Genomic DNA, 144,179 nt, shown 5'->3' on the forward strand with positions numbered 1-144,179 from the left:
GAACCAAATTTCTAAGAAACAAAATACATCTTAATACATTCTTATTCGTAGCACAAATGGTCCAGACTTAATTGTGATGAAATAAGGTTAAGGTTTTTTCCCCCTCAAGTTCTTTGAAGACCATGGTACTTGATCGATCCCTATATTTGATCGTTGCCATAACCTCTTCTAAGTATTTTTTCTCCCTTCGTTTCAGGGAGTTGAACCACGATTACAGCAGCTTTTGCTCAAGATGTTTCTTGTCTTTATAGCAATGGTTTGCACCCCGTAACACCATTCAGCTGCATTCTCAGACAGTGCTTTAATACAGACGCCCACCTGGTTATCATCTCAGCCACAGTGTTGAAAGGACGTTCTGCTTATAGTTAAGATAACAGATCTGCCAGAGGTATTTGCATCATACTTGAGTTATCAGCCTGTATCCGAGTAGGTCAGGTAAGGAAGGTCTCATATTATATTCTTGTCATATTATATATATATATGTTAATTTATTCCTTGTGTATTCTGGTTTGACCTGATAACACCAATGAAATGATGACCCTGACAAAAACCTACTAGGATGACGCTACTATACAGAGATGGTGTCATGGTAATAGCCAGGTACTTTGATATGTGACAAAAAAAGTGTCATAAGTGACACAGGTATATTTGTAGCTATAGCAAAAAATGCATTGTATTGGTCAAAATGATCAATTTCTCTTTTATGCCAAAAATCAATTAAGATATTAAGAAAAGAGCATGCTCCATAACAATATTTCGTACATTTCCTATTGTACATATATCAAATCTTTTTGATAAAGTAATATGCACTGTTAAGATAATCATTTGGACAACTTTAAAGGTGATTTTCTCAATATTTTCATTTTTTGCACCCTATCATTCCAGATTTTCAAATAGTTGTATCTTGGCCTAATATTGTCATATTCTATCAAATCATACATCAATCGCTTTCAACTGACATACACATGTCAATTTCCAAAAATGTACCCTTTTTGGCTGGTTTTGTGGTTACTACAAAATAAAACCATGGTCGCTATATTTAAAAAATGCAAAGCAGAAATTAACCACTGCTACAATAACCACAGTGATGTGGTTATACAATGATAAACAATACCACCATCCCCTATCAAAAAAAAAAAAAGAAGCAAACTTTATTTGAGATATGTGTTCAGATGAAACGCCTTAAAAAACTTGTGAGCTGTGTATTTGTGTTCTATTTAATTGTTTTAATCGCAAAATGTCTCTTCCACAATGAATAGCTTATTATTCTTATTATAACTGGTGCCCCTCACGCTTTTTACTTTTCCAGTGTTATGATAATAGGATAAAAGTCACATTTAAACACATGCTATGCAAATTCTATTAAATAATGCAACTTGTGGTATTTGAACTGTCTGTTATTAATGGACATATTTCTAACGTGAACATTAAAAGGATTGCGTAGCATTTTAGGAATATAGGAGGTGGTAAAGTGGGTACAACTGAGACGCACTTTAGGTTGCTATGTACTGTATACAGTAAAAAAAAATAAAACACATTCAGAGGCTGTGTATGTTTGTGAACTGGTACACAAACACACACCTACATTACAGAGACCAAATGCCCCAAAAATTAAATACCAGTAAATTCCACTTTATGGGAATATTTTTAGGTCCCCATAATGAAACAAGCTTATAAATCATATAGAGTTGATGCGTTGGTTTTGTAGTAGGGTTATAGAATACACAGGTATTTTTACTGTTATGTTTACATTTTCATATATTTTCTAGTGTTAAATATTTAAACTGAATCTGAATTAAAGCAAATAAATAAATACATTTTAAAACAGCAATTTCGTCATTTATTATTTTATTATTTATTATTTGCTATGGTTAGCCTTAGAACATTAAGAAAGGGTGTCTGCACACTATATATAGTTGAGACAAAAATGCACTCCATGTTTATGGAAAATACAAACTAATTTTGTATCATCAATGGGCTATTATCAATTTATCATTTAAATTCAGTAGTTTTTTGGGGGTGATGAAAAAATAGCAGAAAGCGTCTCTGCTGCATTCAATCTACCCCTACAATTTTAGGCTAATTTTCATATGAGACATTATAGCATTGCTAATTATACTATTGCAAATTTCTAATCTATTATGGGTATTTATTAACGTTTCGATAGCATTTTCTACGTTTTTATTAGTAACAGTTTGCACAATCGCACAATGCACTGAACTGAACGACACAAAGTCTTCCATTTATCGCGTTCAATATTTCTGACAGGTCCTTCACATCCCTCGACTTCGTTTTAAAAGCTTGTGAGAGACGCGTTAAATAAGACAAAGCCGCATAAAATCTTCAAGCCGGTTCTCAGCCGAACGCGAGCGTCTCCTCGGAGATAAAGATGATGAAGTGGGCGGGAAGCGCGCGGGTGGCGCGAGGCGGAGTTTGTCACGCACGCGCCGGGGATATTCGGGATCTCGCGCGGCGTCATCTTGGGTTGGGTTGCGTTTGTTGATCCAGCGGAAAAACCTCGCCCCGCACGGATATAACGTGGACGTGCAATCGGCTTAGCGGATACTAGCTGATACGTTCGCGGACGACCGTTATATCTTTATTTCGCTTATGTTGTATCGCGGTGGCGAATCTCTGCGTACACAAATGGTTCGGTGCGATCGGTGGTCTGCGGTTCCCCACGTCTGAACGATTCGTATGAGAAACTTCTGCTGTATTTACCGAGTTCATCTCGGGTTCATTCCGCAACAGGTTTCTATAATAAATCAACGCTGCGAAGTTGTCGCGCAACATCAGAGGAGACTGATCTAAAATAATGATACGTAAAAGAAGAGGATTTTTGCCTGCATAAAACAAAAATAAGCAACAATTCTTGGGAGACCAGGGAAAGGTCTTTATATTCTTCATTATAAGGAATACCGAATATCTGGAGGTCTTTTTCAATATGATGCCGGTAAGTTCAGTCGAGATTAAGTGAAGGCTACAATACGCTGCTATATATTAATTTTCACCTCTAAGCATCACCAGTTATTCTTTGTTATTGATGTACTCGACAAATGCATTGGTAAAATGTCACATCGTGTGTTCATCTAAGCATCTTTGATTGTATCAAGTGGATTAGATGTATTTCCAGGAAGCAGTGTTGTGGTGAAAAAGGGGATTCTGCGAAATAAATGGGAGGTAGTGGTTGAGTTACCCGTTTTCTTGTTTAGATTTAATATCCTGCTTTGTTGATAACAAACACGGATCCAGAACATTGCGCATCTTTAATTTATTCCAGTAAATGAACCCTTGGAGACGTTTAATAACCTCAGCACGGGGGTTGGAATCGGTCAAGTGATGTAAGAAAGGGTGAAATGCAAGAACGGTTTTATGTTGACAAAATCATTCTGCAGTTGCTTGGGTTGAATGAGGTGTCGGGGAAAACAAAATGAAATATCACATTATACACAGAACATGACCAAATATTCAATAATGTCACTATATAATGTGCCCGCCAGACCCTACACAAGATGTCGTTTGCTTCATAGAAAGCATAGAAATGTTAGGGATGTTTGAGGTTAATATAGCATTTGAGATTAATGCATATATATAGTCTTTAGTGTGCGATAAGCACCTGCTATCTCCTTGCTGTCACTAATCATACGAGTGAGTCACTCGCGGTGTTGGTGAGTCACACACCGTCCAAGTAAAAACATATGACCGTGTCACCTCTTTCCACATTGATGACCACTGAAGGGCTATTTATATTTTTGACATTTTCATTGTAGTAAGTTCCTAATAAACATCCAGTTCTGGGTAGAACCCGTTGAACTAAAGGTCCGTTTTCAAGCAAGTCCTTAATCTCCACCGGCTTTGTCACCGGATGTCCGCTTTCAATCTGGATGAAGCATCAGTAGTATCCATGGATTTATAGTTTTTCTGCATTCATGTAAATTATAATCCCTTTTTACAAACCCAAATGAGATATTCTTCCCTTTTTACGGATTTGCAAAAACGTGAATAATGAAACGAACGGCCTTTGCAGACAACAACTTTTAGGCATTTTAAATTCTAGGTATTGTTTTAATGGAAACTGCGCTATTTTCAAACCTCGGTTTAAACCTAAATTTAGCGTTTTTTTCTCTTCTGTTGTCTACATAGTGCTGGTGTGTGTAAGGTGAACACAACAGAATTGTATAATTAGCATGCAAAGACGATATTCGTCTTAAATCAATCACCATTTCAGTTTGAGTCGGGTCAGTTTTAGGTCCTAGATAATCTCCAGTAAAGTAAAGGAGCTATTTGAGGTCATGCTCTGTGTTTGAGAGAACCACTGTCTTTTTGAGCTTCGTGATGAAGCGTGTTCTTTCAGCATTGAGAACTGCCTGAATACCGACTGTGTTCTTTGTTCCATAAATCATTTCGTACCTCAGACGCCGAGTTCATTGTTTTTCCTGTGGCTTTCTAGCTCCCTTAATTCTCAAAGGAACAACAATTGTGTTTGAAAAAAATAGAAGAGGGATATTCCTCTCGGTGTGACATTTTACAGAACTAACCTGCATTGTCCTTGTTGCCGTTCGAACTAAAACTGCATTCAGAATATCGAGGCATTGTTTATAGTTCCCCTAGAGGAAGTTGATTTTGGTCGCATAGCTTCCCTCTGTTGAAAGGTATTGTGGGGTCTTCATATGATCATGCATTTTATGCAATTCCCATAGTGTAAGTACCCATAGCAGCTATTTTCAAGACTCTAAATTGATTTGACAGGTGAATAGATGACTTGGTCCGGGAGCACTTGTGGAATAAGATTAGCTTGTAGTAATTTAATTCCGTTGCCCACTTCAGTTCAAAGGCTGTGCATTAGGAGTTATAAATATCGCTGATTGTTGTCGGGCCCTTTCAGCCACCTGAGGCCTCAGCGGGACACAATGACCAGAATTGCGGCGGCCGGTTGCCACGGCAACTGTTGCCAAGATCACATTCCACACCACACCACAACATTGCTGCTATGCAGAGGAGCCTGTGTTCGGAAAACCCGGCTCCCAAGGACCAGCCGGTAATCAGGCACTCGGAATGTTTTAACTTTGACCTTTAAGCTATTTCCAGCTACAATAAGCAGGGTATGTACTGCTGAACAGAGGACGTATGCGGTTGGCTCAACTCTTCTTTAGTTTAAATTAAACCATCAAGGACATTGAGTGAGTCGACTCTATATTTTTTGAAGCTTCAGCATTTTTATTCAATCAACTTTTTATTCTCCCGGTAGCCAAAGGGTTTCGGTGGGTCAGTGTGTGGGTAGGAGTGTAGTGTATGAACTCAAGACTAATCCTCACATTAGTCGTGCTTTGTGTCAATCCACTGCAGGGGCCATATGGCTGATTCTGTGCCCGTATATGCGCACACACACTGCGGGCTGACAGCCTGCTGAATCTGCGGGTTCTGTCCTGTGACTTACAGAAGCACCAAGCAGCTACTTCCTAACAAATCACGAGAGCCCAAATAAACCCACATTATAGAGTAAACCGTGCCCTCAAGTGTTGTCCGATCAGAGCATGTATCGACAGATGCTCTTGTAGTGATCAGACTGAATAATTGATGTTCTCTGCATGCGTTGGATTACCTCTTTGTGTAGGCATAGTAGATTTTCTTCGACTTTGTGGCTGACTGCTTTTCATTCATCCAGTCGAATGTGATTTCTGCCTACCTTTGCACAAGCTCCAGTAGTCAAGTCAATGAACCTTTACGGTTAATGAAAACCATGTGGTACAGGCACCGAATGTACATCGTATGTTGCAGAACAGACAATGTCACTGGTTACCCATTTGAGTTTAACAATGCCTCTACTGTTTTCCACATTCGACAACAGGAAAAATAAGAATGGAAACATGTTGAAAACGCCATGCAGTTTATGAGGTTTTGTGGCTCGGTTAGTTTTGAGACTCTTTAGGGTTAATGATTGTAGGCGTTAACTTGAATATGATTGCGTCAAAGCTCTGCAGTCTGTTGAAAATGGATTGTTGACAAAGGCATGGTTTAGTCATCAAACCTTTTGTTTAATGTTTATTCTTTTGATGCACGAAATGCAAAGTTGCCCATGGCTACACCCTTCGACTTTGAATAGCAAGGGAATGGTGTACTTTTTCCTTCTCCACTCAGAATGACCCAATGAACTGGGCCACTTGCTGAATGCATTCATCGTGGAAATAGTATATAACGTTATAAATAAAACCAGGAAATTCTTATTCTGGAGATAAGAAACTCTAGATGCTGAGAAATTTGGCATGAATGGGTAACAGCATATGTTGTGTTTGTCAGCTTAACCAACCATCAGCTCAATCAGCCAGCATACACTTTCTTGTACAAGTTCTTTAAGTCCATACTTTCATCATATGGACAAGAACAGTTGAAACACATTTTCAAATATCTTATTTTGTTTGTAAAAAGTGAGTAAATGGCTTAAACTTAAGTTCTTAAACTCGGAGACAAATGAGGTCTCCAGGAAATGTCAGTATGTTTGACTATTCAAATCCATTACATCACATGTGGTTACCTGTGGCAACATAAACAGTGTCCTGTTGCAAAATACAGTGAACCTAAAGCTCTGTCCCATGCCCTAGGACAGCATTATGTCACTTAAGATTTCTCAGAAATATTACTCTGGGGATCAAGTGTGGGATCACTGCCGCAGGCTGGCTTTCGGCACAAGGGCTTTTCTGTGTGCGATCTCTCTAGGATTTAACGTACTGTGGACACTAAGCCAGACTTTTAGACACATGCCCTACTTAAAAACATGACAGGAGACCAAAATACAAAGCATATCTGTATCTTAAATTTAGCTATTTGGTAAGACGATGGCAAAAATAAATGTTTAATTTGAACATTCTAGCATTGAAATGGCTCGCAAGAAGAATTTACCACCAAATGTGTCCAATAAAGAATTAACATCTCCAAAAAGGAAAATACTACGTAAGAGGTCTGCGGTTTCTAAGTAGACATGAGGCAATACGCTCCATCCATAATTCAATTTAGATCTTTTAAGAGCTCATCTTATAAACCATAACCCAGAGACAAGTGAGGTTAGCGTTTAGCTCGCTTTAAGACATACAACGTAAGGACATTAGAGGAAGATATACATTAAAGGGAGATTAATGAAATTCCATTTCCAGCGAGGGTCATTCATCTAATTAAGGCTATCATTGGTCAGCCCAAGAGATTCAGACAGAATGGTCTGAGAGAAATAAAATCATCCATCTAACTTAAACAGAAGGGCTACGGTCTACACTCCCAAGAATAAAGCTTCCAAAATGGAGTTTTTCCACAAAAGTGCCATAGAAGGTTCTCCAGAGAACTGTTTGAAAGAACCATTTTATCTCTGTGCAATGGAAAGTTTCAAAAGATGTTAAAGGTTCTTTATTGAATCATGGATTACAATAAACAATCTTAAAAATATAGGTTCTTTATTGGCATAAAACTACATAAAACTATGTAACCTTTTCATTCCACAAAGGATTCTTCATGTTCGAAAAAGAACGTTCTTCATATGATTAAAGTCATCTTCACATTGATTGAACCTAAAATGTTTCTTCTGTGGCATCAATAAGAAAATACATCTTAAAAATCTTAATTGTAAAGAGCTTAGCAACAATTTCCTTAATTAACCGAATTGTTTGGTTGCTAAATTGCCGATTTTATTGATATAGACAAAATCACGGGCTTTTTTAACGATGTCCCTACTAGCTTTCTGGGTCTTTAATATGTCAGTTGTGTTACAGTCAATGCAGGGTCGGAAAGCTCTCAGATTTGATCAAAAATATGTTCATTTGTGTTCTGAAGAACAACAAAGGTCTTACGGCTTCGGAACGACATGAAGATTTAATGTTGACAGTGATTATGCTTTTTAATTTCATTCTACTAAATGAAAGACTAGAATTACAAGACTTTGTTGCCATTTGCAGCCAATGTGGTGGCTATCTGCAGTCTTTAACTGGCCCCATTTTTACTGACCTTTCTGGATCAGCTGGACATTATTTATAAGACTACTGGATTACGAGCCCTAACCGCAGTTATTCCTAACTGAATCTTGTCAAACATTCATTCATACATGCTTGCAGCATGACAGTGGGCATGGATACAAGTGCTTTAGCAGTCATGTGCACATCCAAAGCCAGATTAGACTTGAATGTGTGCGTGCGCACTGAAGGAGTGAAAGCCTCTTAAAGCCATTTCGCACAGCTGTGTGTGACGGCACACCAATGTCACGGTGCCAATATCGCACAGATCAGGAAATACTGATAACTGTATGGACAAACCTAGCTCTTAAAAACAGCGGTAAGGGCTATTAACGAAAGCTGTTTGTGGTGGTCTGCAGCAACAGCCAAATTGCAGTTGAGAAAATGTGTTCAGCTAAAAGTTTGTGTCATTACTGTTAGGCAAAACTACAAAAATGTTAATAATAAGTTCTGTTATTTTACATAAAGCTGGAATGACAATATTAGACAAAAACTTGGAAATGTTAAAAATTAAATTAAAATAAAATTAGTGCATTGAAATGTCTTTTATGACTCTCAGTTGATTGTGAATAAAAGAGCAGTAATGTAAACTGGTTAATTGGTAGCTGTTGCTGTTTGACTGAATGATGTAGCAGTTGACCAATCAGAATCAAGTATTTCAGAGAAGCACGTAATAAAATACGTGCATTCAAAAATGGTTATGCAGCACTGTTTTCTGCCCTGTCGCGTGACTCAGGTTAAGGTGGAATAGCCGCTGAGTTTTGCCTCTACCCATCTGGTGTGACAGTAGTACCTCAGCATCACTTGGCAAAGCATGAACACACACACACACACACACACACACACACACACACACACGCATAGTAACACAGAACTGCTGAGTGTTTCTGCACTCTATCAGCAGTGATAATAACTCTGCTGCCGATAGTCTGAAAATAAACACACACTAGCAAAATTGTCCTTCAAAAATATGCTTACTCTTCATCAGCCAAGATGTTGAGTTTGTTCTCGTTATTTGTTTATTAAACAATCTTCTTAATTTTATCCTTAATTTACGTTAATGATGTAGCTCCCATCGACAGTGACCTTGTCTTTTTCTTCCAAAACTGCTGTTCACTTCGGAATTACAAATCAATTACCTCCTAGCTCTCTAACTAATTACCCCTTGCTTGTGTTTTATTTCTGGATAAGAACCCTCTTGATGTGACAGCCATCTGTGCTGGCTGCAATTAAAGTGCCAAGACAGAAATACAGCATCTTTTGCTGTCAACCATCCATCTTGGCATTTTCTCCCACATTCACAGCTGTATTATAAGATTACGTGGGCATCTGGCATAAAGTCACATCACATATCTATAAACAGTATGGATGATTGAGAGCGTTCGTGATGAAGCTGCCTTAATGTATAGAAGCAAGAACCCTTTCAATTATAATTTTTTAGCTGCATAGGGTTTTTGTCTTATTTTTGACTTAAACCCTATTGAGAGGGTTCTCAATCGCATATATACATAAAAACACACATACAGTATATATTTTGAAAATATTTACAAGTATTTAGAAGTATGGATTTATGTTCATATCAGTTATATTCCATAATATATATATATATATATATATACAGACGTGGACAAAATTGTTGGTACCCTTTGGTCAATGAAAGAAAAACTCACAATGGTCACAGAAATAACTTTAATCTGACAAAAGTAATAATAAATAAAATTCTATAAATGTTAACCAATGAAAGTCAGACATTGTTTTTCAACCATGCTTCAACAGAATTATTAAAAAAAAATAAACTCATGAAACAGACCTGGACAAAAATGATGGTACCCCTAACTTAATACCCTAACTGCTCCAGTTGTGTCCGGTTTGAAGGGTGCCTTTTCCAGACTGCATGTTTCAGCTCCTTCCAAAGATGCTCAATAGGATTGAGGTCAGGGCTCATAGAAGGCCACTTTACAATAGTCCAATTTTTCCTCTTAGCCATTCTTGGGTGTTTTTAGCGGTGTGTTTTGGGTCATTGTCCTGTTGCAAGACCCATGACCTGCGACTGAGACCAAGCTTTCTGACACTGGCTAGTACATTTCTCTCTAGAATTCCTTGATAGTCTTGAGATTTCATTGTACCTTGCACAGATTCAAGACACCCTGTGCCAGACGCAAAGCAGCCCCAGAACATAACAGAGCCTCCTCCATGTTTCACAGTAGGGACAGTGTTCTTTTCTTGATATGCTTCATTTTTTCGTCTGTGAACATACAGCTGATGTGCCTTGGCAAAAACTTCGATTTTTGTCTCATCTGTCCACAGGACATTCTCCCAGAAGCTTTGTGGCTTGTCAACATGTAGTTTGGCATATTCCAGTCTTGCTTTTTATGATTCGTTTTCAACAATGGTGTCCTCCTTGGTCGTCTCCCATGTAGTCCACTTTGGCTCAAACAACGACGGATGGTGCGATCTGACACTGATGTTCCTTGAGCATGAAGTTCACCTTGAATCTCTTTAGAAGTCTTTCTAGGCTCTTTTGTTACCATTCGGATTATCCGTCTCTTAGATTTGTCATCAATTTTCCTCCTGCGCCCACGTCCAGGAGGTTGGCTACAGTCCCATGGATCTTAAACTTCTGAATAATATGTGCAACTGTAGTCACAGGAACATCTAGTTGCTTGGAGATGGTCTTATAGCCTTTACCTTTAACATGCTTGTCTATAATTTTCTTTCTGATCTCTTGAGACAACTCTTTCCTTTGCTTCCTCTGGTCCATGTCGAGTGTGGTACACACCATATCACCAAACAACACAGTGATTACCTGGAGCCATATATATAGGCCCAATGGCTGATTACAAGGTTGTAGACACCTGTGATGCTAATTAGTGGACACACCTTGAATTAACATGTCCCTTTGGTCACGTTATTTTCAGTGTTTTCTAGGGGTACCATCATTTTTGTCCATGCCTGTTTCGTGAGTTTATTTTTTTAAATAATTCTGTTGAAGCATGGTTGAAAAACAATGTCTGACTTTCATTGGTTAACATTTATAGAATTTTTATTTATTATTACTTTTGTCAGATAACAGTTATTTCTGTGACCATTGTGACTTTTTCTTTCATTGACCAAAGGGTACCAACAATTTTGTCCACGTCTGTATATATATATATAAATAAACATAATATGTACATGCATGTGATATATATACTATGCCCCAGTTTTTTTTAGAAACTACATAAAAAAGTTTGTTTTAAAATTCTGAAAAATAAAATTAATATAATAAAAGACAAATATTTAAACAAACTCTAAAACGACATAAAATGCAACTAAAACTAAACCAAAGCTATAAAAAAATAAATATTAAAACTGCTTTAGATCACAGAATTAAATTCTGGTGTGGTATATTTAAAATACAAGTACATAGATGGTTTTCTTAAGAATCAGAGAATCAAAAGTTAATTGAGGAACTAACAAAAGTGTTTTTTTCTGTCTGTTGTTATAACGCTGCCTGTTGTGTCTTTCTTCATTGGCTCAGATGTTCCTAACGGTGTACCTCAGCAATAGCGACAAGCACTTCACAGAGCTTCCCATCACGCCGGAGACACTGTGTCGAGATGTGGTGGACATGTGTAAAGAGCCCGGGGAGGTGGACTGCTATCTGGCCGAGATGTGGAGAGGATCTGGTATGCGCTGACTTCGGTGTTTTTTGCCTGTTGAGCATGTTCGTTCCAAAATGTCATTTTGATACGGTTCACTATTTGAGCAACACTTTGCAGCACGAACATTTATAATAATATCTCCTTTTGTGTTTTACCCAAACACATAAAGATAAAGTCAAACTTAAATTCATCTTTCAGCACCCATCCATGTGACTGTGGACAGGTGCAGTGCAGTGATGCATCGCTCTAAAATGGATCCTTGCCACCTAATTTGCATTCCTTGTTCCCATTGGTTGTGTCTTTTTTTAGAGCGTGTGATTGGTGACAGTGAGCGAATTATCGAAGTTCTGCAGCGCTGGGGTCAGCAAAGGGCAGAAGTGCGATTCTTCCTGCGCCATGACCGAGCACCTGGCCATGATACAGGTGAGAGAGAGAAGTCAATAGGATAGTCGTGCTTTCAGAAGTCACAGGATTTGTTTGGTTTATTTTGCAAAACATATATATATATATATGATCATTACAGCATCCATTATATGATGCATGTAATAAATGGCTCTACAAGGACAACTTAAAGTCCTAAAGTTATATTCAGACTTTTAACTGTCTTAAAAAGTCAGCCCTGTTACTGTAGTTTTATATAGTAAACAACTAATAATTGAAAAGGATATATTCGTAGATGTTTCAGGATTAAACTCTTATTGTAAGAAATATACGCATATATAATGGATATTGTATATATAACAGGGCTGACAGTTTTACAGATTTGATGATGAAATGAGATAATGAGAATATGAACTGAAACTAGGATATGCTTCTACGGGAGATTATAATCCTGAGAGTATATATACATATATATTTTTAAAGTAATGCAATTACTCTTCCATAAATAATGAAAACATTATAGTTTCACTGTCAAATTAAGCTTCCAACCCTGTTACCTTCAATCCTGTTACCTTTCTGAAGCCATTATTTTATTGCAACACGTATATGTAAAAATTCTCTGAACTAAAGGAATCAATATAGGCACCCAGATTACCTACTTTTAGTTTCAACTTTTTGTCAGATGCCTGATTTTAAATACAGAAGAATATACGAGAGAGGTAAAGAATATTTGGTCTTGTTTATTATTTAGTCTCTGCTCTGTGGTCCGATGGCAATTTTATTATAGACCGGCTCTTTTTCCATGCTAAATTACAGACCCGTTCGATTACATCCTCTTCCCCTCGGCAGTCTGCTGTCAGCGTGGACATGCCGTTGTTGTAGATAGGCGTGAATGTCATTTCCTTTTATGGGAGACTGTGAATAGAGGGGTTGTAAATTTGACATGGTTACGGCTGTGTTGAGGCATGAATTATTTGCTGCAGAACAGCTTGTTTTGCGGGCACTGCCTAAGGGTAGAGGACTTTGGAATAGATCAGAATGGATCTTTATCTTGTGTCCTAATAGCATGTACACGCAATGGAAAACTGTATTGCATGTACAGGGGATGTTTTTTAGGTATCAACTAAGTTAGCGCCTTCATTTAATTGCATAATTTGGTATTTTGGCTAATCTGAGTCAATCTCAGACATCATTGACATCTGTTTTGAAACTCCAGAGGAGACCGTATGAGATAACAAGGGTCTTTTTCTCAAATGAAAGTTCGGGGGAATAAGATCTGATATCCATTTAAAAACATAATTCTGTTTAGGAGAAACAGTTAGAATAATACTGATATGTATATCTCATATTGCAGAGGGCAGATGGTGAAATGAACAGGTGTAGTCCAAACACGGCTGCTCGTTTTGTGCGAGTGTGTGTGTGTGTGTGTGTGTGTGAGAGAGAAAGTCCTCTCTTTCCATCTGAACGCACACGTATGCCCACACACACACACACACACACATTCAATACATCAAAAAACGATTTACGATGAATCGTTTGATGGCACTCGTTTATTTTTATCATTTTTATTTGCTGTTATTTTGCAGGTTATGGTACCACAGAAATTTTATTTGGTTAATTATTTATTTATTCATTCGTAATCAGAAATCAAATGTGTAATATATAAGATCTCACACAGCTTTAAAGTAGTTTTCATCAGTTGTTTTGCATGTTATTTTTAACTCATGAATCCCCTTTGTTGCGATCTCTACTAGTTTGTTTACATGGCGTGTTTGAAGTGAATCCTCCCTATTCCCTCGAGAAGTTTAAACATCTCAGTCATGTGAAACCATGTGTGAGGTTTCAGATTTCTCCAAGTGACTTTGGCCCTCTTCACCGGACAAAGACCGGCTGTTACACAACAATGCGAGTGATATCGGCCGTGTACGCCTGGCTTTACCTCACAAAGAGTTCCTTATTTCTCTGTCGAGAATAATTAAGTCAATTACATGCAGTTTGACTTGTATCTGTTGTGTCTGTGGTTTGTTTTCACACAGGATAGGTAGAACCCTATGCTTGTGTAATCAGTAAGCCCTGATTAGGACCCCTGTGGTGTCAGACTGTGACCAAGAACATTATTTGGTCATTGTTTCACTCTTAGACTGGTTTATCCGGTAACCCATATAAGCGGCGCTAGCGGTGCCAGTGTTGATGTTATGTAAGTAGGACCCTGGCACAGGCAGTCATATGCAGGATAATTGAGCGCTAGTTGTTTTCCCCAGCCAAACAGTCATTATGTAATGAGGTTTACCCCAGCACAGCAACTGTTTTTCAGCCTAAATGTTCCTGGCCTTCATTGTTAGCATGTTTACATGCTAGTTTGCTAAATACTAACTGTTGAATCGAAGCTGAGTCAAAATACGAACTTTGAGTCTAAATATAAACTACTTAAAAAGACACATGACTTGAGGTATCATTTGTTTTTACCACAAAATGTGCTCGACTAAGCTGTCAAAGTTTAATACAAATCCCTAATCCTAAAATAAGCGATAATGTGTTTAGCTTAGCCAACACCGCTAATTCTGTCTATAACCGCAGGAGGCCACAGGGCTCCAGAGTCTCTTGCCAGAAGAAACGCAGTAAAGGGGACAATAGACAGACACATGGAAAATGGAGTGAGTATGAATTCCCTTCAGAGAATTGTTAAGATCTGCCCCCTTGGATACTGCTGCTTAGGCTTGAATTGGAAATTGTCAGTAAGCTGTGCAAATAAAAAGATTTAATAGACAGTATTCTTACATGGACTGTAATGAATTGTGACACTGCAAAGCATTCTTTTATCATTTAATAATTGAAATAAATTGTTATGACTGAACATGATTAAAAACTGAGGAGACTTTAAGAATGAAAATCATTGTTTAATGCACAGCACTTGAAATGTGTTTAGATTTTTATGTAAATTATAGTATGATGCTATTTATAACTCTACTTTATAATTGTATTACATTTTTATTTGGCTTTATATTATTTATGTATATGGTTTATTGATTTGTATGAGGTTTATATAAAACCTCACACAACTTCAAGTACCCTTTGTAATTGATTTATTTTAAGTTATTATTGGTGATTCACTGTTGCTATTTCAGTCCAGAATTTGAGCATTTCTGTTAAATGTGTATATATATATATATATATATATATATATATATATATATATATATATATATATATATATATATATATATATATTTTTTTTTTTTTTTTTAGATGGCAGCTCCTCATATGGATATCACTCTCAGTGAATTGCAAGAAATGGCATCACGGCAACAACAACAAATCAACGCACAACAACAACTCCTGGCCACAAAGGTAGCCTACTGCTCCACTGACATAATGTACTGTTCAATTATTTCTTTACATAAATTCAAATTAAATCTCTATCTTTCACTGAGCACAAAAAGAGATATTCAGCAGAATGTCCATTTCCTGTTTGTTAACTGAAATCAACATGTCCTTCAAATACCGGGTTTGAAGTCATCCATTAAATGGTGTTACTGCTAGCGCACCAAATTTTTCGTTAAGGTTATTCGAATAAACAACTCCGTAAAGTCATCTCCATGTAAAAAACATTACCATTTTGTCCATTATCAGCGTGAATGAAAACCGCAGGCACATAGTTCTGAAACGTAATGATGTCTGAAAATGAGTTTTGCTGAGATTGAGACCTGACGCCTCCTTGCAGGAACAGCGACTGCGCTTCCTGAAGCTGCAGGACCAGCGGCAGCAGCATCAACAGGAGTCCGAGCAGGAGAAACTGCGACTGCTGCGGGAGAACGCGGAGAACCAGGAGGCCAAACTGCGCAGGGTTCGAGCTCTAAAAGGACAAGTGGAACAGAAACGCATCAGCAATAGTAAACTAGGTCAGGACCTGTAAACTCATGAAAGTAGGTTATGTACGCCGAAAAGGCTGTAACAATGACCTTCTTTGAGGTGAAGTTTGCCATTTCTGCTCTACTAGTGGCACAAAATGGTGCTTTGGCCCATTTGCTTGCTAGATTTGGGGAAGTGTTTTGAATAATGCTTTAACATTTAAAAAAAAAATTGTATGAAGTTGTCCTAATGAAACAATCTTCTAAACAATCCATATTTCGAATAAAAAATTAGGTTTTAATGTATTTACGGTAGGACATTTTAAACTAATCCTAATGGAACATGAGGAATACAAGAAATACAAGTGTTTTAGGACTTTCTCCAGTTTCATTTATGAAGTAATTTGTTTTGGATCATTTGCCCACTAATGGAAAAGTTCACACTGCTGTTTCTGTTATATAAAAATGCCATTAGCGGCTAAATTAATCAACAGAGACAACAACAAACGATCTTGCTTATGGGAATGAGAAGTTAATTAACAAGTGAGTGATATACCTCATTTTTCTCTCTCTCTCTCTCTCTCTCTCTCTCTGTAGTGGAGGAGATCGAGCAGATGAACGGTCTGTTCCAGCAGAAGCAGCGGGAGCTGGTGGTGGCCGTCAGCAGGGTAGAGGAGTTGAGTCGACAACTGGACATGCTGCGTGGCGGCAAAATGGATGTCCCACATGAAGCTGGACCAAGCTCAAGTGGAGAACTAGAAAGGCTGTACAAAGAGCTCCAGGTAGCTTTTTTCATGATGGCCTTCATCAGACACATTTATTTATTTATGACATTTATTTTACCAGGACAGTCCCAATGAAATAAAATCACGTCAAATCATACACATATAATAAATGGACACACATAAAATATAAGAATATCTGGTCCCACTTTATATTAGGTGGTACTTACATATTAATATATTACATATTAATTACAGATGCAATTATATGCAGGTTTTTTTCAAAACGTAAGTGCAAAGTAAAAATATGTATACAGTAACTATCAAATTATTCATTTAAACGTAAGTACATTGTAGTTAAGGGCACCTAATATAAAGTAGGATTGAATTATCTTTCATTTCTAAAAGAAAAATGTAAACCAAGTGCCCTTTATTTGAGAAAAGATATAACAGGAATACACTCTGTTTATTAAATGTGGAGAAATAGTGAAGCATTAAAAAGCTGTATTCCCGCACATAAAATTCAACAGTTCCTCTTTTGTTCTGACTTTTTCTCTTTTCTGTAGCTGAGGAATAAATTGAACCAGGAGCAAAGTGCCAAACTCCAGCAGCAGAGAGAGAATCTAAACAAGAGGAACGTAGAAATGGCCGCCATGGACAAAAGAGTGGCTGAACTGAGAGAGAGGCTCTGGAAGAAAAAAGCGGCTCTCCAGCAGAAAGAGAACTTGCCTGTGAGCAGCTTTATAACGTTTACATTTCTTGTGCTTTTTAGACACAAATTTAGTTTGTGACGCACAGGAAATTCTTTCTCTTATTCTTTGTCTCTTCCACTTCCAGCAGCCCTCTGAAGGACAGAGCTCTCAGCCCATGGGTCCTTCCAGGGTTGCCGCTGTTGGGCCGTACATCCAGACCACCCCAGCTCCTCCAGTTCCTCCCAGACAGGAGATTCTAGTGAAGCCTGCTTATCCTGATGGCACTGCCACCCTTCCCAAACCTCTCCCTAAACCGACCACAGGTACGTGTATATATGTTTAGAATTTACCACAAATTGCACCAGTAAACCTTGATTCATCTTCTCCTAATTCTGTTTCCATGTGACAGGTATTGGTTTCTTGACAAGTAAGATCTCCAAGGTGTCAGATTTGTTTTCCAACACAGAAACTAACAGCAACACCCATGGCCACTCCTCCACCCTTCCTCGCATGACCAGCCATGGATCCCAGGAGAAAGGTACGCCTCTCTCCAATCTTTAAAGAACCGCATTCGGACTGAAGCAATTAGAAGTTGACATGTCAGACTGCTTAAACAAACAAAGCAATGTTTTGATAGAGCCACAGTGTTTACACTCTTTAGGAGTCAGCCACAATTGGCGTACTTGAAAATGTGTCTCTATTAAACTGGGATAAGACCCATTTCTGGATATCTATCTGCATAACTGCAGAGCTCAGTTCCAACCCTGCTCCAACACACCTGTCTGTAATTATCAGATGTTCCTGAAGATCTTAATTAGCTGGTTCAGGCATGAAATATGTGTAGGAAGATTGGACACCTCTGCCATGTCTTAATCCAATCGGTTTTCACTAAAGCATTATAGTGTTTGAACATGATGATGAATCTATGATTAAACTGTTTCAGATTTTGAAGCAGATTTGAAACCTCCGCCATTGCCCTTACGCAAGAACCAGAGTAGTGAGGACCTCTTGAGGGACACCCAGGTACTGCACTGATTTTAACCATATCTGAAAACTGGCAATAAGTCAATGTTAATTCATAGATATTAAGAAACACTAATGACTCTTTAATCATAGTCTGCAGGTAGAAGCTTTGGGAAGGTTCCTCCTCCTGTTCCAAGCAAGCCCAAACCTGCTCTACCAGGCCAGTCCACCTTCAGTAAACCTCCTTACAGCACGGGCACATTCCCTGGCAAAGCTAGACCTGCCACTCAGAAACCCCCAGTGCCCCTTCCATCTCATAACAACACATTACCCCTACCTCTGCCCCCTAAACCGGACACCTTACCTGCCGCGACAGTACGTCCTTTCACGACGGATACTTTAACAGGGAAAGAGAACTCCACCCCCACTACCCTTCACAAACCCCAGACGGTGGCAGCGAGATCCATCTACTCCATGTATACCCAACAAAGCACCCTTGGGAAGGGTTATCAAGGGCAAAGTACCCTGACCCGTTCACAGCCTCGATGTGAGTACCTCCACTCTACTAGACACACAAACAAATTTAAAAGTATCTTGTGACAGAATTTGATAAATATCTATATATTGTGTAAAATGTAATGTTAAATCAACAATAGCACACAGAACCACCTGTAATAAAGACACTGACTCATTTTATCTAGTATTAAAAAAATGGTTCACCCAAAAAAATTCTACCAACATTCATTAATGGTTTTTTTTAGTTTTAAAAGCTGTTGCAACACAGAAGTGCAAGACAATGTACCATTTCTTTGTAAATACTTGTGCAACTTACTGAAAGTCTAATAACAGGATTTGGGGGATTAAAATAAGCATGTTTATTTCTTAGTCTTAATCCAAACATGTGTCTGAACAATTTGAAGTTCAAAAGCTTGTTTTAGTTCAGCTGAAAGTTCTTCAGGGCAGAAACAAATTAAGAACAGCGGATTTATTACAGCCTCCGAGTTGGATGCAGCATTTAAATCAAGCTGCTTAATTATTACAACAGAAAGTCTGTCTGACTTGTTATTGACCAGATTTCACCTGGATTTTGGGAGAATTCCAGCTAGTATTTTGTGTCCTTAAATGATCCTGTAGCAAGTGGACACTACATTGCTCTGCTAGTGTTTATTTATTCACTTTTTTTTGCAAGCACCAGATGGTGAGATAGTACATGTTTGGCTTTATTTGCCATTAAAATGAACTGCTTTATTCAATCAGCAGATTTATTTTCAAAGTAATATTTCAAGATAAAGTGCCAGTGCCATATGCGTATTCATAATGTGTACTAAAATTGTACAAATGAGAATATAAGTTGAATATATGAGTGTGTAGGGTTCGTAGTGATGCTCACTTACCACAAAGAGATAAGGAAAGGCTCATTCTTTTGTTATATAACTTCATAGTCATTTTGTTTATTATCTTTGCTTTGCATATCTTTAAAAGTCGGAACACATAAGCAAATTGCTCTGGCACTTTGAAAAAGTCAAATGTAATTAATCCTTGGATACATTTTAGCTTAGTAATATATATGTTATTTAGTGGTTGTGTAATATAAATACCAATTGACACTCAACTTGGTTAACTTGATAGATGTTTTTATGAGGTACCTGATCCTCAATCCTTGCTTCTTACAGTATATGGTAAACCAGTCATCCCATCCAGTGGGGGCCAGCAGTCTCTTATCCAGGACAGCAGTCATCTTGAGAAAACTGGAGGTCTAGATGGTGACCAAGTGGACCAGGGAAACAATATGGCCACTGCATCCTCCTCTGTTGAGGGGCAGGAGGTTGAACGTGCTCCCCGGCCCCTCAGCCCAACAAAACTTCTTCCATTCCTCTCAAATTCTCATCGGCTACAGAGCGATGCTGATTTGGAGGCACTGAGGAAGAGACTGCACCATGCTCCCAGACCTCTTAAAAAGCGTGGTTCTATAACAGAATCTGAGGGGCCTGGTGGACCCAACATCCAGAAGCTCCTCTACCAGAAGACAACGTTGGCAGCCATGGAGACCACTATAACCCCAGCTGCCTTCTTTCAGGCAGAAGGTGAAGATGGATGCAGGCCAGTAGCTGACGAGAACACTAGACCCCATGAGGGACACCGTGATACTACGATACCTGAGTGTGAGAAAGAGGAGGAGGATCTGACACCTCCACCACTTCCACCTCGATCGCCTATCCTGGAGGACAGCAGCATTCCCAGCATTGTACTGAAGGAACCACCGCTGAAGGAAGAACAGGAAGTCTATGGCCCAGCTGCTCCAGAACCATATGTTGAGGAGTACCCACCTTACCCTCCACCTCCATATCCCAGCATGACAGAGCAGGAGGGAACAGGCGAGGACAGTGTCAATATGAAGGCTCCAGAGGTCACAGGACAGGTCATGCTACCACCGGTAGGTACAACAACATTCCCAAAAGATGAAACATCATCTGTAAAGGGACATTCACACATTGACATCAAATTGTGGTGACCCAAAGTCAATCGCTTTTAAAAAAAGTTGCCAAAAGAGCATTCCAGTTGACCTTATAGTAGTCAGCTTTATAGTAACTTTGCAATCTCTAGCATTTTTGCTGTCTTTCTAATCAAACACACTTGATTCAACTCATCAGTTTGATAGTAGAGACCCAGAGACAACTGCAAATGGTGAGTCAGATAATGTAGACATTTAAAATGTGCACTGATGGGAAGAGTGTCCCAGCAGCATTGTACTTGATGGATGGTTTGAAACTTCAAGTCTTTTTTTGCTGTGCTAAGGTGTGCAAGCATTTAAGCTTAGTCAGATACTGACTCAACTATGAGCAGTTTATTAAAGTCAAACTCTATGCACTAAGGAGCCTGACAATATTATGCAGGGAGTCATAGAAGGTGTGTCAGGTGTGCAGGGAGTCAAAATGGTGTATCTGATGTGGAAACCGATACACAGGGACACCAAAGCTAAATTGAGAATTGGGAAACCCTATGGTCTTTTGGCCTTGAAAGTCCATGAGACCATAAGGTGTCCTATTTATCATTCACTCTACAAGCTACATGGCATTAAGTATCTAAAGTTTAGACTCAGAATAAGACACCAAGGAATGAGGGGACATTTGAGACAGGTTTCTTGTCTTTTTAGAAAACTGCATAGCCATTTAGAGGTAACAGAAAGGAAATTTTCATAAGCATGGCCACAGAGAGAGAAGCGGGAGAGACAGAGAAAGAGGGTGAAGACAAGTCAGGTCAGTAGAGATTCCGATCAAACCATCCATTCTGGGCTGTTGCTTAGCAACTAGCCACACTAAGATTCTGAGCACTCCGCACAGATCTCATTAAACATTTAAATGGAGCAGAAGTGGCAACCAGTGACCCTCAATGGGCTTTTAATATGCGGAATGAAAGAGTGGTTCATGTCAGGCTAACACCTCGTATCTGTACCACAAGAACTTTACCACAAGATACGCAGAAATTATATACAGAATTTCCTTCTAGCATATAACTATATCTATTCGTCAATCCTGTTTTTCACAGGGCAAAAGAACAAACCTGCGTAAAACAGGCTCGGAGCGCATCAACCACGGGATGCGTGTCCGCTTTAACCCTCTGGCCCTTCTGTTGGACTCCTCTTTAGAGGGCGAGTACGACCTCGTCCAGAGGATCATATATGAGGTGAGAAATAGGCCAAGATCAGTTACATATTTGTACACTAGTAAGTAATATAAAAACTAGACGTATAGCTAGTTGGGATTTTAAGTATAAGTCTCTTCATCATATCCAGGTGGAAGACCCCAGTTTACCCAATGATGAGGGCATTACCGCTCTGCACAATGCTGTGTGCGCTGGACACACGGAAATCGTAAAGTTCCTGGTGCAGTTTGGAGTAAACGTGAACGCAGCAGACAGTGATGGATGGTGAGCCAAAAACATTTATTTAGCCCTGGTATTCTGTTTTTTTTTTTATATATACAATGAAATGAAATGTCTTTCTCTCTGTTAGGACTCCCCTGCACTGCGCTGCTTCCTGTAATAACGTGCAAGTATGTAAATTCCTGGTGGAATCTGGAGCTGCCGTATACGCCACAACCTACAGCGATATGCAGACGGCGGCTGACAAGTGTGAGGAGATGGAAGAAGGTTACGCACAATGTTCACAGTTTCTCTATGGTGAGAGACCTCCATTATAGGCAACGTTCACACTGCAAAAGTTCAGGAACTACCCTGTTTTTTTGGTTGCCTTCAACGTCAAAGTCGTTTAACAAATGCCACTAAACTGTTGCCACTAAATGTTGGATGATGTGATTGGACTTGTTTTTAACGTGCGATAATGGAGATGAAATTTAAATGCACAATTTACGCAATTAAATGAGCACAAAAATCTGACTGAATCTCCTATGATAACATTGTTACGTTTTGTAAACATAAATCAGTGTTTTCCATGTTCGTGGAGAAAATATTTTCATATGGCTTTTTAAAAATGCCGGGTAGCAGGTGTTTCGTATGCGTTTAGCCAATTACCGTACAATGACGTCAATGGTAATCCCTATAAAACTGTTTTAGACCCTACTCTGAAGTAGGAGCTCAATTAGAACAAACAGATTTTCTAGAACTCAGTACGTTCCTAGCTTTTGCAGCGAAAACAGCACGAAAAAATGGCGAAATCAGAAATAGTTCTGCCTCTTAAGGAACTTCTCGTAGCTCACGCAGTACTTTAACGCAATAATTTTTTTTTTTTCACAGGTGTTCAGGAGAAGATGGGCATCATGAACAGGGGCGTTGTTTACGCCCTGTGGGACTATGACGTTGAGAGCCTGGACGAATTGTCCTTTAAGGAAGGAGACTGTCTGACCGTCCTACGAAGAGAGGACAGTGAAGAAACGGAGTGGTGGTGGGCGAGATGTGCCGACAATGAGGGCTACATACCTCGCAACCTCCTCGGGGTGAGGAAGTGCATTTTGGGGAAATTACATACTTCTGATGACATGACATACCACAGATGACTCATATTTGTTTTTTCTTCTATAGCTTTACCCCAGAATCAAGCCCAGACAGAGGAGCCTTGCGTAAACTCTCCAAATCAGCGCTGATGTGCCTGGAGTTTTGTCTACCATTTCAACAGTTGCTTAATTCTGCAAAGCAAAATTACATTTTGAAGATGAACTCATCCCATTTACATGGTGAAAAGATTAAGAATAGTTTCATGTTGGTATGTTATACATGTTTTTAAGGTTAAAAGCTTTGGTAGAAGAAGTAGACTTGGATGAACATTTCAGAAGGTTTAAGCATGTAAAGTTAAGTGAAAGAGGAATGAAGAATTTAAGAATAGTATTACGGCTCAAATGAAGGATGTCAGATGTAGTGATGTCATTTTTCATCTTTTTGAACAAAGTGTCCGTTTTCACAAATGCTGATTTGTTTCGCAAATCGCGAAACGAAAAAAAAAGCATTCATCTTTTGAAGGAAAATAAGAGTTTTATATAATATTTTTTTCTTTTTTATTTTATTCATAACGCCATGTTACGTAAAACCTATTCTTATGGTGCTTGCTGCTACGCTACAACAGTGTGTTCTGTGAACAATTAACAATTTATTGCGCAAAGTTAGCTTTCATTTATCATAATAAAACTTGTCAAAACTCTTAAATCACTCTTTTTGTCTTTTCCCATTTGGTTTCTGATTTAAAAAGAATGTCTCTGGTAATACATATTTACTATGGAAGTCTATGCGGCAAAGCATTAAGTGAAATATTAAAATACAGAGTTTTAAAAATATAGACAAAAGACCAAATCAGGTAATCCATGCACAGTACGTACAAATATTATACACCATAAAATTACAAGCTTCACATTTCTGCAGATATACTTGCCCCAGAGACAAGTGCACTGTAAATCATATATAATAATCATATATAGTCAGCCAAAAAGAGCTTTACTTATTTTTAACTTGTGATTTTTATGACAAACGATTGTATTTCCTGTCCTTAATTATTTATGAACAACAGAGGGTTTCCACAATAAAACATTTGATTCTTTATTACATCGGAACTAATAGCAAAGCAATAGATATCTAGTCTGGTTTGTAGGCTTTTGAAGCCTTTTTGCAGAAGTACATGAAGTGAAGATACATCTCAAATGTATTAAAGCCCACCAGCTGAACATCATACAATATTAATTATTATTTGTGTAAGCACAACATGCACTGTTGACCAACAGCGGACATTAAGAAAGCAGTCGGGCCTCATTTATAAAGCAAAAGCAGAATGAACGTGTTCATTTAATTACACTTGTAAATGCATTCTGCTCAAGCTTCATTGCGACGCTCGATGTTTAATGCTGTTAAATAAAATGAGCATTAGTGGTCACGTTAGTCATTTCAAATGGTACAGTTAAATCTATGATCAGTACATTCAATATTTTTGTAATTGCACAAAATCTCGAAAAAGGAGCGCACGAGACACACAACACGACGGTTTTCTGGGTTCCTGTGCATGCTCAAGACAAATGCCCATCACACAAAGCTGCCATAAGTTTAACCCAGTTAACCCTGTAAGCCATCGGAAATGACCTTATATTTGCTTACAAACAATTGTGCAATATGCACAATCTTTTTCGAGTCGTCTGTGAATGCATTTAGAATTAGGCACAATGTAATCAAGCTAGTGAAAAAACAATCATGCCTGACAGTTCCTCCGACCCCAGAGCTCCACTGTTCCCCGTTACCTCATCAGTCCTGAAGATATGGGGCGATATTTCATCACACCTACAGTGATACGCAGGCGATGTTTTCAACAAATGCAGCAAAATGGTACAACGCTAAGTAAACGAAACAAGGCTCTGGTCGTTTATTCATGAAGCTTAAAACAAAACGAATGTGTGAATATTTTTGCGAAACAATTTGTGAATTGTCGGATTTTTCGTTCACTAAAAATCTGTCGCAACTGTACGATTTTGACTACAGTTCTTCCATTCAAGACAAATTTGCTCAATGTATTATCCACATATCCACAACAAATCATATACAAATATAGCATATAAACTGATAAGCTCAGCTTGGGTTTTTATGGGTAAACTGGAGTGTATGGATTTCATCACCAGCATAGTATATAGTCTGATTTGCTGTACACTTAACTCACATATGCAGCTTTTCTTAAACTAACTGGCCATCAACTATACTTTCGGCTATGCGCATGCAGTTTACAGTCATGCCAAATTGAAGTACTCTAGAATTCAGTTTAAGGCCCAGGTCTGTAACCTTGCTTTTGGACGTCCTCTGTCCATCAAATTTAATTTCCATCCTGATTCAGCACACCTGGCCTGTGATTTTCAAACGATCCTGAAGATCTTGGTTAGCTGGTCCAGCTGTATGTGATTAAGGTTACCGCTAAATTTGGCAGGACAATGGGTCGACAGAAGAGGTCCACAACTCTGGACCTCGATATCCATTTTCCTGCAGAGATTACCTTCAGCTTGGATTAAACATGCCAACCTCCAATCCTAAAGTCCTCTTGTCCAGCTTCTTCTTGTGTGTTTGATTAGGTTCAGAGCTAAAATCTGCAGGAAAGCGGATCTCAACGTCCAGATTTGAGGACCCCTGGTCTACAGGAACAGGGTTGAAGACCTATGTCTGAAGGTGTACACTAGGATTCGTAATAATTCTGATGTTTCTGTTTAAAGTGTTTTCAGATCTGCTGGGGTAATGTCATGTATTTTATATCACAGAGGACCTTAAGACGATAGTACAGCTAAAAAAAAAAATATATTTTCCAATTTTATTCCTATTATTATGTCGTTATATGTAGGCGGGAGTTCCAGTTCCAGATATCCAACTTAGCGACTCCCAAATTCTTCACTCAAGGTCAGACAGCTTTAACTTAAGATGTGAAACACGCACATGTGCAAAATAGGAGAGGTTTTCGAGCTCCATTACACCCAGCAGACATATACTCTAATCAACGCTCCAAATGTCACAGGAGCCGAGAGCATTAACACAAGGCAAATCTGCAATTAATATAAGCAAATCTACAGAGTGGAAATAAAAGGTGCACGATTGAATGGGGGATGCAAACTCAAGGCAAGGACAGGAAACGACTGCAGTGGCAGTCAAATGACCTCTTCTGATTAACGGTGTCGCTCTAGATGCGTCTAACTGTGGTTCTGGTTGCGGTTCTGATCAGGCACGTGGTTCTGGGTGGAGGGTAGTAGGTGTGTCACGTGTCCGATGCCTTTGGTCACCCCCTCTCTGAAGAGAAGCTTGGCTCCCACACGCAAGTACTCGGGGTGCTTTAAGAATCTGAAACACACTACGGCTCTCTCGCCTGTCCGCAGCTCCTCCTAGAGGACAAACACACACATTTTTCTCTGATGACACACTTTGCAAAATAGGTGCCAAAAGAAAAATACGTTAGAACCTTTCATGGAGTATTTTGTCAAAAATCCACTTGGGTTAAATGAAAATTCTGTCATTCAATACCCAACCTCATGTTATTCCAGAATGGTAACGACTCATCTTAAGATATTTTTTATTAAATCTGAGAGCTTTCTGACCCTGCATAGACAGCAATGCAACTGACACCTGGCCGAGAAAGGTATTAAGGACACTGTGAAAGCGCTACTCTACCCCAAAATGAAAATTTTGTCATTAATCACTTAGCCCAATGTCATTCCAAACCCGTAAGAGCTTTGTTCGTCCTTAGAACACAGTTTATAATGTTTAGGATGAAAACCGGTAGGCTTGAGAATACTTAAAGCTACGAAAATACTATTTGTACGGAAAGAAAACTAAAATAACAAGGTTATTTATTTAGTTCTGTGTTAGATGTAATGGAACGATACGCTCTTTGTACAAATCAAAGCGTAAATACGCACACAAGACGTATCTTTCCATTGCGTCTAACATGACTAGGAAGTGAAGAACTGTTGAAAAACCGAATTTTTGTTTTCTTTTCACACAAAAAAGTATTAGCTTTGTAAAATTAAAGGTTTAACCACTGATGTTACATGGACTATTTTACCAATGTCCTGGCTACCTTTCACGGTTCTGTTGCTGTGTATGAAGGGTTAGAAAACTCTTGGATTTCAAGAGTTTTCTGACCCTGAACAAAGACCTTATGGGGTTAGATTGACATGAGGACAATTAATGACAGAATTTTTATTTCTGGGTGAACTAAATTAAAGAATTTTTTAATACGATAATAATAATTTTGTTCAACAAAAAGATTGCATGGATATTCAAGGTTCTTCATGGAAGCAAAGATGACAATAAAGAACTTTACTTTTAGGAGTAATACTTCCTAGAAAATTGTGTTCTATAGAAGAATGTAAGTCAGATTGGCTTGTAAATATTTGATTCCTATAACGTCAGGAAGGTTTAAAAATCCACACCTTTCCAAGGAGACACTCCACTGTGGCGGTCTGCCTCACATTCCCCACATGCACGGTGACCTGAAAACCACGGCGGAAAGTCTTTGCATGGAACAGGAGGACTATTGCAGCCTCAAACTGCCAGCAAATTGTAGGGTTCATTTTGGGACTAACCATGACCATGCCCTAAACACACAAACACTCAAGATCAAAGACATCATAAAGACATGATGACATTTAGTCTTATCTCCTTTTGCTCTTTTTTTGAGATCACACCTTTCGTAGTAATGAGCGATCAAAGTTCCCAAGTGCAAGTGTGGCAGCCTGTCCGGCTCTCAGCACACGGCAGCCGGAGCGATTCCTGTGGATACTGCACACCTTCAACCTCAGGAACCGCCCATCATCGGTGGGACCCACTACCAGCCGGTCTCCCTCACGGCACACACCACTGTGTGTGAAACACAAAGTCAATTATGAACTAGAAAAGGAAAGTTTGTCGAGACAAATTGAATATTGATTGGCTCGAAAAAGCCTTGAAGTGTGAAGGTTATTGAAACCTTAAGGCTTGGTTACATCAACCATCATTTAACAGATTTTTGCTGGTAAAATCATGTCATTCCGATCAAGAACTATACAAGAGGGCGAAAGACTTTCACATGAAGATTACCCAAGGCATTGCAATTTGGGTGTAAATCAGATTTTACAATGCTTAAGAATTGAGTTGCTACGGTTTGATAAGTTGTTCTGAGTGGTTGTTAGGGCATTGAAAAGCAGTCATTGGGGGGTTTCAGGTGGTTGTGAGAACATTATACAACAGTTAGAACAGTGAGAGAATTCTAAAATGTTGCTGTGGCATTGCCTAGGTGTTTTGAGCCTTTAAGAGACAGTCAGAATAGTGGGTGGTTTCTAAGGTGTTGCTAGGGCCTTGCCTAAGTGTTCTGAGCATTTAGAGGCAGTTGAAATAGTGGGTGGAGAGGCATTGTTAGGGCAATGGGTAGTTTTCTAAGGAGAGACAGTTAGGAATGGGTAGGTTTCCTGGAGTGTTTTTGAGTATTTGAGAGACAGCTGGAGGACTGGGTGGTTTCGAAGACATATGCTGAGCATTTGAGAGGCAGTTGAAACAGTGGGTGATTTCTAAGGAGTTGCAAGGGTGTTGCTTGTTTTGAATGTTTGAGAGACAGCTGGAAGAGTGGGTGGTGTCTAAGGAGTTCACAGGGTGTTACCCAGGTGTTCTGAGCTTTTGAGAGGGCATTGCTATGGGGTTTGCTAAGAAGGTTTACAAAGCTAGAGTTGGCAAAGTGGTTGCTAAATGCTGATAAGATGCTAACGGATGACAAAAGTGTTGTGAGGGTATTGATATGCCCCTTATAAAAATTAACTATAGTTTTATTGTAGTAAAGGGGTAATGACCGTGTTTTTGGTGTATTTATATACTTACTATGAGAAAAAGTGTGGTTGCTAGTACATTGCTAAGTGGACGATAGGCAGTTATTAGACAGATGAAAAGACATAACATTCGTGAACTGACCTGTACAGTGTTCCGCCAACTACTGTTCCTACATCAGGAACACTGTAAATTTCATCCACCTTTAAGAGCATATAAATACGACATTAGATATCTTGGAATATCTTAAAAATAAGACAAAATATGCAAGTTGATAAGAATGCGTTTGCACCTGGAACTCCGTGAGCTGTTGCATGAGCTCCTCTTGCTCCTTGCTGTTGCTCAGAGGAGGAAGAATGTTGAAAAAGACCTTCAGAAGGTCCAGATTCTCCCCAGACACGCTGGAGAGGGTGAAGATGGGTGTCACACTGTGGGAGAGTGGTACATCATTACATTATGCATACTAATGTTGTAACAGCTATCAATGGTAAAGTACTTTGTAGGGTATTTTAGGGCAAGTTACATATTTAAGTCTTATAGGTACAGTCTCAAAAAGAATGGGGAAAGTGGACAAGGAAAAATAAATTGCGATTGTTTATGTTGCAAGAAACACTGACTTAAGGTGGGAAAAAATGTAATAAAATGTAAAATAACCCCTGTTCTCATAAACAAATGTACCTGGAGGATTGTGCAAACTGCTGTGCAGCCGTGACGGCATCATCAGGGTTGGACACCACCATCGGGACCTTGTTGCAACCGGGCTGTTTGAGCACTCTCTCCAACTGACGAACCGTTTTCTCCACTGTGCTTTTTCCGCAGAGGTCCACCTTACTCACCACAATAAATATGGGCACCTTCAGCGCCATCGCCAGACCCAGATGCTCTCTCGTTGTGCCAGCTGGGAGAATTTTACAACGTGGGAATAATGTATAATATAATATGACACAGAATTTGTTAAAAGTAGGGTTGGGGTGATCTAAGTGGTTTTAATTAAGGATTTATAATATTTATAATTAAATACATACTACCATTTAAAAGTTTGGAGCTTGTATTCAGCAAGGATGCTTTAAATTGATGAACAGACACAGTAAAGACATTTCTAAAGATTTCTGTTTCGAAGAAATGCAGTTCTAATTTTCAAAAATTAAAAAAGATTTCCTTAAAAATATCAAGCAGCTATGTTTATAATATAGATAATAATAAGAAACGTTTCTTTTCACCTAATCAGCATATTAGAATGAGTTCTGAAGGATCCCTGAGACTAGAGTAAAAATTCTGATTTGCATCGCAGGAATAATTTACATTTGGAAACATATTCAAAAAGATGTTTTTTGAAATTGCAATATTATTTCACAAAATTACAGTTTTTACTGTATTTCTAAACAAACAAATGCAGCCTTGGTGAGCGTAAAAGACTTCCTTAAAAAATATTTCAACAATTTTAAAGACTCCAAACCATGTAGTGTACCATTTTGAATAGTGTAAAATACTGAATGTATTGTAAATATTTAACATATCGACTAGCTTTAGTTCTAGTTTTTATGGCTTACTCAAACTCTTCAATCACTTTTACAACTTAAAATAAATACAAACCAATGCCAGTATTGGCTCCCACCACCAGCATGGCAAAGTCTGGACAGTAGCTTGTCAGGCCAAATATAGTGGTCTTCAAGTACTTGTAATGACCAGCCAGGTCAATGAAAGTGATCATCTTAGAAGAGCTCTCACAGATCTCCTCCGCTGTGCGGGAGTCACTGTAGTTTACAACCTAAATCAATGAAAAAGTATTTCTCAAAGCGACATGCTTGAGGTTGTTGGTCATGACATCTAGAGGTTGTTGGTCATGACTCTTTGTCTCACCTCTCCTTTGCTGTTAAAGCCCAGGATCTCAAAACTGATGCTGGACGTCCGTCCGGTTTGAATCTCATGCAGGTGTCTGAAGAGGTTGAGCCTGGCCCGGCCCCGTCCGTTATCCAGCTCGCCCTGAGTCAGCACCCCCAGCAGAGTTGACTTCCCTGAGTCCACGTTACCCAGAACAGCTACACGGAGATCCAGGAACTACACACACAAACACAGAAATCACAGTGACAGTCCATAAAACATCATAATGGTTTAGTGGGTCGATGACAAATAAGGATGGCTGTAATGATGAAAAGAAAATTCATTTTGAAAAATTGCAATTGTATTACTCTACAAACGGCTGTATAACAATCATGAATAAGCTACAAATACTATATTCAGCCAAAAAAAAAAAAAAAAATAATGAATATATTTTAAGAAATTTACTGACCTACACAGTCTTGAGAGTATACTGTGGTCATTTTTTAGGAAAAAAAAATAGTTTTTATTTTTTAGGAATTTCTTCTCAAAAACTAAACAGTAAAAATTCTAAATTATATCTTCATATCATTACATGAATTTATTATATTTATTTATATCATTATTTTACAAATATTTGAATCATGTACTATTTTATTTTTAAGAAATAATTCTTAAAAAATAACTTTTTAAGAATATAAACCTTTTAATGACGATTTTCCCAAATTATATAATTCTAAAATGTTCAAAAGTAGACCTTTTTTTTTTTTTTTTTAATTGTTGTAATTTTCCATTTCACATTTTATTATGTTTTTTATTCCAATTGTTGCTATGATTTTATTATGTTAAGACCTTTTTAGTAAGTTCTTAAAAACTTAAACGTCTTAAAAACTAGTTTTTTTAGATTTTTTTATTTTCTTATTTTAATGTTTTTTTTATTTAACAGTTATATAGTTAGTATTTATAGTTAAGAATAAATTTTTTTAAGAATAATAAAAAATATTCCAGTAATCACATTATTTTCCCAAATGTTTCATACAAAAAGTGTAATTCTGAAAAGTAAAATATGTCATATCATCATAAAAAGGTGGCAAATTACTGTATATAATAATTTTAAACCTTTATTATTTTATTCTAGTAATAGTTGTTCTCAAGTATATACGCTTTTTAAAAAGATAAATAAATTAATAATTTAAAAAACTGTAAAACATCTTCATCAAAGAGATCCTATAAGAAAAGGTGCGATGACTGACCCAATAACTAAAACCACAGCAACCACAATAGAAGCTAAATGGAAACAAGCCCACCTGCTGGTCATCCGGAACTTTCCGCACAAGAACTTCAGCAATTTTTCGTCGTGCTCTATCGCAGTCCACCTCCCTCTCTCTTAAGAGCGTGATATCGGCTCCAACCCTGTGCAGAGTCACAGAGTCTTACCAAGACGACACAACACGCCTGTAAGCCATTCTTTATACACTGGCATCAAAGAACAAACTAACTGGACACACTTCTCAGCCATTCTGCGAAGAGTCTTAAGCGAGGCTTTCATATCTTCTTCTGTGAGTCCAACCAGCAGACCGTTATCCTCCACCCCGATCTGATACACGGCCTCTCCGCGGCCCTCCTGCAGTCGCCATTTCAGCTGCGTGGCCAAGTGTTCGAACCGATACTGCGTGGGGTTCACCAGCTTCAGCTTCAGAGCATGAACATATCATTAAATACATAAACGTTTCAATAAAACACACGTCATAAATTCATTTTTGACAGGTGTTTGCATACCTTGTATTCAATGTTTCCCTCTTCAGCCTAAAAAAACCCATGAAGATATGTGATATTAATCTTAAATTTAATCAAATAAATAATAATCAATCTGGCAAAAAAAAATAACAACAAAACACTATCTTGGAATAAACTAAAAAATGAAAATTAATAACACATTATTTTTCATATTTTTTGTTCATTTGTATTTGAACAACTATTATCTACCATAAAAACAACTCAACGTAAATAGTGGATATTTTTAAATGTCTGGTTTGAGTACATTGTCTCGGCCTTCTCTGTAACTAAAATGATATTAGTTTATTAATATTATTAGTAATGCAGTGCTGCAGTAAATTAGTATTCGACGCCTGTCGTCAAAAAAAAAAAACGGAATGAGTAAATATACCGTTTACATTGTTTACAGTAAGTAACGTTAACTGTGCGGTGTTTTGGGGGCCGTGAGCAATTAAATAAGTATTTCGCAAGCAGCTTTGTAACACATTGTTGATGTGTTATTAATAGTATAATTAACGATATTAAGATGTAATATGCGGAAAATGGGGAATTTGGCCGCTGTTCTTATGTTTACGCAGGCTGCGGTGCAGCGGGAATAATCTCCGCTGGCTAATGGTTAGCATCCGCCTCTATCTGTCTTTACCTCAGGGGGTAGAAACGGCGGGGGCTCGTTGGCCTTCTTGCCCCTCCGTCGCTTGCCTCTCCGGCCTCTTCTCGAGCGGGATTTCTTCTTCGGCGTGTTCTCGATCCCGCATTCAGCTGCATTCTGCGCGATGCTCGCTTTCGCTGCAGACTTGATGCCGCAATGCTTGGCAACCTGCACATCCATGGCCCGCACGATCGCATATAAAGGAGATTAAAAAAAATCTACGGTTTTAAACAAAAATTGTAAATAAAAATGCCCTTCTCTGTTAGAAACAGGGACGATGTATTTCTTCTAGTTTCTACTGCGCTGGGATTCGCGGACCGGGAGCCATGACCACAGCTACATCTTCCTCAGCAGAGCCCGCCTCCAAGACTCGTCAACCATTCGTCATCCTCTGTTGCTGTCAAACACTATCTATCTGTCTGTCTGTCCTTGCTGAAAGAAAAAAAAAAAACTAAATTATTACTGAAATTCGAAAGTTGTCCGCTATAAATACCATTACAAACCAATAAAAACGGTTTTGTGCCTTGTGTTTTGGAACACTAGAATTTAGTGGCAACCCAGTATATAACCAAGTTCATAAAACTATTCCCATTCTTAGCAATAAAATTATAATTAATTTTATATATATATATATATATATATATATATATATATATATATATATATATATATATATATATATATATATATAATCTAATAGATTAACTATTCGTCTATCAAGCTAGGCTATGTCTGTCTGTCTTTGTTTGTCCGTCTATGTTTCTTTCTTTGTCTGTCTGTCTGTCTGTCTGTCTGTCTGTCTGTCTATCTATTTATTCTTGGTCCTGCTAAAAAAAAAAAAAAACATGATATCATTACAAAAATTCTAATTGCGTTTTCAAAGTACATTAAAAACCATCAATTTATAATCAAAACCATTAAAAATTGTTTCCTGCTGTGTGTTTTGGGACATACAGGATTACATCAATCAATCAATCAATCAATCAACATCATTACTATTGCACTACATATATATATATATATATATATATATATATATATATATATATATATATATATATATATATATATATATTGTGTCAAAGCATTGATCAGTATCGAATAGAAAATCTAGTGTCGGTTTTAAATAACAAGATTAAACACTCAATTTTCAACCAAGGCATTTCAGAGATGTCATTGTCTAGATCAGCTATAATTCAATAGGATTTTTTTTTTTTTTAAATCGACGATAATCGCTACAAATTAAGCATCCCCAACTAAGCAAGCCAGAGGCGACAAGGAATCAAAACCAGCACTTTCCATTTCAATTTTAAACGCAGCTATGTCAGATTGTGTGAAGGACTTATTGTGTGTATGTGTGTCTGATTGCTGTGGTCTGTCTTTTCTGGTCTCCGCTGATGATCAGGGCTGTAGACGTCATCTCTTGGTCCTGATCAACCACCTGATTTGGATATACGTACTGAGAAACAGTATAAGAAAGAACACACTAATATTAGCATAGATGCCATTTCTTTTTACGATGTAAAAATACATTGTGTGTTATGGGGAGTGTTCCCAGTTCCAGCTATCCAATCTATTTAATGCAGCCTAACAATCCTTATTTGATTTAACAATTTGATTAATAGAACTGTATTATTGTACCAGGTTAACAAGGTGTGTCTTTAAGCTAGATTAAAAATTGACAGAGTGTGTCTGCCACCTGAACAGTGTTAGGGAGATTGTTCCAGAGTTTGGGTGCTAAATAGGAGAAGGATCTGCAACCCGCAGTCGAGTTTAATATTCTAGCTATTATGGAGTTTTTGAGAACGCAGTGGGCATGGAGGGCTATAATGTGAAAAGAACTTGGCAAGTACTGAGGAGCTACGCCATTAAAATTACTTCGAACTTTAAAGTAGACTTTAAAATTGATATGATGTTTGATAGGGAGCCAGTGCAGTTTTGACAGAACTAGGCTAATATGCTCATATTTCCTGGTTCTAGTAAGGAGCTCCTGCACTCTGGACCAGCTGTAGTTTATTTAACAAGTATGCAGAACAAACACCTAATAAAGAATTAGTCTAAATAGTCTAATTAGTAGAAATAGTCTGTGTAACGAGTGTTATCAGCACAGCAGTGAAAGCTAACACCATGTCCTCTGATAATAACTCCCAAGGGTAACATGTAAAGCGTGAAAAATAACGGACCGAGTACTGAGCCTTGAAGTACTCCATATTGCGATATACCTCCTCATTTACTGCTACGAACTGATAGTGGTCAGATAATTATGATTCGAAACCATGCTAAGACACTTCCACTAATGCCAACAAAGTTTTCTAGTCTATTTAAGAGAATGTTACGGTTGATGGTGTCAAATGCAGCGCTAAGATCCAATAGCACTAATAAAGAGATACAACCAAAATCAGATGATAGAAACAGGTCATATGTAACTCTAATGAGAACGGTCTCAGTACTGTTATGGTCTAAATCCTGACTTAAAGAAAAACGCTATCTGTGTGAGGAATTAAGTAGGAATATAATTGTGAGGATATTAACTTTTCTAGTATCTTTGACAGAAAAGGGAGATTTGAGATCGCTCTGTAATTAAGTCTTTGGGGTCAAGATGTGTTTTGGTTGGTTGGTTACATTACATTAGGATTTTTTATCTATCTATTTAACAATAAGGCAAATCCACCCTTATTTATAGCTGTGCTCATGCGTTTACATCCAAATAGTAATATATGAAGTATAATAATATCAACTCCTGCAGTACAGCAATCTCCTGTATACCTGCAGGAGGTGCACAAATAGTTTTTAGTGCCTCTCTAAAATGACAATTAGTTTTAGTTTTTGTGGTTATTCAAAATGAAGTTGGTACTCCCATTGAGAACCATAATAATTGAGATTTCTGCAGCCAGTTATAAAGACAAGAAACGAGTCCTTGCATGGGAACTAGTGTAGTGTTAAAAAACCTGCTTGTTTTGAAGCAAATAATTTGCTTGCAAGAAGGTTCAGCACCCTCTAGCAGAATTAACACTGCAGTTGTTTCATTTTTTGCATTAAAGTTAAAAAAAAATAAAAAATTAAGGCAATTTTCATCATCTGTGTGATTTGTGACACTTTCTTCTGTAAAAAAAGAGATTTTAAGCACAATGTTTCACACAATGACAATATATAGAAACATGCGCCAACGAAAGAACAGTAATTATAACAGTGTAATAAAATGGGTAGCGATGTGTCTTTAAAGTGATTTTATTAAAAGCTTCTTTCAAGAAACACACAAAGCAACAAACACATAATGACATTTAAATGACCTGTACAATTAGGGTTCTCGAATCATGCTCCATTACATTACAATGTCATAACAACAAGTTCATTATCATAATCAGCTTTATCAATGGCATTAACCTGACACATTACCAAAGAAATGACTCGTATAAATCACACTTAGTTCTGTCGTAGACTATTAAAATTGAACAACAATGGCTATAAAATAAAGGCAGCACATATCATTCGTTTCTACGGCACTGTAAAAGTAATAATTCATAAAATGAACAAAAAAAAACACACCAGACACTGAAATTTGAGGATGTAACCTCCAGTATACCTTCATCCTTACCTTATAAACATAATCTCTTCTTGTCTGTGCAGTGATGGTCCCTGGTGGCTACATCCTATAAATTACAAGCCCTATTGCATGAAATGTAGGCCACATATTTTTATAGTGCTAAGCTACCTCTTTAGGAGAAACCATTTGCATCGTTTCACACCATAGTGACATCTATTTTTTTCTAACATTGAGGATATAAAGGTAAACAAGGACTTGACTGTTTGTATGTGGAACAATTTGTACTGTAGGCAAAGGTAACAACATCGTGGGATCAAAAGGAGCAGCTAAAGGCAACACATGCGTCAATTTTAGATATTATTGTACAGATGCACCACATGTGGCACCCTACGTGGGGCAGCACCAGGGATACGTTCAGAACATGAATTATTTCAGACCTGGGATAAACGTACGACTATGATAAACAAAAAAGCTTTTAAAAACTTTGAAAAAGAAAATAAGTGTTAGGGTAGATAAGTTCACATTGAGGTTTGGAAGCCGTTAAACTAAAAGGTTATTAAAAGAAAGTTATAATATACACACAAAATAGGAGAAGATTTCTAAAAATGATCAATATTTGTAAATAATTTGAGGAAACGCTTTAAAAAAACATATAAATGTCTTCATTTCTCCCTAAAGGCACAGTGATAGAGTAATAATGCTCCATTAGAGGATGACTGTATCACTACAAGTGGAACTTAATTGTGTTCTATAATTAAATCTTATAATGAGGTTTGCCTTTGTCCTCCGGTGGAGTCTGACATTTTATCATCCTTCAGTACAACCAGGTTAGCTGCCATAAACTGTGTGTTAGCCTGTTTCTTCAGGCATGATGTGTCAGGTTGTAATATTGCTTGCTGGACTGTCCAAAAAAAGCCTAGGCGAAAAGCATCCCACAGCTTATTTTTAACAAATTCTAAATAAATAAAATTATGCCATGTACCAACTAAACCGTTTTGCTTTCAGTAAAAATGTTAAATATTACGTTCATGCAAAACTGTTCTCATGTGCTAAGTTTCATGCATTCTGAAACGTTTCTTCAGTAAAACATAAAAGAAGTTATTCGTCAGATTGTTCAAGCTACTCGTTTCCTCACAATGAAAGTGAATGGTGGCCAAGGCTGTCAAGCCAACTTTTTTGAGCCCAATCCTCACAGTTGGCATTTGAATGGCTTTATACATCTTGAAATACAGCGCACAAGTCATTTGACTGTTTCTTTTTTTTGGATATTTATAGTCTCTGGTCCCCATCCACTTTCATAGTGTGGAACATTCTGGCAAACACACCACAAATTGTACAAGTTTGGATTGGAGTTTGGAAACAGAATGCTCATTTTTGGATGAACTCTTAATGTTTATCTAACACCGACAGCAATTGGTGTATCTACTAGGTATGCACAGAAACCAGTTTTGTGAATACCAATAGATCGATAGATGGATAGACAGACAGGCAGACAGATAGGAGAACTTTTGAGTACCCAGTATTGGACCAATTCCAAAATATAAGTACTGACACATCCCTAGCATCTACTAACTAAAGCTAACTTTATCCCAGGTCTGTACTGTCAATGCTAGTGCCCAGTCGGACCTGCAGACAATACAGGATGAGCTCAAGGGCCAACAGCATGCAGTAACCAGCATAACACACAATACATGTGGTCCTGGGCTATATCATTTGAGAGTGCGAAAGAGGGTTTCATCAACCAAGGCAATCTGTTATTTTTGGTATTTTTTAAAACCCACTTAGTGTAAAAGTCTCTAAATGGTATTCAGACTCCTCCAAATAAGTTCTGAGAGAAACTACCTCTGGTTACGGCCCCAAAAAATACAGTAACTATAACGTGAAAAACTATTGTAGTCAGAAGGCAAATATGAGAAGGTATTTCAAGTGGGTAGTTGAGTATGTGGAAGGTTTAACATACAGTACCACACTAAAGATGCAGTCTTCAGCATTCACACTTGAGTCAGTTTAGAGTCTCGGCAGATAACTGGATCAGAGCGGAATTCAAGCAGGCGTAAATAACTTAACTGTCCTCAGGATTTTGCAGCTTGGTGCATATAAATAGAGTCACGTCTATGTCCAAGTGATACAGTGAGCTTCACAATGACTTGAATTCTTCATCAGCAAGGTTCTTCGTTAGCACAGGACAAGGGTGATGAGATCAATGCATGGATTGGATGCCTAAATGGGCGTATTGCCACATTAAGTGTTATCTATCAAGTGCGTAAGCGGATCTTCATCCACACTGGCTGAACTTCCAAAGCATCCTGTGTTCATATCCCAATGAAAATGGATCTCAGAAGAATAGAAATGTCTTGGTGCAACATCTCGAGTCCAAGAAAGCTGTTGAGATCAGCATTTCTTTGGTCGGATTCTGAGCTTTAGGTCTGAAGATATAGGAATGGAGGTCTCTACAGGACTGGAGGTGACAAGACAAGGTGCAATTACTTGGGGAAAAAAGGCTGTGGAAAGACAGGATCACTGGGGAAAAAAGAGGGGGAAGAAAAGCATGAAGTACTACATAATCATCATAACATTTTTTTTTTTTTTAAAAGTACAGGTCAAGGAAAGCACCCGCCTTTAAATATTACTTCAATAGATATTAATTTCACCAAAAAAAATACATTTTAATTTTTAATACAGGAAATTATTTTAGGGTGCATGGATATCATTATGGCAAGTTCTTGTGGGGTTTAGTGGGCAGCTATTTTAATTGGAGACGTTTAAGGGGAACTTTCAAGAGGCAGCTGTGGTGGGACAGGGTGGTCTGTCAAGGGGAGGAGGGTTCAGAACCAGCTCCTGAATGGCAGAATTCCTTGATAGTGACTGTTGAATTGTTTGTAGTGACGTCAGTCAGGACTACATTGGCACAGCTGGGTGCCATTTCAGGGTGCCAATTGGGATCCCCCTCTTTTGGCACCCTGTTTTCCTCAGGAAGTGGGGCAGTAGTGCGGTCACTAACCTGGCAGACCGAAGCTCGACCCACCTGGGTTCGATGTCGAATTTTCCGTTTTCTGCCACGAGAAGCGGCGAGATTTGGAAAACCCTGGTCTTCATCTTCAAGAGAGGATGATGGGGAGGATGAATAGGAGGGTGAGGAAGGGAGGAATGGTGGAGAGCTGGACTTTGGGTGAGGTTGGGAGGCATCTCGGGAACACGATGAGGCTGCAGAGTCCAATTTAGTTGGAGCTTCGGGTTGAGCCGCTTGATTCTGAGCTGAAGGTGAGCTGCTGTTGGACCCACTGGAGCTGGATGGAGAAGGTGGAGGCTGATATTGAAACTTCTGCGCATTTGCAGAGGTATGGCCATCACAGCAGCCTCCACCTCTCCTACTGACTCCAGTGTTGGATCCTTCATTGGCCACTGAGGACATTGACCCACAGGGGTTAAGCCCAAATGGTTGGCCGTACATCGGGAAGCCTAACATCTTCATAGGATGCTGGAAAGGCCTATAAGGCATGTCCCCATGCTTTTTCCCAATGATGCGATTTCGTGATGGGATTTTCGCCCGCCCCGCATACGACTGTGTCATCCTTCTACTTGCTACTCCACCATTTTCAGATTTGTCAATGACCTTCAGGTTTAAGATTATGCGTCCTCGCTTAACCTCCCGTGGTTTGACCCTGCGGTTGAGGATTCGGACAGTTTCAGAGAACGGAGAGATGGGAGGACGGGAGGACGACGTAGATCCTGTTGGGTCGGCTAAGGGGTCGGGTCGTGGCAAAGGTCGTCGAGACATCCTATGGCAACGATGGATGTCTTTCTTCAATTTATGAGCAGCAGCGAGAGAGTGTACTCTGGGGGTTGGAGCAGTGTTGTAGGAAGAGGATGATGAAGGCTGAGGAGTAGCTGCACTTGCAGAAGAGGAAGAGGCAGGAGGCTTTGCAGCGGCGCGAGGTGGAGTGCGTTGGGTATTTGAACTCCTAGGTTTATCACCCGCCTGTGCCCGTGCCTAGATAGGCAGAGAGCAAATGTGACTGGGAGGTACTAAAGCATCAGACTAAAAGTGTATTTAAATGCTTTGAAACACTCAACTTTGAAACATCTCAAAATGTATACACTTCAAAGAACGTTTAAACTCCAACCTTTAGTACAAAGTTTTTTGGTTTAGGTCCACGCTTCTTTGGGCCGTAAAGTTCCTGCTCCCGCTCCCTATGAATTGTAGGACAGCACCATTTAAGCGAAGGAAAATATGACATCACTTTATCGTCAAGCCCAAACCATAACAATCAAAATTGAAGGCTTTGAAGCATAATGCAAATCATCTTTGTTTAAAAATCCATCAGAGAGGCTAGTTTCCAGTCAAACTGGCAGCATAAAGCTGCCAAACTAAATCAAGCAAGAAAAAAAAAAAAGAAGAAGAAATGTAAACAATGTTTTCCTGGCTCTTACATAGATACGTTGTTTCCAATCTATCTATCTATCAGTGGTGGGCAGTCAGGGCCAGCAAAGCCTTCTCTGCTGGCCTAAACACTATCAGAATCCATGATTTAGTTCTCCTTTATTTTTCCATGAATATGTAATAAATTGTCTCCAATAGCCTATACTCTATTTCATAGCTTTTCTCTTGGATGCGTTGCTTCCAGTAGTTTATGTTTATATTAGAGCTTTTATCAATCATATTTGAGCAATCGTGCTGCCAGGGTCATAGAAATCTGCCTAAGACCTTCCGAATCAGCAGCAAAGGTTTTGTAATTTAAAAGTAATGGCAGTGAAAACATTGCAATAACCTTTGATTGGATGATCAGTTTTTCATCATCACCTTGTATAGATAATTTTAAAGGTACATGCTAGTATTCCATAAAATACTACAGAAATAGAGTAAAGTTGCGTTAACAAGTATTTCCTCCCACAGCACATGGGCAGAGCAGCGGGGAGACTCATGAAAATGGAATGCAGTAAGAGTTAAAGTGTTAGGTCGTTTTAATTGTAAATGTCGTTTTACGTAAATCGCCCAGCTTTGTTTCATACCAATGTTTTCTGTAAGGTATACGTTTGAATAAATAAACGTCTGTAAGCACATCTGGCAACAGTATGCGTGTCATTTTGTGAAACTAATGCAGATAGACATAATGCGCAGTTCGTTGCACAGCTGCAAGAACTTGTTGAATTGTATTAGGCGGGTTTCTAGCTTTATTAACAACATCCGTTTTCCCTTACTTACGGTTTCTATAACTGTGGCGTCATTATGATGGTTTTAAGAGTTGGATTAGTTCATGAGGGATGCCAATGAAGGCCTAGGTGGGAAATGCACGGCCCACCACTACATCAGAGTTCTTCAACAATGCTCTTGGGGACCCACTATCCTGCAAAGTTTATTTCTAACCTACTTCAGCACATCTGCTTTAGTCTTAAGGAGCTTGATTAGGTAGTTCTGGTGTGTTTGATTAGGGGCTGTAGCTAAATTTCGCCGGACAGTGCGTCCCCAGGAACAGGGTTGAAATGTTCTATTTCATGGGTGCCTGGCGATCAACTGTCCTGCAAAGTTCAACTCCAACTCTAATCAAATGCACCTGCTTTTAATCTTTCAATCAATCCCGAAGACTTTAATTCGGTCGCTTCATGTGGAGCTAAACTTTGCAGGACAGTCAATTTCCAGGAACAGGATTGGGCACTCCCGCTCTACATGTTTTTAACTTCATATAGAAATAAAGTTAAAAGTTAAGTCTTTAAGTGACACTTACTTTTGTTCAAAGGCTGTGATGAGTCGATCATCCAAGATGTTCTCCTCTGGTTCCCACGTGCTGTGTCTACATTGCAAAACATTTAAAATCTTTTAAACGGCAATGGGTTTTTAAGAAACGCTATTCCCCCCCGTAAATATTTTAGTGCTATCACTTTAAGCAGTGATAAACGCTGTATTATGACAGTACAGCATTTTTGCAGTTCGTTTAAATAGTTCCATGATGTAACGAATACAAAAAAAGCAATATTTAAAAATGTCCATACGGACTCAAATCAGTTGATCAAAACTGCATGCATTAAAAACAACAAACATTCAAAAAGTAAATACAGATTTAGAAAATGTAGTTAGTATTTCAGCTACCCACAATGCACGTCTGCAACGATAAGGCCTGTTTCACAATGCACACTAAAGTACAGGCACACAAACACTTTCTATTTAGTAGTAATAAGCATGAATTTACATAACGTAAAACAGTTTATAGCCATTATTTGAATTCATTTTTTTGTTGCCGTTTACACGAAAACATTATCCTTATTTAAATTAGATTGTGTTACGCTTCACGTGCACACTACTTTTGTGAATAAAACCTAAAGTGAAACATCCCTTTCCACACAAAAGTGTATGCCATTGAAACAAAGAGGACAATATAAAAAAAACACCCATTGTGCTATTTATATTTTACACACTTACTTTAGTGCCCAACCTTTCCATTTAACCAGGTACTCGATTCGACCCTGCAAAGAGAAAAAAAAAAAAAAAAAAAACTTTATTTAACACTAATTAAACAACGCAATGCCGCTTCAACCCTCATGCCCATTTATTTCATTTTGGGGTAAAGTGAAGTGCGTTTACATTAATAAAGCACGTCTAAAACCTCACACCATGTGGCACGACACCGCGCAGCATTGAAGCTACTCGACCATCGCGCGTTGCTGAGATCTTTGAATCCCGGGTCAGCCAGCATGCATTGATTTTGTTATGGACTCGTGCCAGACACTTTGTCCCTTTTTAGCCTCCTCCTGCCGCTGCTCTTTTAGCGGACCGCTGTCAGTTCCCCGAACCGAGCGACCCAATTTTACAACATAAATCTCAAGTTGCATATCCAAATATCCCGCATTCGACTTGTTATTGGCAATTTGACAACGCAAGTGAATACATCAGGTCGCTAAATCGGGAAACATCTGCAAGTAGGCCTCCCCCCTCTTGTCATTGCAGGCGCCTTGAAGCTCCGCATCGCCAGACAAACGAAAGACGACCCTCCCTCTGTACTTTACATCGTGAAAAACATCCCCCACCCTAGCTAAAACCCCGTTCTTTTTTTACTCACTTTCCTAACGCGGCTTTTCAGGATGGATTCCGCGGCGAAAACCCGCTCTCCTACCGCCGACAGCTCCATCTTTTCAGCGTGCGCGCTCCAGACGGCTCTGTCTCGCGGCTCTACACACTTTACAAATCTGTGACAGCAACAAACCCCGGCGCTGTCACGTGCTCCAGGTCAACTTGCCCCCATCGTCCTGGAAACGGCGCGAATAGGGTTATAGCACGTCACCGTATCATATTGTCTTCGCGCGATGCATAAAACAAGCGATTAAACTCTTACTTTTTATTTTTTAAGAAAAAAAAATTGATATCTTGTATCTCACGTTTTGCAGTTTTAATAATGACTGTTGTAATCATTGAGTAATAATAATTTTGATTTCGCACATGATTAACAAAAAAAAAAAAAAAACGAAATGCAAGTTGCACAGGTGTTCCGTTTGAAACGCTTCGAAAATGTTATATGGATAATAATAAGAATAAAATTCCCTGTCAAAACGAAACGAGAACAATAGCATCAGAGACGTCGAATGACGAACTTTTGCGTGTCTGCTGGATTATAATTTATCATTACCGAAGTTAGAAACGTTTGTAAAAATGTGCATGCATCTTAGTTCTCTGATTAGCTAAAAAAAAAAAAAAATGTTAGCCCAGGTCAGGCTTTCTCGAATGTAAAAGGTAGGTTTTTTTTATGAACACATAAAGAAGGAAGGTATACTAACGTTTTTAATATTTATATTAGTGTTTATTTTTATAACCATACATTGTATTTAAAAGAAACGGATACAGTCATTTTAAATAAAAAAAAAAAAACCCGTGGCTATCCAAAAACTCTAAATAAAAAACCCCCAGCTCGTTTGTAACATTTAATATGCGTGAATCCTAAGTGGCTGCTTTTTGTCGACATAAAACGCACACCGTTGCCTCATTGGCTGGAATCGCGGTTGCGCACTGGAAACTCGGTTTCTGATTGGCTTCTACGCCTGTCAGTCACGCTTACACAAGGTTGGTTGTGATGCAGTGATTGTTGATGTGTCCTGTCAAACATCAGTGATCTGCTGAGTCTGTATATCCGTAACCGTACGTGATAATGAAATAGCGACAAGGTAAGGCGTTCAGCAATGGATAAAATGCAATATGCGATTAGGAGGCTTAATATTTTAGGAAGAATTAAGACTTGATTGTGGCATGTGATTTAAAACGAGTGCTGACTATTGACCTAACAAGTTCTCGTGCGCTGCGTTAAACTGGTTTCTTGCAGGCAGTTTTGAGAAACAAGTTTTGTTTTTTGTCATTTGTATAGTGATAATGAAAAGCCACCTAATTAACGGCGAGCTCTAAATTGCTACAAAACTACTCTCATAGGCTTAGGCGACAGTTTCAGTTGCGATATGAATGCAATGGGTGCAAGTTTCTAAAAAAACATACCTCGTTATCAAGCTAGTCAGAAATTGAAGCTTTTACGGTCAATGAAAACGATCCTGCGGATGCTTATGGTTGCAGTTTTGGTCAGCACTAATTTTGCCTCATTTGCATTAACCACGTTACAGCAGCAACAGTTTGATCATGTAGCTTTGTCTTCAGACCCTGCTTAAATCACTTTAATTCTACATACAGATAATGAATAGCAGGAGTGTCCAGACTTGATCTTGATCCTGATCCTGAGCTTGTTTGTTTGAGCCAAAGGACATTGGAATACAGAGTATTATTATATCGCTTAATGCCTCTTAAAGGGATAGTTTACCCCCAAAATAAAATGTTATCATTAATTACTAACCCATAATCTGATAGCTTTCTGACTTTCCATAGACAGCAATGCAGCCGACATGTTTAAGGCCCAGAAAAGTATTAAGAACACTGTTAAAATGAAGTTTAATTTTTACTACTTTTCTGGTTCATGAATGCGTCAGTTGTGTTTCTATCTATGCAGGGCTTAGAAAGCAACAATAAAACAAAGAATTTTATTAAAATATCTTAATTTGGGTTTTTCAAGATGAATGAAAGTCTTCCAGGTTTGGATTGACACGAGGGTGAATATTTCATGGCAATTTTTCTTTTTGGGTGAACTATCCCATTAAAGAATTACTTCTGCTCAAACATATATATATATATAAAAAATTCATGATATTAATTTGTTATATTCTGTACATTTAATATAATACTTGCTTGACCTCATTATCTCTTGATATTATGACCTTTGAGGGTCCTTTCAGTACGTTTAATTTTTCAACGTCCCTCTTTTAGTCCAAGTCACCATGCAGTTCCTGGGCCGTATATTGGACACGGTGAGCTCTGTGTCAACTCTGTTCTCCAACCCGTACCGTGTGAGAGACGTGCAGCTGTCTGATTACAATGGCAAAGTGCTAATGAAACAGGAGGGAAGGCTGGTCCTGTACAAGAACCAACAGAGCCATTCATGGGACTGCCTGCTTCTCTGCCCCGAGTCTTCATCTGTGGCTCTGAGGTAAAACCCTTAGTTAAGCTTCACAATACAGCGTGACCCATCCTCAGTCAATAAATCGGTTTCATCTAAAAGGTCACTAGAGTCCTGTGATTTCATCATAATCTTGCAAAAACTCCCATATTGCTACACTGTCGAACAGAGTTGCTTTCCCGTCAGCCAGCACCCTGAAAATGGATTTGCATTGTCATCCACTTCTTATCACTTGTGGGTTTCCAGAATGACTGGAACTGTGACGTCGATATCTTTGTGCTCAGGATGTTCCAGGTGGCTTCAGAGGAAGACGCCATGAATTGGTTTCCTCAGTACGCCCTCAAGCTCCGCCCGTTTTACGAGATGCTCCGCCCACCACTGAAACCTGAAACGTTCCAGCCGATCGCGGACTGCGTGCGGAATCACCCTGACTGGAGCTCGGCCCACATCGCCGTGGATACTGGGCTGAGAGACTGTCTCAAACACAATTACGTTTTGAGGTGAGACGTCAAAGGGCAAAGTTTCACTATATAGAGACATTGCCGCCGGACACTGTTGAGAGAGACACGCAGAGGCCATCTCTCTCTCTTTTTTTTTTACAAAATATTCTGATGTTCTGTGGCCCCTTGCAGTCAGATGAACGCCCGTGACGCCCAGGGCCAGACCCCGCTGCACCTGGCCTGCGAGAGAGGAGACGTGGGCTGCGTGCGCGAGCTTCTGGAGGAGTGTCAGGCTCGTACGGACATCAAGGACAAGAGCGGAGAGACGCCCATGCACTGCGCCGCCAAACAAGACTCCGTTGTTATCATCGAGGTGAGAGCTCGGTTCGTACGGTCTGCTGAACCCGGGGCAGATGCGATTTGTGCGATTTCTGTCGCCCCCCTTAGGTCTTGTGCGCGCAGATGTGCGCGGGTGTGAACGAGTTGAACGCCGCCGGGGAGACACCGATGCACATCGCGTGCCGTCTCGGGAGGGTGGAGGCGGTCAAGGGCCTGCTCGGGGGCGGAGCCTGCTGCGACATCATGGGAAGCAACGGCTATCCGATCCACACTGCCATGAAGTTCAGTGAGAAAAGGTGAGGGGAAAGAATCCCCATTGTGGATTTTCCATGTGTAACGCTGCTCTAAGTGAAGGAACGTCTTGCGAATTTTTCAAATCTGAATTGCACATTCATTCTTCACCAATAGATGACGCTTAAAAAATTGACCAATCACTGGAGGGGTTCGGAAAAAATTAATTTAGTAGTCATTGAACAAATAAGGTCAAAATAAATGCATATGATAAGAACAATTGTAGCTTTTTTTTTAACTTTGTATACATACAAATTAGCCTGGGAGCACATCACGAGATAATTAACCAGATTTTGAGTTGATTTCTCGTCTTTCGAGGTAATGCCCAGATTATCTTGGTGGTATCGGATATTCCGAAGCCCAGAGAACAAACGCACACAAGATTTGGAGATCATCGCATGAAACAAAACGATATCCAATCAGAAAGCGAGCTGACAGAAGACTGAAGCATTATAGCAAACTCAGTCACGGAGCAGCACGAAAGGATTGGGAGATCAGGAGGGCGTTCCAGAAAGCAGGGTTAACTCTGAACCCTCGGTTGATTGAGCCAAACCTGCAGTCTCGTCAGTAGAGCGCGCACGCATGCGCTGATGTCTCTCAAGTAAGCTAACCCTGAAACATAACCTACTCTGGAGCAGGTTATCTTTAGAGAGCGAGTTGCTATGGCTACTTGAGGTTATCTGCTTGCTTACTCTCAAACATGCTTTCTGGAACAGCCCCCAGAGATTCAGGATCAGCTTGTAGATTTGTGGCAGCAGTGTGTATACAACGTGTCCTGGAAAACACATTTATTCCCAAGTCTCACCCAAGTTTCCCCTGTTCACAGTCAGGACTCTGGATGAGAATCTGTTTGTGTGTGATGTCTTTTTGTCTCATTCCGGCACAGCACACACTAGAGGAGCAAAACGGTGAAATCTATTTTTTCTTTTTTTGTCCATATGTTTCCCACATTTAGAAAATTTTTTAAGATTAAAAAAAATCTTTTAGTTTATTTTAGTTTATTTATTTGTTATTGTTTTTTACTATTATTTAACTTTTTTGTTATTGTATTTACTATTTAATAACTTAATGTAGTACTTTTCAAAATTAATGATTTATTTATTATTATAAGCAAAATAATGCTTAAATTATATATATATATATATAATCTCTAATTGATTCAAAATAATTTTTATATTGGAGCACAAAGCAATAGCACAAGTATATTTATAGCAAAAGCCAACAATACATTGTATGGGACTGAAAATTATTTTTTTTTCTTTCTGACCCTGGAGCACAAAAATCATTATGATATTAAGAAAAGGTCATACATTCCATGAAGATATTATAGATTTTTTTTTCTACCAAAAATATTATCAAATAATATGCAATGTCATGAACTTATTTAGATATTTTGTTAACTGGTGATTTTTTTAAATTAATATATAATAATAATTTATTATTTATTTATTTTTATTTAATACTGAATATTAGGTTAATACTGATTCAAAAAATTGTAATAGATGTTTTTTTTTTTGCTTCCTCAGATTCCACGATTCAAATAGCATTTTTCAGATCTTGCATGTGCATTTTTGACCTTGTTTTGTCTCCCTTTTTGTTCAAAATATGAACCTTTCATAACCCATAATAGGAACGCTTTAATTGATAAATCAGGCTTTTAACTCAGTCTCTTTCCTTTTAGTTGTGCCGAAGCAATTTTAAACAGCAACCCTAATCAACTTCTTGCGGAGGATCCGATTTATGGAGGAACGCCTCTTCACTGGGCCAAGACTGCCGAGGTCTACTTCCTGTTCTTTTTTTTGAACAATTCTAAGTAATTCTAAGTGTTCTTATTTAACTGTCCTGTGTGTTCTCTCTCTAGATGAGTCGGGTGCTGCTGGACCGAGGGTGTAACATTAACTACCTGAGCAAGACTGGAGAGAGTCCATTACACATCCTGACCAAGAGGGGGCGCTTTGAGGCCGCAATGACACTGCTGACCCATGGAGCCGACCCCAACATTAAGGGTCAGGATGGAAACACAGCACTGCACCTCGCCATGAAGGTATGAGAGAGAAAGAATAAATAATAAATCTAAATTATTGTAAATATTTTTACAGATGTTTTAAAGTATATGTGTGATTTTAAATGTTCCACTGCCTTTTATTTATATAATATAAAATATATATAAAATATAAAAAAATTTAAAAAATATAATATTTAGAAATAATGAAATTCAAAACTATTATGTAGTTTTATTAATTCATTGATTAATTGCATTATTATTTTTGATTATTATTTTTGTTGTTGTTGTTTAAAAAATAATTAGTTTGACATAATAATATAAGTTAAAAGAATCTATTTTAATTAAAATTAGCTTTTATATTGAATTTTAATTACATTTTTAGTCTTTTTATTTATTATTATTATTATTATTATTATTACTATTATTATTTTACTTTCTATTTAACTTTAATTTAGCGTTTCAAATGTAATGCTTTTATTAAACTTAATAGTTTTATTTCAGTCATTTAGACAAATTTAAATTAGATTTATTCCAATTTAGTAGTTTTCTTTATTGAAAAAATCATGGGCAGTAAGAATCAAGTATTGCAAACAAATAAAACAGTCTGACACTGACCCTGGAGCACAAAACCAGTCAAAAGTATCACGTATATTTGTAGCAGTAGCCAACAATACATTGACAATACGGTCAAAATTATCAAAACATTGCCAAAAATCTGATTCCAGGTTTTCAAATAGTCATATCTCTGTCAAATATTGTCACATGCTAACAAATCATGCATCAATGGAAAGCTTCAACTTTTATTCAAAAAAATCAACCATTATGACTGGTTTATAAATTATCACATTAAAAAAAAGTAACCATAATCACTGGTTTTGTGATTTATGACAGATTAGCAAAAAAATGATTAAAAGTGAACAAAAAAGGTTGGTTTTATTCTGTTTTGTCTTGTATGCTGTATTCTCTGGCCTCATAGTTGGACCACATGGACCTTATCAAAGCTCTCATGGTGTTTGGAGCAGATGTGGAGGTTCACAATGACCTCGGAGAGACTCCGGGACTCATTGCTGCTCGAACCAGCAAGGGTGAGAGAGAGAGAGAGAGATGTGAGATTAGACATCAGATTGAACAGAACAGTCTGTGTCTTGTTGCACAGTGTGCTGCACGACATCTTCTGAGGTTTTTGCATGCATAACATTATCTATCCATAAACCATCATATATTTTGTCGATACAGTTGTGCAACAGTACACAATGCAAGTTTGTGGGCAATTCACTGGTTGACTCACTAATGATCTAATGAAAGTGAATAAAAAATACACGTATTTCAAACATTAATTTGTTTAACATTTTATTTATTCATTTAAAAATAAATATTTCTTAAATGTTTTTTGTATATTTACAAATGAATCAGTTTCTAAAACAAATATGTATGTAGTTATTTATTTGGTTTAAAATGCACAAAAATAAATAATAATATATATATATATATATATATATATATATATATATATATATATATAACGTTATATATTTTAATATATGTATTTTCTTTAAACTGTATGTTAATGTTTTTATTTGAAACTTATTAATTTATTATAAATTATGTAAATGCATTTAAAATAATAGAATAAATATTTGTTTAAAATATCACTTTATTAATTTAAAAGAAATATTAGTTAAACATTTGTTTTTCTTTTAAATTGTGTATTTACAAATATATTTATTAATTGATTAAAAATTATGTTTTTAGTTATACTGTTTAAAAGTTGTTTATAATGTATTTAAAATGTAATAATGCAGATATTTTATTTAAAACATTAATGTTTAACATGTTAAACATTTAAAAATGTTTTTCTTTTAAAATGAATATTTAGGAATTTATCAAATAGTATTTATTTATATATTTCAAAAGGTTCGCCAAATAAATTACATAGCAGGGTTAAATGTCTTCAAGCATCAACTGAGCCTACAGTAGCTATTCTCTGGAAAAACCAGCTCAAGCTGTCTGATGGCTCTTGATGTTTTGATCGGCTGCAGTATTCTTTGTGAAATCATCACCACAAAATATGTGGTGCTTGCGTGTCATGATGGTGTTTGCACATCTAGGGGTTTGACTACAAGAATGTAATGTCATGCTCTTTTGTTGTCATTCATGCATTCAGTCAACACGCATTCTTTTTTTTTTTCTTCTGTGTGCGTGGTGTGGGTGTGACGGCATGCGTGTGTCTAATCCTGCGCTTATGCTAAAGGACCCAACCGTAAGGTGCTTTTGAACATGCTGTGTAGTGTAGGGGCAGAGCGGTGTCACCCCCCCTCCCTCAACAGCCCTGTCCTCAGTGTCAACAAAGCTCCGCCTCCTGGCATAGGTAAAGCCCCGCCCCCAAACTTTCAACTTTCCTGCCCATATCTTTCTCCTCTTTCCTTAAATCTTCTGTGCTTTTTTTATGTCGTTATTTCAGAAGTCTTCAGAGAAACTTATGTGACTTTTACCTATATAGATAGAATACTAAATGAAATGAAACCTATTGAGTGGAGCGTTTATGTAGGCAACAACTAGACTTAAGACTCTACTCACAAACCGATTTCAGTAATGGCATGTTTCTAAGCTAATATAACAAAAATACTCTGATGTAACAAAAATACTCTAACGGAATAGTTCGCTCAAAAAGGAAAATTAGTTCACGAGTTACTTCACGAGTTACTCACAGACTTTACGGTTTATATGTTTTGCAAAGCATTCTGGGAGTCTCTTTATGGTACTTCATAAATGTAAATATTAGTGCCATCAGTAATTCATTCAAGTTTTTGTTTACAATATATATGTATGTGTACTGTGAAGATTTATTATGTGTATATATATTATATATATACATACAAATACAGTATGCATTACAGTATATGCACGCATACAGTAATATACTTTTATTTATTTATTTACAGTTTCTTCTCAATAAATTAGAATGTCGTGGAAAAGTTAATTTATTTCAGTAATTCAACTCAAATTGTGAAGCTCATGTATTAAATAAATTCAATGCACACAGACTGAAGTAGTTTAATTCTTTGGTTCTTTTAATTGTGATGATCTCAACAAATTAGAAAACTTTATAAGATAATACTTTATAATTTACTATACACATACAGTATTTTTGCTTTAATTACTGCCTCATTTCAGCGTGGCATGAAGGTGATCAGTGTGTGGCACTGTTGAGGTGGTATGGAAGCCCAGGTTTCTTTTACAGTGGCTTTCATCTCATCTGCAGTTTTTGGTATCTTGTTTCTCATTTTCCTCTTGACAATGCCGCATAGATTCTCTATAGGGTTCAGGTCTGGTGAGTTTGCTGGCCAGTCAAGCACACCAAACGTCATGGTCATTTAACCAACTTTTGGTGCTTTTGGCAGTGTGGGCAGGTGACAAATCCTGCTGGAAAATTTAATTAGCATCTTTAAAAAGCTGGTCAGCAAAAGGAAATGGGTGCAGTGCCGTTGGTTTTCAAATAACACAATGGACCAACACCAGCAAATGATATTGCACGCCAAATCATCAGACTGTGGAAATTTAACACTGGACTTCAAGTAAGGTAAGCCCAAGTAAGATGCCTCTGACGTTGTCTGTGGTTCAGGAGTGGCTTAACAGGAGGAATACGACAACCGTAGCCAAATTCCTTGACACATTTGTGTGTGGTGGCTCTTGATGCCTTGACCCCAGCCTCAGTCCATTCCTTGTGAAGATCCCTCAAATTCTTGAATCGATTTTGCTTGACAATTCTCATAAGGCTGCAGTTCTCTTGGTTGGTTGAGCATCTTTTTCTTCCACATTTTTTCCTTCCACTCAACTTTCTGTTAACATGCTTGGATACAGCGTTCTGTGAATGGTCAGCTTCTTTGGAAATGACTGTTTGTGGCTTACCCTCCTTGTGAAGGGTGTCAATGATTGTCTTCTGGACAACTGTCAGATCAGCAGTCTTTCCCATGATTGTGTAACCTAGTGAACCAAACTGAGAGACCATTTTGAAGGCTCAGGAAACCTTTGCAGGTGTTTTGAGTTGATTAAATGTTTGAATTTCAATTTTTTTAGATTGTGAATTGGTGGCTTTTTGTTAAATGTGTGCCAAAATGATCAGATTTAAAAGAACCAAAGACTTAAACTACTTCAGTCTGTGTGCATTGAATTTATTTAATATACAAATTTCACAAATTGAGTGGAATTACTGAAATAAAGGAACTTGATATCTAATTTGAGATGTACCTGTATTTCACAGTGAAGAATGCTGACAAAGTTTGTAGCATCATCACCATTTGTTTATGGGTGATTGTTAACCTTTCCATTTTCACAGACACATTTTTGTATCACAAAGGAACACAACTCTATTTTTGGAAATAGGCTAATTTTCCAACTCTCTTAGAGCTAAACAGCTTAATTTTACTGTTTTCAAATACATTCAGCCAATATCCGGGTCTGGCGGTAGCACTTCTAGCTGCAGCTTAGCATAGATCATCCGTAAGACTATTAGCATCTTGCTCAAAAATTACCAAAGATTTTTGATCATTTTCCTATTTAAAACTCATTGTGAAGTTGTGATTTTCTAGGCCGATATGGCTAGGAACTAACTATACTCCCATTCTGGCATAAAATTAAGGAACTTTGCTGCAGTAAAATGGCTGCAGCAGGTAAAATGATATGATATTACACAATGCCTGTAAATAGTCTCTAGCGAGGAAAAATATGAAAACTTTTTGGTCATTTTTGAACTAGATGTCAATGGTCTAATCAGATTCAATGATCTATGCTAAGCTGCAGCTAAAAGTGCTACCGCAAAACCCGGATATTGGCTGTATGGATTCAAAAAAACGTTAAAACTCAACTGTTTCACTCTTGGGGAGTTGGATAATTAGCCTATTTTCAAAAAGAGTGGTGTAGTATTAGGGTCTAGATATTATAAATCTATGATAGCATTAGTCTGCATCCAGATTGGTTCACTTCTTTCCTATCTTTCCCATAATTGGTCCACAGGGTTTGATGACATCATGAATGTGGCAGTAGCCGTCACTGCCATGAGTCGTGGATTTGCAGAGGTTGATGGGCTCAAGACAGGAACCAAGAAGTATGTTACATGCAGTTAACATGGCTAAGAACAAGCCTTCACTAAACTGATCACTCACTTGTGTTTTGGTTTCTGAAGATCGGACAGATTGCTGTGTCTAGATGGTGGAGGAATAAAGGGACTGGTTCTGATCCAGATGTTGATTGCTTTGGAGAAGGAGGCAGGACGGCCCATCAGGGAACTCTTTGACTGGGTGTCTGGAACTAGCACTGGTGGCATACTGGCCCTAGCAATTGTACACGGTATTTGATATAGTATATTTATGACACAAAACTGACCAATCAGAACAAAATTATCCTTGATATAATTGTAAAATATGTTCTTGGTGACTGTGTGAACATTCATCAGTAAAATTGTGTTTGTTGTGTACATGAGCAGGTAAATCGATGGAGTATCTGCGCTGTCTGTACTTCAGAATGAAGGAACAGGTATTTAAAGGTTCTCGACCGTATGAGTCTGGCCCTCTGGAGGAATTTCTGAAAAATGAGTTTGGAGAAAATACCAAGATGACGGACGTCACACACCCCAGGTACCTAAAGTTGGGGATTTTATGAAACCAAACAACACATCCCCTAGCAACCACTTATTATTTAGCCACAACATTCTTTTAACTATCCCTTTTAGCAACCAGAACACCCAAGTTATGCTCTAGCTACCACTCAGAACACCTTAACAACAGTTTCGAGTTGCAATTTTCTCTGCTGTTTATATTTATCACACAGTTAAAATCTGCTCCCAAAAACATGTTGTCTGTGGATGAGAATCAGAACTGGTGGGAGTTTGTCCTGCTCCACTTTGAAGACACTGAGTGAAAGGAGAGGTTTTTTAATGACGGGATGCTCATTTATACAATACTTTATTTAACAGCTCATTTTGGATGTCGGAAATGGAAATGGAATTAACCACCCCTTTCAAATTTAATTCAGATCGAGCTCATTCAGATCGATTAAGGTGACTAAATGAAGGCTTTTCAGACCATTTGAGCCGAAAATGAGTACTAACTGATTCACTGGTTTCATGTAAATGCAGAAGTGCTGCGTTTTATCCAAAGATGTTCTTCAACTCTCTGCATGAAATAAATGTTTAGCACCTCATCATGTTCCTGGTGTCTTAAAAAAAAACAGCATTTAGACTATTGAAAAAAAAAACACTTCAGTGGACACACGGGCTAACAGCTACCTACCTACTACCCAAAACACATATTCAACCTCTCAGAACATTCTACCAATGCCCTTGCAAAAAACTGAAATGCTCTAATGACTCAGGACACCTTATCAGCTATTTAGCAATGCCTCATAAATCACCGGAAAACTCAAATAATGCCCTAGGAACCACTTGAAACACCCTGACAATCGCAGCCGTTCCCAAAAATAATGAGAGCATTGCATCAACTGCCTGCTGACAGTGCTCTGGCACCCAATCTAAATACCCATGCTACCTCTCAGAACATCGTAGCAGTGCCCTTACAACCACAAGAAACAGTAACAACTGCCTAGCAAACCAAAACCTCTAGGCTTTGCACTTGCAAAGACCCAGAACATTCTATCAACCACCTAGCAATGCATTAACAAGTAGCAAATAAACTAGGTATCATTTTGAATGCCCTTAAAACAATCAGCAATGTCCTACTGTAGCAACAACCCAGAATTCTTTAGAAATGTCTTAGTTGATGAGCCACCAAATTGCAATGTCATCCTCTGCCTGTCACTCTCCAGAACACTGCCAATACCCAAGCAAAAACCATGTAGAATAACAAACACTTAAAATTTCCTAGCTATGCCTTAGCAATTACCCAGAATACCCTAGCAATGCCTTACTGTAGTAGCAGCAGCCCGGAATGTCGTTTTTGATGACTCTGAACACCCCTTAGCAAAAATCTAGCACCAACCAAGTTACTTTTATAATGCCTTAGCAACTGTAGCCATAACTTCAAAATGCCTTAGCAAAAAGTACTGATAGCTCATAGAATCCACCCAACACCCTAACAAGATACTAATTGGAAACATTGGTCCTGACTTACATGTATCCATTAAATCCACAAGATTGTAGGCTGCAACATTCGTCATTTTAGCTTTCAGGTTAAGTTAACATCACATATATTTTTCAGAAAATGCATGCTTTTAATATGGCTTCTGTCTGTCTTTCTTAGAGTAATGGTGACTAGCGTTCTTGCAGACAGACACCCTGGAGAACTACATCTGTTTCGTAATTACGACCCACCTGCCCTGCAAAGAGAGCCTCCATACACATCTACAGCCACATTTCAACCCCTTACTGTGCCGCAGGGTAAATCTCATGTGCTTTTATTCTTGGGATGTCGTTATGCTAATTATCTTTGTGCCAGGAAAACACTCTTTAGGAGCGTGCTGCAGCACTCTCGGCTTCTTAGTTGTCCTCAATCTCAAAAAATGCGTAAAGCTTCATTATCGCTGTTGCAGGATGGGAGGACGAAGATCTTTTGGTAGTAGGATATACTCGACCTCCCAGAAAGCGTAGGAAAGTGACGGATGAAGGTGTGTGTGTGTGCATGTGACAGAGAGAGAGCGAGAGAATGTGTGTTTGAAATGGAGAGGTCACAGTTTTGGTGTTTGGTGTGTAGTCATACCTCACGTTGGAACTAACGTTAGTTTATTTTTGCAGGAGGTTAATCATCTTGTGCACTGTAAGCTCTCTTTTTTGTGCGCTTTCTTAGTCACATTCTCTTTCTCTCAGAGCAATTAGTTTGGCGTGCTGCCCGCTCCAGTGGAGCTGCTCCTACGTACTTTCGACCAATGGGCCGTTTCCTGGATGGAGGGCTGCTGGCCAATAACCCAACACTAGACACCATGACAGAAATACACCAGTACAACAAAGCCCTGAAGGCACAGGTCTGATACATACATTTGGTCATTAAGAATTACCTGTTAAAGACTCACTTTTAGCTAGAAATGTAATTGAATACATCATGTTTCATTTTAATATTACCAATATTTTTGCCTACTGTTTCTGTGTTGCTGTTTTTTTTTTGTTTGTTTGTTTTTCAAACCACATGTACTCTTTACTCAATTTTTTGGATTAGTTAGCCTGGAAGGTGACAACAGTGGCCTGGGATGCATTTTTTTCTCACAGTAAAGAAAAAGAAACTGAAGAGACAGATCAACAACAACCTCAAACTCCTGGAGAAGCAAGAACAATACATGCTGACAAGTTTAACACTTTTATCGGTCATAACCCCACACTATTAGCTGGTGTTGATTATTTCCACTTGGTACCACAGCCCAATTAGAAACCTTTTTTTTTTTTTTTTTTTTTACATTTAAAATCCTGGGCCAGTGCCACAGATTTTGGTTCTGAACCAAAACCACAAACCGAAATCTCAAACAAGGGAACCCATCACATCAGTAGGTGAAGTTTCCACCTACAGTGGCAACAGTGGTCGGCAGAAGAAACCACTGATCTCCTTTCGCAAGAGATAAGAAGTGATTCCAGTCACCTGTTGGTGACAAAGAGGATTCTGTTTCCGGCAAGTGGAAACACAAGGTGGTTCTGAACAAGTGCCACTCTTGGAGGAGCTCTCTAGTTTAAAAGAGTACAAAGAAAGAAGTCATAACTTCTGAAGAGAAATAGAGCAGATACTGGTCAAGCATAGAACTTTTCTATTGTGCATACAATGTTGCCTGTGTCTGTGCACACTGTCAACTGGAGTTGACTATTACTGCTTTTCCACCAGAGCCCAATTTGAATACCAGGCTGTACATTTCCACTAAAAAAAATATTTGCCAGTGCCCAGAATCTGGTTCTAAACCAGCACCGAAACCTTGCTGGTTATCACCAATGCTCTCCTACAAGAGAAGACGGGTGATTCAAGTCACGGGTTGGTGACAGAGAGGATTCTGCTCCCTGCCAGTGGAAACAGAAACTGGTTCTAAATGAATGCCACTCTTGGCCGAACACCGGCTCCAGCACCAGCCGCAGAAGAAAAACAATTAAAGACTATTTGTCGAGTTTGGCTGCATGCATATGCTAACATTCACATCATATCTGGCGTGTACCTTGGGCTTTACCTGGAAGGTCACTGTCCTGCAAAGTTTAGCTCCAACCCTAATTAAACATGTTTAATAAGCAGCCCCTTTAACGGAACCATCTAATTAATAATTTTTGGTTAAACCCAATTTAATTACTCGCCCTCATGTTGTTACAAACCCCTAAGACCTCTGTTCATCATCAGAACACAAATTAAGATATTTTTTAATTGTATTCTCATAGATCACTGACCCTCCTATAGACAGCAATGATATTACCAAGATCAGCTTCCGGAAAACTAAGTAATGACATTGTTCATCCGTAATTCTACAAAGCTATGAGATAACTTTTTGTGTGCAAAGAAAAATTAAAAAGGCTTTTTTCAACAATTTTTCTCCTCTGGGTCACCTTGGCGCCATTTTGGAGCATGTCATGTAAACAACGAATGCCGTCACAGAACAGAATACGCTATTTGCATTCAGTGGATACACTCCAAAATGGCGCTGTAGTATGACACAGAGGAGACAAATTGTTGAATTAAAGTAATTATTTTTGTATTTGCGCACAAAAAGTTATCCCATAGCTTTGTAGAATTATGGTTGAACCACTAATGCGACTATTTTAACAGTGTCCTTGCTACTTTTCTGGACTTTGATTGTGGTGATTACATTGCTGTCTACGAAGGGTAAGGAAGTTCTCAGAATGCATCAAAAATATCTTAAGAAGCCGGAACTCGCAGTACTTGCGAATATATCCAAGCTTGAACGAGCTAGGAGGAATTTTGTAATAAACTCAAACTGTGTTTTTCTGAAAGAAGAAAGTCATATACATCTGGGATGGCTTCGGGGTGAGCAAAATATGGGGTAGCTAAATTCTGTTGGACATTGGAGATCTGAGACCCGGATTGACTACATTATCACTTTAGTCGATTAAACGGACTACTATTTTTAGCTTGAAATGAAACCCATTGTTAATATAGTGTAAATGTTCTAAAGCTTCCAACGTTTTCTTGCTCCATCAGGGCCGTGAATCAGAGGTGTGCAGGTTAGGTGTGGTCATCTCTTTGGGCACAGGTAAACCTCCTCAGGTGGCAGTAAATTCGGTGGATGTTTTCAGGCCTTCCAATCCACTGGAGCTGGCCAAGACCTTTGTTGGTGTCAGAGAACTGGGCAAGATGCTCGTGGACTGTGTGAGTTTATATTTAAATTCAAATTCACTCACCTGTTTAGAAGTAGCATTGCTTCAGGTAGGCACTTTTTAGTGATGGTTGGTTGTTGCGCTGCTGGTATTTTTCATGAAGTGCATCGTTTTTGTTTTTCTGTCAGTGTACTGACTCTGATGGGTGTGCAGTGGACCGGGCCCGAGCGTGGTGTGAGATGACCGATATAAACTATCACAGGTCAGTTGTGAGCAAAGGATCCTCATTCATAGATTCATTTGAATGGTTATGTTATGGCTTATCTCTGCAATTTTTCTGTTTCTGTCTGTCCTTTCTATTTTCTACCTAATCATTTAATTCTGATTCCTTCCTTGCTACCTTTTAATTTTCATATGTCCCCCATCTTCCTATTTCCATTTCTTTTTATTCCTTTCTTCCTACCTTCTTTCCTTTGTGCGGAAACTTTATTTCCTTCCTTACCTTTTTCATTTTTAATTTGTTCATTTCTCCCTTTTTTAATTTCATTTCATTTTTAATTCCTTCCTTTCTTTCACTTTTAATTCAAACATTAATTTTTCCCTATCTTCTATAATCTATTTCCCTTCCTTCCTCCCTCCATTTCCTTTCCGCCAATCATTTTGTTCCCTATCATTTCCACCTTTTTCTTCCCTTTCATTCCTCCCACTTCCTGCTTTCCCTCTCACATTTCATGTCACTTGTGCTTCAGGTTGAGTCCTCAGCTGTCTCAGGAGGTGATGCTGGATGAGGTCAGCGACGCCGTGTTAGTTGACATGCTGTGGGAGACTCAGATGTACCTGTACGAGCACAGAGATGTCATACAGACCCTCTGCCAGCAGCTGCTGCAGCTCTGACGACCGCTTCCAGATCAAGGCTGATGAACGAGGCTTTTGGTGGCACAATATGCATAAATGATTTATCTTAACAAATAACGAATCTGTTTACATTAGTGTGTGTATGTTGTTCTGATACGTTCAATTTATTTATAGGCAGAATATTTAAAATATATATATATATATTGAATTATAACACGCTTTCCCCATATGTCATGATTACCAAATTGGACCAAGGTTGATACAATATAATAACGCGAATGAAGGATTAGTTTTATAAAAACTACCACTACTCATTGCAAAATGTGAACCGTGAGATATTTTTATATCGCATAATACTTTATTCATGCTAAATTGCTCAGTTAACATGTTCTATGTTTGACGTTTGCATCCAAGTGAAGTGGAAAGGAAGTGATTAGGTGCTTAGCAATATTTTTAATGCATTTGTCAATGCATTAAGTGCGTTTTATCACGCGTGACAGTTTTAGAGAAATTAACATTTTTCTGGAACTTTCTCGTCATGGGTCAAAGTATAGCCACTGAATACAAAGTGTAATTGAACACAGAGTATTTCCATGCATTTAATATTTGTTATCCATTATCTTCATAGTGTTTCTGTGCGCTGTCTCTCGTGTGTTATTTTAAAGAAAAGCCTTGTTTTTTGTGCAATCTGTCAGATGTAGCCTTGCATACTTGAACATTTTTAAGCTGCAACTGATAAATTCTCTGTATAGGAATTTTAAAGCAAGGTGTGTATTACATCATGACGTGTTTCTCAATGCAGATGCATCAAGGATAACTTGGAAACATCTTTTATTTCTTTAAAATCTTGTGTTTTTGTGTGGTTTATTGGTAACACATTTACAGTTTAATTTTCTACAAAAGAAAACAGAAATAAATTAACAGTGGACCTACAGATTTGTTGTTCAGAGACCAAAATAAGCATTTATTTCTACTTTCTACCTATAACCTGCTGCTGTGGCACTAATTTGAAACGTTGATATAAACTTGAAATAAAAAGTGCATATAATTATTCAAACTGGGGTTAGGTCTGATATTTTGATGTCTGAAATAACCTTTTGTATAAAATGTGATTTTACTGATGTTTTAATAAATATATGTCACCTAATATAAATGTAATCAGCATAATCTATGTTTTTGCAGTGTAAAAAATAAGTTCATATTCGAGATGTAAAATATATATCTTTCTTTTTCAGTGTATATATTGTAATAAGCAGAATTTATGATACTCTAATCTGCTAAAAAAAATTCATGTATTATGGTTTAGTGTTATTCAAGTTTAGTATTGTTATTATTTCATATACCATTATTTAAAAACGCTACTGTACGACTGGAATTGGTCAAAAATGTATTTTTTTTTACTGTAAATATAATTGACATCAAAGAAAGATAAACACTCGGTACTTCTTTACAAATGATGACACCTTCAATTTTGTAGCTACTTCATACATTTATTTATATATAAGGATTTATGCATTAACTTTTTGCATGAAAATAAACGGTAACTTCTCGATTTCCGTGATTGTGATTGTAGCCGGGTGTCTCGTCACAGAGCGTCACTTCTACAGCTGTTTTCTCAGTTCAGGTGTGCATCACCTGCTGTCCGTCAGACGGCCGGCCTTCTCCACGTTCTGTCATGGGACGGGTAAATAATTCAAAACACCAGGCCGTATCAGATGTGGACTCCCCGCTCTCTCTCTTTTACTCGCCCTTTCTCGCCCTATAATAGGCATTAACAAGACCTGAAAAGCCCATTACAGACATAAAAAGAGTGTGTCAGCACGCACAGAATAACTCCAGCGTGAAAACTTTCGCTATCACAGGTACGTAAAGCCGTCTCTTCAGTGTGTTCTCTGAATTAGGTTTTACGCGGTCTTTGATGGTCTGTATGGCATCAAGTGTGTGCTTTCCGACAGAAACAGGATGTCTGGTGCGAACAGCGACTTTCTACATAGATCCACCTTGAGCGTTTATAATGTGAGTCTTCTGATACCCTCATTTAAGCCAAGATCAAACGAGAATGCTTATTAATTATTCACCGTATTGCAAGGCTCTCTGGAATACTGGATTCTGATTGGTCGCTCGTGACGTTGCGCAATCAAATGTTTTTATGTACAGTAAAAAAAAAAACAGTAAACTGTGTTACCGATTGTTGTCTCATGAAGTTGATATGAAGTAACGTAGATTTGAGTGCATTCAAATTTTTCAGACAGCCATCTTGAACACCTTGTCATTTACTATGAGATCGATAACTTTAAATTTATCAGTTATATGTATTTCTGATGTCCCAGCGTTGATAATGACAGTATGATGGTGCTGTTTTGGGTTATTCAGAACCTCATGGATCAGTTTAATCCTGGCTTGCAAAAACTGGTTGCTTTAGGAAACAGCTACATCAAGGCTTTCCAAGGTGAGCGCAAAGTTAGCTTGTTTTCAAACACAAAGACTGCTAAAAGTGTATTGAACCTTTTTAAATCAAACCTAACGAAGTTTCGTTTTATTCTATTTTGGTTATCCATTGTTTTGTTTTATTTAAATATTTGTTTTTGTATTAAACATTAAAGTTTTGTTATAAATTTTGTTCTTCTGTTTAGTATTTTGTTCGTTTGTTTAAAATGAGTTTGTTTCAGGTAACTTTTTAAATTTTCTTTTTTCTTTTGTTTATTATTCTATCTTATTATTATTATATTTTTATTGCTGTTTTGTTTGCATTAAATGTATTAAAGCGTTTATTTGTTTTATTGTATTTGTGGATTTTTATTTAGCTAAATTTGTGTTTGTTTTGTTAAATTGTTTTTATTATTCATTTTGTTTGTTTGGTTGGTTTTAACTTCAAAAGACCTGCTTGGCTTGCTTAAGCCATCCTAAGATGGTCATCTGGTCTCCAAGCGGGTATTGCAAATATATTCTAGTCTGTTTTGAAGGTTTTAGAGAGCACCTATCGGCTAGTCAGATTAAAGACCATCTTAGAAAACCAGCATAACGCCCAACTCTGGTTTTACCTGCTATTATCATTAATAATCGCCGGAAAATGTTTTTGTGTGTATTAAAGCTTTGGCTCTGACAAGCGAGGCCTACTTCAGCGCTCTTGCTAAGATGGGCGAGCAAGCTCTCAACACATTATCATCCAAATCGCTCGGTAAGACTCAAAATGTGTGTGTTTTTCGCATTTCTAAACCGATGCCAGTCGGGCAGATTGTGCAGCAAGATGTCCGCTGAGTTTTTATCTGCGCTTTCTGGCTGCATCGGAGCTTGTTTGTACTTCAGACAATAGATGTTTCAGCAAACGGTGTCCAGTGGCAGATGCTTCTTCTCCTCTGTCATAAAACACAAGATTTGGCTCAGAAAAACCCCTCGGCTCGCTGCCCGTGCAATGGGTTTTGGTTCCAGTCGTACGCTCAGAGCGACCGTGGCAGTGATGAACAGCAGAACAAAAGTTTTAGAGGCTCGAAGATGGATCGGCATGAATTAAACAAGGGTCTTTATCTCTTTAAAATTACTACAGGCATATAAACCTGCATGAGACAGGTGTGTGTGTGTGTGTGTGTGTGTGTGTGTGTGTTGGAGATCAGGTATCCATGTGAGCATAGAGGCTTAAATTATTGATGCGTGGTCTCATTCTTTCACCCCTTTAAATTCATTGATTCACCTCAGCATTACACTCATGCACACATAACGACGTTAATAAAAGGCTAAAAAGTACCACATTTTTTGGACGAGCCACATGACAAATGTTGACTCTTCTTTTTAAAATTTCCAGAATTAGGTGTAATTAATTCTAGATATTTTTAATCGTAATAAATCCTAACTGTAATTGACAAATATTCGCAATTACGAGAGTGATCAGTTAATTCATTTACAAGAGTCATTACCAGTTCAGCTGTAATATTTAATATATTTCTTTAATAAAGTTATTAATAATGAAACTTCTGTCGCAGTTTTCCCATCCTCGTGTTGTTCCCGAACCTGCCTGACTTTTTCGTTTATTCAGAGGAACACAAAAGAAGAGAATTCTTTCAGGGTTTTTATATTTGTCCATGAATTGATATTCATCGTACAAACAAAAAAACAATAAACACCATACAGGTTTGGAACGACAAGAAGATCAGAAAGTGACGGCAGACTTTTTTTATGCAAATGTTTGTTGCATTAACTGACACGACCGACTGAACAATCACAAAAGATCGCTTTGCTAATAACGCCGTTTACGAAAACTCGCTCTTCCGTTTCTGCACTTATTAAATATGTATTCGCGATCAATTATTAAATTGACGCGTTTGTCGGTCTCCCAGGTGACGTGCTGATTCAGATATCAGAGACCCAGCGGAAGCTGACGGCTGAAGTGGAGGGTGTGGTACGTAAATGGTCTTTCTGTCTGATGTAATTCGTAACCCGGATTCATCGCTGGTCTTGTTTTAGTTCTGCTGGTTTCATGTGGAGGTCCTGCAGGCCATGGACAAGAACGTGAAGTTGGACGAGGAGTACATCGAAGTGAGTCTGGAACCAAGTGTTATATTAAGAGGTTTGTGTATATATGTACAGTAGCATGAGCTGATATGCTGTGTGTTCATGTTTAGGGCAGCCGTCGAGTGTATGAATTGGAGGTGAGAAATCAGGCTGCAGCGCTGGAGAGACAGCTGAGACGTGGTGCGTTCAGAGACTCGCTGGTAAGCTGACGTATTCGTATTGAGACATATGCATATTGTTGGTTGATGTTGGTCTCATGTTCCCTTTGTGTACAAAGTTTTCACCGAATATTGCACTCAGCAGGACAGTAAACGCATGTCATCCAATATGTTTGGCCACTGTCAGCGTCGCCAGATATGATGGACGATTTCCAGCCCCCAAAATTCACAAAAACACGCTCAAAAAAACGCCCCAAAAACTTTAACGGTCAAAATAATGTGATTGAATGTAAACCAGGGTTGATGAGAGCTATTTTTTTATCTCCTTAAAACAAAACAATTACAACAAAATAATATTAATGCAATGCTAGCTGGATCAAATTGGGGCAAATGCGTTAAGAAAACGACCAAATAGGATTAAAATATGCAAGCTAGGAGACACCGCAGACACAAAAACAAAAAACTATGCATTGTTGCATTATTTTCAGTGTCAACGGTCAGAATTTAAATGAAAAAACGCACAATGGCAGCCAAAACTGTCATTCATTCATGCACACTCTGTATTTTAATAATTAACATTAACATTAACAAGAACAATAACGGACTCGCATCGCATTGCTCTAGAATTTTACATAGAACTAGAGGAGCTCTTTCATGAAGCTCATATTGAACTTCGCACAGTCGAAACTAGTAAGTAATGCAGCTTTCAGTGATATACCAATCTGGACTAAAGACATGATTGTACATAAATAGATTTTTATTAAATAATTTAACTGTGCTCTGGTTTCGGAGCTGCAGTAATAGAGCCTTCGTGTCATCTCTCTTTTAACACTCTTCATGAAACTCATATTTAGGCATTATGATCAATTATACAATTATACAAGTTTTTTATTGTGCTAAAAACCCATGATATTTGACAATGTCCAAAAGTGCGGCCCGGGTCAACATCACCTCTCTTTGCGGTGTGTTCGTTTGTTTAGTAATGTCATGATGACCGATTGGATGCAGTATATACTCACTTGGGCTTGTATGTTAACCAGTTATCAGTATTTTTCCAATTAACAATTTATATTTGTTCGAAAACCGCCAAACTGACCCCAAACCAATATTTACCCACTCAGTCGAATTCAAACCGCCCAATCTGGCAACACTGGTCATCGAGTCACTGTATAGTGAGTTAGTTGTTATATAGTGATGTTAAAGAAAATAACTGTTATTTTCTGGATGAAACATTTATACCCAAATTAAAACATTCTTACGTGCCCTTTATGAACCTCCCAGAGCCATATGGAGCACTTTTTGGTCTTAAAAAACCCCAATATTTACTTCCATTATATAAAGCCAGATGTTAGCATGTTGCTAAGCTAACAACCAATGTTCTAACAAACTCTAAAGGATGACGCTACGCATTGAAAATGTTTCCCTGTGTATCATCATAAAAAAGAAACTCGGTTTACTAAATTTGCTAAGATAACAGACCATTCATTACTGTAAAAAAAAATTTTTCTCACAACATTTAATGGAAATGGTGTGTTTAATGGAAATTTTTTCAAACGTTTATAAAATAACACAAATCTGTAATAGAAATGCAGAACTATCTTTGGCAACATGACACGGTTGAGTTCAACTTTTTACGCAATGTGGCAACTGCCACTGTGAGCGACGACAGCGAAGCTCACTATGTTTTGGAACAGAGCCTGTGTGCATGCGTTTTTGTGTGTATGCAGGAGGGCAGCGAGTACATGCAGTACCTGAGGCAGAGCCAGCATGAAATTCTCAAAGAGGAAGAGAGGAGATATCGTTTCCTTGCTGAAAAACATTGTGGACTTACACAGTCACTACTGTACCTTATCAACAAGGTACAGCTGCTTTCCACTGGAGTTCATTAGCAGTGCGCACTCAGTCAAATAGATCCTTTTTCCAGTTCCATCCAAACCTTATCAGCCCACTGCACAACCATCTTTCCGTGTGTTGACAGACGGGAGTATCTCTCCAGCAGAGAGCAGATGGTTGGAAAGAAAAAGTCAGTGAGAGCAGAAGTTCCAGACCTCGAACGCCCACTCCTTCAGATCAAGAAGCTCAGGTGACACTGGAATGATGGGAATGAAGAGTAACTGCTCGTCTATCCATATTCCTCCTCTTTTCCGTGCTTTTTTTTAGGCAGATTGCCGAGCCCAGACATTTCCACAATCACATAATGGAACAGATGGGTAGCTTTGTGTGGAGTACAAGGTCCAAAATTAACTTTTTATCACATCTGTCAATTGTGGGTGAATTTACAAGCCGTGCAATTGTTTTTTTTTTCGCATCATTTACATATTACTAGGACATTGCAAAGAGGACATTTTGTTAATTTCAAATAATGGACGTTGATGGCTCACAACAGGACGTGCAGTGAGAAAGTAGATTAAAAAATATGTTAAGTTTGGTTTGCGGATAAACAACAGCATTGTTCTTTTTTCTAGGCAATAAAACTGACTTTCCTTTTAACTCTGCAATAATTTAATGCCAACATGATTCTAGAGTCTTATATTAGTAGGTTGCCAGGGTAACATCTTGGTACTATATTGACTATTCTAATATTCATTAGCACATTGCTAATGTCATTGCTAATTCATCAACGAACCAACAGTGGATGCTAAAGGAGTTCTACATCAGTATGTTGCTAAGCTAACATCTCAGTATTTTAAACGTAGCATATATGTGCGAGTGTTTGAACTTTACATTTACTTAGCAAAATCAATTTCTAGTCGTATTTTACTCTTTCATGTGTTGTTTAGAAGCTTGATAACCCTAAGATTTAAGTCATTCTTGATGTTTCTTGTAGTTAAAGAGCACTCTGGGCTCACTGCTGCAGACTGGAGATCGAGAAATTCATCGTGAGCCGCTGGGCAGAGTGCCCTCTAGAGGTCTGGAGTCTCAAGTCCTAGCTTTGAAAACTATAAAAGTTCACAATAATTTACCCACATGTCCTGTTAAGATTGACTTCTCTCGTTAAACCTCTTCGCAGCCCCGTCTCCTCTCCCAAGTCGTTCTCGCTCCAGCTCTGTGGGCGAATCTTTGGGTCTAGGCGGCGGCCGATCAATGAGGGCCATTGTGTCCCATCCTGCTTCATCCAATCCAGTCCTGCTGCCATTTTCCCGTGGCGACATCGTGACTGTGCTCATACCAGAACCACGCAACGGTTGGTTGTATGGACGCCATGACTCAAGCCTTCGGTGAGAGTGTCTACTGTCATTACCATGGCTTAAGTTGCGGTTACACTACCTTTGCTTTACCGTTTGTTTGTTTTTTTTAGTCAAGGCTGGTTTCCTGCTGCCTACGTGGCACCCACCGAAGACTTTCTACCTTTGGGCTCTAGGTAAAGTTGAGTATGAGTTGTAACCAATTTAAAATGTAACAAATTTGAGGCTAACACCTTGATGTTTTTAGTAGCACATCGCACCGAAGCCACAGCATGAACAACCTCCTGGAACCAATCAGCCAATCGGAATATTCAGACACCCAGGGATACAGTGAAATCCCATCTCCAGTGGTATCTATGCGTCGCGCGTCTGCTGATCTTCGCCCAATCTCTCCTCTCCCTGAAAAGAAGGCGGAGCCTAGCAACGAAATTAAGACCAGCCAAAAAACCTACCATGAGATTCCGCCCCCAGCCGCACCGCTCCGTCGTGGATCAGCTGATTTTCGACCGATATCTCCCCTCCCGGACAGGAGGGCGGAGTCTCATTTTGAGAGCAAAGTAGAGCACAAAAATTATAATGAACTCCCGCCTCCAGCTCCGCCCCTACCACACTCTCCTTTGCCTGAGCGAAAGACTGAATCAAACTTTGAGGTAAGCGTTGAATCTAGTTAGCTAAATTTAAATTAGATTTCTTTCATCGTAAGCTCAAAACGTCAGCGAAATTTGTAACTCATGATGATTTAAAATGCTTTTAAAACTAGCTCCTTTGCTAGGTTTAGTTTATGTTGGTTAATCTAATACGACCATAACATAGGAACTGCTTTTTAAACTATAGAGGACAGTTTCCACCACTGATTAAAAAAGAAAAAAGTTAAATTTTAATTTAAATTTTAGTTTAAATGGGCGCTGAGCCAGATCGGACGCTCTGAGAGTTTCTCATATAATCACAAATATTCAGTGTTTTCAACCTTATATAGGTTTCACACATTTAAATACGCAGTACTAGCAAAACCGTATGTTTATACCATTTATACATTTAATCGGCATGTTTTATAAATAGCATTTACAGATTGTGCAGATAACTATAAAGTGCACTCTGCTCTTCTCCCAGTTTATGGAGACTTACTTTAACATGTTTCGGAGAGGAGAGGATGAAATCCTCAAATATTTTAAACTCATGTGTGAAAGGGTTAATGAAGTCTTGGATGTGTTTTATGTAAATGTGAGTATTATCAATGTTCGCAGAGGCCAACCACTCACGGACAACCACCAGAGCACCCGCTTTTCCCCAGGTATTACACTCCTGGAGTCTTTGAGATGTCATTTACAATAGAAAACTGGTTAATTATTGAAACGAGTTTTGATGGCAAGTAATGCAAATTTTAAATAAACAAACTGTATACGTCCGTAAAATTATTTCAGTATAATACTGATTTAAATAAAATATTGCAATGTTATTGTAATAATATTACAGTAATGACTGTTTATTGATTGTACTGCAATCAATCATTAGAATTTGGGACTTAATTGTCTGGCTTTTTTTTCGGTTTTCTAGAGGATCAAATCCTTTTGCCACCGTGAAGCTCCGTCCCACCGTCACCAACGACAGATCAGCCCCACGAATCCACTGACAGTAACTACTGTGAAAACCAAACGTCACCTGCACTCTGACCGGTTCAGAGTCCAATAAACGTCAAACTCGATTTGTCAATTTTAATATTAGAATGAAAACTTGATTTAAATTAGTGTTTAATTTGAATGGCTGTGTCCAGCTGTATAGTGTTACTTCCTCGGTGCATTATTTACATTTTCTTTCATTCGAATTTAGTGACCTAAATCAGGTTGTATCATGAGAAATAGAATTAGACATTATAAAAAAAGCATCCTAAAAAAAGGCCAAAAGTTACAGAACAGCTTTATGATAACAATCCATGAGTTTTTACATTTAAACACCGACAATTAAAAAAGAGAGAGGGTTAAAGTAGCATAAAAAACAAAAGTGGTTTGTGTTGTTTTATGGTGTTAAGTCTGATTTGTTTCTATATACTTGTGTCTGAATGTTGTGTATTTGACAGATATGTGTGAGCGTTTTTTTAATAGGTTTAGTGCAAAATTTTACAAAAGGTTTTTGTGTTTTAAGTATTTAAGCACAATTATTTATTACAAAACATTTATATTTATTGTGTGTGATTGTGATTGACAAAGTGTTCTGATTGACAAAGTGAGCATCATTTATTTTTTTTTAGGGCTGTCAATTTCCTGCCTTAATTTCCTCACTAATTGACACAAAAAATGCTGTTAATCACAATATTTCTTGTGCATAAAATTCCCTAAAGCCACTGTTGTGCATCGATTTAATCATGGGAATATTTGCCCTAATTTTAGAAAATAATAGCTTTTGTTTAATTGTTATTATTATTATTATTATTATTATGTTTTTTTTAATACTAAAAGAATAAGATACTAACACTCTGCACTAGATTAGTAAATGAAATAAATAAAAACTGCAGTATTTTTCTCAACGCATGGCTTTATTTTATCTCTCTTAAATATTTTTTTCTCTCATTTCATCTCATCCTTCTCTTCATGTATTCATCGTGTTCAGTGGCTCTATCACAAGAGAGGAGCGAAAAAAGGGAAGGGATGACAGATGGAGCGGAATAAGAAGAAGAAGAAAAGAGCATTTTGAGGCATAAACAGAGAAATGTGCCAAAATAAACAAAAAAGAAGAGATGGGAGGTTAAAGCAGTACGGGAATCTCCAGGTTTCTATGAGAGACATGGTTAGCTAACTAAAATATACAGAGTTTGTATATAAAAAAAGAAAAGGTAAATAAATAAATGTGGTTAAAAGAGGCGGTTCTGCTCCTGGCTCGTGGCAGGATGTGTAGAGACGTACGCTATGATTGGCTGTAGGTATTCACAGGAGAGTAGTGGTGTAAAGGGTTGCCAAATATCGAAGATTTACTCGTGCACCAAAGCTTCAAATTCTGAAAGAAAATTGCACGTGATTGTTGAATAAATGATGTATGTTTTTGTCACTCAAGAATTTTTTTTTACATTTTTAGAACAAACATGGGGCACAGAGCGGTTCTCTCACCATCTATGCCAATTTTCCCATCTCCATCCTTGTCGGCAGCAGCTAGGAATGCTTTGGTCTCCTTATCGGTGAGATCTCTGCCATCTGCAGAAAATCCCTTCAGCACAAACCTGTCCAAGAGAGGGGATAAACCTCAATCTGGAACCCGGGTCACAGCATGGGCAAAACAGTCAAGTGATTAGATATGATAATATAATTGAAAAAATGTTCTAGTGTGCGAATTAAACATTGAAATCAAACAAGAAATAGTTTCGACTTCGTTCGGCGGGGTGTAAAGCGATAGTTCACCTAAAAGCTAAGATTCTGTAATCATTGACCCACCTACAGTTGTTCCAAAGTTGTATGGTTCCTGCCTATAAGTAAATAAAAGTTTGTTGGTAACCACTGACTAAAGCCATTTACTTCCGTAGTGTGATGGAAAAATACTTTGGAAGTCATTGGCTATCATCAGCTGTTTGTTAACATTTTTTAAAGTGTCTTCTTTTGTGTTCAACAGAAGAAAGAGAATGACACAAGTTTGAAACAACTTGTGGGTGTGTCAGTAGTAACTGTTTCATTTTAATTTAAGTAACTTAAATAATTTACTTGATTAGATATCCATTACCATTATGGCTCTCTGCAGAAGTCTTGTCTTTTTCTCAATCTGGCAACCCTTTGCTTCCCTGCTGCTGGCCAATAATGGACAGTCATGTACTGATAATGAATAATAGTGGGCAAGGGATGCTGCCAGAGGAGATATATAGAGCCAATCAATACAAACGGGAATCGCTCGCGGTTCTTCTGTGTCCTTGAGGCCAACAGGAGACAGTTATAAAGGCAGAATGAGACACCAGCTCTGAAGACGGGCCAAACGACACGAGAATAAAACAAATTTATGGCTGTTGCGCAAAGGATTTTATTCATAGAGAGTTGGCATGAATATAAAACCATGCAGCCACTTGTAAAGTGCCTCTTACTTTAGTTCCTCCTCCTCGATGAAACCGCTGGCATCCACATCCAGAGCTTTGAAGACCAACTTCACGTTTTCAGCAGATAGAGCCTTCAGTCCCACCACGTCAAAAAACTTCTTGTGGTCAAAGCTGTCTGCAGCTGTTTATGAGAAAGACACCTCAGATGATGACATTGCACTGCCCGCCACAGAAAACAATATCGACTCATCCCTGAGGTAGCACATTAAGTTTGGGGTGTCGTACGTTTAAATACACACTGTTTAGAAAGTATAACGTAGAAACTTCCCAAGACTAAACACTGAACATCTAAAGTCCATAAACATTGACTTCAGCATTAAACCAGAGAGAATTGTGGCATATTATAATTACTACGTCAGTAAACTGCAACCACATTAGTTTATCCGCCTTGAAATAGTTCCACTAATAAAATTTTACAGGTCAAATAACAAACTTTAGTTAACTCGAGGAAATTAAAATTGCCAGCATCGTTTCTTCAAACTCATCATTGGGTTGTTTCTACTGTTGAGCGTAAAAGAAGATATTTTGAAAAATGTTGGTAACCAGTGACTTCCATACTATGGAAAAAAGTATGTCTAGTCTATGGTTTACCAGAAAGTGACCTTCTAGCAGCTGATGTAGGAACGTTGGTGCAGTGTAAGCTTTGGTGAAAATATGCTATAATAGTCTTACGAGAACCAAATTGTGTTTACAGCAAAGGAAAACCACTCTCTTTTTGGCAAATATCTAAATCCTGTATATTTTATCCTATATATTTTTGCAACAAAAAGGCATCTATTCGCTTCAGAAGGCCTTTATTAACCCCCATTCACCGCCATTATAAAGCTTGGAAGAACCAGGCAATATTAAAATTTGAATAAAACTCAGATTGTATTAATCTGAAAGAAGATACTCATATAAACTTAGGATGGGTAGTTGTAATTTTTTATTTCTTTAACTAACGTTAACAAATGAAACTTGAAAGTGTTAGCAATTGTTATATATTACTAAACTCACCTTTGAACTGATCAAGGGCTTTCTTGATGTCGTCTTCTTTCAAAAGGTTTTTCATGGCCATCTTGACAGCTAGAAGAGCCAGAGAAAGAGAGAGAGAGAAATATTAGGTGATAATAACTGATATAAATGGAATGGATGCCAAAGTGTGTCTGTGTGTGTCAGCACAGTCGTTTACAGTCATTTTTTTATATACACATCTAATTCTTTACGTTCTGTTTCGCAGTACATGCGTGTGCTTATCCATAACACAATACACTTATGCAATAGCAGACTTACGAAATGGAAGTGGGTTGAGTTTATTTTTACTGCTAGGGATTTTACAGTCATGTCTTTAATTCAGTGCTAATTTTATTGTGTTGCCTTGTCATGCCTTTCACCTCTGAGATGGGTAGCCTTTTCTTTAACTAAAGGTTTAAGAAGTTTTCTTTAACTAAAAGCTCAAAAGTTCGAAAACTACATGTAGGTTTTTGTATTACTATACAGACATTTTCCCTGATGTCTATATATTGGATTTGTGCTGTTTTCTAAAACCAGAAACAATGTTAATCAAGTACATAAACTCAAACCCGTATAGCTGTGATTTCAGGATCGGTTTTAAGCATTGATGCACCAAAACTCAATTTATAATGTAATGCAGGTGCATGTTGCATTTGCCACTAGTATCCACACAGGGCGCTTTAGTACAGCATAAACCATTTTCTTCATGCATTTCATTGAAAGAGTCTGCGTTCTTGCTGTTCGATCATTCAAACTTCGATAAATTGAAATAGCATTATAGAAAATTTGTTTGTTTTTGTCTCTAATGTAAGTATTGATGCCGCAAATGTTGTCAACAAATCTCGGTTCTCAAGTTAATTTGATTCTCCTGTTAATATCCAAATGGCAAATGGCAGTTACTATTCCAAAGGTACTGATGTTAAACCAAATCCTCCTGCTGTATCAGCTTACTATTAGATCCATTAGTGTCCTAGCTCAGGCAACTGCTGTAATGAACACTAACCAACAATGAGCTCCGCTGCCAAGAGAACAGATTCGATTGCTCTCATCTCAGCCTTTCATGATTGCAAGAGTTCCTGTCGCCCGGAAATAACTTTACAGCATTCATACGTTGCAAAGGTGGCATGCGCGAGGCATGACAGCTGTGTATGTGTTTGTATGTTTGTCTATTTAAGTTGAGGTATGTTTCATCCAAGTCTATTGGGTTGGGCAGAAAGGCCTTTGGAGAAGAATGTGTTTGCCCTCTTGAGAAACTCTATCCTTCTGTAGTTTAGACTATATATGTGTGTGTGTGTGGGGGGGTGAGATCACAGATTATAAAGTGAAGTGACATTTGAGGTGTCTCCGTTGTGACGCTAAGAGAGATCTGACTGCTTAACCTCATACGACACTTCACAACTGCAGCAACCAATAAGAGACAGGTGTTTGAAACCAGATGTTGAACCGGTCTTTACACTTCTGAGGTGTCAACTTTACACTGTACAAGTAAAAAAACTAATCCTAAAACGCAATAAACAAATACCAAAAGAAACCATTAGCTAGCCAATTCTGATACAACAAATGAAGATCATTCAAATGTATAAATATATGGCGTGACAGATGAGATGGTGTTTTCTTAACGATTCATCCTTGCGCAGTAGGTGTTTACAAGCTCTATGCAACTGTTTATGCAGCTGCTACAGTAACTTCGCCCATGAAAACTACAGATAGATATAAATCGTGCAGAGCGTTCTAAAGCACAGTTTAATGTATGTGTTGAAGTTCCTAAGGAACACCATTAGGATAAGGAACCTCAAGAGCCTTACCTTCAAAAAGGCTCTAGAGGTTCTCTAGAAGATTCAGATCTGAGGATAGTCCAAATAGTCCCCGAAGTATCTTTTCGTTTTTTTCAGTGGCTGCTTCTGCACTCTTTAAAGTGAAGGATCTATGGTTCCATTAAGAACTTTTAACATTCATGAAACCATTCCATTGCACCAAAGGCTCTTTTTTGGAAACAAAGTTTTGAAATGTTATTCGCACTATGAAAAGGGTTCTGTTATTAACAGTTACCAGACATTTTCTTTGAGGAACCAAAAATGGAACAACTTTTAAAATCTACTTTTGGAAACTTTATTTTAAAGAGTGTGACTATGCAACCCATTATGAAAATTCTTATTGACAGGAAAAAGAATTTTACAAAAACACTATCAAGGTGTCAAACATGCTTAGATGCTCCAAGACTCAAAGATCTCAATACGAACGCAAACATTTCTCCTCAGATTCTTTCAAGATTAAATTAATCCAATTTACGATATCCGCATTAAACATTTTTTTTTTCTTTACTCTCACTTCCGTTGTTTCATTAATGTCCATTTTCTAGGAAATTCTCAGAGGAAATGATATGCCTAAATTCTAACCTTACCTGTGTGAAGGGAAAGCTGGAGGAGAGACTGGGAGAGAGAGAACCAGAGGTGAAAGATGGGGATCCACCAGGCGTCTTATATACTCTGGCTTACCCTATGTCTATTTCAGGATAGCCTGGGTCATAACACAACACGCAGGAGAATGAAGGATTGTGTATGTGTGTGTACGTGTGTGTGTGAGATCACTTTCTTGGTGGCACTAGCAAATCAAATGCTACTATTAATAATCAGGTCCCATTTGACTTCTTGTGTCCTAACAGTAAATCTCTGTCTGCTTCTCTGTCTTCAGCTTCTAAAGCTCCATTACAAACCCTAGTGAACTGCCTTGCTGTCTACTGCCTACATCCTGACTAAAATGGAAATAAGTGATTGATTTGAAATGCTCCTCCTAGACAGTAACCCAGCACACCACAGAAGATGCAACACACAATTAACACTAATGACTACCAGTTGAGTCCAACAGAGCTCAGCAGTGATCAGCCACTTATTCAGTGGCTTTGGTTTTTTTTCCCATTCATTTTCATTTTCACTTCTAGATGTTTAACAAAAAAACAACAACTCTGAGATGAAGCACAAATATCTGAAGCATGAATATGTGGTACAAAAATCTGGTCCAATTTTTGCATGCTATTTGTTCAGACCAATGAGTAAAAAACAGCAGATGGCCTGAATGAAATTGTAATTTAATGCTCAGATAGTCGGTGGCAATAGAAAATGAGAAATACCTTTTCTTCGCAGTGTACTGGAAATGTTTCTGTTGTGGATCAAAAATTATTTTCTAGAATCTCAAAATTCTGAGTTTTTATCTCAAAATTCAGTCAGAATTTTGAGGGGGGAAAGGAAGTATAATATAAATAGTATAAATATAAACTCTGAATTCTGGACTTTGATCGAATTTAGGGATGTTTTGTTTGTTTTTTTGTAACAGATTAATTGAAATTCAAATGTTTAGTGCACTGAATTTTCACACCAAACGCTTGTTTAGAAACCAGAAGCACAGTCCCACAACACACAGCAAATATGCTGAGCACATAGTAAATCATTTTTTATCAATTTATCTGTTTTCACAGAAAACATGAATACTTAAGAATGGCTGTCAATCAAATAAAATGCTTTTTGACCGCAGAATGCTATCAAATTTGCCAAATTCAGAACATCATACACCTGCAGCGATGTCGATGACATCAGGGTTCTACAATTTAATGTGACATGAGATAACGTTAAGGTTCTTGGAAAAAAAAATACTTTCTGAGTGCAATGTGACATGCCATGAATTATATCTCCAGGTTCTTGTCATCACCCTGGTGTTGAAATATCTTCGTCCAAGATTTATGATCATTGAACCACGTGCCCCCACCAAAAAAGACCTGGAATGGGTTTCACTCATACTTAACGCATGCTTAAGACAGTTGACGAAAGACCTCCTTACGAACCTCCTTACACATGTTTACACACAACACCAGTGCATGGTGGGTATACATAGCCCAGCGTGATCCCCCGTAATGTGACACTGCATTAATAAGAATATCTACATCAAACAAGCTGGGTTTCAGATGTCACTCGTCCCATAAATCACTTTCTATAGCTATACTAGCATTCCTCCCTCAGGTTCCTTCTCTCTTCACAGAAGAATCACAAGAGTTTCTCAAGGTTCTTCATTTACTTGAGCTTCAACCAATGTATATGTTGCTTCCCCTTTTGTAATAAAACCAAATTTATTAGTTTCCTCTGTCTGGTGGCAGTCAAGGTGAGGGAGCCCAAACAAAATCTCCACTCTCTATGACAGTGTCTGGTCTGTGGATATATGGCTTGATAATCGAATGGCTCTGTTGAGACAAGTTTTGTTTTTCATTATTGTGTATATTTGACGTATTACGACATTTACAGTGTTGGTCACAGCGCAGCCTGTCATGTGGAGAGTAATGTGAATGACTGTGTGGGCTTGTCAACTCTCAGCAGTTTCTCTTTGGCACCTCGGAAAGTGGCACTCAATCCTGTCGTCTCAACTAACTGATGTGAAATACTTACCGCACAAACGCATTCATACGCATACGATAAACTGCACAGAGATTTCCATTCTTTTGCCATGCAGTTTGTGTTTCTTTTCTTATTTATTTTTTGCATATATTATTGCATATTCTATATATATATATATATATATATATATATATATATATATATATATATATATATATATATATATATATACACAATACATTTAAATGCATTTTTATTATTTTATATCAAACAAATATACAATAAATATATATAACCAAGCTGGGGCATTTGGTAGCTTTTTTGTACGTGTATTTATTTTTATTTCACCGACTCTCTGTACGGCGCTATTAACATTGACATTCATCCCTCCTTCACTTTTGGCTTCTAGCAGGTGAGGAGAATTTCTCTTGGGCAGACGGACAGAGGAACTGCAGAGAAGAAAGTAGCTAAGGCGCAAGCGGCCATAATCACATGAAACTTATGCGAAGCACTTTAGCATTAATTCAATTAAGTGACAGTTCAGACATTTGCGATTTAACAAATAATTCTATCTAAAATATTTAAAAAAGGCATTTGTTCACCAAAACGTCCTCGAAAAGACACTGTATCACCCCAGTTTTCGCACTTAATTCAGCACCACAATGATTTGATAATACTAAGAAATGCGTCTTCAGCAGAAAATCAGCATATTAGAATGATTTTGGAAGGATCATGTGACAATGAAGCCTGCGTAATGATAAAACAATTGTATATATAATTTATATATAATGAAGATGATAATGAAGATGATTTTTTTTTTCATTATAGGCTAAATGGCTAAATTAGAAGTATACAGTATTATATTTATTCATGTAGTGCTAATCAGATTCCAAAATAAGAGTGCTTATTACTGGATAATATTACATTTTAATTACAGTTACTTTATTTGATTACACTATGAAAACCGGGTGTTGTTTTTTTGCACTTTTTAACAAGTTTAAAAAAAATTGTTTAAAAAAGTAGTCTAAAGGTATCTAAAAAGTGGTTAGAATACATCACGTAAAAAGAGCAAACAAGATAAACTACATTGTCATTGTCAGCAAAAGTTTTCATTATGTAATTTGCAATCATCAACATACTAATTATATATATATATATATATATATATATATATATATATATATATATATATATATATATATATATATATATACACACACATATATATATATATATATATATATATATATATATATATATATATATATATGTATATATACTCTGATGGTTTTCAAAGGTCAGAACAGGAAACAGAGCCCTGACGAGTCAAAAATCTGTCTTCCTCTTAGGGATTCCCTTTTAACACAGCACTTCCCATCTGTTAGAAATCAGAATATTGTTATTGTAGCTTGATCCGGCCTGCATGACTAATACAGGGTCTCTCTCTCTTTCTCTCTCTGTACTGTTTGACCCTCTGTTCTCTCACCATGCAAGAGCGTTTCACTATTTCTACTGGCCCTATTACATTACCCTGCCTCAGCAATACTCGCACACAGTGTTGGCTGTGGAAGAGAAAAACGAAGACTGAAAGAAAGGCAGAGGGAGACAGAAATAGAAAGAGAACGGATCCACAATGTCATAAGACGTTGATATTTGGTTAAATTTTAAATCGATAATACAGACGTCAGCTGACGTTGAAATTCGTTGTTTTTAGGTTGTGTAACTAAAATTCATCATTAAGTCAACGTCAAATTGACATCATTCCGATTTTCATTTTCAACCGAAGTTCGAAATCTCTACGACAACATCAATCTGATGTCATATAGACGTCCGGTGCCTGGTGGGATGATGCAGGAGGTCACTTCAAGGGACAGTGGTTTAATCCCCAAATCCACTTAACCAACTAATTACTCTTCAACAGTGATGCTGTAGAAGTTCAAGTGGAAGTTCAAAGACAAAAATCGATGACTGACGACACATGAGATCTATAAGCGTGAATAACACCGACGTCAAAATATTCAAGCACCATAAAGGGCAAGCAGTTTTGAATTAGCCTTCGTTTAACACAAGCGGCATTTGCATTTTTTTCTTTTCATATTCATTTATTTAGATTAAAAAATGCATTTTAACACAGAGAATCACAAAAATGTTGACATACAATCTAGTCTTGCTATATTGTTGCGCTCTCTTCTGAAACTCACCTGTGAGATCTTTTCTTAGTAGAAACATCTGAGAAGCAGGACACTTCCGAGAACTGAATATATTAAAGTGATCGCATTTGTGGTGAATGTGACTTGAAATAATATTTTACTTGGGCCTACATAATAGCCAAATAATAATAATACGAGCACATAACACTGTCTGGGAAACAATCTCTAAATTCAAAGAAGTCGTGTCAGTCAAATCTTACACTATCCTCCTCTCATTTTGCGTGTACGTATGCGTGAGCGGCACACGCAGGCGTGTGTTGTAACAGTTGAGGTTTTGGAGCATAGCAGTGAATGTCCTTGAATTGAGATCATGACATAGTCGCTGTGTCTTGCTGAAGTGGCAACGTGAAACCTCAGGCACACACACACGATCCCTGGAGTTGAAAACAAAACAAAAAAAAACCATCACAGCTGCCATGACCTTGAACTTAATGTAATGTGTATGTGTACGTATATGATTGCGATGTTGTAAGGTTTGGATTAAAACTGCCTAGACATTGTTGACATTCCCAGGCTTTAGGGACCTTAGAAGTGTTTTTTAAGGCAGACCTAAACAAAATAATGTAGTGGTGCTATTTTTATGTCAATGTTTATATATATGTTTGACTGTTATATACACCAGAGAACATTTTTATCTGAACAGAATCGATCGGTTATAAGATCGTTAACATATTTGTGTCTCTGCAGAAGGTCTGTTCTTTTTGCTGCCACTTAGCGGTGACTCATTATTACTGCATTTCAAACCTTCACAATTCTTTAATTCTCCAGATGTTTCTTGGTGGAATAGTTCAACCAAAAAAATTTTTTTTCCCCATTATAGGCTAAATGACCAAATTAGAGGGGTTTCTGAGCACCAAATAAGACTGCTAAATTAACTACTAAATGTTTTCAGACAGGTTTCCTTAGGTATCAATATCAATAGTATTTTTATTTTATATATATGTTGCCAATTCAGGTCGATAAAAAAAGTAAAAGTATATATATATATATATATATATATATATATATATATATATATATATATATATATATATATATATATATATATATATATATATATTAATCAATCAACCAATAGCGTGGGTTATGGGCGGGGCAATTTGTTTACCAATGATGAATTCAAGCAGAACATTTTATAATTTGGTAATTGTGCCGATATGATAACTTCAAGAATTTGCTTCTTGCGTCCCATGAAAGAAACTAACTGATCATATTTCATCTTTCAATATTTTAAGCATGCGTTCACATCCGAGTACGTACTGCAACAGCGGCCTGCCTCGCCGGTACTCTTTGTAGCGGGTGAATTCCTCTACTGAAGAATTAATCAGACGGCCTGCTGAAATGAACTTTCCTTCTTATTCTACAAAGCTTAAGTGGGCGTTACACCGGACGTGTTCTTTCGTGATGCATCTCGCAGAGCGTTTTTTTTAAAAAAACATTAAAAATTCGTTTCAATTTGAAACATTTCAAACGTACCATTGTTCTCCGTCCTGTTGTTTCTGAACGCAATAACGGCACGTTAGTTTGTGAAATCCTCGTGCTAAAGTCCCCCACCGGCACTTTCAGTTCCCCTTTAGCTTACGTGCAGCTGTAAACCCGCCTCAGAAAACCCAACAGCTTCACTTCCACTTTATTCAACTAATCACTCTCTCTGTCTCTGTCTGTGAGCGTCTGAAGAGCTTCGAATCCCGCGTCACCCAGCATGTCTCTCCCGCAACAGCTGCGCGACGAAAGGTGAGCGAAATCATCTCTTTATTATTATTATTATTATTATTTACTCAATATTCATGGGATCAAATCCGAGGTTACTGAGTAGTAGTAAAGTCGCTTTTAGGGCGTAGTGTTTGTGTACTATTCCAGTTAGCCTTGTAGTTGCGTTTTAATTATGCTGTGGTGTAGCCTAGTTATTATTCTATACAGTAGTAAGCCACCTACTGTACTGGGTGGAGTGTAGGCTGCTATTGAGCAACAACAGGCTAGTCTTAGTTTGGTGTAGTTGGCAAAACCTATATTACACTTGGCGACTAATCCACCATGTCATATCACATCATGTACAGGTCTACTAATCACAAAAACAAACAAAAACACACACCAAAAAAACCCCGCAAACAATATGGGGTAAATAAGTATTATATATACAGTATATGAAATATTTTTGATTCTCTAACAGTTAAAAAATATAAATAAAACCGTGGCCATTATCCACATACGAAGCATTCTTATCACAAAAAGCAAAAATGTAAACGACTATAATAAAGAATATAATCTTTGTTACACACACACACACATTGGTATTTGTGGTTTACGGGGACTCTCCACAGATTTAATGGTTTTAATACTGTACAAGCTATGTGCTATTTCCCTACACCACCCCAACAGACACACATACAGACACAGACGAAAGATGGAGGTTGGATTACTTGGAAAGATGCATTACTTTATTGTAAATTAAGTTTTGTAACATTTTTTCACCTGACAGTGATTTCGATCAGCTTCCAGACAACATTCCAGTCACTGCAACCATTGCCGATATTGAGGAAAAGAAAGGTTTCATTGTTTACTATGTGAGTTTCCCCAGACCTGAAACCCTTTAGTTGACCTTCACTCTAGTCTGCCTGTCTTTTAAAATTTGTCTGCCTTATAGTCGACCTGTGGTTTTTGTATGATTAACAGCATCCAACTGCAAAATACTATTAAATGCCTTAATTTCCAGTCTTAAGTTTTGCACATCCTTGCATTCTTTTTTTTATTATTATTTGTTTGCCTATGTGTCTATGTTGATGTGTTTTGCCATTGTGTCACTTTCAGTGATTTTAAATTTCATACACTACGTCGTAACTTGTGTGCGCTTGCTCTTTATCGCCTTCTTACAGAGGTTCGTAATTGAGGTGAAGACCAAAGGCAACAGTAAATACTTGATCTACAGAAGGTATCGTCAGTTCTTTGCCCTGCACCAGAGTTTGGAGCTTAAGTACTCAGCTGAAGCCCAGCCGGGATACTACACCTGCCAACTACCAACCCTGCCAGGTCTGTGACTAAGCCGCTGTTGCACAGCCTCATCTAAAAAAACAGCGATGTTGAGTCCTGGGGGAAATCTAAGTTCATTAGCACAGGCCACATACACTAACAGCTAACAACCGTTGTCACATCTCAACTACTGTAGGTGCTTAAGGGGATGTCTAGTGCGATTTCATGCATTCTGACTTGTTTACACTGCTAAAAATGAATTCTCATGCTAAACATGACCAAAAAACTATTTTGATGTATGAGTATTTCACTCCAAATACACTCATTTCGGAACGTTTTTCTCGAAACTGACCTTGTATGATACCATAAAGGGAGAAATACCTTTACTTTTCTCGCATACACACGTCAACCAGAGTGAGAACCAGAGCCTGTCCTTCATTGATGGCAGTGGTGCACAGGAATTGTTCGAGATGTTACATTTTTGTTATGACCACAAAATCGACAATGTTACCAAAGATGTGTTTTTGGCTGTGAGGGAAAGATAACCCTGTTCAGATTCCTAAAAAAACATTGTTAAGGGAATTATGTTTATTATTTCACAGCTTGCAGATGATTGTTACGCAAAAGCTTTGCATGCTCGTGACCCTTTGGCTCCACCCACAGCACTTCTTTCAGAGCGTGACTGTTTTTTTAGAGTAGAGGTACAGCTGTATCTTTCTTTTATAAGTCTGTTAAAACTGAAGAAAAATGCAGAATGCAATACTACTCTATAGGCACTGAGATTGGCAGAAGCTGTTTGTGTTATATCCTTTACCTTTTTCGAGATACCTACAACTAAAGTCCATCACAGTTAAAAGATTCAAAATAATTTATTTGTCATTAATCACTTAACCCTATGTCGTTCCAAGCTTTGTTTGTCCTAAAAACACAGTTTAAGATATTTTGGAGCGCAGGAGGAGACACAGAGGAATTGGTGAATTGTTGAATAAAATCTTTTTTTTGTTTTCTTTGTGTATAAAAAAAGTATTCTCGTTGCTTCATAAAATATTATAATGCACCATCCAAAATATCCTAAATTGTGTTCTGAACACAACCAAAGTTTTTAGGGATTTGAAACCAAATGGGAGTAAATGATTTTTCAATTTTCATCCTTTCACTGCACAACCAGAGCTATTGTAATTTGTTTAACAAAACCATGAAATTATTACTAAGCCACCTTAGGCAAGGGTGTACAATCCTGATGCTGGAAGGCCACTGTTGTACAACCTGCTCCAATGTACCTGCCTGGAAGTTGTAATCCTGAAGATCTTGACTAGCTGTGTTTGCTTAGGGTTGGTGCTAGAAATGTGGCCTTCAAGAATCAGGATTGGACACTCCTACTAAGGTCAACTTAGGAGTGCAATGACCATGACGGCAACCAAAAGTCATCTCTCCCAAAACTCAGTATACAAGAAGTATGAGGGGGTGCAACTGATTGACTGATGATAATCTGGATGAGGTTGTATAGATGCATTATAAGAGACTTCAAGTCCTTATGAATTTAGTTGTGGAGAGTTTAAAACAATGTAAGACAATGTTCAAAAACAACAGCAGGCAAGTTTAGGTTTGCCCTATCCTGCTCCTTGAGGGCCACTGTCTTGCAGAATCCAGATACTTATCCTCCAGGAGAAAGATTAGACACCCCAGGGCTGTCACGCTTGTGTTTATGTCTTGTGTTTTTCTGTCTATATGCTCCCCAGGACCTAGTTTTCCGTTATGTATGCCCATATTTGTTTTTTCCTGTTCTTGTTTAGTTTTAATTATGTACCTTTGGTCTACCTGTTTGTTAATTATCTAGTTTGATTATTTAAGCGCTGCGTTTTCCTGAGCGTCCAGTCTCTGGGGCCTTGTGATCCCCATTTTTGGTTATTAAAGACTTTTTATTTTGAAGTGTACCACTCGTTTCCTTGTTCCTCGTCTTGTCAGAGTGTTCAATCATGACAAGGGCTAGATGCAGGAACCAATTTTACGGTCGGAAAAAGGATCATGAGTTCATAAATCACACCGCGTGTGAGCTCTTGCGCTACACCACCTTCCACTGTCCCACATTTGCTGTTCCTCCAGAGTCAAAGTTCGCTCCTTAAGTAGCCTTTGTTCTTGGAGTACTTGAAGTGCTTTCTACAGAGTTACTGATTAACTAGAACTTTTGTGATTGAGAGAGGGAACAGCAGAGACAAGAAACAGGAATTGCATTGCTAGGTAAATTGACCTGAGCAGCATCCTTTTGACTGACCATTGTCTTTCTCTCCTTGTCCTCATCTGCATCCACTTCATCTTTCTACTTACAAACAGTTGCACGCACAAGGAAATATAGTTTAGTTTAAACTTGTTTGAAAGGTCCCAAAGATCTGAGACTCATCAGAACCCTACATCATCAAAAATAATTTTTAAAAATGGAATATGAACTAGTTCTTGATTCAAAAGCAACCCTATAGAAAACGTAACCCATGTCATCGTAATAATGTTATCTACTCTCTAATGTCTTCGACCTCTTTTCTTATCCCTTTTTAATCAGCCTTATGTCTCAGGTCTCTTTCTCTTTGTCTCATGTTCTTTTTCAATGCCCGTCCCCTACCTAGTCTTTGACTAAACAAGTATGTGTGTAATTGAATTCAGCAGGAAGGAGAGGTCGTTCTTTGGCACCCTACCCACTCTTTCATTAAGGTCACCTAAAGACTGCAAGCCGACAGGCTCCGTGACTTTTACATCGAAACGTCTTCAAAGCTATGTGCTAGCTAAACCTGAATAAAAAGTCTTAAATAAAAAGTCTTTAATAACCAAAAATACGAATCACAAGGCCCCAGAGACTGGACGCTATACTCGAGAAAACACAGGGCTTAAATAATCAAACTAGATGATTAACAAACAGGTAGACCAACATAATTAAAACTAAACGAGAACAGAGAAAAAACAAATATGGGCTTACATGATGGAAAACTAGGTCCTGGGGAGCACATAGATAGAAAAACACAAGACATAAACACAAGCGTGACAGCCCTGGGGTGTCTAATCTTTCTCCTGGAGGATAAGTATTTGAATTCTGCAAGACAGTGGCCCTTGAATTAACTTGGAGCCAAGTTAATTCAAACCCAATTATATTACAAATTATGCCTGGACTTACTATCTTCATGACAACTGATTGCTCAAGCCAATGAGTAATATGCATTGATTATGCAATATTACGCAATGAAAATATAATTGGCAAGTTTATATGAGGACATTGTCTGTGCAATGTCTGCTCTGATGCACTATAAAGGGATGTCTCCTTGCTTTGCTTCTGCCATTCAAATCTCACTAGCACTTATTTAATGCAGATTTATAATAAAGAAGCTTATTAGAAAGGATAGACAGCTTGAGAGACATCAATGAGAATTAGAATGATGTCAAAATTGGATTCAAACCAACCTGTTTGAATGGATCCCTTTTCATTTTTTTTTCTTCTCATAATTGGATCCCATAAAGTGCTTTTGAGAATGACCCTCTGACTCTAATGACAGACCCCTCTTCGTTGTTTTCCATTGGGTGAAATCAAAAATACAAATGAGAAAGTAATATTTGGGCGCACATTACGCTAAGCACTAATTAGCTCTAGCACTAAAGAGATTCAGAAGCACCCTTTGGCTAGCTTTTGATTGTTTAGTTTACAAACTAATTTGTTTTGAGACATAAATACTTATTTCTGCCATTTGTTTGTTTCACCACAGGTAAGGTGTTTATGGGGAACAAAAAAGAGATTGCAGAGAGCAGAATCCCAGAGCTCAACAATTACATGAAGGTGACTCAGTCTTGAAATTTCTTAAATGTTTTCAGTTGTATTACAGTCATATTGCATTGGTGGGAGTTGCGCTTTGCAATCGTTGCACTCATGTGTTTTAGGGGTTGAAATCTTTGCAGTGTGAACAGCACTATGTAGAATTGCTAGAAAAAACTGTTCCTTTTTTGTTACTTCTCTTTTTTTCATTCTCTGTCTGCTTAATTTGTAGGTTTTGATTTAATCCTTCAACTATAGGAACATTGAGCCTATGAACTTTAACCAAATGTGTGGATGTAAAGAGCATTCTTTATTCTAAAAGTCATGGAAATTCTCACCACAGTGGAGTTTTCATCTCATCTCAAATGCCATTTTCTGTTCACTAGCATTCAATACCACATTTAAATATGGCATTCATCTGAAAAAAACCCCACACGTTTCATATCATTTCCAGTGAAAAACATCCAACTAAACAAGTCTAAACTCTCTCTCTTTCTCTGTTTTTTAGAGGTTGCTTTGCCTGCCTACCTGGGTACTCTTGGATGATCTGATACGGATGTTTTTCTATCAGACCGAGTCGGACAGCCAACAGGTCCCCCGGGCCCTGCGCCGCCTGCGGCCCCCCACACGCAGAGTGTAGGAGCCTACCCACAATGCCTCATTTCTCCTTCCAGCACTTCACTGTGTACTTTTACTGCTTCTACACTTCACTGCTGTTCTACTAACTTTCTCCTGTCGTTATTCAATAGAAAAGTTTTGTGGATCTGCCAATCATGTCTATGCGTTTAATTTCTCGTTTAATGTGATTAAACACAGAGCAAGTGGAAACTTTAGCTGCTTCTGTGTCTAAAAGAGCACCGTAATGTCTCAGAATAGGCGGTTTGACAAGATCCAAATCAAATGTTCTAAGACCAATTCATCTTAGCTTAAGGTGTTTTTAGAGAAACATCCAAAATTTATTTAAATGAAACTTGTGCTGTCAATTGAGAAAAACTTTTTTCAAATAAGCTATTATACTGCAGTAATTTAACTAAAATCACTTTAAATCTTTAAATTAATGTGGAGTAAAGTACAAAAATAATTGTTTAAATTATAAAATGATAAAGACTACAACACACTGACATATTTGTGAATACAATTGAAAAGTATGCGCTACGAGCACAGTCGAAAGGCTTTCAGGGCAGAAATGGCCTGACAACATCTCATCTGACCACATCATCTCCAAGCTACAAGCTAATTTTAACAAGCTAATTTTGACAGCATTAAAGGAATCATAAGATGAGTCCCTGGAACTACAAAAGAGGAACTTCTGAGCAATAAAATTCTGATTTAGGTCTTTCACTTTGACTGTCTTGTACTCAAACACTTCTTGTAGAAAACACTTCTTCTCCTGTTATTCATTTGTAGTTCACAATGCTCTTTGTTTCTCTCTCTCTTACTAGAAAAACTGTAAAGCCCAAAACGGACCTTCTCTCCGCACCCAGAGCAGAGGTATACCAGCGTTTCCTTGGAAACACTTTCAGTAACAGCCTACACACTACATACTACACACATACTTGCATGCTCAAGCATGCAGGCACCACACAAAGCTCTGACATTTGGTCAGGAGGTTATTACACAACACACCTTAAACTTTTGTTTCAAAACTCTCACATTTTGTCAGAAGATTATGACAAAACGTTGTGGAGGCTGAGACTCACGATGTTGCAGTGTCACTTAGAGTTTGCTTTGTGTTTATGGAGAATTCTGAATATATGTATATATAATTTGCTCAAAAATATGCTGTCGATTTTGACCAAACGTTTTGTGGCCAGGCCCATAACTGTTAAGCGTTAAACTTCAGCATCTTAATTAAACCTCAACTTGTGTTAAGGACAGGAATATCTTAAATTATGCATCTTGTTAAGTATTCTGTTACTATTCATCACACATTTTGACAAAAAATTCTCATCATCTATGAGTGAAGGAAACACCTAAGTCATACTTAGACTTGAGGCCAGTACGCAACCACCCACAACACCCTAGCAACTACCCTGAATACCTTAGCAACTGCACAGCAGTCCACTCAAATCCACTCAGAACACCCCAGCATCCACACAGCAAGTCCTGGCATGCACCCAAAACACCCCAGCAATCATGCCAGCGAGTTTCGTGTCTGCAAACACCACAGTGTTTTTTGTGGAAAATGTCAAAATCTAGTTTCCTAATACTATGACAGCTTACTTGTGTGGTTTTAATTACTCATCGTTTGATAGATATACAGTGATGACACTGAATCTGTACTATTCCTCTTATTCAGACAAAGAAAGAGACATCTGTGTCTTTCAGCTTTCTAGGTCAGATCTTTGCCCCATTAACGGTTTCTGCCCTGTTCTACTTCTTTTGCTAATTCCTTTATCCTTTTTTCCTGAGCTGCTTTTTTAAGGGACAGTTCACCAAAAAAGCGAAAAATCTGTGATCATTTACTTACCCTCGTGTCATTCTAAATCTTTCTTTCTTCCAAAGATTTTTTTTTACATAAAATACAGATCACAAATGGCGTTTTTCAAGCTTCAAAAAGACATAAAATCAGCATGAAAGTGTTATACGTTCAACTTTTGCATTATATATCTGATTCACTGAATCAGTGAGTTGAACTTGTGAACTAGATCTGAATCATGAATCAAATTTTAAAACTGGATTTGTAAAAGAAATTGACCTTACTGAACTGAAAGATCTGATTCAAAATTACACAAAATTGGCTATTTGTTATCACGAGTCAGGCTGATCTTGTTCACAAATTCAGTTCACAATTACTCATAATGAATAAGTATGGACTCTTATGTTGCTTTGAAGCTCGAAAGCCTTAATCTCCATCCATTGTAATCGGATGGAAAAGAGCAACCAGGACATTATTCTTAATATTTTCTTTTGTATTTTATGGAAGAAAATGTCAAAAGGGTTTGGAACGGCATGGGGGTTGAATAAATGATAAGTATTTTGAATCATGTTTGTGTTCTTTAATGCTTTCTTTGACCCTCTCTCTTCCACTTACTTCTCAGTCACGTTTCTTCAGCCTCTCTCTCTCTCTCTCTCTCTCTTATCTTTCTCCTTGTTTTAATATATTCTCTGCTCTTTTTTTCACGCTCTTCAATTTATCCTTCCATCCCTCCTTTAATCCCTCCCACTCTTCCCTCAGAGTTCACCCATCAGCCTTGCTTTCTTCTTTCACTTTTTCATCCTTTAATGCATCCCTCACTCTTTGTCCTCTGGAGTGCTTGCACAGTTTCATGCATTTTTTTTCTTTGTGTCCCCCCAATGCTGTCATACCTTATCGTCATTTTATTATTCCATGCACACCATATGTGACCACAAAGAAGTGGCATAAAACATGATTTATATCCCATGCCCATCTGTAGCTGAGGGCAAAAGGGCGTGTGAATTTTAATGCGTGTGGTGATTTAAAATTGAATAGAATTATGTTTATACTTCCACTCTGCAAGGTGGCGCTATTGTAAATAAACCTGATTTTGCAAAATCTCATGGCAGTTCAAAACAATTTTACCTTTTATGATCTCACCTGTTTGTTTTCTGACGTTTTTTGAACAAAATTTTTAAGTTTTAAATTTAAATTTTAAGATTGATTCCCAATTTCTCTTTGCCCTCCATTATGTAGACAAACTATGGCATTGATTGAGCCCAAAGGTCAAACTCTGTAATGCTTTTCAACCTTGACACGCTTCCAACACACACACACCCATCTTTTATTATCTCCTTAAAACATTTCTCTCATGATATCCTGTCCTGATGTAGATCGATGTAGCAGGTGTGCGGATAAATCTCACACGGTGCTGGACATTTGTCTTCATACGCTCATGTGAGAGCACATGATTCAAAGCACGCTGCTCTCCACATGGAGATCGCAACATAAGAGTCTCCGGCCTTATTCTGCTGTGGACGTGTGGCCGGGAGAGAGAGAAAGTGACAGATTACACTTCTCATAACACCAGATAACAACAAAAGATCTGGAAAGCAAGACCGGGAAAGATAGATATGTAGGTGGTGTCGCTTTGCTGTTAAATATCTGGGAAAGGCTGCAGGTTCGAACTTTTAAGGGGATGATTCATGAGCTGTCACTGTTGTAGCCTTGAGCAAGATGGCTTTATTTGGAAAAAAATCATATAAATTTAATCCAGTTTGACTTACTTTCTTCCATAAAGGAAGTATGATGTTCAGGCTGCTCTTTTCCATGAATCAGAAACACCATAAAAACGGTCCATATGCCTTCCATGTTAACACCAGATCAGTAGCATCTAAAATCTGATCGCGACATTCGATATGTAAAGGCTGAAGTTAAAATGTAAATTTGAGAGCAGTGAAATGTTGGCACAAAATGATCATATGGTTTCAGAAGACTTTGGATATAGCATAGTCATGTTGTCCACATTTATGGAACTTCTTTGTAATTTTTGGAGTTGGTACCCCATTTTTAGAAAAGAACAGCTTGATTATTCTTTAAAGTTTTTACATTTGCATGCCACATATTCTCATGCCATTCTCAAGCAATTAAATGAATCCAGGTTTCTGAAATGACACTGATCCTGTAGTTAAAAATATGCATTTGCACAAAAAAAGTGTCATGTACAAAACACAGAATCTGTTACTTCATTCGTTGTAGGATGGCTCTAAAATATATGGCCATTTCCTGGGACTCACAGGACACAAGACAGGGAGCTTGATTGAAAACCAAAGCCTTTTCTTTCCTTCGTGTCACTGTAAGGAGTTTAGACAGTAAGAGTGAGCCATTATAAGGAGATCGGAGATAATGTTTCAGTAGATCTGAAAGGACTAGAGTCTTTCACCTCGGCTATCAGAAATACTGTTACCGTTATGAGCGTTCTAAGATAAGACATTTTAAGCATTATATACTCACATATAATAACGTTTAAGCATTAAAGTCGGCTATTACTGATTATATGCATTCACACTTGCACATTATTGTGTTTTCACGGCTATTTTCATGGACCACTTTGCAAAGGACAGCTATTTCACACCTGATCTTGGCCGATAGCTCGGGGCGAGAGTCCCAGAGTTCTTGTTTTGGATGGTTATCCATCTGATAAAAGAGATGCATTTATTCTAGCATACTTTTTGTTGATTTAATCTCAAGTTCTTAATATTTCGCTCATTACATTTGCAAATGAACGGCTTTTATGAGCATTGATAAGCAGGTTAATAACTGACACCCATTCTTGGTTAAACTCTTTTGTCATGTGTCATGGCCCCAGAGAGTGATCTCTTCTCTTTATATCCTGCTCTGATCCCCCAGTTGAGAGGAGCCAATCTGGGTCACTCATTTAGGTAGGAAAAAACACCTCCCTCTCCTCCCTTTTGGCCGGCCACGTGCTAATGAGCTCATTTCGGAGGTCATTGACTCCTTAATTGAAATCAGAGTGCTTTGTGACCCCCAGAGTCGTGCTATAATTAGAGATGTTCTCTGACTCCTTGATCCCATGTGGAAATAACTCTCTGAATATGACCGAACGGGAAAGACCCCTTCAATGGAGTGCTGCTAAGTGAAAGAGATTGATAACTATTTGTGTCTGAGTATTATTTTGGTTAAATGTTTCCTTTTTTTGTTCACACCACAAGCTGACATATTTGGCCAACATAGCTTGCACTTTCTTCATCACAAACTTCTTTTTAGGTTTTTTTAGTTGATCTATCTCAGTTTGTTCTCGACCTAGTTCTCTTCGATATCGAGTGCAGCGCAAGCCCTGAGGTCTTCATATCACTTAATTCGTAGTTTTCAGCTAATATGGTGACTTATTGCTAACTAGATTGCCTAACTGAAAGCACATATATGTCACCTAGGTATCTATTTACTATTTTTTTCAACTGGAAGACATATTTCTTTGCTCCCTTTGGATGTCTTTTTGAGACGTTTGATTTAGACTGTCAGTGTGCTCTTTTTAAAAATGTTAAAAAGTGTTTGTGCACAATAATTTAAGTGTGAAGCACTTGCTAACAAAAATCTTGGAGATTCATACTAGTGCATTGAAAGTGTTATAATTATAGGAAAGCTTATTTTTAGGCTTTGCTTGTTTGTAAGCGATTTACACTGCTATCATGACACTCAGCGGACATTTTGTTTTCTGTTGGCTTGATAATGCAATGCTACTTTTTAGTAGATATAACCTATAAATGGTAGAATATATATAAAAGAGATTAAAAAAACCCAATCACAATTCAGTATGTAAATGAGGAAAAGCAGATAAGGAGACCAATTGGTGGTTACGCCATTGCTTGTTTAAACAATAAACATTATATAATGTACACTGTAATTGGACCCCACTGGCTTCCACTGTATGGAAAACATATCCTTCACAGCATATTCTTTTGTGTTTCACAAGAGAAAGTCAAACTGGTTTGGAAGAACAAGATTTTGAGCAAATGCTGACAGAATCTTTTTTTCATTTTTGGGTGTTCCTTTAAGTATAATCCTTTAAATGTTTACTGGAATCCCTGACCGAAATTATCTAGAAAGTTTGAATGTGGCCTGTATGTTTAAGATGGAGCAACTGAAAAAGAAGACATTGAAAAGAATACGAGTTTCAAAAGAATGCTCCCTTGCAGGGGACGGTTGCAATGCTAATGCTACTGAGAGCTTTTCTCAGTGCTAGGCTAATTAGCACATATATTACATTGGGAAAAGGGGGGAGGAAATTGCTTTGTCACATTTCCACATAGCAGAGTGTGTTTGTGGCACAATCTCACACATTTCAAAGTCTTGTTTAATTTCCAGTGTGGTTTAACCATGCAATAAAAAGACAAGAGACCAGGCGCAAAAGAAAACGTAGTCCAATATGAGAAAGGTGTTATTTTGTTGTTAGTTTTTGATATTAGTCCGACATCCTGCAGTTGGTTATAGCAGGATTTTTCTAGTATTGTCGGGTTGTCACATTTCTAAGTGTTAATTTGTACTATCCTCTTTCAAATGGAATATCGGAACAAAATTCCATTCGCCCTAAAATGGTCTAATTTAGACTTTACCGTGGTGTGGCTGAAGAAGCCAATTATTACACTGAGTTACTTTCCTGCACTATATAACAAAGTTAGCCCACACAAATGACCCAAAAGCCATTTTTAGGGTTTCACAGCAGCAGCGGTACTGAAATAGTTTCTTCATCTGATGTTACTGAGCCTGCGCTCAGAAGCTTGCTCTGTACTGTTGACTTTGTGGAGATTTTCACATCGAGTTTTGGCACAAATTGTATCTTTCTGTTCAGAAGCTGCCTACGAGCGTGCACGGACATACACACATGCGTGCTCACACTTAAAGCAACTGCCAAGATGTAATTAGCTGGTAACATCTAACACGTCTCACCTACACACTCCTACTCATGCAAACAAACCAAGCGACCCACAGCTCAGCAGATTTACAGCATTATCTAAACATACAGAGATGGCGGAGTGAGAACAGATGCCCACTCATGCCCATCACACACGCGCACACATGCAAGTAGTGTGTTAGCGTACAGTTACGCACGCCACTTTGAAACAGCAGTATACCCTACGGCGATCCGTGGCAGTAGTGCATTGCAGTAGCGTGCATATTTAAGTTTATATGTTACATACATAAATCTGAATAATGTTTATAATTATATATAAGAATTTGTCATATATTAATTTACAATTTTTTATATAGCTCTATATTCTTACTATTTGCCTTTCAAAGTATATTTTGGCTTAAAAGAAACTAAGTTTGTACCTGAACAAATCGTAACTGAGAGCTCCATTCTATCCCTTGAGAAACGCAGGAGCTTCTCTGGAGTAATTGACCTTGGTTTCTTTTGATTTAACTAAGCTTGAAGGATTGACATTGACATTGGAGGACACACACGTTCTCTCCTCTGTTCACACATCACTCCTCTTCATCACATATATATCTCATATCGCACTCTCCTCTTTTATTATTGATTTTCACAAATTTTTCTGAAGTTTTTTTTTTTTTTTTTTTTTTATGATGTATAAACACAGCCTGTACTTAACAGCGCTTTTATTCATTAGTTTTTCTATTATGTTGGGAAACTTCCATTGATTTCCATTAAATTTCAGTTCGAAAATTCTAAATATTTTTCTAAAATTCATATATTCATGTTTATGAATACAGTATTAATGCGCCATAATATTTACCCTACTACATGTCCAAAAACATGGTTTCTGGACACTCATAATGGTAACTGAGAAATACTTTTTTGAGATTTTAGTTTAATCTCAAAAAGCATGGTATCTGGACATGTTAATTAAACATGGTGTTCTTCAAAGAATAGGTAATGGTAATATTATTCTTTGTACTTATGTAGACCCATTTAGATCATGGTGAATGTCTAAGACTATAAAGATGTGCATTCAAAGTTTTTTCATAGTACATGCATATATTTAATAGTTCTACGGTTGTATTTTTACACATATGCAACAAAACATTGTATTACAATCCGTTACAATTACAATGGCTGGTTTTTGGACATATTTTAAATAATATGCTTAGAAGAATTGGTATTCACATGGTATTCAATGAAGTACTATTTAGCTGGAGTCAAAAAAGAAAAATACACTTCAGACATTTTATCTCTACATGTCTCTCTTCTTGTGTATAGCAGCTTTACTCCTGAATTTTCATATTGCCACTTTGTATTGTAGTTTTCTTTTCTTTTACAAGCATCCTCTCATCCTATTTCATCCAACACTAAATTTTTTCTCATTCACTCTCTTCAAAGTTCTTTGAGAATGAGGATCTCCTACCTGCAGCTTGGTCTCACTCAGGATGTGTTTCACTCTCTTTTTCTCTCCGGTGTGTGTGTGTTTCCCGCTTGCGTGTCCTCGCTGTGTGCGTGTGTGTGTTAGGCGGTGTTTGACTTCAGTGGCAGCGGACGCCTGGAGCTCAGTCTGAAGGCTGGAGATGTGATCTTCCTCCTGCGAAGAGTCAACGCAGACTGGCTCGAGGTGAGAGAGAGATATGGAGAGAGAAGGATAACAGGATGGAAGCAGAGAGAAAGGTAGAAGAAGATAGGTAGGCAGAAGGAGAGAGAGAGAGAGGGAGAGGGAGAGGGAGGAGGGTTTGTAAGAGAGAAAATGGGAGGGAGGGAGAGAGAAAAAGAATGGAGCAGCGTGATCTCATTTATGTATATTTGGAGGCATTTTTATGTAAGTTTAATTATAGCACACATACATTTGTATATTTGTGTCTGTAATGCTACTTCTAAGAGGAGCTTCTTAAACTATGCTTAAAACAGTAGATATGGTAACGGCTTAATTGATTGTAAGTTAAACAAAAATGTAATTTACCATCCCTGAATCAATTTTTTACTGTATGTGTGTGTCTATACACATACTAAATATACACAGTAAACATATATTATGTGAATAAAAACTTTATTTTTGGATGCGTTTTTATCGCGATTTAATAGTTTGACAGCACTATTAAATTCACGTATGTACAGTAGATGGCGCAGCTCAAACAAGTTGCATGACGAACGTGATGAAGAAAAAAAAAATTAACAATACTCAACATTAACAAAAAAGAAATGTCATTTTTGCTTATTAGTATGGTTGAATTGGATCATCGAAGGTCAGTAGCAAAGACACTGGTTAATAAAATGAGATTAAATGAGTGTCACGAGTCTCTAATAAAAGAGCCAGATGCAGTTATACGCTTAAACAATGTTTATTATAGAAGATCACAATCCAGGAAAGCCACAACATATTCTGTTGGGCGGAAATCAATCGGCAGGCGAGTGGCTGCTCACACAGAGGAGTGTGTGAATATGTGTCCAAGGACAGGAAGGAATGGGGAGGGGATGAAGCATACCAGTGGAAGGTTGTTTAGAAGATTTGTTTCGAGCGCAAACCTCGCAAGCACCCTTAAACTGATTGATGTCCTCAGCCATTGCTGGCCACCAAGAATGCTCACGGGTGGCTATCAGCAACCTCCTCACACCAGGATGACACATGAGTTTGTAAAAGTGACCCCATTGCGAAAGACGCCAGTGCTGGCTGTATCAGGGCAAATAACAAACCTGCAGGCACCTCAACCCCGGCTAGAGCTCGCCTGACCTAACCCTGGACTCCCCAGGCGACTGGCCCCCAAAACACGGTCTAAAGGCAAAAAAGTGTCAGAAGGAGGCTCGTCGACACATGCGTCAAACTACCAGGACATAGTGTCTGGCTTAATATTTTTTGAACCCGGTCTGCTAGATAGCACAAAGTTGACAAGAGTTCCCTGCGGGCCTGACTCGAGCATTTAGCTGACTGAATGTACTCCAGTTTCCTATAATCCCTCCAAACCAGAAATTGAACAGCCATCCCCTCCAACCAGTGACACCAGTCTCCCAAAGCAAAGCATAAAGCCAGCAGCTCTCTGTTACAGACGTCGTAATTTCATTTTGAGGAAGAAAGGCGATGCAAAAAATAAGCATATGGATGTAGCTTATTATCACGAGGGATATCTGGGAAAGAACTGTTCTGACACCCACTTCTGACACATCAACCTCCAAATTTCCCATAAAACGGCTGTAAAATTTGGTGAAATCCAATAATTATTAAAAGAATTATCTTGAGCCGGGTACCGGCCAGTCAGAGACGGCTCTTACCTTTGCAGTTTCCTCTGCTGAGATGACAGACCCCAGTGACTGAGCATGAAAAGTACATTTCTCCGCCTTCACTAACAACTGATTCTCCAACAACCGCTGAATGCTGGACGTGCACCTCGAATGAACGAGAAAAAATTTGAATGCCATCCAGGTACACAAAGACAAATTTGTTAATAATATCTCTCAGCACGTCATTTACAAGTGCTTGGAAGACAAAGGGCAAAACCGAATATTCTAAATTCCCTGTAGGTGTATTAAAAGCCGTCTTCCAATTATAAACCTCTCTAATCTGAACTAGATGATAAGCATTGCATAGATTTTGTGAAAAACTTTGGACTCTGCAGGACCTCGAAGGCTGTAGACCGGCATTTAGGTCCTGGAGGGCCACTGTCCTGCAGAGCTTAGCTCCAACCTCAAACAAACACACCTCCCTGTAGCTTTCTAGTGATCTTAAAGACCTTGATTAGCTGGTTCAGGTGTGTTTGATTGGGGTTGGAGCTAAACTCTGCAGAATAGTGGCCTTCCAGGACCAAATTATTGTTGTTATTTTTTTCTTAAGTCAAAAAAGATAAGAAAAACCTTATACAATGGGAACAGAAGAAGAATGAAATAAATACAATTCTATTTCGTCCTGATGGTAACCACACTCACCGGGCCAGTGATCTAAGTAACTTCCAAACGTTGATGTTCAATACGAGAATGAGCAGTGATGGGAGATGAAAGAGAATAAATAGTAAGGATGTTTTGATGAGCCCAATTAGAGTCTACAAAATTCCCCTTTAAACCCTTGATCAATAAGTGCAGAACAGTTAACAACTTATCTATTCTGCAACGCTGAAACAAGGAGGAGAGTACGAGAACGAACCGATGGAGTACCGACCACCAGGACTCGGTTGGCTACGTGACTCCATGCGAGAATCCAAACGAATACACTGGGGTCAGTGATGTCATCTAACAGTTACGGGGGACTGAGAAAGATATGAAAACAACACACTTAAATAAGAAGGGAATTAATAAGAAAATAACAAACAGCTGCGAAACGCAAACAGTTCAATGCTATCCCCTGAGTTTGCATTTCCTCAAAATTATTAAAAACTCTCTATTTTGTGCAGGTGAGATGAGCAAATACATATTCATATTTAGTCTAGAACTGCAGCAGCATTATGTTCACACAGCGCACACAATTTTTTGACATGACAAAACAAGAGCTGTTAGTCAAGACATGGGAAACAAAGTAATGGCATTTCTTTTTTGAAAAATAACTCGTATATTTCCTTTAAAAGGTTTTTAAGATTAAAAAGTAATTACTTTATTTACAATTACTGTACTAGTTGCTTGAAAAAAGTAATCTGATAACGTAACCTGTGTTACTTGTATTTCATTTGCACCAACAGTGATTATTATAGTAGTAATAACATTACAATACAAATAATTGTATACTATATATTAATGTATATTACTAGTAGTGCCAATGATTCTAAAATTAAGATTTAGCCTTTTTTTTTTCCAATTTTTTTAGGATTTGAATTTTTTTAGATAAGTCTAAATACATCCTTACACTGTAAAACGATCAATATTTCTAAATTATTATTTTTTTAAACTTTTGGCAGATGCCTTTATTCATATTGTCTTGCATTCAGGGTCTATGTTTAATTAGTTTATACATTGTCTGGGAACTAGTTTGAGCTAGAAACACCTTTTATATTAGCATAAACATTGTAGTTTCTTGCTTTTACGTAACTTTTATTAGTCACATCTGGATTTTAATTGTTATAAATTTTGCCATTAAAGTGACCTGTTTTTGCAAAGGATTTGGCCGTTTCAGTTCTGATTGACCTCAGAGGTTGCACAAAAAAATCTTTAATGTTTTCAAATGTTAGAGCGTTCAAAATTGATACACTGATATTATACATTTAACGTCTATCCAAATAAAACAAGTGTCTCTACGCTGTCCATCAAAAAACCTACAAATATACATCGCTCTAGGCAGAGATACAGTATCATAAGAACACGATGGATGAAGGTATTCGCAAAAAAAGGAAGAAGGGAGTAATTCAGAGAATAAAGTGATTGAGGGGGCACTAAAAAGATTGTGTTGTGAACAAAGAATGATGGTGGAAAAGACATAAAGGCGAAGATGAGAGACGTTTATGTATTAGTGTGTGCGACACTGAGAGTGAGAAGATCTGATGGAGAAGATCTGATCTGGAAACACATACACACACTCACTCACATGGTTTTTATGAGTTAGATAACCGCAATCTTTTCAGATTATGACAATAAAGGAGAACGATTTGACCTGAATTGAATTCCGTGGGACAGAAGGAGAGAGAGGGAAAATTGGATATTGCATAGACATGCAGTGGACCCTCAAATAACATTATCAAGATGAGAGCTGGTGAAAGAGAAAGATCAAGCCGTAACTCGCTATTTCATTGGCTTTTTTTTATTTTACTTGAATGCCCCAATGTATCTGAAGGTCAGGGGCGCAGCGGCCATTATTCCTGCCACTTCTGAGGACATTTATACTCCTGCATTATTGTGTCCCTCCACCTGTCTTATCGGTTCATCTCCCCTAAAGATACAAGAAAGCATCTCACAGTGATAGATAGATTTGATTGGGTCGGTCGGTCAGTTGATTGATTTATTGGTAGGTTGGCTGGTTGATTGGTTTGAGTGATTGATTGATGTGTTAGTCAGTTGATTTATAAATGGATTGATTGATCGGTTAGTTAATTAATTGATTTGTTGGTTGATTGGTTGATCCATGGATTGATTGGTTGGTTGGTTTGAGGGATTGATTGACGGCTCTTCATCTGCTCATGCCTTGTCTTCTCTCTGTAGGGCACAGTGAGAGACAAAACTGGAATCTTTCCCGAGTCGTTCGTGAATATTATTAAACCTCTTCCCGAGAGTGACTCTGATGAAGAGGGCGGAGCTTCCAAAAGCGGAAAACATACTCCGAGTTCATACAGCTGCCTGCGCTGCTATCTGCTGCAGCCAGAGGGCATCGACACAAGGTTACACACACACACACACACTCACACATTCTCAGTTCATCTAAAAGCATTACCTTTTTAATCAATAACACGCAACCACCATGTACTATTTCTCAGCTAATGTGGTGCTTATTGTTTGTTCAAGGGACATTTGTGTTGAGGAAGATCTCTCCATTCAGCCATCTTACGAAGATCTGCTTTCCAGAATGAGGTACTTCATCCTTGTTCAGTTTTCTAATCAGGTTGCTCTGTTTGATGTTGCAGGCTCTCAGTGTGCCTCAAAATGAAAGCATACAAGAAAACCTCATTAATTGAATATTATACCATTTAATACTGTTAGAGCCCTTTAATCAGTTTATGTTTGCATTTATTCTTTCGTTCCCATCATTAGAATCTTTAATTCTGCCGTTCATCTTACACTAAGGAGAGCTGTCTTTCTTACTGAAGTCTCTCTTTAATATTCATACCATTTTTCCTGGCTTAACTCGAGCGAGAGTGGAGGAAAGGATGCGGTAGAAAAGAGAGAAAAAAAACATTCAGGAGTGAAAGACAATCTTTTTAAATGTCAACATTTTTAGTCTGACCAGCAGAATGCACATTAGAAAACAAAAACACTATTTTTGTACAGTGTAATAATTATGAATTATTTATTTATTTTTTTTAATTTCTTAAATCTAGAGAATGTCTGGCAGCAAGCTCTTTTTGACCTGCATATCTATCTATCTATCTATCTATATATATATATATATATATATATATATATATATATATATATATATATATATATATATATATATATATATATATATATATATAAAAACATCTGTGTGTTCAAAATGTAAAGAAATGCTTATATTACCATACTGGCCAAAGCTATAACAAAACAAGGCATTAATTATGTTTGTTTTACATTTTTTAAATGAAAATGAACATCACTTGTAAACAATGTAAACTTAACCGACTGCTTCACTTCCACTTTGTCAAGTTTAAAAGCATAGGTAAATGTAACAATAAAATAACAAAACGCATAAATAGACATATAGAAAATGTAGCCTAAATATAAAGACATGTTAATTTAATATGTTTTAAATATAATTTGACTATATGTCATATTTAATTTCATAATTAGATTTGCAACATGCTATTATTTTTGATTGCTGGTTTATTTTTCAGATTGTTTTTACAATTGTTTTACAACACCTATGTATTATATTATATTATAGTTTTTATTAATGTAATGTATTTTGTTTTCTAAGATATTTAAAAATATATAATATTTTAATAAATGTTAATTGTAATTTTTAAATCAAATTTAAATGTTATTAAATAATGTAATAAATTCAGTTGTTTTTTTAAACAATTTTTTTTGCAGTAATTGTAAACTAATAGATTTTATTCCAGTTATTTGAATATAATATTATTAATTACTAAAATTAGGTATTAGATTAGTATTTTTATGGATAAAATTAATGTAACATTAATTATTAACAATATAATAAATAGTAATGCATCTTTTTATTATTCATTAGTGCTGTCAGATGATTAATCGTGATTTATCACATCCAAAATAAAAGTATTTATGCATAATAATGCATAACAATATTTTACATATAGTGTTTGTATGTTTTGAAAATATATTAAACGATTAATCACATCCAAAATAAGTTTTTGTTTAAATAATATATGTGTGTACTGTGTATATTTATTGTGCATATATAAATACACACACATACATATATTTACTTAAGAAAAATAGGTTATATTTATATTTTATATATAAATGATATGAATGTAAATTTAGACATGTAAAAACATCTATATATATATATATATATATATATATATATATATATATATTTATATATATATATAATATATATATTTAACAGCACTATAAATATATTTAATTTGATATATATGTAAAACGTTTATTTTGGATATGTTTAATCACGTTGTTGTTTAACAGCACTAATAAATATATTTAATTTACATATATGCAAAAACATTTATTCTTTTGTATTATTTATTTTATACTACTTATTTTAAACTAACGGTATACACACTAGTAAATTACAAACAATTCATGATGTGCTTTATTGTCAACATTCATTGCAGTATAGAAAACAGATACGAGAAAACAAGAGATACTAATTAGCATAAAAAATGATCTCAATGCAGGATTTTTTTTCCAAAGTACTTTTTATTTTTTTCAACAAACACCACAGAGCCCCCAAAACCGATGTTTCGAGGGCCGCGTGTCGAACAGCGGTGGATTAATGCTTAATGATAAACCTCATTTGCATTATGACGAATATACATGAGGCTAATTTACGTAAAAGTCACATGACTGCCGGCACAATATGTAAGCCTGAAAAAAATTGCATTATGCTAATTATATTTGCACTTGCCGTGACCTCTAAACTGCTACGCAATTAGTTTCTCTCCGTTTACCCCCTCAGGGATGTCTTTCAAGAGAAAGATATTGCTTTGAACTACCGGGACCCTGAGGGCGATCTGATACGGATATTAGACGATGAAGACGTCACCCTCATGGTGCAAGAGAGCAAACAGACGGGGTCAAAGGTTAAACGGCCCGTGAATCAGTTTCCCTGGGAGCTGCTGGTCACCCAGGCCAAAGATCTGACCGTCTACAGCACCGACTATTGAAACGAGCCGACGACGCAAACCGTTGCACAGAATTTCTTAGTTTACGTGGTTTTCAAATTGAAAACTGTTCATGTAGGGTTTACCCAATAATATGACAGATTTTATTGCGTTTACTCAACCTCGAATCATTTGTGGCTTTTGAAGCAGAATCGTTTGAACCAGTCTAAATGATTCATTTATGAATCAGATTGAATTCACTGGTAATCACTGAAAATTAACAGCTTAATCAACAAAAAAATTTAATGACTTTAGATCAGTGTTATTATTAACTATTATTATTTTTTATATACAGTTCATTAAGATTTTTGATCATTGTTTTTGTGTGTTTTTCTATTATTGGTTTGCTTTTTTATGTCTGCATAAATTTTAGTTTTAGTTGTCTTAGAATTTTAATTTAATCTAAACAAAGCCTTGGCAACTAGATAAAAAAAAGTGTTTTTTTTCCTATAATTTTATTTAGTTTATTTAGCTCCCTTTAGTTAAAATAAACAAACATAATAAATTTACCCCTGGTGACTGAAATGAAGGTTTTATTTTATCATATTATTATAACATTTAATGTCAACAGCAAAACAAGGTTTTTATCATTTTAATTTTAGCAGTGCTGTCAAATGATTAACTGCGATTAATTGCATCCAAAATAAAACTTTTTGTTGATATAATATATATGTGTGTGTGTGTGTACTGTATACATTTATTAAGCACATAAATGCAAACACATGCGTATGTATTTGTGAGAAAAATATGCTATGTTTATATATTGTATTTATATACATTTTATGAATAAAAGTATATTATTGTATATATGTGTGTGTGTATATACCTAATCAATATACACAGTACACACTTATGTAATATGTAAACAAAAATGTTTATTTTGCATGTAATTAATTGTTGGACGGCACTAAAATTTGTTCTGTTTAGCTATAATAACCTTAAATTCATAAGCACATGTTTATTATTGTTGAAGTTGAATTTAAGGATGAGTAAAGTGACGAAACTTTAATTTCCGGTTGATAAGTTCTTTAACACAACCAGTATTTAATAGTGGAAGCTGTTGCTGAATATATTGTCTAAATTTCCAGTGATTTTCTCAGTATCGGTGGTGAGACGTTTCACTTTTCCTGATTTGGTGAAGCGTTCAACCAACTTCTTCTTTCAGTTCCTTTCGTTGCCGGAAAAAAGCTTCTCGTAAATCATGGTTGTGTGGTGCATCTTGACTGACGTGACACAATTACTTATGTGTAAATTATACACATTCGTTTAAGCAAGGTTTGGTGCTGACATATATCATCACACACACACACACACACACACACACACGGTTACTCTTTAGGCATGTGTGAGTTTGATTGATCTATCTATTCTCAACCTGAATGAATCGCAGCTAATCGTTAGCCGTGTTTGCTAAAGCAAGTTTCACTAACACGTCACTCGCAGAGTTAGTGATTTCAGCAAAGCTCTAGCGATATTAAACCTACTATACGCTAAATATGAGCGAAACAATGTAATATGATTGTCACAATTGCCTTGCATGGTGAAATGAAGAACAACGAGACGTGGGTTGAACTCAAAGTATCAGTCTTTAATGATCTAAAAGGGTAAATCAAAGCAGGAAGAGACACATAGTAAACACAAACATCAACATTTAATAGACTAGACTGGAGAAAACACAGGGTTTAGTGATAGAACAATAAGAATAAGAGCAGAAAAAAAAAAAAATGAATATGGGCATACAAGAGGGAAAACAAGGTCAGTGACAACACAAACACAAGCCTGACAATAATAATGTAAAAGAATATAGTTCCAAACAATGCCATATTTTCTATTCTGGTGTAATACTTTTTAATAACACTATTGATACTTTTATATTCATGTTTAAAATGTAAAAAAAAAAAAAAAAAAATAGTAATATATTATTATAGTAATTTATATTCTATTTATATTTAAACTAATACATTTTAGGTTTTACTATAATTTCATATAAAATTGTTAAATAAAGAATAGAAAATAAGATATTCATTATTGACGTACTTTAATGTTAGTTCATTTTAATATCTAAAACATGCAAACGTCTAAAACATAAATCTAATAATTATTTATTTTTATATAGAACTTGATTAAATGTAAAAAAACAAAAAAATAAAGTAGATTATGCAAAAATAACAATTATATTTATTCATTATAATATTTAAAACATGTAAGCAGTTAAATTAGTAATTAAATGTAAGACATTGTTGATGTTTCATTTTAAATATTAAATAAAAAAATAAAAAGCAATAAAAATAAAATGTATTATTTTTAAACAGTAATGTAATGTAATGAATGATTTATGATGAATATAAGTAATAACAAAATATGCAGTGTTTAATAATTTAGCATAATTAAAAATGGTAAAAAAGACATTTAAAAGAAATCAAATTATAAAATGTTATAAATTACATATATTAGTCTAAAAAAAGTAGTTACAAAAAAAAAATGAAATATGATATACTAGATTTGCAATAATATAATAATTTAGGTGTTAATATATTAGTTATAATAGATTATTAGACAGGCATATTGAGATTTATAAAATCTTAAATGCAGTTTTAGGTTCTAATTTAGGGGAAGGAGTCATATGGCTCGTTGAAATCTGCAAACGAAGCAGTTCTGAACTTTTTAAAAAGTAATCAAATTTGCGGTCGGGCTGGCACGGGCACAAGTTCACAACACTTGAGGATGTCAGCGTGACCGGCTTCATCACAGCAAGACAGAACAAGCGCTTTGACCCTAAGATCATCTCTCCCTCATGTTTCTGACTAGTCTCCTCCATGAGTCCGAACGTCTCTCTCTCCTTGGCTCTCTTGTGGACGTCAGTTGTCTCGGGATGTCCTCAGCTTGGCCCGTTTGCTCCAGGTCGGGGGTGTTTTACTGTGATCTGCTTGTGTTTCGGCATCGTTGGGTGTTTTATTCGTCTTCTCTTCCCAGAATCCTCTGCTCTGGAGTCTTTGGAGTGTCGTAATGACTACCGCTCTCGTATCAGCTGCAGCTGGAGAGATCATCCCCGTCTTCATCTCTCTCTGCTCCACATGGACCCAGACGACCAGCGGTGAGAGACGCGTGTTCATTCACGTCACTGTTATTACAGCAATAATAATAATAATAATGTAGGCATATTAGAGCGGCAATTGAAGAACAATAATTGTATCCTATGAGAAAGACAATAACGGTGTACTATAGTAGTAGAGTATAGCAATGGTATAAGAGTGAAATAATTCATAATATATAAATCATAATTAGGTAATACTATAATCTGTTAAACAACGTCAGATAAAATATTGATATTTAGTTGCCTAACTTTGTACACTGTAATTTATGAAGTATAAATAAACACACACACACAGAGTTTATATTTTGAAAATATGTACATGTATTTGCATGTCTATGTTTATATTGATATATTTATTATTACATGTAGTTAATACAAAGAATAACATTTTAATAAAATATCTATGCATGGGGTGTATTTATATATACATAATAAATATACACGGTAAACTCAGATGTAAATAAAAACTTTTATTTTGGATGCAATTAATCACAATTAATCATTTGATGGCATTAGTTTTAAGTAAAAATGTATTAATTGCATTATAATATTTAGGGAAGGAAATGTTTTACATAAAAAGTCAATTTTGTCTCTATTTTTACAATAATAATAATATATTATGCAATGCTTGCGTTTTTGTTTTACATTAAAGTTGATACATTTACAGCTATTTTTATTATACATTTAGCAAAATAAGACTTGCTGAAGTAATTCAATAGTGAGTAACTAAAATAATATAATATATACATTTTATTATGTTACATATACTGATTAATATTTAAAACATTTATCAATGAGTACAGTATAATATACTAGAAATTTTATGCCATTACTACAAATTTATAGTTTATTATGTTAATTTAATTAGATTCATAAAAGAGTAAAATAATAGTTTAGAAAGATGCTTTGAAAATCACTCTGGATCTGACACAACCTTAAAGCTGATCCGTGATCAATTCATGATACGTGATTTTCTTGCTTTATTTCAGAGTATCGCCCTGTGTTCAGACTCCTAACCCTTCCCAGGATCCCACTGGGAAGCAGAGAGCCTATTGTCAGTATAACACATCTCTATTTGCCATCGGCTTTGATGATTTGTTCTTCTTCCGCACGCCGCACTCTTCTGGCCTTTCCAGAGCCTTCAGATTGACAAAACCTGGTACAATTTGCACAATAGATTCATACCACAGCATTGGCAGTTTATGCTAAGTCTGCTCTCGACTTCCCTGTAGAAGATGCAGATCCAGACTGGACTTTCTACCAGCTGGACGACATACCGCCTCCCTCCCGTGTGACCTCTCACCCCTTCAGACGGCATGACCGAGAGTGCTCAGTAAGTATCAAAACCAGCACACTTTCAGTCATAGGTCAAGCTGAACCGACAACAAGAATGTCCTCGACTTCCTCATGGTCAAAAAGACGAACATGATCTTTCAAGAAAACGTGTTTTACGTATAGACTAAAAAAACATGGATAGCTTCCACTACAGAAAAGTGAATCCATAACCCAGTATGACCACTCTATCATCTTGGATATAATGTGCGCTGTATTAATTTTGAACAATTTTTTCATGAACTAAACGTAATTTTATTTGCAAAACAAACACTTGAACCTACATCGGTGTGATATAAAATGACCTAAAATGATTTAAAACGCATTTATAGATATTTTTTTTTAGTTCAGTTTAGATTTAGTTTATAGTTTATTTACTTATTGTCTTAAACAGAAATTCATCTTTGACACTGGCATAGAAAAAAAAAACATTTTTACAATAAGATATGGGTATGCTCACACCTAACAAAACATATCTCACGGTAATACCGCAATTAAAATTTTGATTTAAGACAGCCATCGCCAAGGGTACAAATTATCTTTTATATAGATTCTTTTTATATAGAAGTCTATTATATTTAGGCAAGTGGAGCCCCCTGGTGTCCTGGAGTAATTTCGACCATTATTTGTTTCAGATTCTCTCATTTGCTTCATTAATTACTCATATTTTTCAGTCTCATTGTTAAATTGCCAAACCACAACATAATATACGTTAAAATACTTTCAATCATTGATCTATAAACGATAGTTAGAATCCTCCTATCGATGCTAACATTTGTTTCCTGATAGACCTAAACGATGTCTTGTTTTGTTGTCTATGTGGTCCACATTTTCCTGGAATGAAAGTTTGTCATCAATGCTTGTACCTAAATATTTCAAATTTTAAACTTGTTCTACCTTTTTTAGTAATTTGTTCATATGATACACCAGCTGCACCAGCCCTATTTTTGTTCCCACACTTGTTTTTTAAGAGTTTTTAACTTTCTATAAAATGAAAAAAAATGACATGAATGTTCACCCCTATCTTCACGTTATTGTATAATCAGATCTTACAAAAACCTCAAAGCTGCGCTTCTGAATAGTTGTGACATTTGAGTGATTGTGTTACGTCACATTGCTTTGTCTAGTTCAGCTGGAATCTTATCGCTTTGCATCTGGTTGCATCTGAGACTTTTGAACCGACATATTGCAAGAGTTGTTTATGCATTTTCAAGGTTAAAACATAACATAAATAGATTTTGTTGTTTTTAAGTGTCAAACCTAATTGTATGTTGTATCTTTGTAGTCGGAAATTGACCATGAAATAATCAACGACAAAAAAAGCGGGAAAAATCGCGCCAAACCAACGCAGAAACATGTGGAAGATGGCGAGAATAAAACTGAGGTGTTTACTAATGGTCCAGAACTGATATCTCAGCGTAAGAAAAAGTCTATTATATTTAGGCAAGTGGAGCCCCCTGGTGTCCTGGAGTAATTTTGACCGTTATTTGTTTCAGATTCTCTTCCTGGTCCATATAACTTCAACTGTGTGCTCAGCGATGGGAATAATTTGAGCTGTATCTGGGATCTCAGAACAGATCTGGCCCAGTATATCAGCTACACACTGTCCTACCGAACATGCTCCACTGCACAGTGAGTGTTTGAGAGCATGTTAGATCGTGTGAACAGCGTCTTTAACTCCGACAGGTGTGATGTTTCTCTTTCAGGAACGAGTGGTGCTGTGTTGAGAAGGTGGAGGTCACAAATAAAGGAGATTCGTTGAGAATGATTGGTGTCTTCAGTATCTTTGAGCCTGGAGAGCTGCAGGTGCAGCTCACTCCAACGCCGGTGACCAAAGTGGTCCGCTGTTATGAACACAGTTTGTACCTCTTCTAATCAAAAGTATTCCAGAAAGCGTTTTAATAAAACCTCTACAGATTCTCAGAGCTGTGTTTTTGATCTGGTCTGTGTCTGGGGTTTTGTGGTCTAGTCCAGCCCGCATCTCCCACGAGTCTGAGCGTTGAACTGAGAGGAGAAGACTGGATTTTGAACTGGACTTTAACAAAGTACCGTACTGTACCTCTCACTACTGAACTCAAGTACTGGAGCCTACTAACTCCTGTGAGTATTAAATATGTAAGGGAGTTTTTATCTTTTAAACTTTATAATGCTGATATAAAAATGTGATGTTTTCTTTCTTTTAATATTTTATATCAATATGATGCATTTATATATATTTTTATTTAAAACAAACTTAATCTAATTAAAAGTAATAAAAACGAAGTCAGAATGCATTACCTAATATATATATATATATAAAACATAATTTATATAATTAATTTTATATACGAACGTAACATTTTTCTTAAAATATGTAAAAAGTGTTTGTATTGTGTATATTTGTTATGTTAACAAAACCTTTTATTTTGGATGTGATTGATCACGTTTGACAGCACTCTTTTTTTTTTTTTTGGGATATCAACTTTTGTACATTGTCAGTTTTCTCAAAAAGTGTTTTAGGAGAGTTTACTGTATCTTCCAAAAGTCCACAAGGCCAAAAGTGCCATAGCTGTACAAACACCCTCACCCACACTCTCTCACGCATGTATGTTAACTTCATCTTTGTCTGTAGGAGGATGTAAAGAGCGTCTTTCTCTCTGACGGAGAGCTGGTGTTTGCTATATCAGAGCGTTCTCTCAAGGGATCCTCTGAGTATCGTGCTCAGGTTCGCTGTAATGTGAGTACAACCAGACGTTTAGGATGGCGTTACTCTGGATATCCCTCCGATTGGAGCGACCCTATCTACTGGACTACACAAACTGGTCTGAGACGACTCCACTCCCTATAGCTATATATCTTTATTGTACGATACAAAAAAAATCATACATTGTATAAATCAGGGGTGTTCAAACCTATTCCTGGAGGGCCACTATCCCCCAGAGTTGAGCTCCAACCCTAATTTAACACACCTCAACCAGCTAATCAAGGTCTTTAGTTTCACTACAAACTTCCAGGATGTTGGCCTTCCTGTAGCAGGGCTGGACACCCGTTGTTTAACCTTATTAATGTATTGTTTTTCTTTCAGAGCCTCTTGCACCACATCTAGTTACATTTCTACTGTACTTCCTTATTGCGACTCTCGCCTCAGCTGTCTCCATCATAGCTTTTATCATTCTGGTTGTCATTCAGCGGTAAAGTTTTACGATTACTTTGAACAATCGATTGACCCTTTGCTAAGACCTGTCCCTTAGTTACTGTTGCTATGGCCAACAAGCTATTCTCTCTCATGCCACACGTCATGTTCCCACGCAGTAAAAAAACCCACAAGTCTCAGCGTTCAAATTGTGCGTTTTTTTGAAGAAATTCAATCAATAAATACAGTTTTGTGGCTATTAACAATGTGTGTTGACAGATTGTTGACTCATTTCAAATGACATAAATTGACCATCTCTTGTTTACTACTTATAGCAGAAAATAAACATGAACGAACATCAGAAGGTATCTTATTTTAACCCTAAATATACACCATTTTTTCTCTACCAAAGTTAATGTATTCTCTCGTCTTGTTTGTTTGTCGTATAAAACGATGGTTTCGGTTTAAATGTCTGTCAATCAAGTTTCCAGCGAAGGGTCAATTTCAATGCCATAAAAAGGGAATTCAAAATGCAACACTACAGGAAACATACATTTGTTTTTTTTTCTTTTTAGAAGAGTGAGAGAATGGGACATGTCTCTTCCCTCTCCTGTCCACAGCAAAGTTTCAGAGGTGTCACAGGTAGGTTGAGCTGGCAACTTGAACCTCATCACTTCACTGTGGCCTTATAGGCCTATAGGTCTGGCATAATGAATTAGATATAGCAACATACAAGCCGATTAAATTAACGATTTCATGACTACTTGCTTTTTTTTAAAGCCAAACATCACCAACAATTTTTAAACCCTTGTTTTTTGTCCAAAACATGATTGACAGGGTCTTTGACTTAAGATTTAAACTGCAAATGCATTATGGTTAATTTTAGTGACTACCTCTGAATGCAGTCTAATTGATCTGACAATATTTTTGGTGGACACTTTTTGGTATTTATCAATTTCAATCATTAGGTCTAGATATAAATGAGGCCTGTAATCTTTTAAACCTAGTGCACAATTATAAGCTGACTGTGTGAACATCCTGCTTACCGATAGCATCCCCAGATGGACCGCTTCCCCTGCTGTACCGAATTGAAGGACCCTGATATCAGCAATGCTCAGATTGTAGATGTCCGTCTGCAGCTGTCCTCATTGTAAGTAAATTGTAGACTCTATTCCTGGAATGCTTTGGAATTTCTGGAATGGGAAGTAATAAAATTCTTTATGAAGGGATAAACAGAGAAGTTTGGGAGAGAACTGTGATAGCCAGTGATCTGTTTTTCTACACAGCAATTCAAAAAGTAACATAAGCGCTGATGCCAACAACCAGCCCAGAGAAACTGAGGGAAATCGAGTGATTTTGCATGTTGATGATCCATGCCTTGTGTCCTTGTGTTCCTCTGAGAATGCAATGGAAAGAAATGGTCCATTTCAGCCTCGTGCCACCAACTTCCATGACCCAGTTCTCCCATGTTCAGAGGGATACATGCAGAATCCTGTCGCCACTACCCAGAATGCATTGCAAAAGGCTTGTTGTCTGAATGTAGAAATAGGTGATGGGTACATGAATTGCCCTAAGCCTGATTTGATCTCACCTAAACAAAGGACAAATCCTCATTCAATCCACTGAGAAGATCTAAATGCAGATGTTAGGAAGACTGCGAGTGGTGTATGCATGTATGTGTGTGTATATATATATACATAACCCATGAGAAAGAATACAAACATGTACAAAGGTATCAAATAATAAAGAAAATCACAGAAACTCATGACTGCTGTTTCTACAGTGACCACCAGAGTGTAGTAAGGTACTGCATAATTTACTGTAGTTTGATACTTTGGGTAATGCCAGGGCTGTGCAAGCCTGCTCCTGGAGATCCAGCATCTCTTGTTCAGCTCTAAGCCCCGTTAAACATGAAACATGAACAACATGAAATCATGAAATTAGCATGAACAACATGAAATCTCCAGGCAAGAGCGTTGGGGCACGTTGGAGCTAAAATCATTGGTTTTCAAGGAGCAGGATTGGAAACTCAATAATCCGTTGCTTTATAAGCGTACATGCATATTATTGTTTAACTCAATAAAATGTAGTTGTCTGCCAAATATATTGCTTTCATTTTGGATAGCATGTCTTGTGTAACTACTAAATATTTCATTTTCAAAATAAAAAAGCAATATTAAATGAAAAGCATAAAATGTCTCCCGTTTCTCAGATTTTTTTCCCTCTGAGCGAACTACCTGGTGTGATCTTACTAGAGCAGTGGTTTTCAAGCTTTTTTGACTACAAGTTTAAGGAACCACTGCTCTAGAATTTCAGAAGAGATATCTAAAATGTCTCAAAACTGTCATCAGATTTGCTATTAAAAATTCTCAGAAAAAATGTTGATGCCTTCAGCCCGGTGCTTGGTTTTTTTTTTTTTTACTTTAGCTCATCTGATTTAGTATTGCACTAGCAATGCCAAGGTCATTGGTATGGTTCTTGGTGATGACACGCTGATATATTGTTTTAAGATTCTTTGGAGAGAACTGTCTCTCAAATACAAATCATTAGGGTTTGTGTTACCTTGGCTCCTTTGATTTCAAAACATCTCACTCTACCTCTCTGAAGTTCTGACCCCTTGGCTGTTCTTTCATTGTGTGTTTTCTGAATGACTGTAGACGTGTGCAGTGAACAGCTGTTTGACTCTTAAGAATGAGTAATTACCATTGACTCTCTTATTTAGAGACGTTCTGTGCATGCGCATGTGTTTCTTCAGGCAGTGAAGGTCTGCTTGTCAAAGGAAACAGCTGTCATTTGAACAACGGTGCAACTGCATGAAAATAAAAAGGTAGAGATAAGGCAGTATGGAGATATACTCTGTCACGCTCTGTAAAAAATCCCAACAGAACAGAGATTCACTTTCAAAACTAGGTTGATTTCAGTCAAAATAACCTTTTAAATGTGATGTTTGTGTTTCTTCTAATCTGATGGATGGATATCTCACCTGTATCTTCCACACCTGGCTGTGGGCTGCAGGCCAAAAAACACATAGGCACTTCTATTCCAAAAGAACAGAAGTTATATGCAAATTCTCAAAGTCAAGTCAAGTCAAGTGGCTTTTTATTGTCATTTCAACTACATATAGCTATGCAGTACATAGTGAAATGAGACAACGTTTCTCCAGGACCTGGTGCTGCATGGTCACACTTACAACATAATACACAATACAAAAGAACTCACATACTGAGCTAAGACATACTGTGTCTTAGCCACATGAAGTGCAACGTGCGCAGACTAGTGCAAACAGCAGGGAAGTAGAGTGCAAACCCAGTGTGCAAACTAGTGCAAACAGTGCAAAGACAAAAACCCGACCATTGCTTCCCGGTTTTGTAAAAAAGTGTGTCTATATTCTACACAATGGGTAGGATTATGGTTGTCATATGCACATCAAACAAATTTAGTATGATATGCATGTGAAAACTGTGTTTATCATATGCATGTTAAAGTCAATTTCTGTGTAGCAATACCACAATTTTTTTTATTTCGTGTACTATTTATACACATTTTCATGAGAAGCTGCTCTAAAATTCCCATTTTAAAAGTTTATAAACTATAACTTCATATATAACTACATGCTGAAGTTCAAATCCTTCTTGCTCTTACACATCTGGCTTGTTCTGAAACAGCTGTGTTTGCCACGGCCTCTTCAGGATTTATAGCCCACCTCTCCACACCTTCACCCATCCCTCGTTCCTCTCCTCCATCAGGTGCATTCTCTTCCCGACCAACTTCCTACAGTTACACTTTTACCTTTTCATGCCATTCTTCTTCTTTAATCTTTGTTTCTCAATCTCACAAAGTCTCGACCCTCATCGCACCTTCCTTTAATTCCCACCGTCCCCCTATATGCCTCTCATGACCTGTTTTAGATCTGACACTCACAGCTGCTTCTTGAACTCTAATGCCACCATCATCCCATCTGTTTTGCCCTCTCCCATCTTTCCTTTTTTCCCATTTCATTCACACCCTACCCCTTTCACCTCGTTTTCATCAACCACCATCAATTTCTCAGTTTTTTGCCCCTTAAAGCTTGCTACAGTGATACAGTATATCAGGAAAAACTGGATTTTGTGAAAACCTTGCACCAAGTTGGCAAGTTGGAATTAAACTCTGCAGGAGACTACTCCTCCAGGACAGAGTTTGGAGACCACTCATTTAGAACTTGATGTGGTTATTAGGTAATAACTTTCTTTGGTTTTTGAATTAGAGGCATTTTGATATCTTTAAATCGCAGACTTCCTTGTTTCATACTTTGTTCCTTGTTCCAAAAACATAAATCATATATGATCAAATATCACAAGTACTGAAATAACTGAATTTTGGATTTTAGCATAATGTAGCACCATATGGAGCAGAAAAGTTCTCCTAATTGATGAATGTGTGATTGTAAATGACGTAAACATTGAAGATACCCTCTACGCCTCTCTTAATCTGTTCTTAATCACAGCTGCCTCTTAAACTCAACTACCACCATCATCCAATCAGTTTCAGAGCACCTTCACCTATCGAAGTCTCAAAGGTATAGTGCATATTTTAGAACTTGTTATGAAAATTGAGTTATGACTTTCTGGTGAAAAAGACATATTGTAAGCCACGTCTTGATGGTCTACTTGGAGCTGTTCCAAGCCCTTGGACATGGAATTATATAAAGTTAAATGTACGTTTGGGAAGTGCCTAATCATTCAGTCAATGTCCTGTCAATAACCATTATGAGTCTACACAAGCAGCACTCATTGCACCGTCCCAACGAAAATTCTTCCTCCACTTCCCCATCTCCTTCACTATGTAGCATCACAAAGGGGTGGTTGAACTGTGAGCCTAAGCTGAGCCTTGGGTTCAACCTCCATTGAGGACAGCAAGCCAAATTTGTTAACCATTATCCATTAAGGACTAGATGGCCAGATGAACTTGTGAAAGTATTTTAAGCCATGTCGTAATTACCTCTGAAACTCCAGAATGACAGCATGATGTTCTTCTCAGAGCACTTCCAAGTCATTGGACTCTGAATTATTTGTTTCTATGGCAACACTAACAATGTCAAAGTGTTCACATGCTTGGAGAACTCAATAATTACAATTTGTAAGCTGGAATGTTCTGAGAGCTACGACTTGGACCATGTGATCGCTGAACCACTTGACTGATACCAGATTTATTTAGACATTAACTCGCGAGTAGATCGTCATATGTTGTCACTGGTATTACGGTAATTACAAGTTGGCGTGGACGCAGTTATAAATGAACCTTATTTTGAAAATTGTTACAAAAGTGTAGCACATGGCCTTTTAAACTCTTCTAAATAATTTTTTCTCAACTCTCACCTTCCATCCCTTCTTCTCCTTCTTCCTTTTTGGCTTGAGCTGACCATCAGAAGAAAGAATAAAAGATGGGATCCGCTTTAATGATCTATCTTTCTGATGTGTGACTCTTTCTCTCTCTGCAGGACTGCCTATTCACAAGCAAGATGTGCAAGAGTCATTTCGAAGAAAGATTAAAGAGAATAGAGCCACTTTCTTCTCACTCTCTGTTGTAACGTATTTGTTTGTAGGAGGAGAGGTCCTTCATGAACTGTGCTGAGACCTGTCATAGGCCTCGAAAGCAACTGAATTTTGGCTGATTTCCAAACGCAAGCATGTAGTGACAGTCAGATAATCTTCTGATGTACGTGATGGGCCTCCCTTCAACTCATTTTGCATTCCTCTCGCTGTTTTCTGAAAGCCTGCTTTTGTTTTAGTGATGATTGGTTGACATTGGAGTGGGAATTTAACAACTTGCACTGTAACACCTAGGTGGTTGCCAGGGTGTTATGCAGTTGCTAAGATGTCCTAAGTTTTTTTAATACTTTGAGATGCAGTTACAAAGGTGTTCTGAATGTGCTTTTAACACATTGCTCTCTGGTCACTAGGTATTGAAAGTAGTTTATATGGAATGAATACATTTAAATTGCCTATTGCTATGCAAGTGATTGTACAGTTGCCAGTTAGTTACCAGAGTTGTTTTGTCTGTTATTTGCACAACATTTTGCATTTCCTAGTGGCCAGGGTATTACTAATTTGATATAATTTGTCATTTGTCAAGTTGAGTGGTTGGTGGTTTTTAGTATGTTGCTATTTAGTTGCATGGTTGTAGCCTAGGTGTTGGCATAACTAAGGTGTTTTTAATGTTACAATACAGTTGGAAAAGCATTCTGAGTGTTCCTTTGCACACTGCTCTGTGGTTGCTAGGGTATTATGGTTCGTTGCCAAACTCTCATTATGTGGTAGCTAATATGTTCTGATGTATTTTTAGCACGTTATCATGCAGTTGCTAGGTTGTTCTGGATAGTTGGCAGGGTATTGCTATATGTTGTTCTAGATGTTATAGCATGTGGCAGTTACAAGAGGGTTCTGGATTATTGCCAAGTTGATATGTTGATATTATTGTATTTGGTTGTGAGGGTGTCATTATGTGGTTGCTAAGGTGTTCTGGGTTGTTTAGATACACTACTATAAAGTTGCTAAGCATTAGCATGTTAGCATTCCTGGATTGACCTTTAAACTGAAAGGCTGGATTTATGAAACTGCAACAGTTGTTTTTTTCTGTTATTCTGGTTAATGGTTTTGTTGTCTTTGATGTTGTTGTGCTGGTTGTAGCTAAATTTGAGGTCGGACTATCCTTGTAGCCTCTAGCTGTGCTCGGTGCTAAAGTTAGGGTATGCATGCAGTATTCATGAATGCTCGTTTTCCATCATGGTGATGGACTACAGCTCTTTATATAGCTGCAGAACGACTGATGAGGGTTGTCTGGTGCTCCAAGACCTCCTCACTGTGAGTGTGTTCATGTGATTCATCATGTAAATGGGTCCATTTAGAAAGACACAATTAGCCATGAGACTAATGACTTAATGATACCTCTCACTAGTGTTATCTTGATGTAAGGCATTATGTGCTGTCCAAAAAGCCTATACAAAAAATGTGCGGTTTCAGTGGTAGGGTTTTTGAGTGGTTACCTGGGTGTTGCTATGTGGTTGCTAGGGTGGTCTGGGTGGTTGCTAGGATGTTGTTATGTGGTTGCTAAGGTATTTAAAGTATTTGTAGCACATTGTCATGCAGCTGCTGTGGTGTTAAATGTGTTTTTAGGATGTAATGCAGTCAATGTTTTTAGCATTTTGCTATGCAGTAGGGTCTACTGAGTGGTTTTATGCATATTGCTCTGTTGTTGTTGTTAGAGTGCTGTTAATGGTTGTCAGGGTGTTATGTGTTTGTTTTACATTCTCTGGTGTTTTTTTTTTTTCTTTTAGCATTTTGCAGTGCTGCTGATAGCGTGTTCTAGGTGGTTCCTAAGGTATTGTATGTGTTTGTAGCACATTACTATGCGGTTGTAGCTATTGCTATGCTAAGAAGTTTTGAGTGGTACTAAACAGTTGTTAGGGTGTTCTGGACACACAATTTGAAGTAGCATTTATGATTTTAGCCCAAATCATGTAGAATAAGCTATACTGACGTTTAATAAGCTGGGCTTGTTCAAATCTCTAACACAACATATGAAACAATATTATTACATATTGCAAATAATGCAATCCAGTACACTAAAAAGGTTTTTTAAATGGTTATTAACATATAAGGAATTCAAAGTTGTCCTGATTTGAGTGTCCTTTGCAATATTTCTGATAAATTACTATAAGTCACAGAAAGAAAAGGTGAAATTAATGAGGAGGGAACAGATGCTTCACTGGAGGCTTTCTAAGAAAATAACATCACTCACAGTACTCAGAAGAGAGAGACAGAGATAGAGAGATCAGAGGCTTATGCAAGTCCACAGAGATTTGCTCTCTATTAAAATGAGCAGAAATGCATGCATGAGTGTGTGTGTGTGTGTGTGTGTGTGTGTGTGTGTGTGCGTGTGTGTTTGTGTGGCAAGACAGACTCGGGTCAACATCATTAAAAAGATTTAAATGTGACATCATTCGTTCATTATGCCGATGAACTGAGCATATTAACAGAGAGACCTTGAGAGGGATTATTATAATAAGAATTGTATGCTAATACTATGTTAATTATATGCAAATTAAAGTCTTAGGTTGACATATTATTGGTTAAAATAATTAAATATAAGCACATTTGAGATGGTAATATTTGTGTGTTTTATATTACTGATAAAATGAAATATTATAAAATGTTCATATAATTTGATATAGTATTTTTAAAGTAGAGGACCTAAATCAAATTATTTACATAATATATTGTTATAGATAATAAAGGCAGATCATAGCTAATATTAAATTATAAGAATTATAAGATTTTTTTATGTTTTTAAAGAGGTCTGCTCAAGAAGTCTACATTTATTTGATCAATCAATCAATCAATCATTTTTATTTATATAGCGCTTTAACAACACAGGTTGCATCAAAGCACTACAGTATAATGTAGAAGAGTACAATGACAGGGATGTATAATGACGAGAGTGACCAATTTCTTATTAAATGCAGAGACGGTCTCTGTAATCAATTCAACGTTAAATCACTAGAAGTTAAGTGTCCCCAACCAAGCAAGCCAGAGGCGACAGCGACAAGGAAACAAAACCCCATGCATACAGAATGGAGAAAAAAAACCTTGGGAGAAACCAGACTCAGTTGGGGTCAGTTCTCCTCTGACCGGACGCCCAGCACTTAACTTCCAGTTCAATTTTAAACACAGCTGTGTCAGATAGTGTAAATGACTTAGTGTGCGCGCGTGTGTGTGTGTGTGCATCAGGATCTGGTGATCTGTCCACGGGCGCATCTAGGTTTTCTGGTCTCTGATGAACATAATCTCTGTGTGCTGATCCACCATCTAGTCTGGATACAAACTGTAAAAACAGATTGAGAAAGAGACAGGACTAATATTAGCGTAGATGCCATTGTTTTTACGATGTCACAAGTACATCGTATTTTAGGAGTAGTGTTCCCGGTTCCTGCAAATCTAAGTAATGCAGCCTAAAAATCCTTTAACGGATTTGAATAATAAAAAGTGTGTTGGTGTGTTATGTGTAGGCTAAGTTAAAAAGATGTGTCTTTAATCTAGATTTAAACTGGCAGAGTGTGTCTGCTTCCCGAACAGAGTTAGGGAGATTGTTCCAGAGTTTAGGTGCTAGATAGGAAAAGGATCTGCCGCCCGCAGTTGATTTTGATATTCTAGGTATTATCAAATGGACAGAGTTTTGAGAACACAGCGGACGTGCAGGACTATAATGTGATAAGAGCTCGCTCAAGTATTGAGGAGCTAAACCATTCAGGGCTTTATAGGTAATTAATAAGATTTTAAAATCTATCCGATGTTTGATAGGGAGCCAGTGCAGTGTTGACAGAACTGGGCTAATATGATCATACTTCCTAGTTCTAGTAAGGACTCTGGCTGCTGCGTTTTGGACTAGCTGAAGTTTGTTTATGAAGCGTGCAGAACAACCACCCAATAAAGCATTACAATAATCTAACCTCGAGGTTGAAAGCATAGGTCGTAATTTAGATATATTTTTAAGATGGAAAAACACAGTTTTACAGATCCTAGAAACATGATTTTCGAAGGAAAGATTGCTGTCAAACAGCACACCTAGGTTCCTAACTGATGATGAAGAATTAACAGAGCAGCCATCAAGTGATAAACTGTGTTCTAGATTATTATATGTGGGGTTTTTAGGTCCAATTATTAGCACCTCTGTTTTTTCAGAATTTAGCATTAGGAAGTTACTCATCATCCAGTTTTTTATATCGACTATGCATTCTGTTAGATTCTCAATTTAGTGTGTATCATCAGGCTGCGCTGAAATATAGAGCTGAGTATCATCAGCATAGCAGTGAAAGCTCACACCATGACTCCTGATAATATCTCCCAGAGGTAACATGTACAGGTTGAAAAGTAACGGTCCTAGCACTGAGCCTTGAGGAACTCCATATTTCACTTTTGAGCGATATGATACCTCCTCATTTAATGCTACAAACTGATAGCGGTCAGATAGATATGATTTAAACCATGCTAAGGCGCTTCCTTTGATGCCAACATAGTTTTCTAGTCTATCCAAGAGAATGTTGTAATCGATAGTATCGAATGCTGCGCTAAGATCTAATAGCACTAATAACGAGATAAAACCAGGCCATTAGTAACTCTAATGAGAGCAGTCTCAGTACTATGGTACGGTCTAACACCTGATTGGAAATCCTCACAGACACTATTTTTTTCTAAAAAGGAATACAGTTGCGAGGATACTACCTTTTCTAGTATCTTTAACAGAAAAGGGAGATTATAGATTGGTCTGTAATTTACTAAGTCTTTGGGATCAAGATGTGGTTTCTTAATAAGAGGCTTAACTACAGCCAGTTTGAAGGTTTTGGGAACATATCCTAATGACAATGATGAATTTGACCCAATATACAGCAAATAATATACATGTAACATCTAGCCAGTAGAGGGAGCCCTCACCTGAATACTAGCTAGGTTCTGCTACTTATCCCTTCATTTCCTGTTAGAGGGCTTTATAACCGGAAGCCCTCTATAGACTCTTCACAAAGTATTGCCAGTTCATCTGCCCTACCAAGCATTCTGCTAGCCGGTGGTTGGAAGTGGTTGGAATGATGTTGTGTTAAAAGCTGTTTTTTTCTGAAGTCTGAAACCTGAACTACAGACTGAACTGGCAAAGATTAACCCAGACAGGCAAGCTCCACTCCGTGTGCCTTTTTCTCCGCAAACTCACTTCTGCAGAGAAAAACAATGATGTCGGTAACAAGGAGCTCCTATCAGTGAAAGCAGCTATCAAAGAGTGGCGACACTGGTTAGAGGGGGCCATCCATCCATTTCAAGTGATCACTGACCATAAAAACCTAAAGTATATCAAGAGTGCCAAGCATCTAAACCCTTGCCAGGCTCGCTAGTCACTATTCTAGTCACAAGATTCCAGTTCACTGTCATAAATCGACCAGGAAGCAAGAATATCAAGGCTGTCACTCTCTCCCGACGTTATGATAGCCATGTTGAGGACACAAACCCTAAACCAATTCTTCTACCATCTGTTATTTTAGCTCCAGTATCATGGGATATCATGGAGGAGTTGCAGAGAGCCCAACAACAGGAAGCACCACCAGACCAATGCCCCCCAAACAAGCAATATGTCCCATCCACACTACAGCAACAAATCATGCAGTGGGTTCATACATCTCTTAATTCCAGACACCCAGGTAGCTCACAAAGCAAGAGTTTAATTCAGAACACATTCTGGTGGTCTGAAACTACTCAAGAAATCACCATGTCAAGTCTTTTCAAATTTGTGCTCCATCAAAAACCACATCCAAAGAATTACCATCAGGTCTTCTCAAGCCGTTACCCAGTCCCCAGCGACCAAGGTCCCATCTATCCATTGATTTTGTTACCGATCTTTCCCCATCCAACAACTTCACCACTATACTAGTCATTATTAATCTTTTCTCCAAGTCCTTCCGTCTTATCCCTCTAAAAGGACTTTCTACCACCATGGAAACAGCCCAAGCCCTCTTCCATCAAGTATTCAGATTCTACAGCTTGCCAGAAGATATTGTAACCAAGGAACTCAATTCACCTTCACATCAAGTAAGGAGAGCCTTTTGCAAGCACTTTGACATAAATGTCAGCCTCACGTCAGGTTACAACCCTCAGGCAAATGGTCAGTTAGAACGTTTGAATCAGAAAATTGGGAGATATCTTAGGACATATTGCAGCCGTGAACAACACTGCTGGTTAGAGTTCCTGCCCTGGGCCGAATACTCCCAAAACTCCCAACCTTCATCAGTCCCAGCAGTGGATGATTGGATCAGACGTAGTGAGAGAATGTGGGACAGTGCTTATGTGAGTCTCCAACAGGCTGTGAGAAACCAGGAAATCCAAGCCAACAGAAAACGTCACCCACGCCCTCCCTACGAACCAGGACAACAGGTCTGGCTCTTAAAACGGGACATCAAGTTGCAGCTGCCCAGCAGGAAGCTCAGCCCTAGGTATTTCGGTCCTTTCAAAATTCTTCAAAGAATTAACGAAGTGACATACAAGCTTGAGCTTCCTGCTAACTACCGTATCTCTCAATCCTTCCATGTCTCCCTCCTCAAACCGGTCCACATGGATGCTGACCCCGGCCATGAGAGTCCAGAACCACTTCCACCGCTGGATTTTGATGAAGCCCCAGCATATAAGGTGAATGAGTTGCTGGACTCAAGGCACAGAGGGGGTCAGCTCCAGTACTTGGTGGATTGGGAGGGCTACGGTCCTGAGGAGAGATTGTGGGTAGCCGCACGAGACATCTTGGATCCATTATTCATCAAAGAGTCCCACAGAGCCAGACCTAACCGACCAGCTCCACGAGGACGTTCCACGTAGAGCTCCAGGAATCCTCCTAGAGGGGGAGGTTCTGTAACATCTAGCCAGTAGAGGGAGCCCTCACCTGAATACTAGCTAGGTTCACTCCCTCTCCTTATTCTCCTTCATTTCCTGTTTGAGGACTTTATAAATGAAAGCGCTCCATAAACTCTTTGCGAAAATATTGCCAGTTCATCTGCCTTACCAAGCATTCTACTCATCGCCATTGTTTTCCTGCCACATGTATGATTTCTGCCTGTTTCTTCATTTACCGATTCCAGTGCCGGCCTTCTGCTCTGTTTGCCTGATTGGACTCATGACCTGGTATAGACCCATTGCCTGTTTCTATCGTCTTTTGGATTATCCCTGAACTTGTTCGCCTCTCTGACTGCCTTTGTGTTGCAGACTCTCTGCCTGCCTCATCGTTTGTATTTGCTGCCCTAGTGTTTAATAAACATACGCACATAGATTCTACTCCCGCCTCTGCCTCCTCCTTAAAATACAGCAGTAATATTGTGAAATACTTTTTATATTTAAAATATCTAACTAACTTTCTAACTGAATATATTTTTAGATGTAATGTATTCCTGTGATTATTAATTCAGTCTTCATTGTCACATAATTCTTGAGAAATCATTCTACAATTATAGGTTTTTAGAGGTTAAGGTAAAGGTTTGCTGCTTAAGCAATAATATATATATATATATATATATATATATATATATATATATATATATATATATATATATATAATGTATGTATATATTACAAGTGAGCACGTGTTTATCAGGATTATGATAAAGACATTTAAAATGTTACAAAAAGATTTATATTTCATATGAATGTTGTTCTTCTGAACGTTCCGTTCTTCATAGAAAACTGAAAATAACTACTCAGCTGTTTTAGACATAATAATAATAATCATGTAATTAAAAAAGGCTTCTTGAAAAGCAAATCAGCATATTATAATGATTTCAAAAGGATCATGTTATATTGAAGAATGGAGTATAGATGCTGTAAATAAATGCAGGCTTGGTGAGCAGAAGATATTTTTAATATAAAAGTAATAACATAAAAACATTTTTTATAGATTCTACACTATTCTACACTACACAAGTAGACAACATATTTGCTATTTTTTGCAAAACAATCCATTAGTTAACATTTTTAAATAAACATAAAGACAAAAATCTCATTCTTTAAAATGTAATATATTCGATAGATAGATAGATAGATAGATAGATAGATAGATAGATAGATAGATAGATAGATAGATAGATAGATAGATAGATAGATAGATTTTCAATTGATCGACTGTTAGAGATTCCATCTTTTTTTAAATTCTCAATTGTTAAGCAACCAAGACTTTATGAGCAGTGACTAAAGATTTCTGCAGTGTTGATTTGGAGCCCAGACATGAAGACATGATCACATTGTAATGGCATCACGTTGTGTAAGAGACAACAAGACGGTGGAAACAACAACAGCAAAGGTGAAATTAAAAGCGCTTGGAGGAGAGTTACGCAAGAACACAGGTGCTACTGTTCAACACCCGTATCTAACACACACACACACACACACACACACTCCTGGCCTGTCTGCATCTCATATTTACACCAACTTAAGAAAAACAGGAACATTGTGCTCATGAAAATATCTGCTTCCCTTTTCTCCATCCCCTTCAGCACAAGACAAAGACATTTTTCATGAGTGAGCATGAAGGATGTGTACTCAGACGTTTGGGGAACACGACCATGAAAAACAAATTATAGGTGACCTCATTTGTGACTCCGAGGGTCACGGTGCTGTAACCCGCCATAAAACTTGTTTGCGGTGTGTTTTTAAATGCATGTATGTGTATCTGTGTGTGTGTGTGTGTGTGCATGTGTGTGTGTACAGATATATTTAGACTGGGTCCTGTGTTTTCCGTTTCTTGACAGGAAATGGTACCTAGCGACAAGATGAAAACACAGGAAGTGCAAGCTGCGTTCCTCACATTCCAGCATTGTCTTTGTGTGCGGGAACTCACACACACAAATACACTCTAACTACAAAACAAAAGCAGACACACAGTACTTGTTGATGATTAACATCACATAAATGCTATATCAGTTTAAGTTTAAATATATAAATTACAAAACGATCCATTAGCTAATTTAACATATTGATAATCTGTAGTTGCATTTTTGAATAAGCATAAAGACAAAATCTATATATCTTAAATAATTTATATGAATGTAAATATATACATGTAAATGTTTTTAAAATATGTGTATGTGTTTATATATACATAATAAATATACATTGCACACACACGTGTGAATTTTTCCGTCATTTGACAGCACTAGTTATGGTATATTTTACAGGTAAAGGTGATGAATTTTAGCCAATTAATTTTATTGGTAAAAAAATGTAATTTAAAAAAAATAGAAACTATATTGTACACAATATACAAAATTAACATTAATTAAAATTTGAATGTGTTGATTTGACAAACATAAGCATTCTGTTATATATGTTAAAACCTATAACTATCAAATTAATTGTGATTTTACAGTGTAGCTTTTTGTCAGACAAATCCATTACAGGCTAAAAAAGAGCGTGTGTGCAAAAACACGTCCGATATTCTCTGTGTGACATCTTCCCTCGTATAGTGTGTTGTTTGTGTATATATGGCAGTGATCGCTCTGCTGTAATAAATGTGCCATGGAGCAGACACTTCATTAGTAAGCTGTACAGAGCTGAGTCACTGTGACCTGATGAAGTACTCACATAATCAGCTTCTGAGGTGGCTATGGCGCAGCGCACGTACACACACACAAACCAGAAATATCCCAACATGATCAAATAGGAACAAGGGGAAATGGCGAGACAGGGCCTAGTAACCGAAAGAGACGACAGGAGAGTGAATGAAAGGCTAAAGCGGCTGCTAACAGGAAGTAGCGTTGACAGCTCAGGATTAAACAGAGTTATGCTGAGGGGTTTTGGGAGACAAAACGAAAACCGTGAGACATAGAAAGCCAGGGAGTGTGAGAGAAGGCCGGAGGTCAAGGATCCAATTAACACCAGGCTCTCCGCGCTGAGACGGGTTAAAATATCTCAAACCATCAGCGCATTTTAACACCAGACAACTCTATGGCAACCGCAATCTAAATAAAACAACAGCCCAGGACCTGAGGGACAACACCACGTTTCACAATTCACATTTCGAAAGACTTTCACAGATACCCACAGCTTTTATTTGGAGACGTTCCGCTTTTTTTGCGCGCTCAGAGCATTTGTTCGCTGCGTGATAGGGCTTCTCCGTTTCTAGATGAAGTTTTGATGGCGGGATGAAAGGATGAGTGGAAGCAGCTGATTCTTGTAACTTCTCCAAACATTGAAATAAGGAAATAGGTGGCTTTCTTACTTTCGATTAAACAAGCACATTTTATTTTATCTCAAGAACCCCACAAAATGATTGCATTTTCCAGATTGGACGAAAGAAGTGAAACAAGAGAAGGAGCTGTATTTTGACATTTTCTGAGGAAAATGTAATTGGCGATGCTAGGATTTTCTAAATGGTTGACAAGTTCATTTTTATGCCATCGTTAGGGCTTTTCTAGGCAGTTGATACTGTCTTAAATCGAATGGGCCACGTTTAAGTCTCTGTGGTGGTCTCTATATATGACTCAAGTCCTGCTTCAAAATATATATATTTTAAAAACTATAATCTGTGCTTAGATAGCTTGAGAAAAAACTAATACAATGTCATTCATATACAGTCAATATAATAGTCAAATGTAATATGATATGGTGTGATATGTAACAAACCACCGACTTTTGTTAAAACTTCATCAATGATCTTATACAGTTATACACAGTTATATGCAGTTATGATCATGTTGCTAAGTATAGCAAGCATTCAGTTCCCAGTACCCTGACTGGATATTTTCAGAAATTTTGAAACTTTTCTGAAATTAAACCAAATATGCTATTAGGAGGTCTAGAACATGAAATATGCAAAAAAATAAAAATTAAACTTTTAATGTCAGTTAGAGAAAAATTACAGCTGGTGTATGACAGTTAGCGAAAAGTACAGATTATAGTACAGCCATTATAAAGTTTGCAAGAGCTAGAACATTTTTTACAAACACCTTGAGGGTGAGTAAATCATGGCGTCATTTTAATCCCTAGGCATGTTGAAGTTTTTACAGTATAGTTTGGATCACTAGTTCTGACTGACTGTGTGGTATTGCACGATTGGCTTTTTGTTTTAAAGAGTGAACGAAAAAGGAAAATGCTGAGTTTTAAAAAAATTCATTCAGCATTTTTCATGACGGAGGGTGTGAATGATTGTGACATCCAGTAAAAATACATGTGTGAAAGAGGAAAATACCGTCCCTACCCAAACACGCACACACAGTTCAAGACTGCTTTTAAAGACAAGAAATTTGTGAAGAAATATCAGCGGGTGTTAAAGATAGAAAAGTGAGATAAGTTAAGCAGATAAGCAGGTGCGAAAACAATGTATATATGTACATTCATGCTGTCACGACTCTGGACTCTTTGTTTATGTTTTTCGTCCCATGCCATGTGCTCCCTGTGCCCTGCCTTCCCTCTGTGTTAATTGTATCATTGTCATCAGCTGTGTGTCATCAGTGTAGTCAATTACCCCGTGTATTTAAGTCCTGTGTTTTCAGTTCAGTTTGTCCGATCGTCAAGGTCCATACCCGATGTCCATACCCGATGTCCATACCCGATGTCCATACCCGATGTCCATACCCGATGTCCATACCCGATGTCCATACCCGATGTCCATACCCGATGTCCATACCCGTGTTTATCCTGCCTACCTGTTCTACCTGCCTGCCGTTGTATCTTTATTTTGCCATTTCGAGATTAAACCCTTTATTTTGATTTGCGCGAGTTGTGTGCTCTCGTGCTTACCACATAACCGTGACAGTACGATCGGACCTTAAAAGTTAGCGGCGTATTTTCCCTCCTTTTTGTTTTTTGTTTGCCATGTTTTCCCAGTATCAAGACCCAAACTTCCTCATCCGCCTGCTGGAGCAGGGGGATTGCTCTCTCGAGGAATATACCGAGCTATTCCTCCAACTGGCCAACGACTCCTGCTACCCGGACAGCTTTCTGTGCGGAATCTATTTCCGCGGACTTAACACCTCCAGCCAAGCGCAGCTGTCCGGGAGCGGTCCTCGAGGGAGCATCGCCGCATACATCGAGTGGGTGCTGGTGTCCTGCAAGTCACCAATGACGGTTGCGCTGGAGGACAACGACACCAGCCCCACTCCAGATCCAGAGCCTAGCCCATCCCTTCACCGCAAGGTCGAGCCCAAGCCTGAGCCCACCGCTGACACGGGGGCGGAGTCGAGCGCGACCACGGACCCATCGTCACAGAGAGCGACAGAGCCGTGGAGCGTAACAGGACCCGAGCCGTATACGTCAGACCAGGTGCGCGAGCCAGCAACGGAGCTCACCGCGATGGAGTCAGCCGTCTGTAAGGAGAGCGCGGAGTGGAGCTCCGCCCACTACACTTCGGCTGAGGATGAGCTGATCATCCACCTGGGGCTGCTGGATCTGCAAAGGGAGCTGGACGATATGGACTTGGACATAGACTGGGCACCTCCCCTGTGTACTAAGTTCCTGGTTCCGCCCAGCCGTCCCGTTAGCCCGCTGGTTCCGCCCAGCCGTCCCGTTAGCCCGCTGGTTCCGCCCAGTCGTCCCGTTAGCCCGCTGGTTCCGCCCAGTCGTCCCGTTAGCCCGCTGGTTCCGCCCAGCCGTCCCGTTAGCTTGCTGGTTCCGCCCAGCCGTTGTGCGCTCCGTCCCGTTCCAGTGCCCGCGCCACGTGCGCTCCGTCCCGTTCCAGTGCCTGCGCCACGTGCGCTCCGTCCCATTCCAGTGCCCGCGCCACGTGCGCTTCCAGTTTTCCCACCCCCACCCTGGTCATACCACGTCGATGGATCCCAGCAGCCCCTGCGCTCATCCTCAGCTCTCCATCAGGAGCTCACCACGGGTCTGCCGGTGTCCATCGCCGTCGAGGGTGAAGGATCCCTCGCCTCGCCGTCCTGCCTCCGAGACCCAGACTCCTCCTCGGCTCGTAGACCCGTCGGCTCCCCCTGGGCTCCTAGCTCCCTCCTCTACACCGTGGTCCGTCAGTCCACCAGCTCCACCAGGCTCCATCGTCCCTCCGGCTCCGCCTTGGTCTGTCGTCGACCATCCGTCGCCTCGGGATTCCTCTCCTCCGGCTTTGCCTCGTCCCTCCATCCCACCGGCTCTGTCAGGCTCCTCCTTCCCTCCAGCTTCACCTCAGTCCTCAGTTGCTCTGGCTTCGCCGCGTCCTTCCCGTCCCCCGTCTCCGTGTCAGTCGCCGAAGCCTGCGGCGTCGCCTTGGACCTCCAGCGCCTCGACGTCACCCTGGCTCTTCGGCTCTCCGTCTCCGCCTCAGTCTCCTCCACCACCTGCTCCGCCGCCGTCGGTCGGCCCCATGGAGTCGATGGCTACTCCTCCCCCATGGCTCCTCCCTCCGTCGGCTCCACCTTGGACCACCATAGCTGGGCTCTGGATCTCCTCCTGCTCCTGGCTCCTCCCTCCATCTACACCTCCTTGGACCCTTCTGCCTGCCCCCTCCTGGGGATCCGTCCTCCACCAGAACCTCCTCCCAAGACCCGGTATCCCCAAATCCTAGTCATTTTGGTTTTTGTTTGTTTTTATTCGATGTTACCCTTTAGGTGCGAGGACGCACCTTCCGGGAGGGGGGGTAATGTCACGACTCTGGACTCTTTGTTTATGTTTTTCGTCCCATGCCATGTGCTCCCTGTGCCCTGCCTTCCCTCTGTGTTAATTGTATCATTGTCATCAGCTGTGTGTCGTCAGTGTAGTCAATTGTCCTGTGTTTTCAGTTCAGTTTGTCCGATCGTCAAGGTCTATACCCTATGTCCTTACCCGATGTCCATACCTGTGTTTATCCTGCCTACCTGTTCTACCTGCCTGCCGTTGTATCTTTATTTTGCCATTTCGAGATTAAACCCTTTATTTTCATTTACGCAAGTTGTGTGCTCTCGTGCTTACCACATAACCGTGACACATGCTAAGCATGTATGCAGTTTAACAGTAGCTATACTTGTGAAGGACAATTTTTTTATAAAAAGCCTCCTCACGAATATAGTGAAACTTGTTGTATACTGATATAAGGACATATTCTAGGATAATTCTAACCATTTGAAAGACACATTAATTAGCCAAATCAAAATGACCTTTTGCTTGTTTTATAAATTTAGCTTTTAAGCATTAATAGAGCACTGCAGTATCTTTACAGGTGATTCCAGATGTCATCAAAAACCCAATAAGGTTTTTCCACTGGCTTTTGGTTTATTGCAGAATATAAACTAAAACATACCTAAAAATTTGGATTTTTTGTCATTTGTCATTTTTATGAATTCTGAGGTCTATAAAATTGTAGTAAGGTAAATGTAGGACATAAACGTCTCGGTTACGTATGTAACCCTTGTTCCCTGAAGAAGGGAACGGAGAAGTCACGTCGGATGACCGACGAATTGGGATCTCAAGGGAACTACACCACAATTACATGACTTAGTTTTTACAAAAAACATTCCTGAAAGCTTGGGTTAGAATAGTTTGTAAATGCATGGTTTGTAAACAAAACTAGGTTACGAATCAGAATAGTTCGATTAGTAATCATTAGATTATAATTAGACCATGTCCTCTGTAGTAACGTTTAGCCACATTTTAGCAGCTGCCTTTTTAGGAAGTAAAACCTATTATGTTGTAGAATAAAAAATTTTTTTTAATATCTTGTTTACAATAGACCTTATTTCAGACATTTAACCAAAAACTCATTCACTTCAGGGCGATGGAAGCGGTATCGCTTTCCAGGTTTGGGCCTACAAAAAACATTATCCATGCAAGCACTCTTAGCATCAAAACTAGAGGGGATTTGTCTATGAGAGGTTCTGTCTAATTCAACTATCTGTATTTTCAGTGCTGTCAGTCGTGGTGAAAAAACACATATCTCACAGCAGATGCCGCAATCTCTCTTACTCACACACATTGTCGGTCATTGAGAGGTCTCTGACTCTAGTTGGGTGGGCTTCCCTTGAGCACTTTCTGAGGGGAGGAATTCACAAACCGGCAGAGACAGACAGACAATATTGACACAGCACTGCACAATGAGGGAGAAACCATTACAGTACATTCCCAAGATCAGCTAAACGTCACGGACGCGTAACCTAAAAATAATTGTGAAAACAGAAGACCCGAATTGTCTGTCATGCTTGTCCATGTTTGTGAAGCCTGCAGGCATTGAGTCATGCGATATGTGTAAGATACGTTGTCTGAGGGGAACACATTAGTCACGCAGTGAGATTAGGTCATGACACAAAACCGATTAAAGAGTTAAGATACTGTTCAGATTAACTGTCAGATTGAATTCTGGGATGAATGCAGTGATTACAAACTGTGATGGAAACTGTAGGATGTCAAAGAGTGTTGTCGATTTTGATTGTGGAAAGGAAACGTTTTCTCATGCGAGTTTGTGGCTCATTGGAAATATAGAGATTTTTTTTTTTTTTTTTTAATAATAAGCACTTTTATAGATTGTGTAATATGCTCAGTCCAGACTTTTTCAGTACTGATAAATATGCGTGCGCGCTGCTCTGTCACCAGTAGTTTCAAATGATGCAATTTTATACAATTTTAGGAAAAAGTGTAAATTTACACTACCGACAGCTTTCCATATAAATTGCAAAATTAATTAATAAAACATATTTTTATAATGCTTATATTAAATATACTGTAGCTATGTAATAGTTCATTTATAAACTGCTAAATATAAAATCATTCTGAATATATTGGGAAAAAACACAAATATTAAAAGTATACACATTTTAAACTTAAATTAGCTGTTAATGTGCTAGATCAACAAAAACAATAATTACAATAAAACTGTTATAATTATAATTACATAAACCTGATTTGGTGGTATGTCGCTAAGCTAGCGAGTGAAAATCAGAGGAAGAATTTTTTTACGCAAATAACGCACAAAATGTTTCCAGATTTTATTGAAAATATTGTGAAATGCATTCGATAAAAAAGAAAATTGTCAATGTGGCAATTTTATGTTTGTGAACACAAACTCTCTGACAAATCAATTTTTTATGTATGATCCATGACCGATTTATATATGCATATATTTCATGTGTGTACTTTTTTTAAATTAAAATTTTAGTGTTTTCATCTAGCATTTTCCAAATTGATCTCTCCAATCAACAAAATGTAATTTTTTGTGGTTTGGTGAATTTGTAGTTAATTTGTATTCATATGTTTTCATATAAAATGCATATGCTCCTGTGACGTTACATCAACAAAATTGCCACCTAGTGAGATTGGGTTGGATATCCCAAAATGTTATAAAAACCAACCTCTTTAGCAACCGGATTAGGACTATGTCTAAGAATAAAGCATTTAAATGTTAAAAATGGCCAGTAATAAATATTTATGACTGTTATTTTTCTCAATTCTCTAGCAATCTGGATATAATTATAACCATTTAACTAGAGTTTTACAGTATCTGTCCCTGCCTTAGTGTCAATCTGGGCTGTATCTGTCCCTTTAAGAGTGTGTCCTTACACACGGCTGCTAAATCTGGCACAGGTCCGTGTGTAGCGTTACCAGCCCAGCGCGATCTGATGCTGATTATGACACTCACACATTAGGCCTTATTCCACCCATGCATTATCAGCTCTATCCATTCCAGCCAAAACACACAGAGCACACAAATGTATAAATAATGCACACAGAAAATCATAGCCAAAACACAGATGTTCCAGGAACTCATTAAAGTTGTTTCAACACTTACTGTTACAGACCAGCTGAGAAAATGCTTACAAAACCTTTTGACATTTGAGTAACATTTTATGGTGCTACATTTGGCAGTATATTACAGTGTTTTCTTCATAATATCAGAGATATATTTTTCGGGAAAAAACCTGATTTTATTCAAAGCTGCACAACGCAGCTAGTTTGCCGAAACAACAGCTTTGTTTTATTCAGTTAGCATTAACCAATACCCTTCCTGACCTAGATGACAAAATAGTTTCAGAGACAAAACTAATTATTTGTGTAACTGGTAGTCAATCAATTAGTCACTTTTATTTATATAGCACTTTTAACAATACAGATTGTATCAAAGAGGAGTGATAGTAAGAGTCATAGTAATGTATAACGATGAGATTTAAATACTTATATTTTTATTCCTGAAAAAAAAGATGCACAACCAACTGAGAGAACTGCAGCCTTATGAGAATTGTCAAGCAAAATCGATTCAGATATCTGAGGGATCTTCACAAGGGATGGACAGATTCAGGGGTCAAGGCATCAAGAGTCACCACACAAATGCGTGAAGGAATTGAGCTACAGTTGTCATATTCCTGCTGTTAAGCCACTCCTGAATGACAGACAATGTCTGAGGTGTCTTACCTGGGCTAAGGAAGAGGAACTGGACTGTTTGCCCAGTGGTCCAAGGCCTCTTTTCAGATGAGATTAAGTTTTGTATTTCTTTTGGAAACCAAGGTCCTAGAGTCTGAAGGAAGGGTGGAGAAGTTCATAGCCCAAGTTGCTTGAAGAATGATTTGGGGTGCAATGTCTTCTGCTGGTGTTGGTCCAATCGTTATTTTTAAAAAAACAATGTCACTGCATCCGTTTACCAAGAAATTTTGGACCACCCGATGCTTCCTTTTGCTGACCAGCTGAAGATGCTAATTTCATTTTCCAGCAGGATTTGGCACCTGCCGAATGAGAAACAAGATACCAAAAATGCAGATGAGATGAAGGCCACTGTAAAAGAAACCTGGGCTTCTATACCAAGCTCAGCAGTGCCACAAATTGATCACATTCATACCACGCCGAATACCAATAATTGAGTACATGTACACTGAATGAACATACTTTTCAGAAGGCAAAATCATCATAATTAAAAGAACCAAAGGACATAAATTTCAGTCTGTGTGCAATGAATTTATTTCATGCATAGTTTCACAATTCGAATTGAATTACTAAATAAATTAACTTTTCCACGACATTGTAATTTATTAAGATGCACCTGAATTTGAGCTTGATAAACTTTTTATCCTATAAAAATATGCATAAACTACAATGTTAATACATTTATCTAATAAATTCCTCCATGCACTTTACCCTATAAGACTGGAAAACCTGACTAGCGGCAGATGATGTCTTTTACTGAATCTGTATGTTGTTATGGTCACTCTAAAAATGCCTGTGCAAAGTATCTCAAAGTATTTCTCTATAATCATCATATAAATCGTCCCAAACAGTTGGCATCCACCTTCGAAATCACTGACCGCATTTATTCTGTCTGCTCACTCTGAGGTTCAAGTAATTTATACCATTTAATATTTTAAAATGATTACGTTCAGTGGCCTCTCTTAGTTTTTTAATGTTATATTCCATTTTAACATACGTTTAATCTTTGAATCTTAAAGTTTCTTAATTTGCGACGCTCCCTAAAACAACCCCTAGCCAAGATTCTGAAGCAAATTTGACCCCGTCTTTACCTTTTTCTAGTGTAAGCGCTACACACCCATGCATCTGAGGTTAAATCTGCGCTTTATATTGGACGCGCATTTACGCAGCACTCGCAGAGGTGTAGGGTGGTTGTTTGAGCAGTGTAGATGGATGGAGGTTTGACTGGGGCAGAGGAGATCAGGCCAGGTGGAGCCCAGGTGTGAGTGAGTTCAGTGAGGGTGAGCTGCAGGGTGTGCCAGGGGTCAGCTGGAGCTCTCACATCACGCTAATGCACTAAAACCACGGCATGCATCATAACACACACACACAGGCAGAGATGCATACACTCTCAATAGTGTTTTATATCACGCTCCCCCGAGTCTGAACCATTTCACTCTGGGTGGAATTCAGTGTGCAGAATTAAAATGGTTGAAAAAGTATTTTCTAAAGTGCATCTCTGTTCTGTTTTTCTTTTCAGATTTGTTTTTTGCATCTTAAAAGGCATAATTAACTTTCTAAGCAGTGTCAGAGTAGCTTTCTGAATGAACAGGTTTCGTGAAAAATGATTTGCTGAACTTTTAAAGAGACAGAAGTTCTGTTCCAAAGCTTTGTAAGCTGCCTTCCTAGACGGCATTTTATGGCATCATAAATATGAGATAAAAAGACATATATATGTTATAATTAGACCTTTTTTGTCATAATTAGAACGTTTTTATCCCATTATTCCATGATATCATAATGATATCATGATAACAGTGTAGGCAACCAAATTATGCTGCCATCTAATTTACTGCATTTAGGCAGAACTTTAAGGCAGAATCACATCTATGCTTTTCGGAGGGGAGTCCAGGAATACACTGTGGAAACATTCGCTCAAGAAATGTATGTCTACTTCCATACGCTGCAATGACAAAAGAAGCACGTAAAAAGAGTAGTAACCAAAAACAAAGTATGAATAAAAAAAACAGGCAAAACATTCCACTTACTTCCAAAACACGCATTCGATGGTCACTTTAAAATCCCACGAGGATTTCCTATCAAGCAGAATACAGTTTTTTTGTGTAGCTAAATGTTCAAATTATTAATTTTTCAGTAAAGTGTCACTAAAGTGTCCACATTATTTTGAAATGTTCAATTAAGCAATTTTCTGCAGACATGCCAGACGTCCAATTAATGATCTGCAATAGGTAAGTAACTAGACGAATGACAAAGTAGTAAATGATAAATAATTTGTGCCACAAACAAGCGTATTCATGAATACAATAATGAATTAAGATATCAGTAAACACCAGTTTGTAATATCGAGCAACATAACAGACCGTTTTTGTTCAGCTAAGCTGTGTACATGCAAAACAATTCTAAATACGGTGTATTAACTGTAAATAATGTATTTTGCAAAGTAAAGCTCTGTTGAAATGCGAGTAGAGTTTCTTATTTCCATGAGGAGCTGACCCGTTCTATCTACACTTAGTATGCTGTCTTCAAAGGCAACTCGCTAGTTTGTGTGGAGAACATTTTCTTATTGTGCATTTTTAACATCTTGGTTATATCTTTGGGGGTCTGGTGGTGTTTCCAAATTATTACTGTGTCTATTTTTTTACACTTGAAACCTATCTTAGACCCTCACTTGACAAGGCAGCCCCTATGTCGGGCCCCCAGACACATACCTCCCACTTTGAGGTTACTGGGCACTTGTGAAAACTGCCGCCTGTGTTCTCAAAGATTTATACAGGGTCACTCCCTACATGTCTCTCTCACACTCCCTTTCTCCTCGTCTGCCCTCTCTCAGACTCCTCATTTTGCTGTTTGACCCACAGCCGGCCCACATTCTCATTCCGGCTTGCTCTCCCATCTATTCGCTTTGTCTGCGTAACATTTATCAGTTCATCTCCTCCCGGCCAGCCCTCTCATATCTGTTACACCACCTGATCTCCCTTTGCGTACAAGTCCATCTGTGCTGCTATGACGACTGTCGGTAACCACTGCAACCTGTCACCCTCACACACACAAATCACAACTGTAATGTGACCACCACACGCTACATGCTTAGCAAGACTCACGCCGTGCGGAATCATCCATATGTCCAGACACACAAACAACATTTTGGAGACGCTGTGAACTTTGATTTTCTGAGGAACCGTTAGCATGCACATTAGCAGGAGCGGCACCAAAAATAGGTTTGTCCTGATTTGAGATTAAAAACACATAGAAATTCAAACCCTTTTTTCTTAGATTGTATCGCAGATTGGCGGTTTTGTATGGTACAGCTAAAGCTACTTAAAAATGCAGGGTGTTTCAAGATGGCCGCCAAATCTGACTTGATTACATCTGGAAAAAAAAAGTCGGAAAATTGTGAGATGTAAACTTTTCTCCTCAGCCTAGACTTTCTGTTTTGCAATTGTGAATATACATCTCGCAATTCTGAGAGAAAAAACTGAATTGCTAGAAAAAGTCACTAGTAAACTCAAAATTAGAAATTAGAAAAAGTTACCTTTTACCTTTTCCCTTTTCTACAGGTAAGGAAGCATTCTATAGATTATACCTTGGTTTGATTTATGTCATTACTAAAAATAATATCACTGATATTTACATATACGCAATACAACATTTTGAAGATGAAGCGAACCTTAATTTGTGAGGAAACATTAGCATGTGCTTTAGCGGAAACAGTGTATTTGTGCTAAAGAAGTAGAATCTATTAAACTATTTTTGTTGTATTGCAGATTAGCAAATTAACACAATCTTGTTAATGTTGTGCTTGATTAGCATTGTTTTAAAAATACAACTAATTCTACATTGAAAATGTAGGATGTTTCCAAATTAAATCACCAAAAGTAGCTTGTTTTCCAAGAATTTTGATTATAAAATGTTTCATTTTAGTTTCATAAAAGCTTTCATAGTCTAGACCATAATTCTATAAATTATTCTTCTGCAAGTAGAGAGTGTGTAATTTAAGGGGCAATTAAGACAACTTTGTCGTCTTCGAATGAATGTGCTCCCAGCTGAGAGGATGAGTAAAATTATTATTGGATTCGACTGGGAAAAAACATCACACAATCATAAAATGTAACACTTTTTTTATATTTATATTAAAATAGCATTATAACATTAACAATAATTTCCATCAAAACAAATAACAATTAATTACTCTTGGAAGCAGATGGATAGTGCATCTACCTTTTTTAAATAAGTTACGTAAAAAGCCAGAAAAGAAATGCATCATTTACAAACAGTTATTTATAGCTTTACAAGATTCCATAAGCAGCTGAATGCGCAGACAGATGTTTGGGAACAGCAGGCAAAGAATGCCAGAGCACTCCATACCGCCCCCCCTACAGGATGGGAGTATTTCACGGTAACCTCATTACGGCTAAACACAATCTTCTTTATGTTATTTAAATATTGAATTTTGTACTATTCGACCGTGCATCTACCAACATGCGAACATTAAGTGCTTTCAGCACTTCATAGTTGATAATCTCCAGTGTATGTCATTCCAGTGTTTTTGCACCAATTAAATAATGTGGATGATACTGAGAGATCCTTACAAAAAAAGTACTGTATGGTACCATGGTATCAGACGGATAACCATATTCATATACCATGGTATATACATGGTACTCCAAAGTACTTCAATGAATACCATCATATCACCATGGTAAATGTCCATAAGACTGCTTTGTAAGTGCTTTTACTCCTCGATTTCATATCTAGCCAGCTGATATTTCGCTATTATAAACTTACAAACTTGGAGTGTTTAAGTAGCTTGGAAAATGTACAGATTAAACATTTTGAGATGAAATTGTAATAGTTATTTGTATTTGATACTTTTCTGGAAGTCCTGAGCTTCATATCTCCAGTTGCTTCGTTCTTTGAGAATCCAATCTTACAAGTCCTCACAACTTTCCAGTTACATATTCCAGTTTTAACTTCTTCCATTTACTATTCCAGTAGTTCCTCCAGTGGATAAATAGCCCACGGTTATTTTTCAGCCCGACTCGCAGTGGGTCTACATCATTTATTGGCATTTGAAGGCTAATTTGACTTTCCCCAAGTAGTTAATCACTGATTACAGCCAGAATCTTGGCCAACCAGTAGTTCAAGTCAATATTGCACCACATTTGGCAGTTGTTGTGCTGACCGAAGTGTGAAGTGTATTTGGCAGACTGCTATTGTGTTGTTTTAAATACAGTCTCACTATTTGGCAGGCTGTGTTTGTGTCCGTATGGAATCCCTTTTAAGTCCTTTCTCACAGGATATCCTGAGTACAACCAGCTCCCGTAGTGCAGACTGCAATGGCTGATGGGAGATGTAGTTCACGGGAGCTTATTTGGCAAAGATCAAAGACATTTCCAGTTATTATGAAAAGATTTCCAGTGTGTCTCTGCTATATCCTGTGTGTGCCTCCACCCTGACTCCCAGCTTTGCGGTTGCTCCTGGGACTTTGGCAGCAGTTCAGAGTCTTGGTCTTCTTCAGGACATTACCCTGTTAGAAGATGGAGGTCCAAATCTGGTTAGATATTTGATTAGATTTCACTCGAAAATTGAATTGCTTTGTTAAAGTCACAGTGTGTCATTTCTTTACCGCTAACGGTATCAAACAACTGCATTCTGTTTAAATGGGCTCAATCAGTGATGTCTACATATGGAAGACACTATTAACCTTAGCATTCTCTAGCATTGTTTACCCAACAATGCTAATGGGTGTCTGCCATTATTTCTGCTGTTCTGTATCATGCCACTAATTACACAGAAATAACTTATTGTTAGTTTCATATCACTTTGAAAAACATTTACAATTTAAATGAATTACTTTCATGTGGTGTAAAGGAAAAAAATATATATATTCCCCTAAAACTTTATCTTATCATTATTGATCATTTTATTTAAATATATTTTTCAAATGAACAAATTTCAAGGATTTAAGGTAAATAGCACTATGTTTTTGGTGAAACATGCCACATCACATTTTACAACCTTTCCTGTTTTGCCACTATTAAACAGTTGACTGTAGCCATTGACTGTTATACCAACATTTTTTAAAATAACTTCTTTAATAACGTGTTCAACGGCTTAAAGAACTTAATACAGGTTTAACAACTCAAGGTTATTTTTGGGTGTACTATCACTTTAAAATGCGATTCATTGAGGCGTTTGTGTCTTTTTGTCACACCATTGAGCCGTACACTTTCGATTATCCAACTACAAAAATAAAATTACATTATCATCGCTCTCATGGAGGCCTTGCTCATCCTCCTCCTAGGTTTCCGTCTGCGCTTTCGAGGGGGCTGGAGAGGGGGCCGAGTCTGTGGGGCGGAGGGACTGGTGGGAGGGGCTTTTGTCACTATGGGATAATGAATAAAACAGAAGACGGTGGTTAGAAGCACGGTTGGATGAACGCTGAAAGAATTAATCTCAAGACAGCCATCACAAGATTAGCGTTACATGATCTGTTGACCCTTGATTTTATAAGCTACCTCTGACTTTAAAGAATGGAAAGAATAACAGGAAGCATAAGCTACTAATTACAATACAATGTGAACACACACACGACTCAGTAGACATTCTATACACTGACCTGTTCTTTGTGTGTTAGCCTGTTGTTGGCTAACTGCTTGCGTTGTATGTTGTTGAAGCTGATGGTGTCGGTGGTGTTGGTGACGAAGATAATGATGTGTTTCCTCTCGCTGCTGTTCCTTTTCCTGCTTATTTTGGTTGCTTTCTTCTGATTGGTGGTGGTGGTGGTGGTGATGATGTTTTTTAACTTCTGTTTGGTCAGACTGATGATTAACTTCTGATAAGCCACTGGATTGGCCAATGACCTCAACGTGGCTGTAAGTGCGACTAAGACCATCTAACCGGCTGCCGTGCGGCACGCTGTGCTCTGATTGGGTGGAACTGTGGGAAAGATTGTTTTTTGGTTGCTGTGCCGTTGTTTGATACGGTTTCGTCTGTTGATCCTCTTGTGGATGGTTGTCGTAATGCGTCTTTTTCGCCATGCCGTCACCACTGTGTTCGGTTTTCATAGGCTCAACCTCCTCCGTTTGTGTTGTGTCACACATCATATGCGGTCTCCTAATGTGGTTTGTCTGGTGGGAGCATCTCCTCTGTTTGTATAAACTGGTGTGTGTGTAAGCGTATGTTGGTATGGGCTTTGTCGGTACCCTTGTGTGTGAGTGACTGTGTATTTCGACTGCCATTGTAGTTCCTGACTCTCTCTATCCTCCAAATGAAGCCTTTGATTATGTTTAAGTTCATCATTGCGGTGTAGCTCCTCTTTCGATTGTGTCTTTGGTAATGTTACTTTAGGTGGGGGTCTGGGCAGAGGAAGGGGTGTGGCATGGAGACGTGGGGATTGTACAGAAACACGTGATTGACAGCTACAAGTCACATGGTCCTCCACGGGTATTACGACCTTCTCGTAGACTGGTAGTCTGTTGATGAACTGGATTTTTGTCATCTAGACAAAAAAAAAAAAGATATTAAAATCGTGATATTTACAATGACAAACACCACTTAATTTCTGATCAGTTCTCATTGTCTTACTAAGCTAAAAATGTGACATACGTTTTAGCATAAAAAATTCACAGTACACTTAAATGTTGGGTAAAATAGTTCATTGGTGCATAGGGTTGCAGAGGGGTGGAATTTTCAAAAACTTCCCAAATATTTAATAATCCCTTTAAATTTCTGGAATGTTTCTGTAATTTACTGGAAATGCTCCATCTCTTTCATTTCCGTTAACACAGCCCATTTATGTAAATATTACCATATGTTAGCATGTTGCTATGCTAACAATGTGATATGTATTTTTTTTCTTCAAAATATAAATATATAAATATAGGGTAAATTAATCAATTTGTACTGAACTATGTCAGAATGTTGCTATTTTACTGGAAATGCTCCATCTCTTTTTTTAATTTTTTTCATTTCATTTCCGTTAACACAGCCCATTCATGTAAATATTACCATATGGTAGCATGTTGCTATGCTAACAATGTGATATGTATTTTATTTTTCTTCAACATATAAATATATAAATATAGGGTAAAATAATCAATTTGTCCTGAACTATGTCAGAATGTTGCTATGTTAAAAGGTTAGTTCACCCAAAAAAGAAAATTCTGTCATTAATTACTCACCCCTTATGATATTTCTGATTAAAATTTCTTTCTGAGCCTACATAGACAGTAACGTGACTAAACGTTAATGGATTGTGATCTGAAAAAGCGCACTTTCGTGCGCAGAGTACTCTCAGTAATTGCATAAGACGTTAACTCTGGGAGAAGAATTATTGAATAAATTGTTATTTTGGGGGTTTTTTTTGCAGACAAAAAGTATTCTTGAAACTTTGCAATATTGAAGTCACTGATCAATGTCCTTGCAATGTTTCTGGGTGTGTCTATGGAGGGTCAGATAGCTTTCAGATTTCATCAGAAATGTCTTAATTAAATCTCACAGATGTGTTTTTCAAAGAGCTCTGCATGCAGTGCATTCTGGAAATGATACTTTAGTAAATGACTTGTGTAATGATACTTGAGAGTCAAGAGAAATGAGCATGCTGCTTATCTTGTTGTCTAAAACCAACTACAAAGTCATAGCAATTTCGCCAAAAATACCTGTAAATGTCGTGGTTTCCGTGCTGACCGGCACACATTGTAATATGTGTGTGTTGCAGCAGCCCGAACAGCGCTGCACTTCCACACACGGAGGCCATAACAAGAAGTTAGCATTCCGTTTGTCCAACATCGAGCGGGTCACTTCCATAACTTCTGTTCTCACCTTACACATTGCCTGCTGGGCCACCTGAACATCTGTGAGAGAATCGGAAATAACGCTTGATTGAGTGTATTTAATGTTTATTTATCGACGCCACAAAGAAGAAGCCAAACTGGACAGAAGTTAGAATACGCCTATAATTCACCCTCTCAGCACTGTGCGTGTTGGTTGTAGAGTTTACAGATCTGTGGTGCACTTGATTGAAAGGGAGCACTCAGAGAAAGAGAGGGAAAAAAAAGCAAGGCTTCGAGCACATGTGCAGAAAGAAGCGTGGGTGGTTAAATTGAGCTTTGAAACTTGTGTGCGTGTTCGAGGGTGACCTAAGGACATGTGGCGAGACAGGACGAGACAGAATCAATCACAGAGACACAACAGCAGACTCCAGGCCCATATACGCACATCTCACACACTTACACAAACACACAACAAAGCCACAACACCATTGTGGAATGGAGATGCCACAATGTCTCAAAATAATCTCCACAGACTGGAAATACATTGAAATTCTGCTGGAGGACAAAGATGAAGAGACGGGAGTGTGGAAAAGAGACAGCGGGACAAAGAGAGGAAGGGAGGGGATGCTAGCAGACTCACTAAGGCTTCTGGGAAGACGTCTGTGTGTTCCGTTAGAGTGCATCTCATTCTCGGGCTTCTCATCGTCTTCCTCTAAAAACGAAAGACAAAATAAAGGAGGAATTAGTAATATGAAAGATCGTTCACCAATTTAGATTAGTTAGAGATCGTGAAACTGACTTTAGATTTGTGACCTTTTGAAAATTCCAAGTAAGATATCTATAATGGTAACTAGTGTCAGGGAAAGCTACTTTTAAAAGTAATGCATTACAGTATCAGTCACTCCATTAAAAGTACAACTAATTGCATTTCTTACAGAAGTTATGTTTTGTTATGTGTTACTTTTGCTCTAGTTTTTGTCACCTAGGCTGGTATTTGCGAAAAACGGTGATATATACAATATGCAATACCTATTTGCGCTGTGTTTTTGTATAAAGTGACATTAGTCCTTTTTACGGGTGAACAGGGAATATTTTAGACAACATTGTCACCCACCCCCCCAATCATATATCATTATTAAACATAATATATGAGAATATAAAAGTTCACATAATTCAAACCAGAACAATTTGTTGCCGAACATAATTGCAGAACAATTTGTTGCAGCTGATGAGTGATGCAAATCTCGACAGCCAATCAGAATCCATCCAAAGAGTGCACTTATATTTTGCGTGTGAATGGCCCCAAAGGGAAAACAACACCAAAACTAACCATAACAACATAGAAAAACTATTTCACTCCAATAGCTTTCAGAATGATAAAAACACTGCAACGATAAAAGTAGTTACCGTTATGGATGTAATTTTTGGTGTAAATGGGCCTCAACACAGATGAACGATTTTGTTGGAATCGCTTTAAAATAATATACGCCTACATAAAATAAATATTGACAGACAATCAGAATCCGCATTTTAAGCATTTAAAGCGACAGGCGACAAAACTGCGTGAGCACTTATAATAATTTTCGAATCATTATCATAAACGAACAGTCAAAGCATTCTCTTTACGAGTTGTTTGACTGACCTGACCAATCACGGTCTGCTTTGTTGCTTATCGGACATAATTCGAAAAGGCAATGCAGAACATACATCTCTTAAATTTATTAGAAAGTATCTTGAATATCCTTCTTGAATAACCTTCAAAATAATCAACTGGTTCCTCTTTCAAAGTGAACCTGCACATACGACTCGCTATCGTAATGCACATTTAAGTTGTGCAACTCTTCCTAGACTGTGTATTTGTATATGTCTCTGTTTGTCTCATCCTTAAGACCTGCTGTGTCTGGGATTGCCGTTTGAATCCTCTTGACTCCACTGTCCCGACACCTTGTCATAAATCTGATCAAGCCCTGTCAATCTACTGTATATCCATAAGTGACGTTCGTCTGGTATATTAGCTCTAGT

General features: G+C 37.8%; 8 protein-coding genes and 1 pseudogene across 18 annotated transcripts; 5 read left to right on the plus strand and 4 right to left on the minus strand.

The window, feature by feature from the left end:
* Positions 1-2,450: 2,450 nt before the first annotated feature.
* tp53bp2b (tumor protein p53 binding protein, 2b) lies at positions 2,451-23,896 on the plus strand. Of its 2 annotated transcripts, none has more exons than XM_043223077.1 (18): positions 2,451-2,953; positions 11,512-11,659; positions 11,945-12,058; positions 14,594-14,670; positions 15,263-15,364; positions 15,738-15,915; positions 16,462-16,646; positions 17,153-17,317; positions 17,424-17,601; positions 17,688-17,816; positions 18,222-18,301; positions 18,395-18,788; positions 19,915-20,675; positions 21,788-21,925; positions 22,035-22,168; positions 22,254-22,420; positions 22,994-23,193; positions 23,279-23,896. In XM_043223077.1, the coding sequence occupies exons 1-18, from the start codon at positions 2,945-2,947 to the stop codon at positions 23,318-23,320; spliced, it is 3,201 nt and encodes a 1,066-aa protein (XP_043079012.1). In that variant the 5' UTR covers positions 2,451-2,944; the 3' UTR covers positions 23,321-23,896. The 2 variants fall into 2 exon arrangements, with proteins under 2 accessions (XP_043079012.1, XP_043079013.1); XM_043223078.1 differs by having other exon boundaries at positions 17,427-17,601.
* Positions 23,897-24,258: 362 nt separating this feature from the next.
* Positions 24,259-33,626, minus strand: gtpbp2b (GTP binding protein 2b). 2 transcript variants are annotated; one of them, XM_043223079.1, is made up of 12 exons: positions 33,234-33,624; positions 32,594-32,620; positions 32,323-32,507; positions 32,122-32,227; positions 30,857-31,054; positions 30,590-30,764; positions 29,675-29,894; positions 29,289-29,424; positions 29,141-29,199; positions 27,889-28,060; positions 27,634-27,798; positions 24,259-26,583 (listed from the first exon to the last, which is right to left on the minus strand). In XM_043223079.1, exons 1-12 carry the CDS (start codon positions 33,417-33,419, stop codon positions 26,395-26,397), a joined length of 1,818 nt encoding a protein of 605 aa, XP_043079014.1. In that variant the 5' UTR covers positions 33,420-33,624; the 3' UTR covers positions 24,259-26,394. The 2 variants fall into 2 exon arrangements, with proteins under 2 accessions (XP_043079014.1, XP_043079015.1); XM_043223080.1 differs by lacking the exon at positions 27,634-27,798 and having other exon boundaries at positions 33,234-33,626.
* Positions 33,627-36,451: 2,825 nt separating this feature from the next.
* Positions 36,452-44,008, minus strand: cbx6a (chromobox homolog 6a). Of its 3 annotated transcripts, none has more exons than XM_043223377.1 (6): positions 43,836-44,007; positions 43,199-43,242; positions 42,507-42,572; positions 40,908-40,974; positions 39,785-40,774; positions 36,452-39,303 (listed from the first exon to the last, which is right to left on the minus strand). In XM_043223377.1, the coding sequence occupies exons 1-6, from the start codon at positions 43,902-43,904 to the stop codon at positions 39,301-39,303; spliced, it is 1,239 nt and encodes a 412-aa protein (XP_043079312.1). In that variant the 5' UTR covers positions 43,905-44,007; the 3' UTR covers positions 36,452-39,300. The 3 variants fall into 3 exon arrangements, with proteins under 3 accessions (XP_043079312.1, XP_043079313.1, XP_043079311.1); XM_043223378.1 differs by having other exon boundaries at positions 39,809-40,774; positions 43,836-44,006; XM_043223376.1 differs by having other exon boundaries at positions 36,452-40,774; positions 43,836-44,008.
* An 801-nt stretch (positions 44,009-44,809) lies between these two features.
* On the plus strand, positions 44,810-61,489 carry pla2g6 (phospholipase A2, group VI (cytosolic, calcium-independent)). 3 transcript variants are annotated; one of them, XM_043223400.1, is made up of 18 exons: positions 44,810-44,931; positions 46,070-46,289; positions 46,544-46,759; positions 46,892-47,072; positions 47,147-47,334; positions 49,011-49,107; positions 49,191-49,373; positions 50,311-50,419; positions 51,586-51,702; positions 54,348-54,438; positions 54,517-54,680; positions 54,817-54,967; positions 56,588-56,724; positions 56,877-56,951; positions 57,151-57,305; positions 59,462-59,629; positions 59,766-59,839; positions 60,327-61,489. In XM_043223400.1, the coding sequence occupies exons 2-18, from the start codon at positions 46,081-46,083 to the stop codon at positions 60,469-60,471; spliced, it is 2,460 nt and encodes an 819-aa protein (XP_043079335.1). In that variant the 5' UTR covers positions 44,810-44,931; positions 46,070-46,080; the 3' UTR covers positions 60,472-61,489. The 3 variants fall into 3 exon arrangements, with proteins under 3 accessions (XP_043079335.1, XP_043079336.1, XP_043079337.1); XM_043223401.1 differs by lacking the exon at positions 56,877-56,951; XM_043223402.1 differs by lacking the exon at positions 51,586-51,702.
* Positions 61,490-62,394: 905 nt separating this feature from the next.
* On the plus strand, positions 62,395-71,093 carry baiap2l2b (BAR/IMD domain containing adaptor protein 2 like 2b). Of its 2 annotated transcripts, XM_043223199.1 has the most exons (14): positions 62,395-62,448; positions 62,806-62,881; positions 63,524-63,610; positions 64,764-64,825; positions 64,891-64,962; positions 65,049-65,138; positions 66,824-66,955; positions 67,075-67,179; positions 67,924-68,005; positions 68,107-68,314; positions 68,395-68,457; positions 68,532-68,931; positions 69,526-69,572; positions 69,836-71,093. In XM_043223199.1, the coding sequence occupies exons 1-14, from the start codon at positions 62,395-62,397 to the stop codon at positions 69,909-69,911; spliced, it is 1,554 nt and encodes a 517-aa protein (XP_043079134.1). In that variant the 3' UTR covers positions 69,912-71,093. The 2 variants fall into 2 exon arrangements, with proteins under 2 accessions (XP_043079134.1, XP_043079135.1); XM_043223200.1 differs by lacking the exons at positions 62,395-62,448; positions 62,806-62,881; positions 63,524-63,610; ... (1 more) ...; positions 64,891-64,962; positions 65,049-65,138 and having other exon boundaries at positions 66,514-66,955; positions 68,529-68,931; positions 69,526-71,093.
* pvalb7 (parvalbumin 7) lies at positions 70,793-95,604 on the minus strand. 2 transcript variants are annotated; one of them, XM_043223203.1, is made up of 5 exons: positions 95,471-95,604; positions 73,344-73,412; positions 72,336-72,468; positions 71,380-71,489; positions 70,793-71,269 (listed from the first exon to the last, which is right to left on the minus strand). In XM_043223203.1, the coding sequence occupies exons 2-5, from the start codon at positions 73,402-73,404 to the stop codon at positions 71,244-71,246; spliced, it is 330 nt and encodes a 109-aa protein (XP_043079138.1). In that variant the 5' UTR covers positions 73,405-73,412; positions 95,471-95,604; the 3' UTR covers positions 70,793-71,243. The 2 variants fall into 2 exon arrangements, with proteins under 2 accessions (XP_043079138.1, XP_043079137.1); XM_043223202.1 differs by lacking the exon at positions 95,471-95,604 and adding an exon at positions 75,742-75,871.
* LOC122327695 (neutrophil cytosol factor 4-like) lies at positions 81,392-103,290 on the plus strand. Its single transcript, XM_043223201.1, has 10 exons — positions 81,392-81,663; positions 82,409-82,493; positions 82,803-82,956; positions 86,640-86,710; positions 87,195-87,322; positions 88,129-88,177; positions 95,573-95,671; positions 100,162-100,337; positions 100,462-100,527; positions 102,776-103,290. Exons 1-10 carry the CDS (start codon positions 81,632-81,634, stop codon positions 102,981-102,983), a joined length of 1,068 nt encoding a protein of 355 aa, XP_043079136.1. The 5' UTR covers positions 81,392-81,631; the 3' UTR covers positions 102,984-103,290.
* A 2,163-nt stretch (positions 103,291-105,453) lies between these two features.
* LOC122327135 (cytokine receptor common subunit beta-like) lies at positions 105,454-112,693 on the plus strand. Of its 3 annotated transcripts, XM_043222321.1 has the most exons (13): positions 105,454-105,881; positions 105,954-106,074; positions 107,064-107,233; positions 107,307-107,407; positions 108,692-108,824; positions 108,903-109,038; positions 109,113-109,264; positions 109,376-109,521; positions 110,018-110,207; positions 110,471-110,576; positions 111,094-111,160; positions 111,571-111,668; positions 111,805-112,693. In XM_043222321.1, the coding sequence occupies exons 1-13, from the start codon at positions 105,797-105,799 to the stop codon at positions 112,142-112,144; spliced, it is 1,845 nt and encodes a 614-aa protein (XP_043078256.1). In that variant the 5' UTR covers positions 105,454-105,796; the 3' UTR covers positions 112,145-112,693. The 3 variants fall into 3 exon arrangements, with proteins under 3 accessions (XP_043078256.1, XP_043078254.1, XP_043078255.1); XM_043222319.1 differs by having other exon boundaries at positions 105,454-106,074; XM_043222320.1 differs by having other exon boundaries at positions 105,454-106,074; positions 109,376-109,506.
* A 25,301-nt stretch (positions 112,694-137,994) lies between these two features.
* LOC122327897 overlaps positions 137,995-144,179 on the minus strand; it is a 10,185-nt pseudogene continuing 4,000 nt past the window's right edge.

Source organism: Puntigrus tetrazona, chromosome 22 (genome assembly GCF_018831695.1).
Source record: "Puntigrus tetrazona isolate hp1 chromosome 22, ASM1883169v1, whole genome shotgun sequence".
In the NCBI taxonomy this organism is placed as follows: Eukaryota; Metazoa; Chordata; class Actinopteri; order Cypriniformes; family Cyprinidae; genus Puntigrus; species Puntigrus tetrazona.

Coding starts and splice junctions, on each gene's coding strand:
- tp53bp2b (XM_043223077.1), top strand. Junction 15,916..16,461: donor CATCAGCAATAGTAAACTAG/GTCAGGACCTGT, acceptor CTCTCTCTGTAG/TGGAGGAGATCGAGCAGATG. Junction 18,789..19,914: donor GACCCGTTCACAGCCTCGAT/GTGAGTACCTCC, acceptor TGCTTCTTACAG/TATATGGTAAACCAGTCATC.
- gtpbp2b (XM_043223079.1), bottom strand. CDS start 33,419: ATGGATGTGCAGGTTGCCAAGCATTGCGGCATCAAGTCTGCAGCGAAA. Junction 32,621..33,233: donor CGCCGTTTCTACCCCCTGAG/GTAAAGACAGAT, acceptor GGGTTTTTTTAG/GCTGAAGAGGGAAACATTGA. Junction 29,895..30,589: donor GGGAGCCAATACTGGCATTG/GTTTGTATTTAT, acceptor AAATTCTCCCAG/CTGGCACAACGAGAGAGCAT.
- cbx6a (XM_043223376.1), bottom strand. CDS start 43,904: ATGGAGCTGTCGGCGGTAGGAGAGCGGGTTTTCGCCGCGGAATCCATC. Junction 43,243..43,835: donor TGAAAAGCCGCGTTAGGAAA/GTGAGTAAAAAA, acceptor TTCTCTTTGCAG/GGTCGAATCGAGTACCTGGT. Junction 42,573..43,198: donor TGGAAAGGTTGGGCACTAAA/GTAAGTGTGTAA, acceptor TTTGCAATGTAG/ACACAGCACGTGGGAACCAG.
- pla2g6 (XM_043223400.1), top strand. CDS start 46,081: ATGCAGTTCCTGGGCCGTATATTGGACACGGTGAGCTCTGTGTCAACT. Junction 49,374..50,310: donor CACTGCACCTCGCCATGAAG/GTATGAGAGAGA, acceptor CTGGCCTCATAG/TTGGACCACATGGACCTTAT. Junction 57,306..59,461: donor ACAAAGCCCTGAAGGCACAG/GTCTGATACATA, acceptor TTGCTCCATCAG/GGCCGTGAATCAGAGGTGTG.
- baiap2l2b (XM_043223199.1), top strand. CDS start 62,395: ATGTCTGGTGCGAACAGCGACTTTCTACATAGATCCACCTTGAGCGTT. Junction 63,611..64,763: donor ATTATCATCCAAATCGCTCG/GTAAGACTCAAA, acceptor TCGGTCTCCCAG/GTGACGTGCTGATTCAGATA. Junction 67,180..67,923: donor CTTCAGATCAAGAAGCTCAG/GTGACACTGGAA, acceptor TGTTTCTTGTAG/TTAAAGAGCACTCTGGGCTC.
- pvalb7 (XM_043223203.1), bottom strand. CDS start 73,404: ATGGCCATGAAAAACCTTTTGAAAGAAGACGACATCAAGAAAGCCCTT. Junction 72,469..73,343: donor AGCCCTTGATCAGTTCAAAG/GTGAGTTTAGTA, acceptor TCTCATAAACAG/CTGCAGACAGCTTTGACCAC. Junction 71,270..71,379: donor TGGGAAAATTGGCATAGATG/GTGAGAGAACCG, acceptor ATTTTCTTTCAG/AATTTGAAGCTTTGGTGCAC.
- LOC122327695 (XM_043223201.1), top strand. CDS start 81,632: ATGTCTCTCCCGCAACAGCTGCGCGACGAAAG. Junction 81,664..82,408: donor CAACAGCTGCGCGACGAAAG/GTGAGCGAAATC, acceptor TTCACCTGACAG/TGATTTCGATCAGCTTCCAG. Junction 82,494..82,802: donor AAGGTTTCATTGTTTACTAT/GTGAGTTTCCCC, acceptor GCCTTCTTACAG/AGGTTCGTAATTGAGGTGAA.
- LOC122327135 (XM_043222319.1), top strand. CDS start 105,797: ATGAGTCCGAACGTCTCTCTCTCCTTGGCTCTCTTGTGGACGTCAGTT. Junction 108,825..108,902: donor TCCAGAACTGATATCTCAGC/GTAAGAAAAAGT, acceptor TATTTGTTTCAG/ATTCTCTTCCTGGTCCATAT. Junction 110,577..111,093: donor ATTCTGGTTGTCATTCAGCG/GTAAAGTTTTAC, acceptor TTTTCTTTTTAG/AAGAGTGAGAGAATGGGACA.